This window comes from Globicephala melas, chromosome 8, assembly GCF_963455315.2.
Source record: "Globicephala melas chromosome 8, mGloMel1.2, whole genome shotgun sequence".
NCBI classification, from domain to species: Eukaryota; Metazoa; Chordata; class Mammalia; order Artiodactyla; family Delphinidae; genus Globicephala; species Globicephala melas.
The window spans coordinates 11,613,663-11,752,432 of record NC_083321.1 but is presented as its reverse complement, the minus strand read 5'-3'; the positions used below and the strand labels follow the sequence as shown (position 1 = coordinate 11,752,432).

At 45.0% G+C, this 138,770-nt stretch overlaps 8 protein-coding genes across 25 annotated transcripts; 5 read left to right on the top strand and 3 right to left on the bottom strand.

The window, feature by feature from the left end:
• Nucleotides 1-7,047: 7,047 nt before the first annotated feature.
• On the bottom strand, nt 7,048-11,865 carry YPEL4 (yippee like 4). 2 transcript variants are annotated; one of them, XM_030864370.2, is made up of 5 exons: nt 11,632-11,865; nt 8,917-9,241; nt 8,692-8,735; nt 8,242-8,350; nt 7,048-8,012 (listed from the first exon to the last, which is right to left on the bottom strand). In XM_030864370.2, exons 2-5 carry the CDS (start codon nt 9,055-9,057, stop codon nt 7,923-7,925), a joined length of 384 nt encoding a protein of 127 aa, XP_030720230.1. In that variant the 5' UTR covers nt 9,058-9,241; nt 11,632-11,865; the 3' UTR covers nt 7,048-7,922. The 2 variants fall into 2 exon arrangements, with proteins under 2 accessions (XP_030720230.1, XP_060159170.1); XM_060303187.1 differs by lacking the exon at nt 11,632-11,865 and adding an exon at nt 9,329-11,091.
• On the top strand, nt 10,892-19,006 carry CLP1 (cleavage factor polyribonucleotide kinase subunit 1). Of its 4 annotated transcripts, none has more exons than XM_060303185.1 (3): nt 10,892-11,097; nt 16,478-17,105; nt 17,516-19,006. In XM_060303185.1, the coding sequence occupies exons 1-3, from the start codon at nt 11,042-11,044 to the stop codon at nt 18,185-18,187; spliced, it is 1,356 nt and encodes a 451-aa protein (XP_060159168.1). In that variant the 5' UTR covers nt 10,892-11,041; the 3' UTR covers nt 18,188-19,006. The 4 variants fall into 4 exon arrangements, with proteins under 4 accessions (XP_060159168.1, XP_060159169.1, XP_030720229.1 ...); XM_060303186.1 differs by lacking the exon at nt 10,892-11,097 and adding an exon at nt 11,170-11,209; XM_030864369.2 differs by lacking the exon at nt 10,892-11,097 and adding an exon at nt 15,602-15,715.
• Nucleotides 19,007-23,612: 4,606 nt separating this feature from the next.
• On the top strand, nt 23,613-46,808 carry ZDHHC5 (zinc finger DHHC-type palmitoyltransferase 5). 5 transcript variants are annotated; one of them, XM_060303183.2, is made up of 13 exons: nt 23,613-23,917; nt 25,756-25,836; nt 26,975-28,169; nt 36,268-36,389; nt 39,945-40,102; nt 40,862-41,034; nt 41,190-41,292; nt 41,887-41,978; nt 42,399-42,531; nt 43,004-43,127; nt 43,562-43,674; nt 44,143-45,002; nt 45,435-46,808. In XM_060303183.2, the coding sequence occupies exons 3-13, from the start codon at nt 28,066-28,068 to the stop codon at nt 45,598-45,600; spliced, it is 2,148 nt and encodes a 715-aa protein (XP_060159166.1). In that variant the 5' UTR covers nt 23,613-23,917; nt 25,756-25,836; nt 26,975-28,065; the 3' UTR covers nt 45,601-46,808. The 5 variants fall into 5 exon arrangements, with proteins under 5 accessions (XP_060159166.1, XP_030720213.1, XP_030720215.1 ...); XM_060303184.2 differs by lacking the exon at nt 23,613-23,917 and adding an exon at nt 24,021-24,138; XM_030864353.3 differs by lacking the exon at nt 25,756-25,836.
• A 134-nt stretch (nt 46,809-46,942) lies between these two features.
• On the bottom strand, nt 46,943-53,506 carry MED19 (mediator complex subunit 19). The gene is made up of 5 exons (XM_030864364.3): nt 53,248-53,506; nt 49,225-49,481; nt 48,981-49,077; nt 48,571-48,665; nt 46,943-48,470 (listed from the first exon to the last, which is right to left on the bottom strand). The coding sequence occupies exons 1-5, from the start codon at nt 53,462-53,464 to the stop codon at nt 48,402-48,404; spliced, it is 735 nt and encodes a 244-aa protein (XP_030720224.2). The 5' UTR covers nt 53,465-53,506; the 3' UTR covers nt 46,943-48,401.
• A 338-nt stretch (nt 53,507-53,844) lies between these two features.
• TMX2 (thioredoxin related transmembrane protein 2) lies at nt 53,845-62,539 on the top strand. 3 transcript variants are annotated; one of them, XM_030864359.2, is made up of 8 exons: nt 53,855-54,101; nt 58,774-58,834; nt 59,298-59,411; nt 59,679-59,755; nt 59,991-60,097; nt 60,274-60,339; nt 60,419-60,548; nt 61,657-62,539. In XM_030864359.2, the coding sequence occupies exons 1-8, from the start codon at nt 53,913-53,915 to the stop codon at nt 61,801-61,803; spliced, it is 891 nt and encodes a 296-aa protein (XP_030720219.1). In that variant the 5' UTR covers nt 53,855-53,912; the 3' UTR covers nt 61,804-62,539. The 3 variants fall into 3 exon arrangements, with proteins under 3 accessions (XP_030720221.1, XP_030720219.1, XP_069902212.1); XM_070046111.1 differs by lacking the exon at nt 53,855-54,101 and adding an exon at nt 55,230-55,308; XM_030864361.2 differs by lacking the exon at nt 61,657-62,539 and having other exon boundaries at nt 53,845-54,101; nt 60,274-60,328; nt 60,419-60,511.
• A 377-nt stretch (nt 62,540-62,916) lies between these two features.
• SELENOH (selenoprotein H) lies at nt 62,917-64,679 on the top strand. Its single transcript, XM_030864366.3, has 4 exons — nt 62,917-63,224; nt 63,312-63,457; nt 63,600-63,730; nt 64,499-64,679. Exons 1-3 carry the CDS (start codon nt 63,103-63,105, stop codon nt 63,698-63,700), a joined length of 369 nt encoding a protein of 122 aa, XP_030720226.1. The 5' UTR covers nt 62,917-63,102; the 3' UTR covers nt 63,701-63,730; nt 64,499-64,679.
• Nucleotides 64,680-65,444: 765 nt separating this feature from the next.
• Nucleotides 65,445-71,629, bottom strand: BTBD18 (BTB domain containing 18). The gene is made up of 4 exons (XM_060303181.1): nt 71,549-71,629; nt 71,225-71,398; nt 70,466-70,630; nt 65,445-67,456 (listed from the first exon to the last, which is right to left on the bottom strand). Exons 3-4 carry the CDS (start codon nt 70,587-70,589, stop codon nt 65,445-65,447), a joined length of 2,136 nt encoding a protein of 711 aa, XP_060159164.1. The 5' UTR covers nt 70,590-70,630; nt 71,225-71,398; nt 71,549-71,629.
• A 6,527-nt stretch (nt 71,630-78,156) lies between these two features.
• CTNND1 (catenin delta 1) lies at nt 78,157-125,394 on the top strand. 8 transcript variants are annotated; one of them, XM_060303177.1, is made up of 20 exons: nt 78,157-78,390; nt 101,242-101,358; nt 102,797-103,087; nt 105,095-105,166; nt 105,904-106,056; nt 106,471-107,006; nt 110,186-110,649; nt 111,756-111,939; nt 112,801-112,918; nt 113,379-113,532; nt 113,938-113,955; nt 114,406-114,474; nt 115,312-115,439; nt 115,542-115,692; nt 116,451-116,643; nt 116,997-117,111; nt 118,201-118,288; nt 121,521-121,583; nt 122,355-122,458; nt 123,222-125,394. In XM_060303177.1, the coding sequence occupies exons 3-20, from the start codon at nt 102,893-102,895 to the stop codon at nt 123,228-123,230; spliced, it is 2,814 nt and encodes a 937-aa protein (XP_060159160.1). In that variant the 5' UTR covers nt 78,157-78,390; nt 101,242-101,358; nt 102,797-102,892; the 3' UTR covers nt 123,231-125,394. The 8 variants fall into 8 exon arrangements, with proteins under 8 accessions (XP_060159160.1, XP_060159159.1, XP_060159163.1 ...); XM_060303176.1 differs by having other exon boundaries at nt 123,219-125,394; XM_060303180.2 differs by lacking the exon at nt 123,222-125,394 and adding an exon at nt 122,865-123,212.
• The last annotated feature ends 13,376 nt before the right edge of the window (nt 125,395-138,770 follow it).

Below are 138,770 nucleotides of genomic sequence, written 5' to 3'. Positions count from 1 at the left end.
TGGTGATTTGCAATTTGCATCTGGGAGATTTTGCACCTGAAGACAAAGAGAAAGGATTATTTTTTTTTAAGAAGATGTTGGGGGTAGGAGTTTATTAATTAATTAATTTATTTTTGCTGTGTTGGGTCTTCGTTTCTGTGTGAGGGCTTTCTCTAGTTGTGACAAGCGGCGGCCACTCTTCATGGCGGTGCGCGGGCCTCTCACTATGGCGGCCTCTCTTGTTGCGGAGCACAGGCTCCAGACGCGCAGGCTCAGTAGTTGTGGCTCACGGGCCTAGTTGCTCCACAGCATGTGGGATCCTCCCAGACCGGGGCTCAAACCCGTGTCCCCTGCATTAGCAGGCAGATTCTCAACCACTGCGTCACCAGGGAAGCCCCAGGAATTTTTTTTTTTTTTTTCCCCCAGCAAGATTCCTGGGATGTTGTTCTCCAGCAGGACCACAGGGATTCTGGGCCTGCGCTGTCCAGTATGGTGGCCACTGGCTACACGTGGCTATTTAAAAGTGATTAAAATTAAATAAAAGTAGCAAGCCATTTCCTCAGTCATAGTAGCCACATTTCAAATGCTCAGTAGCCACGTGTGGCTACGTGTGGCTAGTGGCTACCATATTGGATGATGCAGTATAGAGCATTCCCATCTTCACACAGAAACTTCTATAGGAAGTTCCGGATCAAACTTTTGTAAATCAGGAAACTGAGGCCCAGAGAGGCGACATGACCTGGCGAAGCATGTTATGGCAGATCTGGGCGTAGAACAAAGGTACCCCATTCCCAGGCCTGCTGCCTCCTTCCCCTATGCCCCTCTGGGCTCCCAGCTCAGAGCCCAGCACAGGTCCAGCACAGGGCCAGGCGGCTGCGTTGGTTGGTCCCAGGGGGTGTTTGTGACTGAGCAGAGCTCCAGATGCTGTACATTCCTGGTAGGGTCAGACCTGCCCTGCGGCGATCAGGGAATCAGCCTCTCAGAAGAGCCTCAGATATCCTTTCCGGAGCTGCCCTCTTCCTGCCCGGCCCGGGGGGCCGGTTGGTTCAGGAGCGCTCTCGGATCGTCTTGGGTGAAGCTGAAAGGCTGCGTGGATTCCCTGTTGGAGAGGTACTTCTGCTCAAGGAGGGTTCGGAGACAGGCAGGAAATTGCACCTCTTGCATCTTCTAAGGTCTCCAGGTCCAGCACGAGGGGCATCTGGGAACAGGGTTTCTGCCAGTCCACCCTTGGGGCCGCATTTGGCGGGAACCGGATCTGCCCTCACCTGCAGCCCTGTGGCGGGTGTGATGTTAAGGGCAGGGAGACCGGCGTCCGGGGGTGGAGGTACGGGGGGCTGAGAGGCCAGGGGAGGGGGCGCCCGGGAGCGCCCAGACCTCGCCGGCTGCTGGGAGGCGGAGGGGATGGGGGTTGGGGGAGAAGAGGGGAGCCTGGCAGCCAATGAGAGGGAGGATCTCGTTTCAAAAGGGTTAACCCACAGCCAATGGGAGCCTGGGGGAGCGGATCCTGCTCCCTCCATTCAAGAATCCCAAGTATTCAAGATGGACGGCAGGGAGTGTGGAAGGAGAAAGGGGGCGAGGGGGGAAGAGCGAGATCGGCAGAGGCCAGGGCGCGGCGGCCGCTTGGTCCCCGGACCTACCTTGGTCCCGGCCGGCGGGCGGAGGGGCGGCCGCCGGGGATCCGAGCCCGGCCCGGGAGAGGAGCCGGCGGGGCGCGAGAGGGCGTGAGAGAGGGGGTGCGAGGCCAGGGAGGGAAGCCAAGAGGGAGGGAAGGGCAGAGAAAGAGCCCGGGAAGAAGGAGGTGGCAGGCAGAGGAACGTAAGGAAGCGCACTGTGTAGGTATCTGAGCGCCCTGAGGGGTAACGCCACCGATTTTCGGTTTTATTCTCTCGGTGAGGGGAGGGGGCTGGTCTGGGCTCTTCCCTTCGTCTTCCTTCCCCCTCTTCGTCCTCCTCCCCTCGTGGGCATCTCTTCCATTTGTTCCTTTCGCAGCGCTCGTAACTGGCGAGCAGCAGGCACGTCGTGCTGGGGCGGCTTCGCGGTCCTTTTCCCGCGGGGCGGTGGTGCGCAGGGGAGGGCGGCTGCTGCCGGGCTGAGGCCGGGCGTGCCGGGGACTTGGCGGGTGTGTGCAGAGGGAAGCGCCGTGGCCGAAGGGCTGCAGCCGGGCGGGGAGTTGTGCATCTTGAGAAGTTGTGGATGAGCCAAGGGGCTGTGTGTGCGTGTGAGGCCCGCTCTTGGGCTGAGAGTTGTGGGGTTTTGAGGGGTGTGTTCTGTGGAGCAGCTGTGGCTTCGCACTCCGGGGCTTGCTGTTTGGGTGAGTGTGTAGTGAGGGCTGAGTTGTGCAGCGAGTGTGGCTGGGAGTTTGCGTGTGCGCGCGTGTGTGGTCCAGCCTCTAGGTGAGTGTGTGTCCTGGGGGGGGCACCGTTGGGCGTAGAGGGCGAGCGCGCCCCCCTCCCCCCACCTCCCCCTGCCCCTTTCAGCCCATTCACGGAACGGGGCTTTCAGGACCCTCCCGGGCCCCTCCCCCTCCAGTCGCCATGGCTGCGGGGAGGGGGGGAGGAGACAGTCGGGGCCAGCCCCTGCCCCTGGCGCTCCAGCTAACCCTCCACCTGCCCTTTCTCTCCCTTCCGCAGGCTGGGCCCCATCCCCCGCTGCTCCGGGGAGCAGGGCCCGGAAGATGGTGGCCAATGAGGAGGGGGAGTGGAGAGAACTTGAGCCGGGGCCTCCCCTCCCCCATTTCCTCCTCGGTCTCCACACCCGCCTCTGGAAGGAGCTGGGGGATGGCTCCTGGGCCCACGCTGGGGGACGGGCCCTGCTGGCTGCTGAATCGCAGGGCCCGCTCTGCAGTGAGTTGGGTGTGAGAGCCGAAGGGACCTTGGCCCCAGCCCCGTATCCCTTCTCTCCCCCGGGAGAGATCTGGGAACTCCTTGGTGAGGAATCTTCCCCTCACCTCCAGGAACTTGCTGGGCAGTCCTGCCTTTGCTCCTCTGCCCCCTGTTGGCATGATCCAGTTCCCTGCTGGGACTGCTTTGCTCAACCCAAGAGCAGAGGCCTGGCGACTGGCCCTAGTGGGGCCTGGGTCCCCGTTAGAACGTTTTGCAGATTACAGGAACAAACTCTGCCTAGGAAGGCGGGAGAGAGGCTCTCCTGCTTCCTGAGGGGGTGGGAGGGGGCCGGAGGGGAAGCCCAGAGGAAGAGCTCCCAACTGGGAGTCTGTCCGCCATTCCTCCGGCTGCCGGCTGTGGAAGGCGGAGGTTATCTCCTGGAGGCCTTCCCTGTTCGGTGCACCGGGGAGTTACCCCACAGCCCCTGACCCTCTGGGCTGCACACAGTTCACCAGGTCAGAACTGGAGCTGAGCTTCCGGGGCCACAGCTCTAGCCAGGAATGTGCCACCCTAGAGCTCTGCCTGGCTCTGAACCTTTGGCTGGTGTCAGGATTGTTTATCCAGGGTTTAAGCCCGTTAGACCAGGCAGGATGAGGAAGTTCTGGGTGAGCTGAAAGCTCCCTAACTGGAGTCCCTGGATAAACAAGAAACAACTCAGATTCTGATCCCACTGCCAATGAAAGCCTATGTCTAATGGTGAGGGAATCAACCGCACCGTTTCGTTTAATGCTGAACCCATAAAGTGGATTTAATGACCTCCAGGAGGAGATGCAGAGGTGGGACTTTACCTGCAGCTTCTACCTCCAGAAGCACCTCCCCTCCTGTGCAGCCTGGGGACCCTGCACCTTTTCTCCACCATCCCTCTGGTCCTGAAGGTTCATCTGAGGCTGTCCCCTTAAGGCCTAGAACTTCCCTTTATCTAAACTAAAAAGGAGAGCGAGCTTTGGCATAGGGAGGAAGAGAGGGTTCTCTGGTCCTGGTCAGCCAGCTCCTCTCTGGAGGGAAGCTGCCGGAGATACAAATCCAGATGAACACAGCTTCATGTCACCTCCAGATTTGGGGGGTTTCTACCGCTCATTTCCTGTGAAGATTGAGTGCCAAGCTGCCTCCTTGGACCCTGTGCCCCCAGCCCCAAAACCTCAGGGAAAAGGTGGTCTCAATGCTAGGAAGGGCGTGAGGAAGAAGGCCAGAGGAATGGGGGGAAAATAGAGGACCTACGCTGAGAACGGAAGAGAAGGGAGGAAAGCTGTACTGAAGATGAGAAAGGGCAGAGGGAGGCCAGGAGAGCTGAGTGGCCCGGGGACTGGGAGAAGGGGCGAGGAGGCAGGGCCGGCATGCCTCTGCTGCGGGCCGGAGCTCTTTTCACATTGTGCTACTGTCTGCGCCTATCACTAGCAGTGCAATGTTAAAAGGGCATTGGCCGCGTAGTGCTACCCAGCGCCAGCTGCCTCCTCAGCGTTGAGACTTCCTCACCCAGAATCCTCCCTACGAGTAGTCCTACGAATAGCTCACATTTATGGAAGCGCTTCCACGTGCAGTCCACGTGCTAGACACTAAGTACATTATGGTGGACCTCTAATGACTTTGGCAAGTAACACCCCCATTTTACAGATGAAAAAACTGAGAGTCGGAAAGGTTTCAGCAGAGCTGCCAAAGTTTTACAGCTCTTAAATTGCAGAGCCTAGATCTAATCCTGTCCTAAGCCTGACAGCTCACCAGTCTCTTTGGAGAGGCTTGAGTGGATTCTCAACTGAGATTGCCGGAGCTGAGGGGTAGAGGGTTTTGATGCCACCTGCTGGTTGTATGAGAGTATCTTCCAAAGGTTCAAGCCTTTAAGGATACTAGTGGCTTGTTGGCTTAGAAGGAGGAGTTCCCAGACTCAGTTTGGGATCGGAGTGTGGGTGGATAAGATTGGGAGAAGCACTGTTAGGACCAGAATAGACCTCCATGAGAAAAAGGGGATGCCCAGGAAAGGAAAAAGGGCTAACCTGAAAGGACTGCTCCCTGGGGACAGGAACATGTGTGCCCCTGGCATTCCACACCTGCAGCTCCTTCCCTGGCTCTTGGGCAGGAAAAGGAGACCTCATCTCCACCTGCAGTTCCCAGCATGACCCCTCTTAGTCACAGGGTATTTGACAGTGGTGCTTCTCCAGGGCACACCTGTCTGGGCATCCAAGATTCGGACAGCACTGCCCACGGCCTGATCTTGAAGATTAAATAGCATCCCTTGAACCCAACTCGCAGAATGATTCTTCTGGGAGAGACTGCAAAGAACTTGAGGGCAATGACTGCCAGTCACTTCCTGTTTCCCACAGTGTCTAGTTGGCTTAATAAGTAAATTGAGAGAGAGGCAGATTTGGGGAGCTTTAAGAAGGTGGCTAGTTTGTGTCTGACATTCAAAGTCAGAGATTTTCAAGGACAAGCCTTCCTGAACTTTGGTGCAGGAAGTGGAACTGAGAGGGACAGCGTTTCTGGGTCGCTTGCTGGAACCTGAGAGAAGGCTTTAGGCATCACCAGGCATGTGGGAACTGAATCATGGGACAGACCCCCATCAGGCCTCTCAGATGGGGATGCTGGACATCATTCCTTCATGGCTTATTTGCCTTCATCTAGCACCTGTGTCTTCCAGGTCTCTTCCTCCCTTCTGCCCAGACAGCCTCTCCATCCTGACGTTGACAACAGTAGTTGAGACGGTACAGTTAGCTTCATGTTCCTTTTTTTTCATTCTTAACATTTCTATTTGAGCCTCTTCTCTGGGCACAAAACAGCCATTTGGTGATGTGACTCCACTTATTAAGAAGCAAGAAAATTTCAGTGTTTCCTCAATGCCCTTGAGATGAAATTCCTAAGTGTATTATGGCCTCTGCCTGTCTTTCCTGTGCTATCTCATCACCCACTTGCATCTGGGCTCCAGCTTTGGAAACTTTCATTTCATCTAAACTTGAGCCACTTAACACACAGTTCTCTCGGCCTGAAATATCCCCCTCCCCTCAATCTTCCTCTCTGCCCACGTAACTTCTTTTTTTTTTTTTTTTTACTATAATTTATCTTTGGCTGCGTTGGGTCTTCCTGCCTGCGCGCAGGCTGTCTCTAGTCGCGGCGAGCAGGGGCTATTCTTCGCTGCAGTGCGTGGGCTTCTCTTGTGGAGCACGGGCTCTAGGTGCACGGGCTTCCGTGTGTGGCACACGGGCTCAGTAGTTGTGGTGCGGCTTAGTTGCTCCGCGGCATGTGGGATCTTCTTGCACCAGGGCTCGAACCCGTGTCCCCTGCATTGGCAGGCGGATTCTTAACCACTGCGCCACCAGGGAAGCCCCGCCCACCCAACTTCTCATCCTTCAAGTGCCGTCATAGTCATCACTCTGCAAAGCCTTCCTTGACTCCTTAAGTCTAGGCTAAGCCCCTCCTACAAGCTCCCGAGCTTACGCCCCCATCCCCGCTCAGAGCCCTTGTCACCCACTGGAATTGCCTGGTTCTCGTTTGTCCTCGCGCTAGACCGAAAGCTCCATGAAGTCAGGCCGTGGCTGCCTTGTTCTCCACTGCATCCCCAGTGCTGAACAAGGCCTGGCAAGTAAGAGGTGCGCTTACAAATAGTTGCAGTATCAATAAATGAATCTGTAAATAACAAGCTAGCTCACAAAAACAATGATTTTCATGATGCGTCCAATCCTCCCTGCAGATGTCGGTGACCTCACAAAAATAAGATCACATCACTGCCAAAAATTGCACTTGCGTCACATGGTTGCATTGATGCTGCAGTTTTGAGCTATTTTGTTCCACTTTGTATCAGCTGCTAAGGCAGCACCTTGGCTGATCGATTTTCCTTTTAGCTTTAAGTGTGGCCATGAGCCGACCAAAACATTCCAGAGCCAGGCTGAAAGGCAATGGGACCCAAGAAAACCCTTGTTCTGGAATAAACCTTTTCCAGGTGCCCGAACCAGGCAAAAGCAGATTCACTTGTCAAGGGCTCCAAAAGACAGGAGCTGTTTTGGATACTCCAGCTGGAATACCACTCACAAAAGCCATCTCTTATAAGCAAAACCTCACCTGAATCTCCATCCCCTGGTGTCTTGCCATTGACGAAGCAACTGCTGCCCCCTAGTGGTGTGAAGGGACAGGCCTGGGATGGGGGTGTTATGTGACTGGTACAGTACTTGCACGAGGAAGAAAAGTCAGAGGACCGAGTCCCTCACAGTTGCTTTCCCCTTTTTATTAAAAATAGACTCAAACACTTTATGTATCATACAAAAGTTTCGTTCGCTGGTGGCAGCCATGAGGAAGCCTGGCCCCGTAGCACTGATTTCCCGCCTTCCCCCCAAGGGACTGGGTGCCAGGGAGCAGTGGCTGGGCCTCGGAGAACACCTACAACGCCTGCTTGCTCTGGAATCTGCCCGCTGGGGGTGAGGCTGTTCCAGGGCAACTCTCCCTACCCCACGCAAGGGTCAGATACTTGGAAGTGCCTCTTCAGTGCCAAGATAAACAAGTGGAGTGAAATGGAAACCCCTGCGATTCTTTTATTACCCGGGGCCTGGGATTTGGGATTTCCACCCCCAACGAATCCTTGCTTCTTCACACAGGGGTGGGAAACTTCACCCTTAGAGACTCCGGGATCTCCCGGTGTCTGAGGCCAAAATTTCACTCCATCTCAAGCCTTTTCCCACCTGCTCTTCTGTGGCCTAGGATCTACCAGTCCCATGACTCAAAGTTGGTCCTCTGTTCATTCACAGAGGTGGAGCAAACACCGATTCCTCCCATGGTCCTCTCTGCCTGAGTCTACGCCCCGCCATCCCCTCAATTTTCAGGACCTTGGGGCTAGAAGGCCCCACAGTCTGTCTCCCTGGCTGCTGCCCACTCCTGAGCCTTCAACACCCCTGGGGTACCCCAGGGCCCCGTTCCAAAGGGGCCTGGGAGTGGCGAGGTGGAGGCGGGGGAGGGGGTGGTGGGAGCCGGGTTCCCCCCAGGGGTGGGGCAGTACTCATGCTGGTATGGACGCTTGGCAGGGCCAGGGGACAGGGGTGGGGAGGGTGGGGCATGCGGAGGAAGGGCACAGCCTGCCGGAGCCCCTCAGTCCCAGCCGTTGTCCTTCACCATGTGTGACATTTCAATGATGTACTTCCCTTCTTTGTACTTCTGGCTCGTCTCAAAAGCTTGTTCCTGATGGAGGGGAAGCCGTGAACGCAGGACAGAGCAGTTCCCTCCCAGGCACTCCTGCTGCCACCTGTGTTACCCCTGATCCCCAACCCCGCTACCCCCCACCCAGTCCAACCCACTACTAGCTCCCTCTCCCCTCTGGATCATGCAAAGACCTAACATGTGGGCACCGGGGCTTGGAGGGCCACGGAGACTCCACTTCAGAGGGTGGCCCTGTCCCCCCGGTACTTACATATTTCCAGCCGAGGGTGGTTTTGCAGCTCTCGCAGAAGATATCAGCTACCGAGTGGAGCCCCGTGAGCAGGAGACGCTGCTCAGCTGGCCCGCAGCCCACGTTGACCCTGTCTCAGGAAACAGGAAGGACCCAGGACCCGGTGGGGTCGCTCTGTCAGCCTAGACCCCGAACAGCCCAAAGGACCTTCCATCTGGAGAGAGCTTAACCCTCCAAATGGAAGCCCCTGCCCTCAGCAATCCACCCTTTTCTGGCTAGTGCCTGGGCCTTTTTCTTCCGGTGCTGGGATTCCCCGCAGAAGAACTGTAGACTGAGTTCCTGAACCACTTCGCAAAAGGAGAGGCAAAGGCAGCAGGTGCAAAGCCGCCTTCAGATGGCTCACCCTGTTTCTCCCAGAGGAAAATTATTCACAACACAAGCACACATGCACAAGGAGAGAGGGAGACTCACACGGAGTTAAACAGGTAGGCTCGGCCATGGCTCCCTTGGAAGGACTGTGGAGACATAGGACAGACAGTGACTACTGGGTAGCCCTTGACCCCAGGGTTACCCTTGCCCTGAGTCACCCCGGGACGCGGAGGAGGGAGGCTGGACTTCGTTGCCTCACGCCTAGGTGATGTTTGGACTACCCTGGGGGGAGAGCGGAGGGGAGTGGCAGGCCCCCACTTGGCGTACCTTGGAAATAAGCTCATCGTGTTTGGCCAGGTGTGCGCGGCAGTGGACGCAGCTGTAGGTGCGGTGGCAGCGGGGCAGGTAGCTGCGGAAAGTCTTGGTGGGGAGGCAGGCAGGGGCCGGGCCAGGGTCGCAGCTGGGCATGACGGGCTGGAGGACGATGCCCTGGCGGGCAGGAGGGGCTGGTGCCGTGCAGCTCCCACACAGACGGTCGCAGGTGAAGCAGCGGAGCAGGTTGGCTAGAGCCGTGTTTCAGGGCAGGAGAGATGTGGGGGGGCTGCCCGGCCAGGGCCCCCCCAGACGTGAACCAGATAGAAATGGAAGTCACCTGGGAAGAGGGGAAGGTGCATCAGGAGAGCCGAGACCACGTGAGGAGCCCCTCCTGCGGGGATGGAGAAGATGGGGCTCCGCTCACCTCCACCCCTACTTCCCCCCACATCGCCAGCAACCCTCCTCAGCGTCCGGTCGCACTGTGTCTCCCTGTCCCCTGGATGACAGTCTGCTCTGGCAAGCCTGGCAGCGGATCCAGGCCTCTAGCCCAGGAGGTGGTGTCTCTCCCTCCTGGGGCGGGAGCAGCCTCCACCATTTTCCACCGAGAGCAGCCCGCCGGCACCAGCGCTGCCATGTGAGCAACGTCATTTGCAAGCGTTCTTTCCTTGGTTTTCAGTTCTTTTTTGAGGATCTGCGTCCCACATGCACTGGTAGGCTCTGTGTCTCCGGAGCTCAGAGCCTTTAAAAAGTTGGGGATGCCTGGCAGTTCTTCTTTCTCATGGCCTCCGTTTGCAATATAATTGGTCCATCACACATTTTGTGTGGGAGGGAGGGGCGTGATGAGAAAGGGAAGGAGAGCAGGCAGGCAGGTACACACACTCTGCTCCAGCCCTCTTCTGGGGCTGGAGTCCTGCATTCTGGGAACTAGAACTTGATGGATGTCTCATCGGGTACCAAAGACCTCAGACGTGGCTGCTGCCCGGTCTTGCACCTTGGTCCACTCATTCTGGCCCAGAAGCAACACTGGGCTTGTCTTCTCAGCCTCTGAGGCCCTCGGTCTCTCTTTCCTGCCCTCTGTAATGGCTGCCTCAGCCCTCGGTTAAGGACTTGGGCACCCAGCCTAGGAGAGAAACTCTCTTTCCTTCGGGCGCATCTGACAGCTGGAACCAATGGGCAACGGGGACTGTGTCGGGGAGGCCAGCGCTCCTGAGCTGTGTCTGTAGGGTGGAGCAGCGTCTAAGACGGGCAGCAAAAGTGGAGGCCCTTATTTTCAAAACCCGCGCTTTGGGGCCCAAGGCAGAGGATGTTTCTCTTCACCTTCTCCTAAGGGCAGGACAAACAGCAGTGACTCTGTGGGTGACATGAGATAAAATAATTGCTGGGTCCTGATTAAGAATTTTGAGGAAGATGCCCAGACTCCAGACCCAGAATGGCTGAGGGTGCTGGATAACGAGGGAGGTGTCCCCTGTTGGTTCTGATAAGCAAGTGAGCGGCTGTCTTCTCCCTCCTTCATGGGGCCTTCAAGCCCGTGGTGGACGGTTCAGCCCAAGTCTGGTTCCGAGATGCCAGCTGGGTGCTTTGGCAATGCTAGGCCACTAGGCAGAGCAGAGGCAGTGGGACTGAGCAAGCCAGGGCGACGGGCTCTCATCCTGTCCTCTGCGGTGGCCGCCAGCACCCCTGCTGTTCCAGTGCTTCCTGGGGCCGCCAGGCACTCTCTCTACAAAGACCCCCTGGCAGAGACCATCTTCAGATTCAGGTCTTCTCCCCCTGCTGGGGCCCAGGAAGACACCGTGGGCTGTGCTGAGGGTGACACTGGGCTCTGGCTCTAGGAAACGGGCCTTCCTCACCAGCAGAACACTCTTCAGCCTCCACTTCACAGGGCTGCCTTCAACTTTGCCTGCAGGCTCCCCTCTGACGCGCTCCAACTAACACACCTTCGAGGGGCCTGGGGAGGGGGCCGGGTCCTAGCTCTCAGACTCCTTCCCCAGCCTCCAGCACGCCTCCCTCCCTCTCTCTCCCCTGCTTCCCCATCCAGCCCAGGAGAGGCTGCACAGAAGGCCGGAGAGTCACTCACGGGAGGGGAGGAGGGGTCACTTCTCTCCCCATCTCAGATTACCGAGAGAAGCGAGTAGAGCAAATGACTGGGAAAAAAACAAAGGCAAGCGGAGTGCGGTGGAGAGGATGCTCCCCCAAGTGAGATGGGGCTGGACCGTGGGAGGTGGGGGAGAGGGAGGGCTGGGGGAGGGGGATGCCGAGCAACCAGCGCTGACGGCAGAGGCGCCGAGGCGGAGGCTCCAGGAAACAGGTGCGAATCCCGTGCCTCTTAGGGGAACAAAAAGGGAGGGGGACACCTGCTCACAAAGGATTTTCTCATCTGCTCTGAGGCTTCGGCCCCCTCCGGGCTGGCATTCCTTAGTAGGGTAGGGTCCGAATAATTAGCAGCGCAGCCGGCTCCCAGGGCGGGCTTTGGGGGTCTGCACCAGCAGCAAAACAATAAACAGTGATGCCTGATGCTGCAGCCAGAGTTGCCGGGAAATAAGTGCGGGAACCGTCAGAGCTTGGAGAGGGATGAAGGAGCTGAGAGAGGCGCGGAGGCAGCGGGGAGGGGGAAGGGAGGACAAAGGGTGGATGAATAATGCTTTTGCAAAGGGGAGAAAGCAACACGCAGCAGAAGGAGGAAATTTGCAAAGGGAAAAAGATTCATTTGGAGAAGGGCTGCCCCCTCACCTTGAGGTCTGCTCCAGAGATCTCCGTCTATCTCTCTCTCTCTCTCTCTCTCTCTCTCTCTCTCAATCTCTCTGCTCACTCTTCTCTCTTCTCCTTCCGCTCCTTCAATGGGGAAGGGGATGGGGGCGGGGGGAGGGTAGTTAGGGGCTCAAGACTGGGGCTGCAAAGCTGGCCAGCTGCTAAGGGGCCAGAGGTTGTCTCCCGTCTGTACCTCGGGCTGTGGGTGAATGTAGCTGTATGTTGTGGAACTGCATCATAACACTGTGAGTCATCCATCCCCCACCCCCCTCACCTCCCACGTCAGAGCAGGGCTGGGAGACACAGGAGGAGGGTTGGGAGGAAGGGAGCGCGCAGGCATTGAGGGATGGGGCTGGGGGAGTGATGCAGAGGGATGGGAGCAGAGGGGCGGGACGGGAGGGGCGGGGGCAAGAGGAGAGGCTGGCTGCTCTGGAGGAAGGCGGTGTGGCCAAGGAGACTGCAAGAACCTGGGGGAAGGACAGGGCTGGGCAAGGATGGCGTACAGTACGGGTGGCAGGACTGGAGGAAAGGTGGTGGCTAGGCGGGTGACAGTGAGAGACGGGTGCAGAGTCAGGAGCGTGCACGCACATTCTAGATGATACATCTCCCATGTCAGCTCTGGTACCAGCCTTGACGCAGGGAAAAGAAAGACACAGTAATTGTCACATATGGCATAGAGTGCCCCCAAGCTTGTACTAGGCACTTCCAAGCCTCAAAGCCTCCAGCTGAATACCCCCGAAGGAGTCATAGACCAAATATGACATCTCACAGGCAGGAACGTCTTATCACCTACCTCCAAATTACTTGTGCTACACCCACGTTACATAAGATTCTCTACTGGGCTATAAACTTTCTGAGGCAGGTCCTCTGGGAAACTCCTCTCTGCATCCCAGGACTGTGATGCCTAGCACAGAACTCTGCATACAGAAGATGCTCACAAAACAGCCGTTGAGTTGCATCTTCAGATGTTGTCCAAGTGTCTGGCTTTGGTCTCAGAGGGACCTGAGCTGGAATCCCGGCTCTGCCAATACACTTACCAGACACCACTGGGTGAGTTACTGATAAACTTCGTGCCCCTGTTTTGCTCTTCTGCTAAATGAAGCTAATAACGTTTACCCCATGGAGACGTGAAGTAAAGCGAGACAACGTGTAAACACCTAAAAAATGCCTGGCATGTGATAGGCACTTAGTAAACCATAGTTACTGTCATTTCAAAACAATGTTCTCAACTTAATACCCCTAAACCCAGAGCAGATTTACTATTAAATTCTGATAGCTCAAGAGACACATGCCAGATTTATGTCTGATGAAGAATTTAACATCTTTCTTGCTATTTTTGTATCGGTTTCCAGTTATATTTCAGTTGACCCAGAATATTTCTCATGGAGTGTTGCCCTGGGCAAGCTGCTAAAGCAGGTGGACACAATATAACCCTCTAAGATAAAAACTCCCACTTCTAACCAAGGCTAACATTCAGAAAACAAAGTACTTTTCACAAGCAAGGAGGGGGAAAAGTTAAGGTAGGGAAATAAGGTTCATGGGAGGCACTGCTAGCTGGGTCTGAAAAAGTGAAAGGAATTCTGAATATTTAATCAGGGAAGATTCTGGGGTTTAAGGTAAATTCTGAAAACACAGTGTGGGTATCTTGAGTGACGTTACCAGAGGTTTGGAATTGAGAGAACTGAGTAAAGAAAGAGGGAAATATTCTTGCCTGGGCAACAGATGAGAAGGGAAATGTCAGTGGAGGAGGCATTTGTTGAGGAAAACAGTGGGAAGTGGGAAAAGGAAGGTGAGTAGTTTTTTAGGGCAAGGTTTGAAATGTGGAAGCAAAAAAGGATGCCACTTAATTTAAATGAACTCAGGAAGAAAATTATCAAGGATTTAGCTGGAGAGGAGAATAAACAAGACACGTGAGGACAGTATTATTTGGGGGTGGGGTGGAGATGACAGGAGTGCTTGGTGAAAGATTGAAAGTGAGGAAGGAGAGTGTAGGGAAGCATAGATGCTTTCAATGTTCTGCCCTGACTCTGTTTAAGAAGCAAAATGGAGAGCAGTCCAAAGGAGGGGGAGGGGTTTCTTCTCCCTAAAGTCAGCTTGAGATGGCTATACAATACCCAAATTAAGATGACCTTCAGATAACTGGGAGAAATTGCCTCAAGGGAGAGGCAAAGAAACAAATCTGGGAGATAGACTGCACGGAAACAGGAGAGGATGAGCTCCCTAAGGGAGAGAATTTTGCAAAGGGAAGACTAGAATTGAATTTTTGAAGAATGGTGAAAGATTAGGGGATACGTGGTAGTTCCCTGGAGAACTAATAGAGGCGTGGTGAATGAATTAAATAATTAAAGCAAACCACCAAAGAAAAAGTACTGTGAGAAGTGAGAAGTGAGGGACTTCCCTGGTGGTCCAGTGGGTAGGGCCCTGTGCTCCCAGTGAAGGGGGCCCTCGTTTGGTCCATGGCCGGGGACCTAGATCCTGCACGCATGCCCCAGCTAAGAGCCCGCATGTCACAACGAAGATCCCGCGTCCTGTAACTGAGACCCGGTGCTGCCAAAATAATTAAAAGAAGTGAGACGTGAGGAAGGCACTCTTAGGAAGGGAATGGTAAAATGGGGCCAGCCGGAAAAAGGCAACCCAGAAAATCTTACCAGGCTTTTGTACTCAGATTAACCCTGTGAGCTGGACTGAAAAAAGTACTCATCTCTAAAGCAGGGATGACAATTACAGTGTGTACTTCACAGGATTCTTGTGAGGATTTAATGGATTTATACCTGTAATGCCCATAGAACACTGTGTAGCATCTGGCACTATGCATTTGCTATTATTATAACGGCACTCAAACTCCAAAATCTTGGGTTTGAGTACTAGCTTGGGCAAATCGCTTCACCTACCTTAGTCTCCTACCTCACCTGAAATTGAAGATGATAACGCTGACTTTACTGGTGGCTGTGAAAGAGGATACCTGAAAGGGCTTTGAAAAATGTAAACTACAGATAGATGGCATCGTTATAGCTTCCCCTCCTCAACTTACAATAACTTAAGAGCTAACATCAGATGCTTTCTATGTTACAGGCATTGGGCTTAGTACTTTACATACATCATCCTATGCAGTCTTCAAAACGACTTGAAGAGGTTGGGTACTGTTATCGCTAGTTCACAGTCAAAAAACTGGGTCTCAGAGTGTTTAAGTCTGTGATTTGCCCAAAGAATACAAGATTCCAAAGTCCAAACGCATCAAGCTTAAAGACGTGGCCTAACCTGTTGCTTGTGGGGTTAAATGACTGACCTTGTATAACTGTCAGGGATTTAGGGCGGGAAACAGAGTCCCCAACAAAACTCCCCGCTCAATAGGAGAGAGGTTGTTGGGTAATGATTGACTTGCAGAGTAACTGGAAGAAATTCTTGGACTTCTATTCGTTTATTTAAAAAAATTTTTTTAAATGCTCTCTAGGGGGCAAACATTGTGTCGGGTTGGGGATGACAGTCCAGGTTACTCTCTGATAAGCTGTTTTCCTCCACTTTCCCTACCCCTTGGTTTCCTCGTATCCAAATGCGGTTCTGCTAATTTCCCCGTTTCCAGGCGATCGTGGGACCTAGACCAGCGAGTCCCCTTCCCATCCCGCCGCCCTACCCCTTCCCGGATGGCAGGTGAGCGAGAGTACTGTGGCGAGAGGCCCTGACCGCCGCGTCTCAGCGACCGTTGGCCCCCTCTGCTGGTGCCCGCCCCGCGCGGGGGCGTAACCGCCACTCCTCCTCCTCCGCCCGCCCCCGGGCTTCGCGAACAATGACGGCCGCCGCCCGCCCACCTTTGACGTCACGATCAAAAACAATCCATTAACTACAAGTCCCAGAAAGCCGAGCGGCTGCGCGAGCTCGATCGCTCGCGGCTGTTCTGGCACAACTACATATCACAGGGGGCATCGCGCGGCCGCGGCTTCTCCACTGCGCAAGTGCGGAAACGCCTGAGTTTCCGGCGTGGGTCTAGGCGAGCGAGGCAAGCTGTTAGGCTTAGGTCCTAATTAGTGAGGGCTTTTTGGTTTACAAGTTTGGGCTCTTGGCTGTACAGGTAAGATAATAAGCTCAGGAACGCAACCGTCGCTTCCTTGGAGCCTGGGCAGATTTCGGTGCCTGGGGAGGCTGGGACAGATGCTGGACCTAGAGCTGCGATCCGGGATCGGAGATGATTCTTCGCTGTTCCTCGGCGTTTTCTAGTTTATGTAGTGATTTTTTTCCCCCACTCCAGCAATCGCTGTTAATCCCCAGAGCAACACTTTGTGTGAGGAAGTGTAAGTTCCTCCAGTTGACAGCTGAGGAAAAGGTACAGAGAAGTTAAGTGATTTTATTTGTCTAAAGACACTGCCAGTGGTTGCTGAGCTGTTTTCTTATTGCTGTTTTGAGTCCGAAGCCGGTATTCTCTGCTTTGCATCCGGATTGCTGGTTCCCTTTCTTGTTGACTGAGAGGGTTAGGGATTGGGCATCTATTGCCTTTTTAAGTCTGGAGTATCCCAGTAGGGCGATGAAGGTGATGTAATCAAGTCTTTCAAACTGTAGATACCGTTTTCTTACTCCGAGTCATGTATTCACTGGGTGTTTTTATAGAGGTGCCTTTGGGTTGTCAAGCTGTATTCTAGGTACTAGAGTTAGAGCAGCAAACAAAAATACCCCCCCTTACGTCCTAGTGAGGATAGACAGACAATAAACAAATATATAGTGAGACAGATGGTGATCGGAGGTAAGAAGAAGTATGAAGCAAGGTAAGGAGAAACGTCCACTGGAGGATTTTGAAGTGAGTCCTGACTTCTGTTTTGATCTGATATTTGTGTTCTAGGCACAGCAGCCACACAAAAAAGATGGGAGAGGAGGCCAATGATGACAAGAAGCCAACCACTAAATTTGAACTAGAGCGAGAAACAGAACTTCGCTTTGAGGTGGAGGCATCTCAGTCAGTTCAGTTGGAGCTGCTCGCTGGCATGGCAGAAATCTTTGGCACAGAGCTGACCCGAAACAAGAAATTCACCTTTGATGCTGGTGCCAAGGTGGCTGTTTTCACTTGGCATGGCTGTTCTCTACAGCTCAGTGGCCGCACCGAGGTGGCTTATGTCTCCAAGGACACCCCTATGTTGCTTTATCTCAACACTCATACAGCCTTGGAGCAGATGCGGAGGCAGGCGGAGAAGGAAGAAGAGCGAGGGCCCCGGGTGATGGTAGTGGGCCCCACTGATGTGGGCAAGTCCACAGTGTGCCGTCTGCTGCTCAACTACGCAGTGCGTTTGGGCCGCCGGCCCACTTACGTGGAGTTGGATGTGGGCCAGGGCTCTGTGTCCATCCCTGGTACCATGGGGGCCCTCTACATTGAGCGGCCAGCAGATGTTGAAGAGGGATTCTCTATCCAGGCCCCTCTGGTGTATCATTTTGGCTCCACCACTCCTGGCACCAACATCAAGCTTTATAATAAGGTCAGAGCCAGGGCCAAGGTGGGGTGGAGGGAAGGGCTGCTGTCAGGGTTGGAAGCTGTGCAGAAGTTTGCCAGTTAAAATTCTTTGCTCCCTCTCAGCTGGTATTATTGCCACATGATTTTGGAAAAGACGGTTTCAAAAATAAGTCAACCTCAGATTGGTACACGTTTCTATGGACCTGTTCTTAAGTGATTTATTAAATTTCTACTTAGGACATGAAACACAAGAGACAGAAGAAGCAACATAAAATAAAAATTAAATCCATGTTATGGGGTCACAACCACAGCCATTAAGAATGTCCATTTTTTTATATCTAATTCCACTTATTCTAAAGAAGGCTAAAAGAGCTGTGGGTTGGTTTGTTTCTGTGGGTTTTTTTTTTTCCCTCACCTCGATCCTTTCTTCTGCAGATTACATCTCGTTTAGCAGATGTGTTCAACCAAAGGTGTGAAGTGAACCGAAGGGCCTCTGTGAGTGGCTGTGTCATTAACACCTGTGGCTGGGTCAAGGGCTCTGGTTACCAGGCACTGGTGCATGCAGCCTCTGCCTTTGAGGTGGACGTAGTTGTGGTTCTGGATCAAGAACGACTGTACAATGAACTGAAACGGGACCTACCTCACTTTGTACGCACCGTGCTGCTCCCTAAATCCGGGGGCGTGGTTGAGCGCTCCAAGGACTTCCGGCGGGAATGTAGGGATGAGCGTATCCGTGAGTATTTCTATGGATTCCGGGGTTGTTTCTATCCCCACGCCTTCAATGTCAAATTTTCAGATGTGAAAATCTACAAAGTTGGGGCACCCACCATCCCAGACTCCTGTCTGCCTCTGGGCATGTCTCAGGAGGACAATCAGCTCAAGCTAGTGCCCGTCAGCCCTGGCCGAGACATGGTGCACCACCTCCTGAGTGTCAGCTCTGCTGAGGGCACAGAGGAGAACCTTTCAGAGACCAGTGTGGCCGGCTTCATCGTGGTGACCAGTGTGGACCTAGAGCATCAGGTGTTTACTGTTCTCTCTCCAGCCCCCCGCCCACTGCCTAAGAACTTCCTTCTCATTATGGATATCCGGTTCATGGATCTTAAGTAGAGACGAGCAGGAAGCTTTGCTGCCTGGGGCATAGAGATCTTCTGGCCATCACCTAAGGCAGATGGGCTGAGGTATGAGAATCTCCCGAGGCCAGGCTGACTGGTAAATGGTGGACTACTCGAAAGCGTATATTCTACCTCTTAAAACAGGTGGTGGTAACCTAACTCTTCAGATCTTGAACCAGAAGGAAAACCATGAGAATATAATTGGTTTCTTAGATCACCTGAGTTGCCACTTTGAATGATCTGAGTTCCAGAAAAGACCCATTTTTTTCACTGTGCTACTATGTGGACTAATTTACTACTGCTTTATATTCTGTATATAGTACTTGTTAGCTTGTTTGTCCAGGATGAGAGAGTGAATTCGAAGGACTCCTTCCAATAAAGTTCATACTTGGGGGAAAAAAAAAAAAGATTTTAATAAACATTTTTGCCATATCACAGAAGTTGGTGTAATTTTTAAAATTTTTGTTTTTCCCCTAAGCATTATAGAAACATTATTGGAATGATTTATTGCTGAATGCCTAGAGAAGAAGAAAGCCAAGAACACCTGTGAGCTAAGCAGGTGAATTTTTATGATGAGTCCCTTTCCTTGGCACTTAGGTAAATAGATGCTAAATCTGTTGTTTAATTGGAACCAGACCATAAGTCAAAATGTAAATTGAGCTTTCAGGTGGCAAGCTGGGAGAGCCCATTCTCTTTGATCTCTTGTAAATAATTGTCATTCCTGGTTTAGACTTGCATTATTGAATAAGTATCATGATGCCTTTCATCCATTCATTCTTTTTTTTTAAAATAAATTTATTTATTTTATTTATTTTTGGCCGTGTTGGGTCTTCGTTGCTGCACACGGGCTTTCTCTAGTTATGGCGAGCGGGGGCTACTCTTCATTGCGGTGCGCGGGCTTCTCATTGCAGTGGCTTCTCGTTGCGGAGCACGGGCTCTAGGTGCTCAGGCTTCAGTATTTGCAGCATACTGGCTCAGTAGTCATGGCTCACGGGCTCTAGAACGCAGGCTCAGTAGTTGTGGCACACGGGCTTAGTTGCTCCGCAGCATGAGGGATCTTCCTGGACCAGGGCTCGAACCCATGTCCCCTGCATTGGCAGGCGGATTCTTAACCACTGCGCCACCAGGGAAGTCCCCATTCATTCTTTCCACACATTTTTATCATGCACCTATTATGTGACAGGGACCATTCTAGATGGGGGAACAAGATAGATGAAGTCTTGCAGAGCTTACACTAAACATAAAAAGGTAAGTGCTATGCAGAGACTTAAGATTGGGTGATAGGAGAGAGTGGCTGGGAGGCTTTTTAGATTGGATGGTCAGGAAAGGCCTCTTCTGAGCACACATTTTGAGCTAGGACCTGAATGGCTGTGTGAAATTGGGGCAAAATCTTCCTGGTGGAGGAAACAGTGCAAAACCCTAAGAAAGGGGAAAAAAAACTTAATGTGTTGGATGAAGGGAAAGGCCAGTGTGGTTGGAGTGTAGTGAATCTGGGGGAGAGTGGTAAAAGTTGAGGCTGGGGTTGGGGGAGGGAGGCAGCAAAGACCAGATAATGTAGGGCTTTTGTAATCCAAGAGCAGTGGGAAATGATGAAAGAGGGGTAATGTCTTAGTCCCTTCGGGCCGCTGTGAAAAAATACCACAGACTGGGTAGCTTATAAACGTCAGAAATTTTTCACATTTTTGGAGGCTGGAATGGCCAAAATCAAGGCACCAAGCATGGTCACGTTCTGCTAAGGGCTGTCTTCCAAGTTGCAGATTGCCTGTCTCAACTGTGTCCTCACATAGTGAAAGGGGCAGGAAGCTCTCTGGAGCCTCTTTTATAGAGGCACTAATCCCATTCATGAAGGCTCTACATTCATGACGTAAGCATCTTTCAAAGATTCCATCCCCTAATACCATCATCTTTGGAGATTTCAGCATAAGAATTGGGGGAGGGGGGCACAAAAATTCAGGCCATAGCAGGTGGTTGGACAGACGAATGACATGATTTATCAATAATTTACATTGAAGAGATCGCTGCTGTGTGGAAAATGGGTTATAGAGGCAAGAGAAGAAGCAAGGACACAAGTTAGGAGACCTGTGGTAGCTTCAATGTGAGAATGGATTAGAAGAGAGCAGCAGAGGTAGAGTTGGTGAGTAGATTGCCTTGGGATATTTTGGAGGTAAAATTGATAGGACTTGCTGATGGAAGAGGTGAGGAAAAGCAAGTGGAATCAAAGATGATTCCTACATTTTTTTACTTGAGCAACTAGATCCGATTTGAGATCAGGGAAACTCTGGGAGAGGGGAAAAGGAAACCGCAGGAGTTCTACTTCGGCAGCGTTAAGTTTGAGCTGTTAGTCATCTATAGGGGATGCCACATAGACAGTTGGAAACATGAGTCTGGAGGGTTGGGGAGAGTTAGGGTTGAAGGTTCGTGGGAGCTTTTGGCCTACAGAGGGCATTTAAAGCAATGGCATTGGATGAAGTCACTTAGGGACTGTGTAAGTGGAAATCAGAAGGAGGCAGAATAATGGGCTTTCAGGGCATTCCAAACGTAAAAGGTAAATTATAATGGGAGCTAGCGAAGGAGACTTGACTATTGATCTGGAAGCATGGATGTCGGTGTTGACCTTGAAGGGTGTTGTCTTGGAATGGTGGGGATGAAATCCTGTTGAAATATATTGAGATAGATAAACAGAAGTGGAGATGACAACTATAGAGAACTCTCAAGAAGCTTTGCTTAGAAAGGAAGTGGGGGTGGGGTTATGGAGTCAAGGGAGAGTTTGTTAGGTTTTTAGATAGGATGCCTCTCAGCATATCAACAGATTCTAGAGGGAGAGAATTTAATGATGGGTATGGGTGTGTTCTTTACATGGGTGTGTTTTTCATTTTTCAAATAAAATGTCAGAAAATTCAGAAGAAAATGAAGGGTGTGGGATCCAGAGCACAAGAGGGGAAACTGTGCCTTAACACAAGCAAAGACATTTCAGAAGGACAGGAGGGAAGGCAGCAGTATTTAAACATAAAAAGGTCTTTGGTGGTTTTGGTTCTGAAAGGGCATTCTTTGCACCTAAATCCAAGCCTAGCATTTTGTTCCTGTCTTCCTGTAAATACCAGAGAGTTGAACTAAAAAAAAAAAAAAAAAAAAAAGACCCTGTAGTTTGCCATCTATAGACATGAGGAAATGCAAGTGGAGAGGATTTGAAGAAGTACAGATAAACTACACTAGAAAAAAAAAACAAACTATAAGGTATTACTTGACATATATAGCAAAGTAATTTATTTGAAGTTCGGTGGTCTGGATATCTCATTGTTTTAGTCTAGATCAGTGGTCCCCAACCTTTTTGGCACCAGGGACCGGTTTCGTGGAAGACAATTTTGCCACAGAACGGAGGGAGGGGGTGGGGTGGTGTTAGGCGGTGATGCTAGCGATGGGGAGCGGGGGAGCGGCAGATGAAGCTTTGCTCGCTTCCCTGCCGCTCTCACCTCCTGCTGTGCAGCCCGGTTCCTAACAGGGGGTTGGGGACCCCTGGTCTAGTTTTTACTGTGCAGTACTTTTCAGAAGTGGCTGTCAGTTTAAACCTTATGTTCTATTAAACATCCTTTCCAGGAAATATCTTGCACGATCCTAAGGAAAACTGGATAAGAAAATGGAATCTCTCTCTAAACCTTGGGATAGTGATTATGCCACCATTAGTGCTCACCTATCTAAGAGCTTGGCATACAGTAATCCAGTGTCCTAGGGGAGTTTAGTATATGTGGTTGGTTGGCAGAATGTAGGATACTCATTCCTATTTAGCACTGTCTAGCCAAGAGACTAAACAATTTACAGGTTCTTAGACTGTTGAAAGTGGGAAGAGAAAGATCCCTAATCCGTGAAGTTGGGTAAATGAAGTCTTAAAATCCAAGAAAAATATACAATAGGAGAATGACATTTGATTTATTCCTACGGAAACAACCTGATTTACAAATAGAAAATCCTCTATAAATAAAACAAATATTGTATCTCCAATACCTTACCTTTACCTTCTATAAGGTCTAAAGTTTTTAAATTTTTCATTTTTTAAATGAACACTGTCATTAAAAGAGAACTCTCCAGTGTGGTGCAATAAATGGCAGATTGAAGCCCTTTGCAAGAATGAACTAGAACCTGTTATATATGCCATGTCAGAGAAGGAACTAGACTAGACCTCAGAAAACAGAAGGTACACTTTCTCCTTTCCCTTCCTGCTTAGTGCTAACTTATCAGAGCACAGTCAAACCATCAACATTTGACACCAAAGCCGAGGACAGACCACAGGATTTAGAATCACACTTTACAGGTGAGACACCTTGGCTTCAGAGAAGTGGCTGGTGGAACACTTTTTTGAAAGACTATTATGTAATAGCCAGAGCCGCTTTCAAAAGAGAAATGGCCTTGAGCGAAATGAGAGAACACCGGGCCTTGCTCTTGGGTTCACAGCTGTGTTGGGCTAATTAGGGCAAAATGTGGCGCTGTGAGCTAAGTAGAGCTGGCCAGCAGCTCGCCAGGGACTGGAGCTTCTAGAGAACCTTTTCCTTCCTGTCTGTATTCCCGGATTGGGAGAGGTTAGGCTTGGGGGCGTCCAGCCTTTGTGTTGCGGTGAAACACAGGGAAATAAGCGGAGCCAAGAGCCGGCCCTCATTCCAGGGGGCTGCCACCACCTCAGCGCGTATTCCCTGCGCCTCCTTCCACGGTTGGCACTACGGCTCCAAGGCTCGCGGCCGCTCTCCTTCCTCCTCCTCCCGTGCCTTAGGCAGGAGCTTCGGCCCCCACTGACTCTTCCAGTCCCTGCGGCCCTTCCCTGCGGAATTCACAGCCCAGACTTTTCCATCATCCTGGGATTCTGCTGGTACCAAGGAACTCGTCGGAGTTCCATAAAGATGCTCCATAAAGATGGTTTTAAATAAAGTTTTCGCCATCCAAAAAGGGGGGAGGGATTGGGGGAGGGCTATTTAGTGGCCAAACCGCATTGGCCAATGCATGAAGGGGCTGAAGCAGGAAGACGCAGGGGCCAGTGGATGATTGGTTACGCCAGAAGCCTGTCTAGACTGTACCATACTTATTGGGGGGGGGGTTGGCGAATTCGGGAGGGTAGCTGCTTGTTCTTGAGTACTTTCAGTAAACACATATAATTATTTTTTACTTCTGAGGATTTCTGCTTCAGGAGGGGTAGAAAGCAGGACAAAGGAAAAAGGAATATTCGCTCGGCCATTTCCCCAGTTCCAACTCCTGCGCAGTACGCCCACCCTCCTCTCCCGGTTGCCTGCGGAGCCTGACGGCCCTGCGCGCGCGTTCTCGTTTTCTCGCGTGGTACGGCGCTGTGCTCCTGCAGCCAATCAGGCCGCGAGGTCGCCGCGGTCGCCAGGGTGCGCGCGCACGCCCTAGAGCGGAGTTGGGGTGGGGGCTATGGGTGAATGAGAGAGTGAGCGGGGGCGGGCACGGCGGCGCGAGCCGCATGAATGAGAGAAAAGTGCCCCGCGCGAGATGTCGCGCGCACCCGGGACAGGGAGCCAATGAGAACGCTGGGAGGGCTCGAGACCCGGCACTGAGGGCAACGGCCGCGCGCCGGCTCGAAGACGAGCGTCGCCGGGCCGGGAGCGCGCGGAGCGGGGCGGGCGTGGAGCGTGCGGGGGCCGCGCGCTGCCTCTCAGAGGCCGGACGGCGCTGCTGAGAGGCGGCGGCGACTACGACGGCAGCGGTAACGGGAACCGCGCCGGGGGTGAGTACTGGGGACACGGGTCCTTGCGGAACCGGAAGTGCCGGGCCAGGAAGGTGGGAGGGGAGAGTGACCTCTAGGGAAGGGGGACCAAGGAGGGGGAGGTGGCTTGAGGCCCCATTCCTCCCCCGGGCCGGGTCATCCAACTGCGGCGGGACCCTTGGGCCCCGGAAACGGACGACGCGTAGAGGCCGGGGATCCACGGCTGCCGGGGCTCAGAACGGGTTAGTGTCGGGCCGCCGGGTCCTAGCTCGGGACCCCGGTCCCTCCGCTCCCGGCGCCCAGCCGCCGCCCCTTCCGCCCCCGGCCCTGCGCCCCGAGGCTCTGTCGCTTCCCGCAGCCTGCTCCCGCAGCCCCAGTGGGCCCTGCTGCCGCGGATTCCGTCTTCTCTGTCTCGGCCAGCCCTGCCCCATACGGTGTTTCTCAGTGCCCCGGCTCCGCGCTGGGGACTGGATGCTGTTCCCTCCCTGCGTTTCACGTCCCCTCGCCCCATTCTTCTGATACTTATTTTGGCTCAAGCCTCATCCTGTTACCTGTTCTTTCGCATCCGTCCGCTTCCTCCCCTACCCCCACCAGCCGGGAGCTCCAACGCTTTTAGTACTTTGTACTTTTTATAAGTGGGAACTCGAATATATTTGCCATTTTTTTACGTATAGGAATCTGTTATGGGACAGGGCAGAAAGTGTTTTACCCACTTGGCCGCATGAAAACATTGAAATGAGAAGTAAGAAAGTGACAGCGTTATGAAAGGAGGTGTAGGATCACTTACATGTTATACTCTAGACCATTTTTCTGCCTTGCATTTTTCACTTACTGGTTAATGCCATCTTGTCTAGGTTGGCCTTATATTCTCATCTCTATCCTTTTATCCCAGTATCCCTTTGTACTATATTAAATCTCTTCAGAATATTCATTATCACTCGTTCTTTAAATGCTTACAAGATTTATATTGCCATGTACTTTGGTACCTCGGTATAAGATGATAATACCCATATTAAACTTCTGTTTGACTCTTCAGCCAGTATCTTGACATGTGGATTATTCCATGAAACGTTGATAACTGTGTTCAGATTTACTGTATTATACTATTATACCACTTTATTTCCACAAACAATACTTTTGCTCTCAGTCATGCTGCCATGTCCATTTACCCCTTTAAGGAGGTACTTGTATTAAACGTTTGTTAAAGCCTTGAAACCACATATTCTATAGTTTGTTTTGTATATACATATTACTATTACATAGATTAAGCCTGAAATGTGTCATACACATTCCTGTACACCTTTCTTACACTGGTATGGATCCAGACTGCTGGCTCTGATGAGCCACACTCACCCTGCAGTCTCATCCCTGCTACCCACAGTACATCCTTCTGCTAAGCCTTGGTGCATCTTTGTTATACCCAATACATTCTTAGGTTTTGTCTTGTCACTTCTAAAGCATATGCCCTAAACATCTAAGACACTGATATCTTTTGTTTCCCAGTATTGTACTCCCTAGATGCCGTGGCCTTTTATGTCTCTGAATTACTTTGGCAGTATTAGCCCATGTGACTTTTCTCCTGTCAGAAAATATAATCTGAAATAATATATGGTGTTTAAATGATATCCTACCCTAGATAAAATATAAGCAGTGCAATTTTCCATCTTCTCTAATCTTTGGGGTTTTGAGGGGCAAGTTTACTTTAATAGTACTGTCTGTAAAGCAAGAATTTGCTTCTCATTGTTAACAAAGTTACTTAAGCCTAAATTCAGAAAGTTGGGTTTTGATTCCTGTAGGAATCAATCTATTCTAATAATGCTGTTTGGCCCTCTAAAACTCTTTTCTTTTTTTTTTTTGAGAGAGAGAGAATGAATGAATCTTGAAGGAAGGCACCTTAGCCTTTCATGCCACAGAAAAGAAAGGAAGTGCTAAGTTCCAGGGTACGTTGATATTTCACTATTCAAAACTTCTGGTATTTTAATTTCAGCCTTTGGAATTAAGGAAGCTATTACTTCTCTTAGGTGGAAAAAAACCTTAAGTAAATTTTTGGTCTGTAGATTCCAAGTTGTCATCACTGAGCAGGTAGTGTAGTGGGTGAGAAAGAGGTAAAAAGGGTTTGTGTCGGCAAAGGGGCCTGTGGACTCTTGGGTTCTGAACCTGACTGCTTAAGTCATTCAGTGGAATGGCCTCAGGCATTCTCTAGACTTCAGTTTTACCAAGTGGGATAAGGAACTGTGTCACCAGATAATGAGTTAAATGCTTTGCAATCACTAGACGAAAAGCATCCTATAAAATCCAAAGTGCTAATGTTATTTTACTACTACCATCAACAGAAATAATTGTTATTTTTAATCATATAAGGGAAGGTGGGGCTCACTTGACTTCCTAATAGGCCAATGTAGGAATAAAAAACTGTTGAATTGGGAAGAAAAAGACCAGCCCCCCCCCCCTTGTTGACTCAGTTTCTCATAGAGGGCATCTCACCTTTCAGTGCAGGGACATTTCTCATCCAGCTCCTTTCATGAGTTATTTCAGAAGACCAGAAATTCAGCTTTTGCCTCTTCAAGTTTATAACTAAAAAGTATAGAAGGGTAAGAGTGAGAGAGACATACACAGAAAGGAAATGAGACTGTCCTAATTTCGTCCTACTTTTTTCTTATTTCATTGTAGCAATAAATATTCTCTTTGTTCAAAGACAAGTCTCTTTTCTAGGACTGCCCTTCACTGCTGTGCCTTTGTTTGTTTTTAGATTTTGATATTCTTGGTATTTGTTACTGCCCATATGTGTCAGGTGAGATGGGCCCCATCTGTGTCAAGAGCTAGTTCTTTGATGACCTTAGGCCAGCTGAAGCCATGTTTTTCTTTTTTCAATATGAAGAGGACTTAGAAGAGTGAAGAATTCTGAACCCATTGTCCTCCCAATTCTCAGTCCTTTCCCACATACACATAGTGAAGTAGAAAATCATCTTTCTTTCAAAAGGCACTTTTTAACAGAGTAGCTTGTGGGGTTTTAGCCTTGCTGGTCTTAAGAAATGCCATGAAAAAATTTCTCTGATAAAGATATTTGTTTTTCTCCAGGTGAGGCACTGTAACACAGTTGAACTCTGCATCCAGAAAGCCCAAGATTGAAGAAGAAATATCAGAGACATTGACTAACCTGGAAACAGGGACCTCTTTGGAACTTTGCTTTCATCCACAGTAGCTTTTAAAAGTATCATCGAGTGGAATTGATTTCTTCATCTTATTTTGCTTATTGGGAAGAACATGGCTTCAGGGATTATATGTTTCCCTTTAGTTTTGCATGAACTCCATAGGAAAAGGAGCCCTTAAAGGGTTTGGGAGTAACAAGAGACTGAAGACAGGCAAGCTTGCACGAGCTCGAGCTCTCTCTCTGTTTTCCCTTCCCCTTCAAAGAAAAGGATTTACAACTTAACCTTGTAACAGCTGCTGCCCAGCTTTAACCATCAAGAGAAAGTAAATAAAATTAAACCACCATTGCCAGACTACAGGCCCTGAAGTCAAGGTGTGGGAGTGGTGGCATTGAGAAAGCTGCCTGAAAGGGACAAAGACTGCAGTAAAAACGGCTTCTCTTTAAAGCTGGAAGGGGCGCCAGATTCCTTCTTGGATTGAAATAGAAACACCTCTTTTGGGTGCTGCTCACATCTTGTGGAAGTGTGGTAGTCGTGGAGGTTCTGTAGTATCTCCTCCAAAGAATTTTTCCTTGCTTGAAGTGTTCCGTCCTACCCTGATATCCTCCCCTTCTTTCCTTTGGAAGACTCGCCTCCCTCCATGAGCTGTTCCGTGATCTGTCTGACTGCCCATGTTCTCTACCTGCAGCCATTTTCATGTGTACAGCCTACTGTTTGTCTCCAGTTTTTAAGCTGTACAAGTTGTGTTTCTTAATCTCTCCTTCTGCCTTGTTCTGGGGAGGTGGTTATTCATCATTTGGAATCACCTTTCCCCCTCCCATGTGCTTTCCTTCATTTGAGATCTTTTGACCTTTGGTTTTATTTGGGAGGGGGAAGGGTGATAATTCTAAATTTTCTGCTTCCCTGGTTTCCTTCTGTACTCCTCTGGCCGTTGTCTCCCTCATCCCATTTTCTTGTCTGTTCTGCCGCTGTGTGGGCCTGGGCTATGCGGCAGGGCAGATCTTCCATCAGAGCTCCAACATGCCCGCGGAGTCTGGAAAGAGATTCAAACCCAGCAAGTATGTTCCAGTCTCGGCAGCCGCCATCTTCTTAGTGGGAGCTACGACCCTCTTCTTTGCCTTTACGTGAGTTTTCTCCCAGTGGTGGTATGGGCGGGGGAGCTCCATGGGAGGCGGGCGAGGGGGTATTTTTCCTCTGGAGTTCGGCTACTTACTTGCAAAGGCAAGTGACTGGGAGAGTTTGAGGTCTGATACAAGTAAATCCAGATCCCAGAGATGCGGCAAGAAGAGTAAGAACAGGCCTACCCTCTCGACCTTGTTAGGAATTTTACTCTGCTGACTCCTCTACTTTCCCCTGCCTCCCTTCCTTTGAAATCACAGATGTCTTCATATTTTCCTACCCAGTTTCATCGTTAGATGATTCTGCACTAGGAAGGAAATGGGAGGGAATCACCAGAGTCTTGAAGCAGCCTAAGCAGTCAATTCTGTGAGAGAACTGGACTAGATGAAAGGTTTTTCAAAAAGTAGTGGCTTTTCCCCAGGATATCTGAAGCTTAGATTTGAGACTGTGGGAACTGGGAGTACTAGAGAACTTCAGAGTTGATTTCGAAGGTATACCAGTAAGATGGTCTTGGCTCTTAGTGTTATCAGATGGTTTTCTCTGTATTCTTAAGAGCCAAAGCCTGGAGAAGTGAAGGCCACTGGGAAAGGGCAAGTTTTACTTAGGAAGAGAGTTCTAGAAGGCTTCCTTTATGTTAGTTCCTGCTGAAGGGAATGACAGTCATTTCTCCCATTCCCTGGTCCTATTAGGAAAAACAGTTGGTGTCGAAAGATTTCCCACTTAGGATATTCAGCCTTTGTTCGTCTGCTTGTTACTGGAGGAGACGTGAGTGATTTACATCTTTTTCCTTTTCCCTGGTATTTCAGCTGTCGACTACCTGGCAAGCGTCTTTGCCGTTACCTGTTTATAAATTAACAAGTACCAGGCTTCTGAGCCTTAAACTGTTGAGTCATTGAGTTAGTGTTCCGGTTGTGGCTCTTGGAACAATCAGAGCATGCTAGATTTTCTGGGGAGTTCACTTTGCTGTGATTCAGGCTCAGACCTAATGGTGGGGTGCTGTTTAGAGCCAGTGTGAGGTTGCTGGCAAGAGGAAGAGAATGAATTGACGTGGTAGGGAATAAAAGCAGTTTGGAGTCATTGAAGGATGAATGAGCAGGAGTTGCTGGGGTACAGACAAATTAAATCTGAGATAGGAGGGAAGGGGCACCCGCCCCCTCCACCCAAACAGAGCTTCTGATGCCAGAAGGAATTCTAAAAACTATGGGTCGTTTGGCCAAAAGAGTAATAATGCAGAAGTAAAGTAAATACGATGTTTTCCTATTTAGTTTTTAAACAAGGAAAGAGTGAATCTCTTATCTAAGGTGTGGGCATCATCCTGCTTCCCACCTCTTCCTCTAAAGAGTAGAAGTCCTAGATTCTTTGGCCCCCAGCTCGTCAGCCTGAGCATACCTGTTGAAACCCTCAAGGATTCCACTCCTACCCATAAGGAGTGAGTCTTCAGTGTCAGACTTGTTTTGGTTTCTGCTCTTATGACCACTAAGTGGAATCAGCATTTTAACCAAGGGACATTTATATGGGATCTTAGTATCTTTGTAGCTGTTGTGGTGCTGTATCAGGAGGGATAAGTACAACACCAATTTGACACCCTTAGACCTGCTTAATTGGAGAGGGTCTGTTTTCCTTTAAGAGGCAGAGCCTTCGGGAGTTAGGAAATTTGGGGAACTGGCTAAGTGGTTTCTCTTTCAACCCATCCATTCTTGAGTTTGGACAAGCAGAAACCTTGTTCTTAATTTGCTAATCTGGAACCATTGAAGTGTTTGGCTGGTTATACCAGTTTTGCCACAAAGAGTTGTCCTGACATAGACATTTTCTCAACTGAGAGTTGAAGCTGTTTAACCTACTTCCCCGTTGCCTGATGCTAGAAGAGTAGGGGGCCCTCCTTATTCCATGGTCTCTCAGCCCTAGGACAAAGAATTTTGGAGGACAGTATTGACTCTTATTTGGAATTACTGCCTCTAACCCAAAGTTAGAAGAGCCTTAAGTCTTAGCTAGAGTTCTCCCTGACAGTTTCCTCAGGACACGTTTCTGGGCTGTCTTTTCCTCCCTAGGCTTTCCCCTGTCCACTTTGGGGAGACATAAATATCCTGTTTATCTTACCTAGCTCTTGGTACCTCTGAAATTCTCATCTCTTCCTTGCCATCTGACCATAGCAGTTCCTCTGCAAGTCTACACCTGGGCTGAGGTGTGCCGCTGTTCTCCAGAGCTGTTCTGTCCCTTTTGATGTTCAGTTCTATGTTTAAAACCATATACCACGTAAAAAAGAATTACTGGTTTCAAATAGAGATAAGAGGAAGGCTCTTTTTGAACCAGCTCCTATTTGGGGCCTTAAACCTGTAGCTACTTTGTCATCCTCCTGTTCTCTTCTCTAGGCTACAGCTGTCTGTTCTTACATCAGTATAAACCCCAGGTGAGAATTACTTTAGGACCTACAGGACTGGAGTAGGAGGACGAGCCCTTTCAGTTGGCAGACATAATTAGTGGAGGCCTGTGGGCCTCCACTAATTAGGAACAATTTACCCTCCGAGTCTCTCTGTCAGGTAGGGAGGGCTATGAGCAGAAATTATCAGTTGGGCTTCGTCATCAAAAAAATGGTGATCCTCTTCTGCCCCAGAGAACCTCGAATAGAACAGTTGAGGTCTCCCCCTTTGCCCCCATCCCTCTCATTTATAGGGTTTGTCCAGTACTAAAACTAGGCAGGAGTTATTGGGGAACCTGTGTTAATTCTTTTCCCTTTTCACTATTTGGGAAGGAGAGTGTCTGCTAAAGTAACCCTCCTGGTCCCTATTAGGTAACAGACACTGCATTTAAGATAACGGGCCTGGACCCTCATCTGGCTTAGTCTCCTTTTGTGATTGGCAGGGGGCAGTGCCAGGTGAGAGGAATAAGCACTGTTTGGGGCAAGCTGATTTTGGTAAAGTCTGTTGACCTTTGTGGACCTCTTTCTTCTGTGTATAATGAGGAAGTTGACCTAGAGCAGTTTATTTAAGCAATATGACCTTTTTTTTTTTCCAAATGAGATCTTTTGGGGAACCCCAGTATTTAAAATGTCAGAGTAGGGCTGCTCTGGTTCGAGTGAGGCTGGTGCATAGAGGCCCATACACTGCGTATCTCCTCTTTGCCTTCCTGGGGACCCCTGAGACCTTCTTAGGGCTCCTGGCAATACCATTTGAAATAAATCGCAGACTTGTATCCCCTAAAGTCTCTTTGAGCTGTGAGTTAAGTCAGCTAGTTTCCCATATATCTGTTTCTAAAACTGATGAGGTGGGGACTTCCCTGGTGGCCCAGTGGTCAAGACTTTGCCTTCCAATGCAGGGGGTGCGGGTTCGATCCCTGGTTGGGGAGCTAAGATCCCACATGCCTCGTGACCAAAAAACTAAAACAGAAAACAGAAACAATATTGTAACAAATTCAGTAAAGACTTTAAAAATGGTCCACATCAAAAAAAGAATCTTAAAATAAAATAAAATTGTTGGGGAGGACATGGGGGTAAAGTCTCCGCTGCAAGTGATCCTCTGTGGGAAGGCTGAGTCAGGGTTGTCCAGAAATCCGTGATGGTCTTTCCAGTGTCCCATCCATGAAAGAGCTTTCTCCATTACAGTTTCTGCTTCTATCCTCTCTCAAGCATTTCATCCACAGAGTTAGTTGGGCAACCTCAGTGACTCTCCCTTCTGGCCCTTTTTTTCCATGACTGCAGAGGTGCTAGCACCTGATTTGAGTGGGAGCAGCCTCGTGATTTAGGACATTAATTGAGCAGTGGTTGTTCTTTTCTTCCCCACGTTGTTTTCTCAACAAGGAATAAGCGCCCAAGTCCTGTATCTTGTACTCAGCTGCTTGAAAGTCTGGTAAGACAGGACAAATCAAGTCTCTTACGAGAAATTTATCCACTAGAAGCGGAGAGATTGTTTTCCTGTGGAATCTTGAGGATCCCCAGGGGCAAGAAGTGGGATATTCATTCTAGCCTTGCCTCATCACCAAAGAACACTAGTCACAGTGTTCATACACATAGTCAAAGTATGTGCTAGGCATGGGAGGAATGCATAGACCTGTTCTTTAGGAGCAAAGTGCCTCTGTTGTTAAATGTTCTTGAATCTAGTAGTTCAGAGGAGAGGAAGTGGAGTTAGCGATGAAGGTGGAGCTGGAATGATAATTGATGATGATGGAGATAGTTAATAATGTGGTTTTTTTTGTTTCTTCTATCCCATGAATGCTCAGTATTAAACCAGCTGGTTTAAAAAGAATTCTAGGCTCATTTAAGACACTGTCTCCTTCATTCTCGTACCTGTATTAGGTAGCTGACCTAACAAGCTTGCAGACTTTCCTGTGAATTACCTAAGGCTACAATAGCAAAGCATTGATCAAGACAGGGTTAAAATCCAAAGCTTCTTGACTCCTACTTTATTTTTCTTACCAGGAACTTATCCATTTTTTATAATGGGCAGAGTTAGAGAGGGCTAGGAAACAGATTTGCAGGAGTGTGGGTATTGAAACCCACTCTCCCAATTTTATTTGGCCTTGAAAACAGGAGTGCTAAAGGGATGGGCAGAAGAGCCTGTTCTCCCTGGGATGGTGTAGGTTTGGGAGTCTCATCGGTGAGTCAGCCAGCCTTCTGGGCTACGGCCACTCCCTCTGCTTTGGAGCTCTGTGATTATCGCCATCGGCTAAGGACGAGCCCAGCAGCTCCTCAGCCCAGCCCTCCTCTCCGTCCATCAAAGGCAACAGATTCAGATGGGCCACTTGGGGTGGTCACTTAGGAATCTGGCGAAGTTCTGTAGCAATGGCAAGCCTCTCCCGGAGCCAAGCAGAATGTGGGGTACAGTGGGAGCAGGCTTTGGTCTCACAGGCCTCTCCTTGGTGGGATGTTCCCTCAGAGTGCTCAGGTTGGAAGCAATGGTCTTTGACTTGAATCTAGGAGCGGCTGTTGCCTGTGAAGTTGAGTTATTTGCATCATTTCCAGATACTGCCACTGTGAGGGTAGGCTTTATTTTGGCAACAGATATTGGAACTTGATTCTAGAATTACACACTTCAGCTGGGATGGGTTGATATCAAGAAGGTTGTAGGGGTAAAGTTCATTATCTAGGGGCAGGTCATTGGCAGGCTGTCCAAGAAATGGAGTGATTTGCTTTGTTTGGAAATGCAGAAACTGGAGGAAGAATGGGTTCAGAAAGACTGACATCTGGGCCTGCAAGGGGACTGATGTCTCATTCTCATTCACCTTAGTTTCCCTCAGAGATGGAGAATACCCTTATTTTTTCAGAAGCTCAAGAGGCCATGTAGCCAGTTCTAGGAATGAGACATTTAAATCACGGACACCTCAGTGTTCTAAGGATTTCATTTCTTTTTCCCTTCTAATTATCTTCCCAGGCTGTAGGAGTCAAGTGAGTCACCCTTTCTCCTCTTCCCTGGGTGGAAATTGAAGTGACAGCTAAGTACTAGGGAGGTGCTCTGACCTGGACGACTGGTTTTCAGTTTCTCTCCCTCCCTCTTTAAGATCCTAGGAGGTCAGGCTTTGGGTGGGGCTGTGTAAAGACTCTTGCCTTCTTGCTTGTATTCCACCCCAAATCCTGCCAAGGTATGGGGACATCTTTTTTGAATGAAAGAACCCCCAGAGGAAGAGGCTTCTATAGGAGACTTTGGTAGAATAAAACTAGAGCTGTGACTGAAGGTCGAAAGTTTTTTCCTTGAAATCACTGCCTGCGCTCTAGCTTCATTATTTTGTCTCCCAATTATGTACTGACCCATAAAGAGAAGCAGAGTTAATTGATAATTACTATCTAAAAAGCCTGGCACATCATAAATATTTACTTAAATTTTTTTTAATGAGTGGCTAAATGGAATTTGAATAAATAGATGGTGCTGGTAAAGACTTGTGCGATGCTTTGTGACAATCAGTTCTACTTCTTATCATTAGTTTATTTTTCATTGAGGAGCTCAGTTCTTTTGAATTGTCCTGAATCACTATTCAGGGCTGTGCTTTTTATTTTTTAAAATTTATTTATTTCTGGCTGCACTGTGTCTTCGTGGCTGCGTGTGGGCTTTTTCTAGTTGCGGCGAGCAGGGGCTGCTCTTCGCTGCAGTGCGCGGGCTTCTCATTGTGGTGGCCACTCCCGCTGCGGAGCCTGGGCTGTAGGCGCGCGGGCTCTAGAGCACAGGCTCAGTAGTTGTGGCGCACGGGCTTAGTTGCTCCACGGCATGTGGGATCTTCCCGGACCAGGGCTCAAACCCGTGTCTCCTGAATTGGCAGGTGGATTCTTAACCACTGTGCCACCAGGGAAGCCCTGTTCTTTTTATTTTAATGGAGACAGATAACCTCTCAACAGAATCCAGGACTGCTGTGGATTAATTCTCCGGAGTCAGTTGCTGTCTTGTTCTCTTGGTCCCTTCTTCCTTTCCTTCACTGAACTCTTCCTTTCCTTCCGCTGGTCTAGATAAAGGGAACAAGGACAGATGCTGGCCTAATTCTGGAGATTAAGTTCTCAGCCACAAAGCAGATTAGGGTGTTTAGCCACTGTCTTGTTATGGGAAGTTCTTCCTGAGCTGAGACAGGAGAGAGGGTGTTTGATACCACTGACCAAGCAAGCAGCACATCACATGTTCTTTTGACACTTCCAGCTCCCAGGAACCATCTTCAGAGAAAGGGAGAGCTCTTGCAGCATTCCTGAGACATATATCCTGACAGAAACTGAGCTTAATCCTGGACTAGGTCACTATTTTGTCAAGGAAAAGTTACCTAAAGCATATCTCTTGATTTGAACCCTGTGGAATATTGGATATGTGTGGCCAGTTTCTTTTTCCTGCAAGATTTGGGGCTGCTTTGGTCTGATATCTTCCCTTTTTTTTCTCCTCCACTCTTCTGCTTCATTTATTCATCTCGGGGTCTAGTCCTGTGTCTTGGTATCCTTCCTTACCTGTGAGTGGTTTCCTTTTCTTTACCTTGAGAACTAGCCTCTAGTTGAATAAAATTCTGAGGAATATCTGATGTATAATGTGTCTGGAGAGACTTTAGGCAGTTGAGAGTAGTTCAGAGCCAGCCGGGAGGAGGGAAGAGAAGCCAGAGAGGCAGGTGGTGTCCCATGCTTTGGGTGAATGTGCAGGTCAGTGGGGCATGGCTGGGGTCCAGAAGCCTCAGGCTGTTCCAGAGAAGGGAATGCAGCCGGTGTCAGTTACATACTTAGTCCCTAGCTCTTGTGCCTGGTTAAAAGGAGGTAAGGACAGAGTCCAAAACATGTGCAAAGATCCACGAGGTAAGAACACAGACTTTAGTGCAAAGTGTTATGAGTCTTGTACCTTGATCAAAAATGAGTACTTATTTATTTTGGGCTGCGCTGGGTCTTTGTAGCTGCGCGCAGGCTTCCTCTAGTTGCAGTGAGTGGGGTCTACTTTTCATTGCAGTGCATGGGCTTCTCATTGCGGTGGCTTCTCTAGTTGCGGAGCACAGGCTCTAGGCACGCGGGCTTCAGTAGTTGTGGTGCGTGGGCTCAGTAGTTGCAGCTTGCGGGCCCCAGAGCGCATGGGCTTCAGTAGTTGCGGTGCGTGGGCTCTAGAGCGGGCGGGCTTCAGTAGTTGTGGTGCGTGGGCTCTGGAGCACAGGCTCAGTAGTTGTGGTGCACGGGCTTAGTTGCTCCACGGCATGTGGGATCTTCCCAGACCAGGGATCGAACCCGTGTGTCCCCTGCATTGGCAGGCGGATTTTTAACCACCGGACCACTACGGAAGTCCTAAAATGAGTATTTCTGTGGGAAACTAGACCCACTTGTTGGGAAGGATAAAGATAATTTGAGACTTCAAAGGTGAACCACACAAGATTTATATATAGGTATGGGGACTGAATCTTTTTTTTTTTTAATATTTATTTGTTTGGTTGCACTGGGCCTTTAGTTGCAGCTTGCCGGCTCCTTAGTTGTGGCATGTGAACTCTTAGTTGCGGCATGCATGTGGGATCTAGTTCCCTGACCAGGGATTGAACCCGGGCCCCCTGCATTGGGAGTGTTGAGTCTTAACTACTGCGCCACCAGGGAAGTCCCTGAATCTTTATAGATTTTTTTATGTGGTTGGTGTCCAAAGTGTTAGAGACAGCCCCTCACTTTCTTTATTATCTGTGCAGCTGTCCAGGACTAAGCCTCTACGTGTCACCTGCAGTGCCCATCTACAATGCGATTGTTTTTCTCTTTGTGCTGGCCAACTTCAGCATGGCCACCTTCATGGACCCAGGGATTTTCCCTCGAGGTAAGATCTCCCTCCTCTCTCTTGGAAGTATCTTACTGCCTTTGAAAAAGAATGATTTTTGGACATTTATACATTTGGTCTGGGGCCTTAGGAGTCTTGGGTTTTGGGATACTTTTATAGTCTAATGATGAAAAGCAAGTCAGGATCTTAGGAATATATGTCATAACTTCTAGGCATCTGATCCACTTTGGGTCAACTCTTTGATTTTCAGTTACTCATTCAGCAGAAATTTATTTCGAGCACATGGGTTGGGCATTGTTGCTAGTTTTGATACTATCTAAGATGAATTAGAGAGTGACAGCGTGATAACAAACTGTAACGGAAGCATGAGAAAGGTTCTCTGAGACCTTAGAAAAGGGCACTTATATCTGCCCAGATAAATTGGGGAAATGCTGCTGAAGGTAGGTAGGAAGGACTTTACCGAGTAGAGGATGGAAGGGAAAGGCATTCTAGGAAGAGGAAGCGGCATATACAGAATTGTAGCTGTGAAATGCAGAATTCAGTGGGTGGAAGTTAGAATGCATGGTGGGGCCAGAAGGGGCAAGAGATAAACCAGAGCCAAGTGTAAAAGACTTTATGTGCTAAATTAAATAGATTATAATTCTTCCTTTGGACAGCAAGACGTCTTTAATTGGGGGAATCACAGGATCACATTTCCTTTTACAATAATAATTCTTATAAGAATGTACAGATACCTTTTGGGAGGCTATTGCAATAATGCAGACCAGATGAGAACTTGAATTCAAAGCTGGATTTACAGATTTTTCATTAGTAGACCCAGCAGAATTTTTCATTACTAATTGCTTACTAGGGGAGAGCGAGAGGGTGAAGGAATTGTCTAGGGTAGTTCCAAGGTTCCTAACCTGAAAGATAGGTTGTATGCTGGTTCTTTATAAACCAAGACCCAAGTTATAGACTGTTGAGTGGGTTTGGAGGAAAGACAGAGCATCTTAGACATGTTGAATTTGAGATACTTAATGGATCATTCAGGTAGTTACCCAATGGGCAGTTGAGTAGTCAGACTCATGGCAGAGTCCTCAGCCACGTAGTATTTGAAGCAACAGGAGTAAGATCGCCTAGAGAAAGTAGAATGAGATTAGGAAGGAACGAAAGTCAGCCTGACCAGCACTAACATTGTAATAATGAGGAGAAGGAGGAGCCGCTGAAGAGCCACTGAAGAGGGACTGAGCAAGGAAAGTTAGGAGGAGGACAAACCGGACACAGTGGGAACTGAGGAAAGTTCATGAAGTAGCTGATGGTTGGCAGTATCGGAAATTAGGTCCAGTAGTGTGGTAACTCAAAGTTGCCCATTGTTTTAGTGTCTAGGAAATTAGTGATCTTAACAAGAATAGTTTGAGACATCCCTGGTGTTCCAGTGGTTAAGAGTCTGTGCTTCCACTGCAGGGGGCATGGGTTCGTCCCCGGTTGGAGAACTAATAAGATCCCGCGTGCTGCGTAGTGTGGCCAAAAAAACAAAACCAAAACAAAACAAAAAACCACACACACACAAGACTAGTTGTTTTTTGTTTTTGTTTTCATTGTTGTTTTTTTTGGCCACATGGCTTGCAGGATCTTAGTCCCCGACCAGGGATTGAACCCAGGCCCCAGCAGTGAAAGCACTGAGTCCTAACCAGTGGACTGCCAGGGAATTCCCAACAAGAATAGTTAATAGTGTGTTTATGTATGTATGCGGGAGAGAGACAGTTAAATTACCAAAACTATAATGGTTTGGAAGGCAGTGAATAGGAAATGAGGAAGCAGAGTCAATGAGTATTAAGATTATTCTTTCAGGAAGTTAAGCAGAGAAGGCAGAAGATGGAATATCTGAGGGCAGAGGGAGGAGTTTTGTTTGTTTGTTTAATGATACAGAAGACTTTAGCATGTTGATAGCATGAGGAGGTGGAACCAGAAAAGAGAGAAGCGGGAGGTGATGAAAGAGGGTAATTGAAGAGTGGCCATCTGGAAGGAGATGCTTTCCTCTGCGTGTTGGAAGGGTTATGCTTACAGAAGTAGGCTGTTTCTGGAATAGGAGGTGAGAGTGAGGACCAACCAGCATTAGTGGAATAAGAGATAGAAAGAGAACTGATGATGGTTGTTACTGATGACATCTCATTTTTCTCTCAAATGTGAAGTTACCTTGTAAGAGTGAGGCAGGTGGGATTGGGATAGCAACTTCAGTGAGATGAGGTTTTTCTGAAATTCATTGTGCTCACAAAGCCTGTGTCACTGTGCATGGTGACTTTTGTTTCAAAGCGTAGATTAACAAAAGGTGCTTTGAGTCCCTAAAGCCAAGGAAGGCTATTTTAATGAGTGTTTAATGTTCATTTATCAAATATTTATTGATTATTATGATATGGTCATTTGGAATGATTATTATGATGGTCAAATAGCTCGGTCTTGAAGGGAAGATAGAGAAGACATTTACATAAATACACTGTGGTAACTTTAAAGAGTAATCAAAGAACTGTAGTACTTTAAGAAGAGAAAGCTCACTTCTGATACATGATAGTGTGGAAGAATCAGATATTCAATATAAGTAGCATTTGAATTTTTTTCCTTTAAAAAACTTTTTTTAAAAAAGATTTTAATAAGTAGTGAATATTCATTATATAGAAAGTATAAAAAAGATAAATATATTTCCCAGCCCAGAGATAACTACTGTTACATTGTGGTATATTTCCTTCCAATCAATATTGTGAAGATTTATACATACAATATTTATTTATATATACCGTAAATCTGTAGCATATATATGTGTGTTTTTATTTGTTTTCAAAATGGGATCTTTTTGTTTGTACAGTTCTTTACCTTGTACTTTTTCACTTAGTTACATTGTTAGCATTTCCCTAAGTCAGTACATTTGAAAACTTCTAATTCCTATACCATCACTTACTTAATTTTTCCTCCTCACGGGTATTATTTTTTTAGATTAATAATAAAAAATGAAAATTGCACACTATAGATGAGAAGGCAAATGATGTCCTTTAAGTTTTGAAGTGGGGTGGTGAGTTTCGGACAGCTGAAAATTGAAAGGGCATTCAGGTAAAGAGAATGTCTGCAACCAAGAAACAGTCCTGAAATGTATATAGGGAACTAGGGGAAGATCTTTTGGGCAGGGGTGTCTGTGTGTGGAAAAAAGGTTGATGTTAGTTCGTTACTTCCCCTTTCGGATTGTTGTAGTTCAGTCGTGTACTTGTAGACGCTGAACTGTTACGCAAACTCATTATAGATGTACTTTGATATATAAAGTGTCTCTTTCTTTTGAAATATAATATGTAAACCAAGAATAGCAGCATATCCATATCAGAGCCACCTCTGAGTCATATTCTTAAACCTCGTTTCCCAGTGTAGAATAAATTGCTTCCTCATCTGCGTTTCCATAGTGTTGTATATAGAGCTGATCTCACCGTAGTAGAGTTACTAGTTCCTAGTCTCTCTCACCATTAGACTGAATTCCTCGAAGGCAGAGGCCATATTTTAAACATCACTGCATCCCTAGTGCCTAGTACACAGTTCTAGCATAGTCATTTTTTCATTAACTTTTACTCTCTACAGCTGAAGAGGATGAAGACAAGGAAGATGACTTCAGAGCTCCCCTTTACAAAACAGTGGAGATCAAGGGCATCCAGGTGCGCATGAAATGGTGTGCCACCTGCCGCTTCTACCGTCCTCCTCGATGTTCCCACTGCAGCGTCTGTGACAACTGTGTGGAGGTAAGAACTCTGGGTGGGGTTAGCTGAACCTAAGTTATCTTCTTCCTACCCACAGAATAAGAATTGAATCCAGTGGATTCTTGGCCATGGACGAAAATGTAGCCCTGTCTGACTGCCTGGGCTGTGTTCTAGCTCTGGCAGAAAGTGTTAGCAACGATGTACACACGAGAGGTAGAGCATAAATATTCTGTTACAGGAGGAGCCCAAGTGGGTAGGCATAGGCTTTCCCAGCACCATTAGTCAGAGCTCCAGCCTTCCATCCCTGGGCTCATCTTTTCAGTTATTTGACCTGCTTAGTGTTCTCCATTCCTTCCACTTCATCATGCTGCTGCATTCAACCTTTCCAATTATATTTCTTTCTTCTGCGTTCCTTGTCTTTTATTTTTAACCCTTTTTTCAGTGCGTTGTTACTTAGCTGTAAGCAGTTGCCTGCCAGATTTTTCTTCTAAGCCTCTTTTTTCATGAATCTTAATGTTTCTGTAAAGCCTCTGACATTTGTACCTCTCAGAGTTCCTTGGTCACATAGGATAAACTGAGAGGTGGCCTTGGCCTTTGATTAACCTCTGGAACGTCTTCCTTATAGATTGATAGAGCAAGATAAACTGCATGAACGGTTTTTAAATTTTGTAACTAAATGGTGAACATGATGACAGATTATTAAAAGAAACACTTTAAGTTCTGCTGTTTGTTCTGCTTGACAGAAATGATCTAGTGCCGTGGTCCAAGGATGCCGCTCAGTCTGTCTCATTTTGCTCCTAGGAATTTGATCATCACTGCCCCTGGGTGAACAACTGTATTGGTCGCCGGAACTACCGTTATTTCTTCCTCTTCCTCCTTTCCCTGACAGCCCACATTATGGGTGTGTTTGGCTTTGGCCTCCTTTATGTCCTCTACCACATGGAGGAACTCTCAGGGGTCCGCACGGCTGTCACGTATCCTTCAAGGCCTGTGGGTTGCAGGAGTGGGAGGGGGAAGAATGTAGAAAGTTGAGTCCTGTGGCAGTGAGGGTCAAAGGGAAGATGGCTACAGCACGGGCTGGGGAAGGCGAGATCACGTTGCTCTGCTCTCCTTGATTGTCTGGCTTCAGAATGGCAGTGATGTGTGTGGCTGGCTTATTCTTCATCCCAGTAGCTGGCCTCACGGGATTTCACGTGGTGCTGGTGGCTAGGGGACGCACAACCAATGAACAGGTATGGGGAGAAGTGATGGGAGATCCCTGAAGAGCAGGGCATGTGTCTCTTGGCCCTCTCGTTAGTGTATACTTTTTATGATGAGGTGTCCAGGTTCCTCATGTAAGCATGAGTATGGGCCATTTCTTAGTTAACAGACATTTATAGAATGTCTGCTGTATACTGGTCGATTTAGGCTCTGAGGTAATAGAAACAGTAAAAGACCTGGGCCAGCCCTCAAGAAGCTAATAGTCCTGCTTAAAGGAAAACAATTATTTTTGTGCCCATAACAATAGCTAACCTTACTTGCTTATTCTTACGTTATGTTATCTTAGTTTTCAATGTTTAGAGAGCTATTTATCCCCATTTTACATAAGAAAACTGATGATTAGGGTCAGATAGCTACCATGAAGTGGACCCAGAATTTGAACTGATGACCCTGACTTTGGAGTTCCCATTCTTAGCTTATGCTTCTTTATGGTAGGACTGTATTTTACTCATTTTTATATCTTCCCGATAGTGGGTGCACAATAATTTGTCATTGATTTGTGTTTTGGCTTTTGGAGGTCAAGGTCCCATTTTTTGACTGATCTGGTCCTTTTTCCCTCCCTCTAGGTTACGGGTAAATTCCGGGGAGGTGTGAACCCCTTCACTAATGGCTGCTGTAACAATGTCAGCCGTGTACTCTGCAGTTCCCCAGCACCCAGGTACACCTACCCCTTTGCTCTAGTGTTCACCCTTGGTCAACACTTTTGTCTTCTTTGGGTTTGTTCTGGCTGCCTTTTAGGGAGGGTTCTCTTAGAATGAGAAGTGCCTACAAGGGAGAGGCACACCATCCTTTAATGGACCCTGTGAGTTCAGTTGTATTCTTTAGATGTTACTCGCTTTGGAGAACTGAGGATGAGATTTACTCGAGTGCCTTGAGCTAGGTGTATCTGCCCATAGGCCTGGTCTTGCTGTTGTTCTTGTTCTTCATAGAATCAAAGAAATCAGTTCAATGCTGATCTTTTCCCTGGCCTGGCAGGACTGTTTCTTGTATTTGTAAAACTGCTCTACACAAGGTAGGCAACCATTAGATATTTTGGAATGAATGAATGAATGAAAGCCCTCTCACTCTTGACACTCAGGTATTTGGGGAGACCAAAGAAAGAGAAGACAATTGTAATCAGACCACCCTTCCTTCGGCCAGAAGTGTCAGATGGGCAGATAACTGTGAAGATCATGGACAATGGCATCCAGGGAGAGCTGAGGAGAACTAAGGTGAGGAGAATTTAGGGAAGTAAAGCTAGGTAATTTGGGGGGGTCTCACCCATGGCAAAGAGATGGAAACTTGCTTTGTTTACATCTCTCTTATAGTATCTATCACTTTCTGATTTGTGTTAAAGTTACTTAAACACATATCTTCTTTTTCCCATTAGATTGTAAGTTCATTGACAGTAGAAATTTAGTCCATTCATTTGCATGTCTTCATAGGACTTAACATAGCAGTTTATAGATGGTAGGAGCTCAACAAGTAGATGTTGGTGAAAATAAACAAATAAGTGACAGAATGAAACCCTTGTTGAAAGCTTTTCTTTCTCCAAAACCGTCCCCAAACTGATCTTGTGTCCTGTCTTCCAATTCCAGTTCAGAAGTATGTGATGACTCCCCAGTGCCCCTCTTACACCAGTTTCATACTTTGAGTTGCCCTAATGCTCAGTTCTCCAAATCTGATTTTCCCTCATTTATCCAGTCTAAAGGAAGCTTGGAGATAACAGAAAGCCAGTCTGCAGATGCTGAACCTCCACCCCCTCCTAAGCCGGACCTGAGCCGTTACACGGGGCTGCGGACACACCTCAGCCTGGCTACTAATGAGGGTAAGGGCAGAAGCAGGAGTGAGAATGTTATTTGTTAGCTGTGGAGATGACACAGGCAAGGGCTGGGAGATAATGCTTGTGTTGTGACTGAGAAAACCCAGCAAGTGGTACTTGAACCACTTCTTTGGACAGCCGGGAGAAAGGGGATGACATAACAGTTAGCTATTGGCAGTGAGTTGGACATCTCTGTGTGTCTGTGTGTACTCTCAGCATCCGGACAGACCAGAGAACATTCTGGGATCTGTTTGGTACATTCACTCACTCTGTGTTCTGGGCTGGTATGAGTCTGTAGTCTTGGTTTCAGCAAAATCATTATGCTCCTTTGCTTGGTATATCTTTTCCTACCTTGTCGTCCCCCGGTACTTTAAGGAACTCTAGCCAGGTCAAAAGAACAGCTTGTAAAGTGGTGCCCCCTGGGCCTTTTCTTCCTGCAGAGAGCAGCCTCTTGGGCAAGGACAGCCCCCCCACCCCTACCATGTACAAGTACCGGCCGGGCTACAGTAGCAGCAGTGCATCAGCCGCCATGCCTCACTCTTCCAGCGCCAAGGTACTGAGTACTCTCTAAGGAGTAGGGTTGTCATGTATGCCAGCTGTTCTGGGAGAAGGGGAGGAAGAAGCAGAGGGAAGAGAAGAAAACCAAAGGCATTTTACTAATTGTTGGCTTAGTAACAGCGTTGACAGTTTGTCCTTCATCCAAGAGAGGTCACGGTAGCATAATAGATAAAAGCATTGATTACAGCATCAGATCTGAGTTCAAAACCCAGTTGTGCCATCACAGAGAAGTTCCTTAAACTCTCTAAGCCCCATTTCCTGCATCTTAAAATGAGATATTATTTGTTCCTACTTACAGATTTACTTTAGGGGTTAAACAGGATAATGCCTGTGAAAATTCTAAGCACATTGCTGGCACGTAGCAAATACTGTTTTTGACTGCCTCCTTGGGCTCTGGGGCCTACTGTCCCAAGAGGGGACAAGAGGGGGAGCACTAAGAACCTGCTTTGCTTTTCTCCCTCAGCTGAGTCGTGGGGACAGCTTGAAGGAGCCAACCTCAATTGCGGAGAGCAGCCGTCATCCCAGCTACCGTTCAGAGCCGAGCTTGGAGCCAGAGAGCTTCCGTTCTCCCACCTTTGGCAAAAGTTTTCACTTTGATCCACTGTCCAGTGGCTCACGCTCCTCCAGCCTCAAGTCAGCCCAGGGCACAGGCTTTGAGCTGGGCCAGTTGCAGTCCATTCGTTCAGAGGGCACAACCTCCACCTCCTATAAGAGCCTGGCCAACCAGACACGTAATGGAAGCCTATCTTACGACAGTCTGCTCACTCCTTCAGACAGCCCTGATTTTGAGTCCGTGCAGGCAGGGCCTGAGCCAGACCCACCTTTAGGCTACACCTCTCCCTTCCTGTCAGCCCGACTGGCCCAGCAGCGGGAAGCCGAGAGGCACCCACGTTTGGTGCCAACCGGCCCAACGCACCGAGAGCCCTCACCAGTTCGGTACGACAATCTGTCGCGCCATATCGTGGCCTCCCTCCAGGAACGAGAGAAGCTGCTACGCCAGTCACCCCCACTCCCAGGCCGTGAGGAAGAACCAGGCTTGGGGGACTCAGGCATCCAGTCAACACCAGGCTCAGGCCACGCCCCTCGTACTAGTTCCTCCTCAGATGATTCGAAGAGATCACCCTTGGGCAAGACTCCACTGGGACGCCCAGCTGTCCCCCGTTTTGGCAAGCCAGATGGGCTAAGGGGCCGGGGACTAGGGTCCCCTGAACCAGGCCCAACTGCCCCCTACGTGGGCCGATCTATGTCTTACAGCAGCCAAAAAGCCCCATCTGGTGTCTCTGAGACAGAGGAAGTGGCCTTGCAGCCATTACTGACACCCAAGTAAGTATTAGTCCATCCTGGCCCCCAATGGACTTAAAAGTAGCGTAGTGCCCTGCAGAAGGTATCAGGGCTTCACCTGTACATTTTAGTGCAAGCGGACCCAGGGTTATCCTGCTTGTAAGATAGCCCTTCATTTTCACTCTTAACTCCAGCTGCCTTCACGGGCTATTCCTGTTAAGAGACTGAGGATTAATACTTTTTTCTTATTTCTGTCTTCCTAAAAAGTAATTTATTTGCCTGAGAGTGAAAGGAATAAGTAGAGGAGAGAGGGTATCAGGCTGCTTGTAAGCAGGGCAGTAAAATAAAAGGGAATCTTTGTGTAAGAAAGTATATATGTAGAAAGCACATTTTTTTCTCTTAACTTTTTAAACTACCTCCCTTTTCGGTGCTGTGTGTCCCATTTCTGACACCTCTCTCTTCTTTTCTTCCCAGAGATGAAGTACAGCTCAAGACCGCCTACAGCAAAACCAACGGGCAGCCCAAGAATATAGGCTCAGCCTCCCCTGGCCCAGGCCAGCCACCTCTCAGTAGCCCTACAAGGGGAGGAGTCAAGAAGGTGTCAGGGGTGGGTGGCACCACCTATGAGATTTCGGTGTGAGCTTTGGGCAGCTCCCCCCCCCCACACCTCTGCGCCTACACCAAAGGGCCCCAGGTGGCCACCTTCCTTTCCTCAAGGGGCTCCCCTCCCCTGCATGGACATTTTTTAAACAACCGATTCCAAGAGGATGAGGACATTTTATAAAATGCAGTGGGGTTGGGGAGTTGGAGAGTTGGGGCCCTGAGACTGGGGTAGCAACCCCCTTCACCTTTTAAGACCTTCCCCTTCCTTAACCCCTGGACCAGACTCAGTGGACATTTGTGCAATTGCTCGCCTGGAGGGAACCAGATCATTTTTAAACCAGAAATAATTTTTTTTATTATTGTTACGGATTCTATTTTTTTCCTCTTCTGCGTTACCAGGTGTGTGTGTACATTTTATATATATATATATATATATATAAAAATATATATATATATATATATAAAATATCAAAGAAATTATATATCTATCCTGGGATGGGAAAATGAGGGAGGGATATGTATAAGGAGGGGGATTTTACTCTTCTTATTCCTCAGACCAGCAGGAAAAGAGGGGAGACAACGATTGAAGTCTTCCTTTCCCCCGTGGTTCCCTCTCTTTGTCCCAGTTACCATCTAAGGAAATAGCACCCCCTGTTGTTGGTGCTAAGTGACCAGGAAAGAAACCCAGGGAGAGGCGCGTCTGGGTGGGGTTCTGGTCAGAGGAGGGAAGGACCTGGAGAGGAGAGTTTGTTTTCTAGGCTCACTGGCACTTAGTTTCCCCCAGGGAAGGGGTCGCAGCCCCATGACTTTGGTGGTGGTGGTGGGGAGATCAGGACAAGAGCTTGGCTGAGCTCCAGAAACAATACTGGATAATCCCCCCTTCTTGGGGGAGAGGAATTGTGGTGGGCTTCTTCAACTGGCCCCTCAAAGCCTTCCCCCAACTCACACGGTTGACATTATTTTTAAATTCAAGGCCGGGAGAGAAGAATCCAAAAAGCAATATTTCTCATCACATGCCAAAAACGGGATAGAAAGAAGGAGTGGCAGGCCTAGGCCCCTCCAGTTGCCCCTTGGGGGGTTACCCCTCAGCCCACCTCAGTATGGTGCTGGGTAGAGGGGATACCTGGGTTCTAACCTTTAAGTAGGGGAGACCCCAGCCTCTAAACAGAAGCCCTTTTATTTTTTATTCTGATTAGCCATTTTAAACCAACAAGGAATAAAAAGAAATCCTGATCTAACCAGCTCCCCCTGACTTGTGTTATTTTGTGTGGTTAAGGCAGGGTGAATGATCTCTGATGGGAAGTTAGTTACATGGAAAACCGCATAAGCGTCTCTGGTCCTGGTCCAACTTTAAGCAGGACTGTAGTGAAAATAACCACTTTAAACAAGAGGTCCTGTTTTTATTTCAGTGATTTAGATGTTTCAGAAAAAGGTCTTTTGGAACCACCAAAACTTGTCATTTCAAAGCTTAGAGAGCTCTTGACTTTTGCCACAGTTGTTCCTTAATACAGAATTTTGTCTCTGGAAAATAAAGCTCATTTTGGATGTAGTCAGAGGTGAGCCAGTGGATGATCACAGTATGAAAGCCTGTTAAAGGCAGATAGGCTAGAGGGATATATGGGTGGCAGTCTGACATCTCATATTGTCTCTTCCGTTGGTCGAAAGCAAAAGGCTGTGCCCTCACTTTAAAAAGGCACCATCAGATACTAAATCTCAGAAAACTGGCCAGAACCCTTTATTTTCACTGTCCATAACTTAAGTATTTAAACTCTTGCTCTGAAATCCTAGTTAAAACGAGCTGAATGAGTGGTTTTCCACCTGCTGATCTAGGTGAACAGTCTTGGCTCACTGCAGCAGATTTTAACTGTTCTGTGTCAAACTGAGCTTAAAGTCAGATTGCATTAGCTTGTTTTCTCATGGATGTTTCTGGTTATCTGGCCTGCTGCAAAGACTGAAGGGATTTATTTTACATTTTGCTAGTTTAGGCTACCTTTTTTTTTTTCCTGTCTTAGACATGTTTTCACATCGGCCAAGTAATTTCATTGTCTTAAGGAATGAGGCAGGTCAAAAGTTCTTATAAAGAGAAGCATTTACCTTTGCTTGCCAGAGGTTTATTTCAAAAAATGATAGGCTTGACCAAGAAGCAACCTTGCTGAAATATGTTGGTGACTGTGGGTGCTTTTTCCATTGGCTACTCTGTTTCAACACAAAACTGACGCAGAACACAGCTGAGACCTAAGTGAATCCACTCCTTGAGACAGAGCCTGAAGATCATCCAGGTTACTGGTTCTCAACATTACAGGCAGAGTGTTATGTGTCTGCTGTGGAAAGGTATTAGCAAGCTCTGCCTCGCCTTTGGACCATGTTCCCCAATCTCATTTTGGTTGTTTCCCTGCCTGCTGATGAGAATGTAATACAAGACCCAAATCCCCTCAGATCTTAGCATGCCTTGGCTTAAACCCTGACTCTCATAGAAAGGCACTTACCTCTTAACAGGCAGCCACACTTCAGCCAGTTTGATAAATGCAATTTTAAGAAAATAAAAATCCTAAAAAATCAGATAAAGTCCTAAATCAAGACAAATGGCACAAAAGAGATGAAAAGAAAGCTTCCTGGGAGAGGAAGAGATGTCCATGAGAAAGCAAACTGGGCTGAGGCTTACAAAAGCAGAGCCCTTCTCTCTTACAGTGTGTTCATCTTAACTGAGCACAGCAGGAGCTGGCTTCTGTCCCAGCGGCAGGGGATGCTCCCAAGGCGGTGGCCAAGAGCCTGCAAGGCAGCTTTGTCAGCGGGTTCAGTACAGCAGGAAGGTCCTCCTGGCAGAGTCCCCTGGTCCTGCTAGCGGAGGCTGCTGCTGCTGCTGGCCTGAGAGCTGCCCACGCCTGGGTGGTCGGGGCTGTGCCGGTTCTGGGGAAGAAAAGTAAGCAAGAGTAAGAGAGCCAGACTCCACCTAGGATGAGTGAGACGGGAAAACTCACCGGGCTGCAGACACCAGCCGCTCCCATACCTTCTTTTTCTTCTTCTCTTTCTTCTTCCGTTTCCGTTCAGGATCCTCTTCTTTTTTCTTTTTCTTCTTCTTGTGATCTGAATCAGATGGTGTTTCTGTAGGAGAGATGAGGAGCCTATCACCTGTCGAGTTCAAAATTCTCCACTGCCGTAAGTCTGAAGACTAGAGGAAAACCCCTAGTCAAGGGCAACCGCTTTTCTTCAAATGACCAGCAAGGATTTGGAGGCAGTGCTTAAGCTCCTGCCCCAAGGTCCTACTTGCCCAGGAGACCCACATTATGTCAATTTCTTCTTTAAGGAGAATCTGGGAGTCCAGGGCTCATAAGGAATTTGACTGGGTTTTTAACTGAGGAAGGTCAAAACAGATTCAGAATGTCCGGTTTTCTGGCTTTGAAGAGAACCACTTCTTACCTGGGGGGACCGGATCCTGGGTACGGCTCTGTTTGTGCTTCTGCTTATTCTTCTTCTTGGGAGGCTGAATATGCATCAGACGACACTGCTCTGGCAACTGAAGGAACCAAAGGAAGGTCCAGGTGAGTAGAGGGAGGGAATCCCCTGCTCCCATCATCTGTTCTGCTCAGTAAGTTATGAAGGAACAGAGGTAGACAGAAAAACCACCTCCGTGCCTCTCAGGCCTCCCCATGAGGGGACTCACCGGGCCTGTGTGGAGGCGGAAGCCAGCCAGCATGGTCCCTGTGATAGGATTAAAAGAGCCACCAAGAATAGGGGGCTTCTCAATGAGGGAGCGGAGGCTGCTGTTGTCATGGGAACCAGGCAGATCAATCATCCCTGGCAGGTCAGGCAGGAAGTTACTTAGCTTCTCCTTCACTTTCTTCCCACAGAATTTATTATAGGCATGTTCCAGGTTGTAGTGTGTGATCAGATTAGTGCTGCCTGTCAGCTCTGTGCTGCCTAGAAGATACAGGGAGAATAATAATAAGAAAAATTAGTACCAAGAGGAGAGAATTTTTTTTTAAGTCATTGACCCAGAAGGGAAAGTAAATTAATCTTTTAAGTGAGAATTACCCCAAAAAAAATAATTTAAAAAGTTATTTTTAAAGTAAGAAATAGCAAAAATAGGGCTTCCCTGGTGGCACAGTAGTTACGAATCCGCCTGCTAATGAGCAGGAGACACGGGTTCGATCCCTGGTCCAGGAAGATCCCACATGCTGCGGAGCAACTAAACCCATGCACCACAACTACTGAAGACCACGCGCCTAGAGCCCATGCTCTGCGACAAGCCACTGCAATGAGAAGCCCGCGCACCGCAACGAAGAGTAGCCCCGCTCACCACAACTAGAGAAAAGCCCACGCGCAGTAACGAAGACCCAACACAGCCAAAAATAAATAAATAAATAATTTTATTTAAAAAGTAAGAAATAGCAAAAGTAAATAACATACAATAAACACTAAAAATATAATACTATAGAATGGTAGGTTGGAATGAGAAGGAGAAAAAATAGGCAAAAATCCAAATAGGGCAGCAGTGGAAACTGCTTTAACCCAATGAAGGATACACTCGGACTAACCACAGTAATAACTTGCATGATGCTTATACTCTGTGTTAAGCACTGTGCACTGTTCTGTGTTTCATAAATGTACTAATGAGAAATTATACTTTTGGCCATGACCAGAATAATACAACCTCACAGCTCAGCTACAACCAAACTTAGGGTCAAATATGACCCAGTGGCTTGAGTGTCTTGCTTCCTTTTTTTTTTTTTTAAACTAGCAAGAAACACTAATCACCTTTACAGAGAAAAACAGGAGATTTTTCTAGCTACTGCTACATAACTTTTGTTACCACCATCTTTAGTCTCCTAATAATACCAAATATGATAGCTTTGCCTAGAAGAAAGAAAGGTTTGATTAGAAGCTGGGCAACTAGATTTCTAATCCTAGCCGTCCTCTATGTCTCAGTTTCCGCTTATCTATGGAATGGAGTAAAAGCTACCTTAATTACACAATTTTTTTTAAGGTTCAAATGAAATATTGAAAAGTATAAAGTATTATATAAATGGAAGGCTTTATTAGTATAAATATTTCACAGCTGGCTTTTTTGAAAGAATACAAACTTATGAGTAATTTAACTAGGGTCCAGTGGCGAGGGTAGAAATATCTAGCCTCCAATTTCATGTATAGTTATGATGAACACTCAGGGTACAAATGACAAAAGTGACTTGTTTATAATCATTCACTTGATAAGACTCAGGTTCTGAGCTATGAGCCCACTGAGGGCAGAGAAAATGCCTTGTTCATTCACGTACCACTGGTGCCCAGCACACATTAAATGAACAATGTATTTTTCCTCCCCACCTTCAGGCCTTACGTTATTCTTTTCCTTTGTCTTCCCAAGCCAAATATCTCAGAAGAGTGGTCCACGGTAATGGAAGGAGACTCAGTGCCCCCGTACTTCTCATAGCTCAGCACTGCTTCCTGCCATTAAGAGTATCCTGATTTTTTTCCTCTCTGTCAGCTCTCCTTCCAGGTGATTATTCTCAAGGCTCAGGTGAGAAGGCACTCTGTGCTTTTTTGTAAATTCTTTAAGAGTCCATCCAACTTTCTGTTTTGCCCATCAGTTCTATGAAGATGACTTATAAATCTCTCTTCTTCAGTTTCCTCTCCTGACAACTAACCTTCCATTTCCAACATTGTCTTAGTTAATTCACTGCAGATTTAATTTTTTTTTAACTCCAAATCTTCCCCACCTCACTCATGGTTCCTTTATTCTAGTACATGGCACCCACATTCTCCAGATATCTTTAGAAGCAGTACTCAGTTCAAATATCTCAATGGTTTCCTATTCCCTCAGGAAAAAGCTCAAATTCTTTTGACTGTCACTCACGGTTAAACACATCTTACTGTAACTTAGCTTTGGGGCCTGACCAACTGGTACTCCCCTATGTAAAATTTCTGATCCATCCAAACGGCTATCCATCATCTCCTGAAAAAAATACCCCTCGTATTGTTTCCTTTTAGAAAATTTCTTTTAGAAAAATTGACCTAATTATAGGAAAATTCTTCCTAATTTTCCTCACCAGTATGAATTCTTCAAAGTCCAGCTAAAGTGACAACTTATTCTTGCTGTCATGTTGAACAACAAGAAACACATTTTGAAAACCATTACGCAGTTCTTAGTAGTTGTATGTGAGGCATGACCAGAAAATAATGACATTGATCTTGACAAGAAATAACAGTCATTACTTTATCTTTAAACAACATACTTTTCATTCTTAAGTAAAATTAGCCGCTTAAAAGCAAGGACCAGGCTTACTGATCTCTCTTCCCTTCTCATCACATGCTCCCTTTTTACACACCCAGTGTTTGCCCAGAACGGATAGTCAATATCTATCAAGTGATTGATGTAAATAGGTACAATCAGAACAGGTTAAGGTTAAAGAAACTGCTGGTAGACATCAACCAGTAATTAACTAAAGTCAAGTCAACCTCGCTATTTTTTTTTTTAAGATTTAAAAAATATTTATTTATTTATTTGGCTGCGTCGGCTCTTAGTTGCGGCAGGCGGGATCTTCGTTGAGGTGCGCGGGGCCTCAGTAATTGCGGCGCGTGGGCTTAGTTGCCCTGCAGCATGTGGGATCTTAGTTCCCCGACCAGGGATTGAACCTGCATCCCCTGCATTGGAAGGCGGATTCTTAACCACTGGACCAGCAGGGAAGTCCTTGCTTCAGTTTTTTCAACTATAAAATGCAGATAACAATGCCGATCTCAAGGGACTATTTAAGTATTAAATACTATAACATAAATAACTGCACTGTGAACCTCAAAGTGTGTAACAATATTCATTATTATTTCCCTCAGCTCTTGATGTAGCAGTAGGACTTGGGATGAACTAAAAGGCATCCTGGAGACGTAACACATCCAGAATGACTCTTGAGGATCTCCCTGGTGGTCCAGTGGTTAAGAATCCGCCTGCCAATGCAGGGGACATGGGTTCGAGCCCTGGTCCGGGAAGATCCCACATCCTGCGGAGCAACTAAGCCCGTGCGCCACAACTACTGAGCCTGAGCTCTAAAGCCCGCGAGCCACAACTACTGAAGCCCACGCACCTAGAGCCCGTGCTCTGCAACAAGAGAAACCACCGCAATGAGAAGCCCGCGCACCGCAACGAAGAGTAGCCCTCGCTCGCCGCAACTAGAGAAAGCCCGCGCGCAGCAACGAAGACCCAATGCAGCCAAAAATAAATAAAATAAATAAATAAATGAATTTATTAAAAAAAATTCTAATCACTTCCAACAGATGAGGGAAACGCCGAGGCCCAGATTAGGAAGGAAGGCAACACACCCCAAACCAACAGGAAGTTTGAGGCAGATTTGAAACTAAGTTCGCAAGGATATTAAATCTGAACTCTCAAGTTGCAAACTCAAACTCTGGATAATTTTTAGTGAACCATAAGCCACTGTCAGGGACAGGGGCACGATAGAGCGTGAAAGGTGGTCACGGATATCCACTCTTCTCATTCTCAATCCATCCCAAGAATTCGTGTCATCCCTTTGCTTGTGAATCCTCAGAGTCTCAGAGTCCGCTCCGATATACAGCTCTGGAATCCCCACACGCGTTGCCTACTTTATCTCTCACCTCTGCCAGCCGGCTGAGAGGCACGCCCATTCCCTCCTCGTTGTGATCTGACTGGCTGGCTTTGGCCAGGCCTCGAACTCACCTGGCAGTTCCCGCATTAGGTAGAAGGGGCCACAACCTGCCGCTGACTTGTCAGCGCCGGAAGGGGCCGAGGCCGCGGTTGGGGGCGGGGCGGGGCCGGGCCCTCCACCCGGAGGAGGAGGCGGTGGGGGTGGAGGTTTTCCAGCTCCGAAGCCGAGTGCGGTTGGGGGCGGCGGTGGGTCAGCCTGAGCCCCGAACAGCGCCGTGAAATTCTCCATCGTCCCCTCTGCCCCGGCGCTGTCCCGGTGTCTGGCGTTAATGACTTTCATTGGTCAATCTTTTCCCGGGGTACCGCCCCCTTCCTCCAGGAGCCTCTTACCATTGGATTGCCTCGGGCCCTGCCTACCCTCTTCCGGTAACTACTTCCGGCGCCTTCTGAGAACTTTCCGGAAGTATTACCTACCTTTATTAAATTCTCCTCCTACCTCCGTTCGCCACAGTCATATTCAATAATATGACACATAGAAAAAGCGACAGCTAGGTTAGCCAATAAAGTAGCAAATCCCTTTCTCAGTTTTTACCTGCCGTAGAGGCCAATCAGATATCTAATTCCGGGTCCAGAGGTGGTGCATCCGACACTGGGCCCAATGGAAGCCTCAATGGTGGGAGAGGCGGGACCAGACCTACGGACGCCGAAGAGCGGTCGGCGCCCCAAGGGCCGGAAAGATGGCCGTCCTAGCACCTTTAATTGCTCTAGTGTATTCAGTGCCGCGACTTTCACGATGGCTGGCCCGACCTTACTACCTTCTGTCAGCCCTGCTCTCTGCTGCCTTTGTACTCGTGAGGAAGCTGCCTCCTGTCTGCCACCGTCTCCCTACGCAACGCGAAGACGGTAACCCGTGTGACTTTGACTGGGTGAGCGACCCCCGCCTTAGGACCCCGCGACCTTGACTGTCCCTGCCCCTGCCCCTGTGATTGCATCCGGGAGCCCCGAGGTTTACCTTTTTGAGAACATCTGAGGTTCCGAGCCTCTAGCGGACTTAACAGGCTTTTAGGAGTGTAGGGCGTGGATCGTCATCGAGCCTAAACCTCTTGTTTAGGATGGGAAAACATCCGGTTAGCCTGCACAACAGCCTAAGCCTTCTCCCTTTTGAGTCCAAGCTCCTTTCTGTCTCACAGTTCATAGTCGACAACAGACCTACCCAAACTAGGCAAGTACACTGTTTTCCAGAGCTGCTCATTATGTAAAGCCTTTTGAGGAACCAGTGAGTTAAACAAGGCAAGTAGTATACTTGTTTTATTGATGAAGAAATTGATCTAGGCGTGGTTAGGCGACTTGTCCAAGGTCACACAACTAGTGAGTGACTAGGGCTTGAAACCACTCTTCTGCCATGGTATAAGCACGCTCTGTCAGCCATTGCTTAATTCAGTTAACAATTACTGAGTGAGGACTCACTCAGTAATTAATGCTACGCACTGTGCTGCATCCTGGGGATGTAAAAATGAATAAAATGGTTAGGGCTATTGAAATGGAATTGTAAAAAATACATTGCAGAGAAATCTATCTCAGACCTCTTGCAGTATTCCCTGAGCTGGAGTGGAGAGACCACTCAGAAAAATAAGTTGAAGCTCTCTGACCTCTGCTGTGTAGCCGCATCTGTGTTCTGGGAAAGGAGGATCACCTGAGTTTTTGTCCTTTTTTCAGCCCCAAAATGAGTCTTGACCTTTAACAGAGCCCACTTCCTTACTTTTATTCTCCATCCCTTGTTTACTTTTTCATACTTCCTCTGTCCTTTCCCAGTGTTATTAATTAGCTCAAATGTAGCCATGCTACTTCAAAAGATTCTATTTTTATCTATACCACTTTAACCAAAATGAGACTCAAACATATAAGTGGTTAGTAATAAAGATTTTAATAAAAGGAGGGACCTTTTATGCAATAAATTTCTCTGTATTCTCTTGTCTTAATTGTGTGCAAAATACTGTAAGGTTTTATATTTTCATATTACTCTGTTATGTTTTTTTGTTTTTAAACTATGTAGGGTTTATGGCCAGTGTTTGTTTTCCTGGAAAATCTGTGTTTTGCTGATTTACCTTGGTGATTTGGAAATTAGAATATAAGGTAAATAATGTTAGCAATAACAGGTAAACTTCAAAATTTCAGTGGCTTAACAGAATAAAAGTTTATTTCTATTTTGTTAAATAAACAGAAAGAATCAAGTATTTTGCTTTTCCTCTACATACTGTCAGAGTAACCAAATAATTGATAAAGAAAAATTTGAGCTAATGCAGAAGGAGTGATAGCATTTAAAAGTCTTGTAGCATTCTCGAATGCAATAATACATGTAGACAATAATCATGTAAAGCCATCAGATGAAAGGTTGCTATGTCCTCTGAAGTGATTCAGTAGGGAGTACCTAGTACCTCCTATGATGTATTTTTGGCAAAAGATTTGGATTTCATTGTATTCACATCTCTAGATTTCGTTACCATTTTACAAGAAATATGGGAAATAGAGGATCATCATCGTCAGAACGCATACCATGAGTATTGCCAGCAGCCAAATCCAAGAAAGTCAGACAGTTGACAGTGCAAGTGACTCAAGGTCTTCAACAGATAAATAGCCTGGGATAGAAAGGAAGAACAGGTATCCTTTAGAGATTAAAGAAGACCAAAGAAACACATTGGCCAAATGCAATTTGTGGTTCTTGCTTGCTTGTTCCTGCTTTGAACAAACAACTGTACAAAGTTGTACAAAATCTAATACTTTGTTCTTTGAATTTGAATAAGGGCCAGGTATTAGATAACAATAAGTAATTATTGTTAATTTTGTTAGGTATGATAATGGTATTTTGGTTTGTTTTAAAAAAGAAGTCCTTGGGACTTACCTGGTGGCTCAGTGGTTAAGAATCCACGAGCCAGTGCAGGGGACACGGGTTCAAGCCCTGGTCCGGGAAGATCCCACATGCCGCGGAGCAGCTAAGCCCGTGCACCACAACTACTGAGCCCACACGCCACAACTGCTGAAGCCCGCATGCCACAACTACTGAAGCCCGCGTGCCTAGAGCCTGTGCTCCACAACAAGGGAAGCCACTGCAATGAGAAGCCCACGCACCGCAACAAAGAGTGGCCCCCCACTTGCTGCAACTAAAGAAAGCGCGTGCGCAGCAATGAAGACCCAATGCAGCCAAAAATAAATAAATAAATGAATAAAAATTTTTAAAAAAAAGTTCTTATCTGTAAGCAATACATACTGAAGTATTTACAGGTGAAATGATGTAGTTGGAATTTGCTTTAAGTTCCTCCAGCAAAAGAAATGGGTAGCATAGATGAAATAGAACCATACTGGCAAGATATTACTATTGAAGCTGAGTAATAGGGGTTTATTAAGGTATTGTAGGGGTCAGAAAAGAGTTTTCCCTTTACCCTTCTGAGGTCTTGCCTGAGACCCCCTAATAAAAGACAGATTAAAGACAAATACAAACAGAAGTTTATTAACATGTATAACTTGTATACAGGGGAGATACCCAGGGAAAAATCAGTAACTCAAAGAGGTGGCTTCCAGCTTATATGGCATCTTCAACAAAGAACAATAAGTTTGTGGAGAAATGACAGGAAGAAGGAAAGAGTTTTAGGCTTGCAAGAGCAGAAAACTGTGGAAAGGTAAACTAATGGTAGGTAAAGGCTAGTTTGTTATGTAGATTCCTCTGGTGCTGTTTCCAGGTTGATAGGGTCTAAAGTTATCTCCCCTGATTAGTTTTGTCCTTGGTAGAGGTTGGAGGGACACCTTTGAGAATTTACGTCCTACCTTTCGACAGATAGGTAGAGGGCAGGGAGCTTTGCTTTATTCTACTTCTTCTGAATTGCCTTTAGACTCAAAATAATCCTTATGTCAAAGTGGCATATTTTGCTACCCTCAGTATCCTCTCTGCTTTTGTGTATTGTTTGAAATTTTCCTTAATAAAAAGCTTGAAAACAATGAATAAACAAGTGAACAACCAAGGGGGCTCAGGTTTATATAGTTATTCTGGAACCCTGTCTCATGCTGTCTTCAACTGATGGCTTTAAGATCATCCCAGCATCATCAAGCCAGCAGGTGAAGAAAGAAAGCTGGACTGCAAGGGCATACATACCCTTTCTTATTTTATTTATTTATTTTTTGGTACACGGGCCTCTCACTGTTGTGGCCTCTCCCGTCGCGGAGCACAGGCTCCGGAAGTGCAGGCTCAGTGGGCCGTGGCTCACGGGCCCAGCCGCTCCGCGGCATATGGGATCTTCCCGGATCGGGGCACGAACCCGTGTCCCCGGCATCGGCAGGTGGACTCTCAACCACTGGGCCACCAGGGAAGCCCTACATACCCTTTCTTAACCACCTGGACACAGAAGAGGCACATCACTTCCATTCACATTCCATTTAGGAGTACTAGTCACACAGTTCTCCCTAGATCGAAGGAGGGAGTCTACCTGCAGTATGCCCAGGAGAAAAAGGAAATAAGGTTTGGAGTATACATGGCCAGTCTTTACCACAGACCCATTCTCTCTCTTTAGAGTATGTTCCTTTTAGTCCTAGCTCTGGTCTCCTGATTGGCCATACTTCCCTTTTTAAATTCATCTTCCCATAATTATAACTGCCAATTCTAATCCAGCTTCATTCTTGAAAACTCTTCCTAATTTCTACTCGGATGTAATATTTAGTAAGGTCTGTCACATTCCCTACCCCCCACTTTACATGTTCATTTCTAAATCCAGTCAGTTGCTTTTTGTTGGAGATTGGGGCTAAAAACCTAAGTCCCTGACTGCTAGCTGTAAATCGCAGTTAATTGGTTCTGTCTGAAGTAAAGATTTGGATCCCTGTATTATAAACAGAAAGGTATGGAAAGCCTCAGACCCTCCCCGTATACTTTCTCTCACAAAGTCCTTGTTATTCTTCATTGCAGTCTTTACTCTTTGAAATTATGTCATGTTTATCGTCTGTCTCACTCATTCACATGGAGCTTACATTCTAGAAAGAGAAAGAACAGTAAGCCAAGGGTACTGAAAACGATCTTTGAGAGCTTTGAAAGGCCTCCTTCAGCTCTCAAATTATATTAAAGGTGCATGGATTATCACTATGAATATTAGGTGGAGAGGAGTGATTTAACTTAAATAAAAACAAATGGAAGAACCATATGTTGTATTAATGGAATATTACTGAGAAAGTTTACCTGGAAAAGTGTTATTTTACCAGGGTCACACTGAGTTGATTGTAATATCTACAGTTTTATACCATGTACTTTATATTAACTCTTTCATACTCATCTTATTTAATCCTCACAGCACCACTTTGAAATATTCAATCAAAGAAACCAAAGCTCAGAGGTTAAGTGCTTTGCTGAAGGGCACCAGCCAGTTTGTGGCAGGGATAGAACTGGAATCTAGATCTTCTGACTGGTGTTTTCCCCACTACACCTTAGCTGACTCCGGTTTTTTCGCTATGGTTACCATTCCCAGTGTGGATCTCTGTTGGTTTTTATTACATATTTGGCTCCCTTGCTCACCCAAATCATTTCTGTTCATGGCATTCCTGTCACTCTGATTTCTGTTCCAGAGAGAAGTAGAGATCCTGATGTTCCTCAGTGCCATTGTAATGATGAAGAACCGCAGATCCAGTAAGTGTAGCCTGCTTCTCTGTCTCTCAAGATTAGGACTAGTGACCTCTGAGGTGCTTTCATCCATGTTATGAGAGGGGCGTTATTTGGTGAACTTGTCCATCATTCCGTGCCAAGGCTGAATTTTATCTTGGACTTTTTTTTTTTTTTTTTTGCGGTACACGGGCCTCTCACCATTGTGGCCTCTCCCATTGTGGAGCACAGGCTCCGGACGCGCAGGCTCAGCGGCCATGGCTCACGGGCCCAGCCGCTCCGCGGCATGTGGGATCTTCCCGGACCGGGGCACGAACCCATGTCCGCTGCATCGGCAGGTGGACTCAACCACTGCGGCACCAGGGAAGCCTGATCTTGGACTTTTATCCTCTTCCCCCTCTCCCATTTCAAAATACTCCAGGAACAGGGGCAAATAATAGGTCATAGGAGCGTGCAGCCCAGCCTGACCTGTGACATCTCTGTGTTTCAGTCACTGTGGAGCAACATATCGGCAACATCTTCATGTTTAGTAAAGTGGCCAATGCGATTCTTTTCTTCCGCCTGGATATTCGCGTGGGCCTGCTTTATCTCACGCTCTGCATAGGTAAGGAGACCGCAAGACTTGGTTGTGGGAACCAAATTCCATCCCCAAACCAGGTTCTCCATAACCTTCTGCCATATCTTATACCTAATTAATTATGTGTGAGCCTTAGATGATAAGAATCTACAGAGATTTTAAGAGGAAGGGAATGTGTCTGTGTATGTCCACAAAATGCACTCTTTGGTGCTTGAAATCTTTGAGTTGCTTTGAAAGTAAATCCGCTGCCCAAGGCCTTATATGTTTCCTGTGACGACTTTTTTCTGTGTTTAGTGTTCCTGATGACATGCAAACCCCCATTGTATATGGGCCCTGAGTACATCAAGTACTTCAATGATAAAACCATTGATGTGAGTACTCTTTCTCCCTCTGTTTCTTGGGTCCCTTGTGGGTGATTTTGTAGTTGTGCTCTCTACTCACTAGGAGGAACAGCGGTGCTTCAGAATGGAAGTCAAGGGCACTCGTTCACTGTGGGATCTAGAGGAGAGGTATAGGGAAGCCAGGATGAGGAATTAGGTGCTAAAGTCTGAAACTTTCCAGGAGCCTGTGTAATCCGGTTCACTGTTTGTTCTCTGTGTGTGACAGGAAGAGCTGGAGCAGGACAAGAGGGTCACTTGGATCGTGGAGTTCTTTGCCAATTGGTCTAATGACTGCCAGTCATTTGCTCCTATCTACGCTGATCTGTCCCTCAAGTGAGTAGGACAAAGGGAGGGATGACAGAAATTATACCTTCCCTTCCATTGTTTTTGGCCTTGATTTTTGCATATTGCAACCAAAGGCACTCCCACCCCCATCCCCAAATATCTGTACTTCTACTTCATTGATTCATTCTCTCTTCTTTCACCATGTTAAATAATCTACTTCTCAGGTACAACTGTACAGGGCTAAGTTTTGGGAAGGTGGACGTTGGACGCTACACTGATGTTAGTACACGGTATGTAAGGGCCTGGGCGGGGGATCATTCAGAGTGATATACACAGATGCATTTACAGAGCACCTTCTGGGCCCTGTAGGTACCAAGTGAGCATGTCACCCCTCACCAAGCAGCTCCCTACCCTGATCCTATTCCAAGGTGGAAAGGAGGTCATGCGGCGGCCACAGATTGACAAAAAAGGACGAGCTGTCTCTTGGACTTTCTCTGAGGTATATGAAAGAGTGGGCAAGTTTTGGAGGAGGGTGTGGAACAGTAGGTAAGTTTTAGAGCCTAACCTGGGTTTAATTCCTAGTTCTGCTACTTGCCCATAAGCTTTGAGAGTGTGGACTAGTTGTTAGACCTCATTCATGAATTCACTTAGCAGATTTATACTGTTTCTACCATGTGCCAGGCATGGTAGTACTGGGCAACAATTATTTGTTAAGATTTAGTCTCAATGGCTCTTGTACCTATAGTCTTTTTCCTTGGCAGTACATTGGAGATGGTAGCACTTGGCTCACAGGTTTTGTTTTGCAGGTTACATTAAATAATGTAACCATAATTCTTGGCATAGTGACCGGCACATAATACGTATATATCAGTTGACTTTTCCAGGTACCCAAAAAAGGACAGCTGGGTTAGAGTAGATTCCTGTCCTTTGCTTCCTCCTTTCCTAGACTGTGTCTAAATACAATTGACCCTTGAACAAATGGGTTAGAACTGTGTGGGTCCGCTTATGTGGACATTTTTCAATAGTAACTACAGGGCTTCCCTGGTGGCTCAGTGGTTAAGAATCCGCCTGCCAATGCAGGGGACACGGGTTTGAGCCCTGGTCCGGGAAGATCCCACATGCCGCAGAGCAACTAAGCCCATGCGCCACAACTACTGAGCCTGCGCTCTAGAGCCCGCGAGCCACAACTACTGAGCCCACGTGCTGCAACTACTGAAGCCTGCGCGCCTAGAGCCCATGCTCTGCAACAAGAGAAGCCACTGCAACGAAGAGTAGCCTCCGTTCACCACAACCAGAGAAAGCCCGTGCGCAGCAACAAAGACCCAATGCAGCCAAAATAAATAAATAAATTTATTAAAAAAAAAAAAAAGTAACTACAGCACTACACGATCCATGAGGTTGGTTGAAGCCGCCACATGTGTGGAACCACGGATTCAGAGGAACTGTGGCTACGGAAGGCTGACTATAAGTTATAGGTGGATTTTTGACTGTAAGAAGGGTTGGCGCCCCTAACCCCACACCTTTGTTTAAGGGTCAACTGTACTTACTTCCCAGACATGACACCCCCTTCCAACCTGAACCCTGATGCGTGCACCTCTTTTGCGCAGGAGAATGTGATCCGAGAATTCAACTTGAATGAGCTATATCAACGGGCCAAGAAGCTGTCAAAGGCTGGAGATAATATCCCCGAGGAGCACCCTGTGGCCCCAGTGCCCACTGCAGTGCCAGATGAGGAGAGCAAGAAGGACAAATAGGATCCCTGCCTCCAGTACTTCATCTCCTGTCAATCCCAGGCACCTCTGAGGCCCTGCCCTTTCTGTAGCCACAAGCGTTGCCTGACGCCTTGGCCTTTTTTTTTTTCTTTCCCTGTTTGGCTCTGCCCAGGAGGGGCAGGATATTGCTTCTGATTTTTAAGAGGCATCCAGGGAAATGACAGGTATCCTTCAGGAAGGCCTCTACTGCTGTGGTCTGCTATTTGACTGGAAGGAGGGAAAGATCTTATATGGTGGAGGGGGAAATGCTTTCCTTCCAAGCTTGGGCCAGTGTGTCAACTGCTGTGTGCTGCCCACACGTCTCCATCACACGCTGGTTTCATTATTCCTCATAGTGGATATACACAGCCTGCTTAGATTAGATTAAACCCTAACATAACAGGCCAAGATGCAGAGTTAGTGCTAAGATTTTTCCCTCAAGACTCTTGCTTCTTTAAGCCCTTTTGGCTTGGTCTGTGGCCTATATTTAAAAAGTATAAGCCTGTCACTGGTCCCAAGGAGAAACCTTTAACCACAGAGTTTTCTCATTGAAGATAGTATTGAATTATCTCCCTATTTTATGGAGATTGGGAGGAAGGGGAATAGAAGTTTGAGACTTCCTTTGTGTGGTGGGCCCTGGAGGAGAAAGCCCCTGGGCAGGGTCTCACTCACCCTCCTACGTCCTCCCCACACCCAGTTAATGGTTTTCCATAATAAAGAGGCTGGGATTTACTTTTGATTGCGCCTTTGTGTGTTATTCACGTATTAGAAAAGCCGGGCAACTGCAGAGGAGTTGTCCATCTTAATTTCAAAGGGCATCCTGATCAGTTTCACCAAATGCTGTACATCGGTCCCCAGGATTGCGAAGAGCTGGCGAAGGTTTAGATTCCTTACCCCTAGAGTTAAGTTGTCTTGGTTTGGGATTGGTCCGCGGGTCCCCGGAAGGAGGTTTTGGGTAGGGATCGTGATGCACACCATTTAGCTGGTCGCGCGGTTACAGAAAAGCCTGTGTGAAGCCAGGCTCGTTGTCAGAGCTGCCCGCCCCCCGCCCCAAGCACTGGTGGTTCGGTCTGGAGCCTACCTCCCCCGTCTCTACGTGCGGAGTGGCTCTGCCCGAAGGCTCCGCCCCCAGGCCACGTGGGCGCCCACCGCCACGCTTTCTGCAGTTTAAGAGGTTTTGTTTGGAGAGCAGAGTGGGTTGCGGTTTGGATCTTGGAGCTTGGCTGGCCTCTCCTCGGTGGCCGCGTCTCCACCCTATTCCCGCCCCAGGTCGGCTCGGTTCCCAGCCGGGCTCCAGGCGCCATGGCTTCCCGCGGGAGGAAGCGGAAGGCCGAGGCGGCGCTGGCCGCAGCGGCCGAGAAGCGGGAGAAGCCGGCTAGCAGCCAGAAGGAAGTGGAGGAGGCGAGCGTCGTTATCGAGCATTGGTGAGGGGGTCTGGGGAGTAATGGGGGGCGGGCAAGGGCGCCGCAGACCAAGGGTCCCAGTCTCTGACCTCCCCCATCTCTCCTTAGCATGAGCTGACGCGTCTACGGGCGCAACGCCGCGGCCCTGAGCCAGGCGCTGCGCCTGGAGGCCCCGGAGCTTCCAGTGAAGGTGAACCCTACCAAGCCCCGGAGGGGCAGCTTCGAGGTGACACTGCTGCGACCCGACGGCAGCAGTGAGTGAGGGCCCGGGGCGGGGCGTTGGGGGGCATGGATCCGAGGCGAGGAAGCGCTGGTCTCAAACCGCCGCCACCTGATGATTTCGGGGACTTGCTGGTGGATTGCAAAGTAATTTCGCTTCACGTGGACTTTTCCCAGGTGCGGAGCTCTGGACTGGGATTAAGAAGGGGCCCCCACGTAAACTCAAGTTCCCTGAACCTCAAGAGGTGGTGAAGGAGCTGAAGAAGTACCTTTCGTAGGGAGGTTTGGGTAGAAGTCCTCACGCTGAGGTTTGAAATGGGAAATGGGGGAGAGTGGACTGATCTTGGTGTGGCTATTGGCGGAGCAGCACTTACTGTTAAACCCCTTATTTCACGCAGGACCTACATTTTCATAACTCTTTTCTGCTCTCAGTATTTCCTCTAGTGGGAATACCTCTTCCCCTTACTGGTGGGAAAAACTGAAGTCCGCAAAAAATGATTTCTATCCAGTGTGCCCTTTGCTAACTCCATGTTTCATTCCATTGTCTTTGAGCTAAGTCGTGGAATACCGATGGTAATGTAAATGATTACAAAAATGCAAATTGTGTCCTTAGAGGATGCAGTTAATTGTTGCCCTTGGGGTGTAGACCAGTTTTATATATTTGTTTAAAAAAACTCATTTTCCTGTAAATCCCACTTATTTATTGGGGATTCCCGTATTTATTGGTAAGGGTTATGATTCTCCCCTTTCCTGATCAAATCTTTGTGTAACTTCAGGTATGCCTACTCCTGTCCTCTTGTCTTTTTTGTTACTGGTGTGTTGTTTCTGTTACCACCCACGTAATAAGCCTGCATTGTAGTCCTCTCACTCCTGGTCACAGGATTTGACCTTGTCTTTATCCCTAGTGCTTCACAGAGTGCTTTGGCATGTTGTCAGGCACTTGATACGCTGAGGGAGATGTCGGGGGAGGATGCAGTCCTTGAGCTCTCCTGGGTTTGTGGGTTCAAGGGAGGAGGGCTGGCCATATGATTGCCTGGAGCCCTTCTCTAACTTTTTTCCCACTCTCATTTTCACAGCCTCTGTCCCTGGTGATGTTGGAGCATTTATGACGGGACATGGCCAAACTTCAGTCATGTGCCTGAAGCTGTGGTTTCTTCTCCAGAAACGGCGGTTCAGTTGTGAGGCAATCCTCTAGTAAGGCACTGAAAAGTTCTTGGATTGGTTTAATAAAAATTAAAGTATTTGAGTTTGATATAATCTATGAGTAATGAAGTAAAACTTAATCTTATGGTAAGGAATGCCCTAAGCCAGCCTTATGGGATTGGTCCCCCTTGTGTTTTTCATAACCTAAGGTCACCAATTAACCTGGAACTCCTGTGGTCCCTGTTAGAGCATGTGAAATACTTGTAAAAACTATGGGGAAAAACTAAATAATTTCTTTTTAAAAAAGCAGCTGTATCTTTTTCAACTCACTTCTCCGAAGAGATGATGGAAGTACATCTTCCTGGCCCCTGTGGAGGTTCTGGCTAGACTAACCATACTGGCAGTGACTAAGCCACGCACGTTAGGTACTAGACAATATCCTGTCACTCCCACCCACTTAGTGTTCCATCCCAGCATTGCTTCACACCTCCTTCTGGAACATTTTCTCTCCCACAGAACCCCCACCACAGAGGGCTGGTCTTTCTTAGCTCTTCCTGAGTTGCCTCTTGACCTGGGAGACCTGGCTTTGGCTGTTGGCTGTTACCTATGACCCACTTAGAGTTGTGACACACAGTTTATTGTTTCACTTGTCACTAACTGCAAAATAGATTATAAAGAGGTAAGATGGTTCAAGTTCATAATTTTCTACTCATGGAACGATTTTTGTCTGCCTCCAAAAGCCTGGGGAGGGAAGGAGAGCTGGGGGTATATCTGCCTCTTGTGCTAAGAGGACAGGGCATGTGCCAGCCCGCCCGTGTACCTTCTGTTAGCCAACATTTCCCACCCTCCCAGTCCCTCTAACCTGCCCTCCCCACTCCATTACGTTAGTATGTCCACCTCTGTTTCTGACTCTGAGGAAGGGTCGGGCCATACGGAGGGAATACTTATGGGCACAATCCCCTCTGACATCGAGTCCACCACATCAATCTCTTCCTCTTCAGGGCTAGCAGGAAGTGGATCCAACAACTCAGAGTTGCTAAATCCCTCCTTGCTTGCCTCTGGAGCAGGGTATAATACTTCATCCGGAGTTAGGGACACTTCCAGCCCAGTCTCCACCCAGTTTGAACAGGGAGGTAAGAGGTCCCCATAGGACCTTTGGGGAGGGTCAAGGGGGTTGATGTGGAAAAGTTTGTCTCTCTGACCATCCAGTGGCTGGGAGCTGGGAATTTCCAGGTCTGGAGTCCAAGAGCCTCCCATTGAAAGCACCTCCCCTTCACTCACCTCAGAGGCCATGACAAGGGGGCTAAAAGGCTCAGTTGGCCCTTTGTTCTCACCAGCAGGTTCCTTTTCCAATCCTGTGATTTCCCTGGGCCAGAGCTCCACGTCTGGCAAACACCATTCTTCCCCTTCAATCCAGTTCTTTCCTGTTTCTGTCAGGTGATAACTAGGGGTCCTGCAGCCCTCAGCCCGGGGACTCTCCAGAGACCCTATGGGTGGCTCGATGTCTGAGCCACAGAGCATGAAGTCCAGGATTTCCTCCAGCTCACTGGTGGCAGCAGCACTGGTGATTCGGTACTCCTCAGCCTCGCACGGCTGCCCGAGCAGGGCTGTGTCAAATGCATAGGGCTCTCTGCAGTCAATATCCAGTCCCGGTTCCTGCCCTGTCAGCTCTGGACTGGACCCAAACCCGGACTTCACCACTGGGTTGTCCGGGGAGTGGCTAGCAGAGAGCAGGATGTCTTGTAGCCTAGAGTGCATGGGGGAGTCGTCACACAGCTCTATTCTAGCAGACGTCACTTCCTGCTCGTTACCTGAGGACGGCCGAGTCCCTGGAGGCTCTTCTGAGTCTTCAGGTTCTGGGATCTGAGGGCTATCTGGAGAGTTTTTGAGGGGAGGCTCTTGAACTACCTCCCAGCAGGTCCCGTTGACGATCTTGCGAAGCTTCACTCTGCTGACCTGCCCCTCTGCGGGGTCTGAGTTAGGTGCCCTGACCTCAGGGCTCTGCTTCCTGTTCCCACCCGACTTTCCAAGGCCAGACTGGCTTGGGGTGCTCTGTAGAGGACTAGTTCGCCCTGTTTTCTGCTTGTCCTCTGGTGCTTCTTTCTTTATACTCTTCTGCCGCCAGAGACGCCGGCCAGGGGCTGGGGGTACTGAGCTGGGTCCACTTAAAAGGCCGGCAGGCTTGGACGTACAGACATCAGGAGACAGCTTTGAGCGGCTCAGCCTGATCTTCCTGGGCAACAGTCGCTCGTCCACAGAGGGGTACAAGCTGGGTGGGGAAAGTGCTGTAGGACCAAGGGCAGGGTAACTTTTGTACTCTTTAGGTCCCTGACTGTGGCTTGATGGTGAAGAGTCTTTTTCTTGTGGAGTTGGGCAGGCTCTGGCCTTCCTCTTGAGCAGAAGCGTGCCCGACAGGTTCTCTGTGTTCTGTCGGTTGTTCTCCTGGGGCCCCTCCTCCTTCCCCGAGGACTTCAATCTCACTGCCCCAAGAGGACAGGGAGTCTGGGTAACAGGCAGTGGAGTTCGCGGGCGGCAGATGGATGCCACCACCCTGGCAGAGATGGGAGCAGCACTTGGAGGTTGTAGGCACTCCCTGTTCAGTCTTCGACCCTGAGGGGCCTTCACCAACTTCCCACCCTCTAGATGGAGGGATTCTAGCTCAGATACACGGAGCTGCCGGGCAGCAGAAAGCACATCCTGGGCTTCTTCTCGAGATACTTCCATCTCTGAGGTATACAGGAAGTCCACCAGCTTCCTAAGTGTCCTGATCTTCAGGCCCCCCAGCTCGAGCACCACCTTCCGACCCTGAGCTGGCCTCTCCCGCTCCAGGCGCTCTGTGAAGAAGGGGCTGCAGGCCGAAAGGATGCAGCAATGGGCTGGGACTGCCTCACCTGGAGGGAAACCCAAACACTTTTTATCTGTCTCATGCCGACTGGCATGTTCACGGGTTAAGCACAGACATTACTACCTAAATGTGCTGCCTCTTCTCTCAGTTTCCCTCCACATTAGCTGAAGGATAAATTTAGTTCTTCTACGTGCCTGGAACATTCTGCCATTACCTAGTTAACTCAGTTTTTACCTATTTTAGGCTTTCAGAAAGCCTTCCCCCGCCCTACCCCGTCTGGGTTAGGTGCTCTGCAGCTATCACAGCATTCAGCTATCTGCGCTGTAAGTGTCCATCTCCTTCACTAAACTGTAAGCTCTGTGAGGACAGAGACCGTGTCTGTCTTGCTCACTGAAGTATATAGCCAGTGCTTGACACTAAGTAGGGGATCAAATACTTGCTGAGTAAATGTTTTTGACTCACACAAGAGTTTAAAACTTTCTGTAGAAGCTGCTTGTGGTCTAACAGATCATGAGCTCTGGATATGGACGATCAGGGCTCAGTTCTCTCCTGAGCTCTCTTCGCTGCCTGGTATCCACTGTCCTGAACAACCTTCTCATTTTATGGGCATTTCATGGGCAATTTCCATCTCTCCAATGGCTTCAGTTACCAAAGGCTTGCTGATGACTCCCAGATTCTACATCTGCCCAGGTATCTTTTCTGAGATATTAAGTATGCCGTAGCCTGCATGACTACATGGAGGTCCCACAAGTACCTCCAATGCAACCTTTCTAGAAAGTGAACTCATCATTCCCCACACTCCAAAGCTTCCCAATTTTTGCTTCAAAATAAGATAGCACATTCATCCAATTGCCCAGGCCTGAAAACCATAAGTCATATTTGATTCTTTTCTCTTACCCACTGCATCTAGTCAAATATTAAGTTTTTTAAAAAAGCTAATACTTCTTGAGTCCTTATTATGTGCCAGGCGTCTAAGGATTTTATCAGCATTAATTCAATCTTCACTGCAGCCTTGTGGGGTAGCTGTCATTACAGATGAGTAAACTGGCATAGTGAAGTAACATGCCCACAGTTACAGTTAAGGAGCAGGGACAAGATTTGAACCCAGGGCTACAGTCTATGCTCTTAACTGCAGCAAGTATTGTAAATTCTCTTGAATAGCTCATAAACTATATATTTCTTTCTATTCTCAGTGCCTTAGTTCAGGCCACCATTCCCTCTCTCCTGGATTCCAAAATAGCCTCCTATCTGGGCTCAATAACAATCTAATAATTCTTCTCATTGCAGCCCCAGTGCTGTTTCTAAAGCAGTTAGGACCTTCTTGAAACCTTTAAATACATTTCTCAGTGTGCTGAGGATAAGACCAACTTCCTTGGTATAACACTTCAGACCTGCTGATCTCTCTAGCCACACCTCTGATCAATACACTCATAGTCTGTGCTCTAGCCATAATGAACCACTCGCAAATCCCTGGTCACATGTGTACATCTCTGTACATGCTGTTTTCTCTGCCTGGGAAAATCTTACCCATTTCCTCCTACTTCTATGTGTCCTTCACAACTCACCTATGGGGTTATTTATTTATTTATTTTTAACAGTTGATTTTTTTTTTTTTAATTTATTTTTTGGCTGCATTGGGTCCTCGTTGCTGCGCGTGGGCTTTTCTCTAGTTGTGGTGAGCCGGGGCTACTCTTCGTTGCGGTGCGCGGGCTTCTCATTGCGGTGGCTTCCCTTGTGAAGCATGGGCTCTAGGTGTACGGGCTTCAGTAGTTGTGGCACGCAGGCTCAGCAGTTATGGCTTGCGGGCTCTAGAGCACAGGCTCAGTAGTTGTGGCGCACGGGCTTAGTTGCTCCGTGGCATGTGGGATCTTCCCGGACCAGGGCTCGAACCCGTGTCCCCTATATTGGCAGGCAGATTCTTAACCACTGCACCACCGGGGAAGTCCCCTATGGGGTTATTTCCTCCAAGAAATTGTCCCTAACACCCATCCCCCAACCTACTCAAGTCTGTGAAGGATGCTCCTCTTTTGTGCTCCTGTATCAGCTTATACTCACGCCAGTGTTATTATACTGCCCAGTTATCTGGAGGCACTGGTTATTTGAACGTCTCCCCTTTACATGGTTTCCTTACGAGGATGGACTTATCTTCATATATACTATATGCCATGCTAGTAAAGTACATTAGCATACACCGGGCAGTTGATACTTTTTATGTTTATTTTGAATTAACGAATGCATCCCAACTCTGCACTTCCTAAGAGAACCAATAGACAAGTCACTTAACTCTCTAGGCCTCAATTCACTCATCTGTACTGCTGGAACCATGTAACATTCCACATCTCACAAGGCTGTTGTAAGAATCAAATGAGACACTAAACTGTGCTATATGTGCTCTGCAAACTAGAGTGTTACACAGTGTTGGCTGTCATAATCCTTTTTGATAAATGAAGAAAGTGAACTGGAAAGAGGTGAAGTTACTTGCTCATTTGTTACTGTTAGTAACAAAACTAGGACTTAAACTCGGACTTCTAGTCTTAGGCCTTTTACACTATACCAGGCTCTACCCCAAGCTGATTTAACATTTCAAGTGTAAAGGGAAGGGGTGGAAATAAGCTATATGTTTTTAGGTTTAACAACAAAACAATAAAAGCCATCAATTTGAAGACAAGAAAAAAGGAAAATATGTAATAGTATCATTTAAGTAAGTATCTAATACTTACATTGTGCTTAGTACATTAAAAGTACTGTTCTAAGTGCTTTACGTATGTTAACTCAACGTTCACAACCATCCCACTACGGTGTATCCATGTTTTACCGAATTTCTGTGCTTACAGAACTTTATAATTAGTTTCATTTTTTAAGAGAAGGGGCATAATCTCACTTTCACTCATTGAAAAATGTACCTGTCCTAGAAACAGCTCTTTACCAAATAGCTTACAGCACTCAAAGGCAATAATTACACACTTTCCTGGTTTTGTCCTTCACTGCTTGGCCCTGAAGTCATTTTATCTTAGTCTATGGTGAGTTTTCAATTGAGTGCCTACTAGTCTCTTACCTTCTGCCTGCAGAAGGACATCACAGAACACACCACTCTGTTGCTGGTGATGAAGCTGCAGAAAAGCTAGCCGGAGGAACCGGGGATTCCTGTATAGGATTTTGGGACTGGCAGGAGAGGACATGTTGGTCTCTTAAAAAACCTAGGTTTTCATGGATCAGATTCCTGTGGGTGAAATAATACCTTTCAGAAGCACAATTATACCTAATTTTTTTTTTTTTTGTCTTTGAAATGACAGGGAAATTTTGAAAGTGGGAGACAAAAGCATGAGTTGAGGAACCATAAGCCCAGGAATTGTGCCAAGGGTATCTTAAGAAAGAACATCCTAGTGGTTACAGGTGGGAGCTCAGAAACAGCCTAGATTTGAATCACAGCTCTGTTATTTATTAGCTTAGCTGTATAATTTCAGGCAAATGACCTAACTTCTCTGAGTCTTACTTTTCTCATCTAGGAAATGGGAATTATAACAGTCTTGTACTTACCTCGTAAGGCTGTTTTAGAGATTTAATGAGTCAATTTTACCAAATTGCTTAGTACTGTGAGTGTCTGGCGTGAAACTAGCACTCCAAAAATGGAGTTGTTGTTATCCTTAAACCTTCCTCATTCACATTGCCAGAAACTCAACTCCTATGGTGCTCACTACTCATATTCTTCCTGAGCACCACATTTCTGAGTTTCATGGGTATATAGTTCCCCAATTTAACACATTTTAACAAAACACTATGGAGTATTAAATGACCTCTAGGAAGTCGTACACACCTTCTTTTCTCTGAGCTCACTCTACCACACTAACCAGCAGAGGGTGCACAGTAAAGAAAAGAAGCTGCTGGACTTGGTGGGAAGGTCTCTCACAGCAGTAAGAATATTGCCACCGTGGGTTCAGATGTTCTTGACCGAAGTGAGCCTGATTCCACCTGGAAATGGGCAAAGAATCTGGCCTTTAGGTTTGTCAATCTGGTCAGTTCTCTGGCTAACAATAAAGGAAGGATAATTAAGCGTTCTACCCCTCCCAACACAAGCTGGGTATTCTGACTTCAGGCTCACTACGTCTCCAGCTTTTTGCACTGAGATCCCCACACTCACTGCACAGCTGGTGCTCCTTCCCGGGCACGCAGTTTTCTGTCAGGTGGCACAGAAGCTCCAAACAGTTCACGTCAAACTATCAGGAAAGAAAAGAGTGGAAAGGTAAATTAAGAAACTGTAGGCTCAGTTCCATCCCAGCCAGATAGATGGGGATATGGAGGATGGCAGCTGTTGCAAGGGCCCAGAGGTAGGCCCTGGGGAAGCTTCCCAATCCACCAGCACTGGGCCTTGTCTCCAGACCCAACCTGGAAGAGCTCTGCGGCAGGAGATGCTCCTGCTGTCCTCTCCGTGCTTGGGTCCTCGGTCCGGCCTGCCTTGCTTCCTCCCAAGGTCCAGGCTCGCGCGGGACGGGGCTGGGGGTGGGGGTGGGGTTTAGCAAAGCTGCACAACGTCCTGAGGGTTCTCCCCATCCAGAACCAAGGGAATCGGGGTTGGCGGGGGAAAGCAGGGCTTCAGGGAAGGCCCTGCAAAGCTGGGCGCCTCGGCCCAACTCCTTTGAAGAGAGAGCTCTCGGCGCAAAGGTTTCTGGGAATGGAGCGTGGGGATCCCGGAGGCCCTAATTCAAGGCTCACCCAACACCGTCACCTCCGGCCGCACGGGCTTTGCAGCCACTCCCCGGTGCCCTCGTCCTGCCGCAGGCTCGGGGATCCTTACGCACTGGGAAGTGGTGACAGCGAAAGCCTGAGGCCACGCGGCCGGTGCCACACACCTCGCGCCACCTTTCCGCTCACCGCACGTCGCGGCCCCGACGTCCTTCCTCCTCCCCCAGCTCGCGGGCCTACGTCTGCCCGAATACGTTATCCCTATTGGCCGAGGCTCCTCAAAGAGCCAATCACAGGACGAGCGCTTTGGGCGGGAGGCTAAGTCTCGAGGGACTTGGAAGCTGCGGGAAGGCGATAGGGCTGCAAGAGGAAGGGGGAAGGGCCCGCTCGGAAGGAATTCTTCTGGAAGCCAGCCTCGTCCTCTGTACCCGATGAAAACACACGGAAAAGAGGCTCAGGACTCCCAACAGGGCAGGCTCCAAGGTGGTAGAAGGGCATCTGCGGCTTCCCTTTGAGGAGGCTGCGAATGGCCTCGGCCTCACTAAGAGTGCCCCAGGCGTAATGGAGGAGAAGGCCTCTGGATGGCTCCAGCTGCACCTTGTCCCCCATGTCTCTCACTAGATGGCTCCTAAGGCCAGGAATGTTCTGGAACAAGGTCCTCCGGCTAGTTTCTGAATTCAAATTTTTCACAGATTCCACTCCAGCCCCGCATCTCGGAGACCTGGTGACCCAGGGGGTGGCAGACCTTTCTGTCTGGAGGGGGTCACTGGTGTTGATTTCCTTCGCACACTTCCCGACTGGAAACAGCTGTTCTTAGGGATGATATCAAAAATTAGAAGATCTCGAGATTAAACATTTAGAGAGAATGCCAAGGCACGTTAGAAATCTGGACAGCTGCTCTCTCCCCCGTGCGCGTTAGGACCCGGGTCCCGGCTTCGGGTAGCTGCCTGGTATGTCCAGCGCTGGACAGAGCCGGCTGAATCCAACGCCACTGGGGACAAGGTGTGGTGAATTCGCCCGGAGCAGCCCCCGCGGAGGCCAACTGGAGGCAGGAAGGACGATGTCTGAGAGAAGGGGAACCTGCCCACGGACAAAACGTAGAGGGGTGAGTAGTACAGGGCGCTCAAGTGTATCTTTATTGATATTTTACACCTTTTCAAAAAGGATTTGAGGTGGGTGATTGAAATATGCGGGGTGGGGGTGGATTTCCAAGTCAGGTAATATTTTCCCTAGTTTGAGGCTTCTGCTCTTAAAACGAAGAAAGAAACAAGGAACAGAAGACATTTTTGGTTGCCGTCATATTTTGAAGAGGTAACAGTTCGTGAAAGGACATAAAACTTAGCAGAAGGACAGGTTTTAGATGTTGTCAGCACCCACACACACACAAAGCGAGCAAGCAAGGAAAAACAGGCAGAACAATACTTGTTCACGCATCTGTTACTGTGGAATCAAGACTAGATTACGCAGGTGCAATACCACTATAGGTGATTCTTTGGGGTTGTAAAGAAAATATAAGTATTATATCTCCTCATGAATATATTATCAGGATTAGATTAATTTTCAAGAGGTACGAGGACACACTTCTTGGTTTTATGTTTTTTTTTTTTTAATCCAATTTTAGTTACATCTTGTGTTTGTAGATTTTCTAAAGGGAATGATAAATGGCCATCCTACGCAGGGCTTCAAAAATGACAAACTTTGTATGGTAATGTGTTGTCATCAGAGGGTAGAAAAGAGTAAAAATGTTTTGTTTTCCTTTGTATGGATAGCCAGTGTTTTTTTGGAGTTAGATTTTTTTAAATTTCTGGGCTTCCCTGGTGGCGCAGCGGTTGAGAGTCCGCCTGCCGATGCAGGGGACACGGGTTCGTGCCCTGGTCCGGGAGGATCCCACATGCCGCGGAGCGGCTGGGCCCGTGAGCCATGGCCGCTGAGCCTGCGCGTCCGGAGCCTGTGCTCTGCAACGGGAGAGGCCACAACGGTAAGAGGTCAGCATACCGCAAAAAAAAAAAAAAAAAATTTCTTCTCCTTGGCATTTATAGTTTTAGTCTGTTTTAGAAGTAGAGCCATCACAGCACAATGCTCTACCCTACATAATATTTTAACACTTTTTTTTTTTTTTTTGCAATACGCGGGCCTCTCACTGCATCGGCAGGCGGACTCCCAACAGCTGCGCCACCAGGGAAGCCCCCAACACTTCTTTTTTAAGTATAATTTTATTTCACGGCTCTTCTCTAATCTTTCACCATTTTATGGTATCTTTTCTTTGTGTGTATGTGGTGATGGTTGTTGGTGGAGCAGTTAAACTTTGAGAGCTGTAAGAGTGAGCACTGACTGTAGTCTTCCATGCATAAAAAACAAACCCAAAAAGCAAAAAAGGAAAGAAAAAAAAGCCCCAAACAAAATCAACCCTGTATCTCTGAACACATCCTCAATCCATTGACTTATCTCCATTTTTACTGCTACTGCTGTAGTCAACTCCATATCACTGCAACTTGACCTTCAAACTAATTTCCTTGCTTTCACTCCTGACCCTACTTTTAAAAATTATTGTTATTTTTAAAAAATTTTTATTTATTTTTGGCTGTGTCGGGTCTTCGTTGCTGCACACGGGCTTCTCATTGTGGTGGCTCCTCTTGTTGCGGAGCACTGGCTCTCGGTGCATGGGCTTCAGTAGTTGTGGCTCACGGGCTCATGAGTTGTGGCTCACGGGCTCTAGAGAGCAGGCTCAGTAGTTGTGGTGCATGGGCTTAGTTGCTCTGTGGCATGTGGGATCTTCCCGGACCAGGGCTTGAACCCGTGTCCCCTGCATTGGCAGGCAGATTCTTAACCACTGTACCACCAGCGAAGTCCTCTTGCCCTTCCTTTAATCCATTTGTCACATAAGCAGCCAGATCTTTTCAAAATGTGGACTGGATTATGTCATTCTGCTGTTTAAAATCCCCTCAGGCTTTCTTCTACCTAAGAATAAAATCAAAACTCCTTTCTCTAACCTATAGAACCCTTCGTATTCTGATTCCCACCTATCTATCCCTCCCTCCTCATTTCCAACATGCTCTGCTGGATCCAGTATGTTTCAGCCCCACACTTTAGGGCTTTGGCATTAGTAGTTGCCATTGCTTATATTTTCTCATGGTTGGCTGCTTCTTACCATTCATATTTCAACTTAAATGTCACCTGTCCAGAGGGACTGTCCCTGACATCCAGTCTAGAACAAGCCCCAAGTCATTCTCATCAGTCTGTTTTGATCTCTGCATAATGTTCCATCTGACATCTTATCTGTTAATCTTCTGCAACCCACCCCCCACACCACCCCAACTAGAATGTAAACTTGAGAGCAGGAAACTTGTCTATTTCATTATCCTTGACGTCTGGAAGAGTGGGATGGTGCTCAGAATAACCCAGAAGGAACTAGTCTTTTTTCTGTTCACTGAGTATAAACAGTGTTTCTCTCAGTGAGTATTAATCCTTGTGATTCTTTATTTGGAGATGGCTGTTTGAGATAAATTTAAAACTTAACAACTTTTCCACCACTGAGTTAACTTTTTTGACTTGTATATAATTTTATTTTGAATGTTATCTACAAATTCATTAATGTTAAATGGCTTGTCCAGGATTATATAACTAGTAAGCTAACAGACTTCATTCATTTATTCATCTGTTGCTAAATATGAGATACAAGGCTGAGCTCTGGGGATACACCATAAACTAGGAAGACATTTTTTATGCCTTCATGGAGCTTATCTTCTGGTGAGGGAGACAGGAACACACACACACACACATACATACACACGAAAAAAGGAAGGCAAAATACTTGAAAGTTAGTGGTGGTGTGAAGGAAACAAGCCTAATCCATCTCTAGAAAATCATAGCATATTCTAGATAATGGCTCTGATCTAGGAACCAGTGAATCAACAACATATATGTTGATTGTTTTCCTTTGACAATCATCTTTGGCTTTTTTTTTTTCATCTTTGGCTTTTAAACTTGCTATGTAGGACTAGGAATAGATGGAAAGTAGAGGTAGAAGATGTGATAAGGTAACTGGAAAAGATTCTTAGACAATGAGAGTTAAAGGCTGTTTGTTTCTCTGTCAAATGTATTCATTTCCTATTCTATTACAGTTTGTTTAAACCCCATCAGACAAGTGCTGTGATGTCTGTAACGTCTTCCAGCACTTCTGAGAGAAGTCCTTTTTGGCCACATTAGACCAAATATGAGGGTATATGAGACAATAGACCAAATATGAGGGGGTGGATAACGATCAGATAAACCTGATTAGAAGGGCACTTTCATCCTGAGAAGGAGCGGAATTCCAGTTTAGAAAGATAAGGAAAGGTCAGATTATGGTTAATAAGTGTTACTTTAATGTATTGGATGAATAGATATGGTATCTTGAAAACAGACGAGGAACCTGGCCTTTATCCTGACCACAGTGTAAGGTAATGGAAAGAGCATGGGCCTTGGAGTCAGACTGATGAGGGGCTCACTCCTTAGCCAGATGAGCTCAGGTTAGTTTCTTAACCTTGCTGAGCCTTGATTTGCTCGTCTCTAAACAGTGGTAATACTATCTCCATGGTGGTGTTTGAGAAGTTAGGGACAGTGAGTGCAAAGTGCCCTCACGTGATAGATGCTTCATTTATTCGTTGCTATTATTGGGCAGTGGTGAATCACTGAAAGTTTTTTGGTAGGGTAGATATTGGTAATAATAACTCATTCTTATTGAGTTTGTACTGTATGCCATGCATTATTTTAAGAACCTTATGTGTATTTTAATTCTCACAACAGTACTGTGAAAGAGATATAGCTATTATCTCCATTTTATAGTTAAGAAACTGAGTCACAGAGAGATTATCTAACTTTTACAAGGTCACAAAATATGTAGTACATTGACTTGATTAAGTATACTTACAGAAGAGAAGGTTTGAAGCCAGTCAGTCTGACTGCAGAACCTATGCTCTTAACTATTTTAGATTATGAAACTGTTATGAAGATTCATTTGGTAGCAGTTTACAGGACAGATTTTTCAGTAAGAAAGAAAAATTTCAATTTATCAGTATGATTTTCACATAGCTAATCCCCGAATGACCATAAAATACTAGTCTTTGTCAAGCATGTAAAAAAAAAAAATTTCAATCTCTGTCCTTCATGGCCTAATAGTCTAAGAACATATTAAAGATAACTCTTAATTCAGAAAAAGAATACTTGCTATAATCCTTTATTTAGGTCAAGCATAAACAGAATGTATGAACTAGACAGTCTTAAGCTCAAAGTTAACAAATAAATTGAATTTTCTAGGTATGAGATTTTCTTTTCCTTACACATGCTCTCGTCTCCTCCAAATATATTGTTTATTGGATATCATTTACTCTCCCCCTCAAACCCACATTATTTTGATTTGGGGACAAATGGGAAGACAGTGATTTTCCTCAACAGCCTAGTGGATTCAGCTTCCTTCTGGTTGAAAGTATAGACACTGAAAATTGTTAACAAGTCCAAGCATTAGGTTTTCTAATTAACTCTAATGCATTTAAACCAAAACAATAAAATTGAGAGTTTACCTCAGATATCCCCTACCGTCCCAATCAACACACTGTAGTCCTGTTTCTAGCATTTCACGCTCCTTCCCTTCCTGTCTTCCTTTGGGGAAATGCTTTGGGGTAGAAAGCAACAAACCAAATAGCAGCAGGCAAATAAAATCAGCTCTTTTTTGCTTCCCCACCCGGAAAGGAAGGAGGGAGCAAGAACCCTACCATCAAAGAGAGCCGAGGTTCTTAGGCATGCCATTCTGAAAACCCCTTATTCCTTCAGCCCCCTTCCCCCGACCCCTCCCAGCTCTGCATAATTCCTCAGAGATCATATAGGTCTCCACTTTAAATATAAATATATATATAAAACTTCCCCCTGTCTTTTTCTCCTCCTCTTGCTCTCCCCCCCTTTTTTTTTTAATTTCCTATAATAAAGTTTCCTATTGGATAAAATCAGCTCCCTGATTTATGCCCGGCTCCTATTGGAAGTTCTCAGGGGCTGACATCACTTAGGAAAGCGAGGGGGTAGGGCTGCCAGATCAGTTTGTCACCACCCAGGCTCCCTAGCCTCTGGCTGGGTGCAACTTCCATTTTAGGTGTTGGATCTGAGAGAAAAAAAAAAGAGGGAGAGAGAGAAAGAAGAGCAGGAAAGATCCTGAAAGGAGGAAGAGGTGGCGAAAAATCAACAACCTTGCTGGATTTGTCTTTCTCAGAACATTGACGAAGCCTTGGTTTTCTTTCTTAAAGGACGGGTTTTTAGAAGTCCACATTTGAGGTGTGTGCCTTTTTAAAAAATATGTGTATAGACGGGTAAAGGAGGATAAGCCAAGTTGAATTTTTGTCTTATGGTAACCGAGGGAATTTAAAAACGAGAGGGTCTGTTATGCTGACGGGTAACTTTTAAGCAGTTAATTTTTCTTTCTACTTATTTTGGGGAATTTTGGTATTTTTATCATATTTAAAGCAAAGTAAAATATTCAAGACCCAGAAACAAACTTCTGGTCTCTCTAATGTAGGGAGATGAATAGATTCAGGGGGGTGAGAGCAATTCCATAAATTTACATTTTGGTGTGTTCTTTGATTTTATGTATTTTTTTTTCTAGGTTAGGCTAACAAACTTCTGTTTTCAGAGCCCAAACCAAAAGTTGGTTTTTTTGGCATGTTGCGTGTGGGTTGGGAAAGGAATTTGTCCGGGTCGGAAGCTAGTTATACAGATGGTTCTTCATACGTTTCAAAACTTTTTTTTCTCCCTTTTATCATTAGATTTGTGGAAGTGGAAAGTTGCAGGGAGCTTTGCAGCTTAAATGGTGATATTTTTTTCCCATAGAGAGTTTGAACGGCCCAGATCGGTTTCAGCCCTGCTGTTCCTGGGTGGATCCTTCTTTTACTTTTCCAGGTGTGGTGGGTAGGAGCCTCATTCTCCTTCTAGACTTAGCCTCCCTGCTTTGCCTTATAAAAGAAAATAAATGGATCCATGGTAACTGAATTGCCATCCCCTTACTTCTAAAACTACCTTTGCTAGCAAAGATTTGTGGAGGTATTGTATGTTCAGTCTGCATATACGATAACGTTTGGTTTATGTGCTTAAAGGAGTAAGGAAATTCTAATCATGCTTGTTAGTTCACCTGAGTAAAGTGGCACATGTGAAAATATTTTCAGCTTTGTGCTCTCTGAAAGGGCCTTGGATTAAAATAAGGTTAGGCTAAGAGTAAAACACTTACACAAACTTTAGTGTTTAGGATGCAGTTGAGAAAGCACAAGGGGAATTCTTATTTTTAAACCAAACTGAAAGTTGTTTTTTGGAGGTGAGTTTTTTATTTGGTTAATTTGCCGTGAAATCAGAAGTTTTTAAGATCTGAAGGCCCATGACTGCTTTCATATCTTATATTTAATTTTAAGATTTGTTTTTGTTTTGCAAACACATTCTTGTAAAAATACTGATGCCAGATAACCATATAACCAACTCATCAGTGGCTGAAAACTGGATGTTCTCTTCCTTCTCCCTTTGAAAATGCGAATCTTTTGAAAATTAAAACTGCAATAGATACTGCCTAATTGTAACAAGGTGGGCCTTAATATGTAAGCTGCTCATTAGCTTTAAACTGGTATGTATCTATAATAATCCTCTGATTTTGTACCCCCCACCCCTTAATTCTTTTCAGACTAGAGCACTTCCTTGAATTTCTTTTCCAGACATGAGTATTTCTTGAAAGCTGATTTCATTCTTGTGAGGTTGTGGCTTCAGAGGAAATGGAACTTTGTTCCTTCTTTTAATATAATTTATGCAAGGGCTACAGTAAGATTTTAATGTCTGGATCTCCTAATTATAGCAAGTGCAGTTAAAAAGAAAGAAAAAGGACAGTGTGTACAGTTTGTTGGGCTGTAGTTCTTGTTTCATTTCCAGATTTTCAAATGCTCTTTCTGCCTTGACCCCAGCCTAGGGGTTTCTTGGTGGATCTTTGGAGAATTGGTCATGTTGCTACCGGAGTGTCAGTTTCCCACTCAGCCTTTAGGGGGAGGGATGAGGGAATCTGAAGAAGGAGTACAAAGGCAGTTTGAAAATAGGTTCTGGATGACTGAGTGCTGGTGGTTTGGGTCCAGCTTTAAATGCTGGGCTTTGTGTAGCTGCAGTGAACATCCTAGTTAACTAGCGTCCAGGACTGTTTCACGAACTGAGGCATTGTTTTGACTGGTGTGTACTATTAGAGCCTTTTGGTTGATAAGATGGAAGATTTGTCTTTTACCTCACCTCTACTAGTTCTTCCCGGAAATATAATAAGGGGTGTGAATAAGTAAATCTTTTATTTTTTGTTTTGCTCCCCATTTTGGTTTTGGGGTAAAAAAAAGACAAGTAAGTGAGAGTTGTGCAGATTTTTCTTTCCTTGTCTGACTCCTATATGCTGTTGGTTTCTTTGTTATATGACTAAGGTATGGTATGTTCCAGGTGGGGGCCTCCTTTGGGTGCTTAGAGCCCTAGTGCCTTTCTTAGGGTTCCAGTTATGGAGAGTTAGAGGGGTTAGAACATGTTCTTTCAGCTAGGATAAAAATGGGGACTATTGGAAATCTTAAAAATAAAAAAAAAGCTCCAAGTAATTGCAATTCAGCCTTGAATTGGGTTTATGAGGTAGTTGCTCTCTAGGGATGAGTGAGAGAGGATGGATGCAAATAAATTAAGCATAGATCACTATTCAATTGGAATAGCAAAATGATTAGCTCTGTAATAATTTATTGCTTTCTATTTTGGTACCTGGTGGTCCCTTGTTAATAACTGCCCACCCTCCCTCCCCCACCCCCCTCCTTGTTTTTTTACTGAGTGCTAAGCATTTTGCATAAACTATTGTATTTACTTAATTTCCTACAACAACTTTTTGTTTGTTTGTTTCTTGGTTTATTTTTTGTTCTTTAAGGAATTTGAGCCTCAGAGAAGCTGAGGTTTGCTGAAAATTTCAGTGCTTGTAAGTGACCAAGGCCAGGATTACACCCTGGTCTGACTAACTACAAAGTTAGTGGACTTAACCACTAAAACACTGCCATTCTCCACAGAGAATAGAAACAAGAGCCAGAACTAAAATGAGCCCTTGCTAGAGGCTCATCTTGCTGAAGGTCAGTGCTCATTTAGATTTCCAACCCCCTCCGTGTTAGAGTAATGTACGTAAAAAAAAATCCATTTCCCATAAAGCCTGTGGGGAGGTGGGGAGCGAGCTATGTTAGAATGGCTATTATTTCAATCTTTAGAACAGGAGTCTTTCCATATGCACACCATTGCCCTCCTCGAATTTCTTAAACTTACTAGAAATGTCTCAAACTTCATTTGATTGTCAGTGAAATTTCTTCTTCCAGAGAATTTTCTGGCATGTGGTTTGGAATGATATTGCCAACTTGCAGGGAGAGGTTTGTAGCAGGTAGTTCAAATAATGTTTATCACACTGTATTAAAATTGTCTATTTATTTATTTTTTGAATTTTATTTAATTTATTTTTTATACAGCAGGTTCTTAGTAGTTATCTATTTTAATACATATTAGTATATATATTGTCAATCTCAATCTCCCAGTTCGTCCCTCCCCCCTCCCCCCACTTTCCTCCTTTGGCGTCCATACATTTGTTCTCTACATCTGTGTCTCTATTAAATTATCTTTTATTTTTGTCTTTCCCTCTGTACTGACCTGCTTGAGTGTAGGTACTGTTTTACCTCTGTATCCTCTTAGCACCTATCTTAGTGTCTGGGATATATTGAGGTGCTTAGTAAGCTTTGGTTAAATAGGCACTATGGGAATCAGTGAGGGACTTTTGTGGGGAAGGCTGAAAGGAAGTTGAAATAGGAAGCAATTCAACAAAGATTAATAAAATTGCAATGTAATTTTGAAACTTTAGTCTGTAGTTTCAACCTTTTACACATCTCCCACCTTCCTTTTTTTTGTTTTTGCGGTATGCGGGCCTCTCACTGTTGTGACCTCTCCCGTTGCGGTGCACAGGCTCCGGACACGCAGGCTCAGTGGCCATGGCTCACGGGCCCAGCCGCTCCGCGGCATGTGGGATCTTCCCGGACCGGGGCACGAACCTGTGTCCCCTGCATCGGCAGGTGGACTCTCAACCACTGTGCCACCAGGGAAGCCCCACCTTCCATTTTTAAATAAAGTTTCTGGAAATAATTGAAGATTTAAAATTTTAATTTCTCTTTAATCTCGTTTTCTTTCTGGGCAGACGGTACAAATAATAGTGTAAAAAGTAAGGGTCCGGGACTTCCCTGGTGGCGCAGTGGTTAAGAATCCGCCTGCCTGTGCAGGGGACATGGGTTCGAGCCCTCGTCCGGGAAGATCCCACACACCACGGAGCAACTAAGCCCGTGTGCCACAACTACTGAGCCTGTGCTCTAGAGCCCGCAGATCACGACTACTGAGCCTGTGTGTCACAACTACTGAAGCCCATGCGCTTAGAGCCTGTGCTCCACGACAAGAGAAGCCACCACAGTGAGAAGCCCAAGCACCCCAACAGAGTAGCCCCTGCTCACCGCAACTAGAGAAAGCCCGTGTGCAGCAACGAAGACCTAACGCAGCCAAAAATAAATCAATAAATAAATTTTAAAAAAAAGAAAAAAGTAAGGGTCCTAGTCAGTTCATTTCATACTATAGGCAGCTGTTAACTTCAACCACTGAAACCTTAAATGCAGCCATTTTCTTGGGGAGAGGAACTCATTACCCAGAACATATTAGGGCAGCAGCAGGGAACTATTGCTTTCAGCCATGTTGGAAGTGAATGGTTTTTATACTTGTTAATAAAAACAAAAAGCTTGGGAACATAGTGTTTTTTTTTTTTTTTCCTCGGTACGCGGCCCTCTCACTGTTGTGGCCTCTCCCGTTGCAGAGCACAGGCTCTGGACGCGCAGGCCCAGCGGCCACGGCTCACGGGCCCAGCCGCTCCACGGCATGTGGGATCTTCCCGGACTGGGACACAAACCCATGTCCCCTGCATCGGCAGGCGGACTCTCAACCACTGCGCCACCAGGGAAGCCCGGGAACATAGTTTTGAACATTAGTGCTTCAAAGAAAGTATGTTTGGATATCATTGTACTTTTTTCACTGCTTTCACTGTGAAACTTCAGGAGATTTTGTTCACAAAGTGGGAAGTTTATGAGTTTAAGAACCCAAATTAATTTTCATGGGAAATTTGGAATAATAGTAACAAGAAATTTGCCTAAAGGAACAAGCCATAGGTTATCAGTATGTGATTTCATGTTCTCTTCCCTTGCAAAAGGGGTTAAATGCTTTGAGAAGCTGAAATAGGGATTGCTCTGCCTAAATGCAGCTGCCTCCAAGGTTTGCAATAGAGGGCATTGATATAGCCTGGCAGGGAGATTGTGAAGGCGGGGAAGAAAAACTGTTCAAGTGGGATATAAGGGTATGGATTGATTTGTAGTTAGTTATATTGTATAATGTATTTTTAGAAGTAATTTTTTCCCACTAAGTCTACTTGGAATTGCGTGTTATTGATTATTAAATATTGAGTATTGAGAACGGGGCCCACATTTACTATTCTGGTTCAGGGACAGTGTTCCCCATTTTTAAGGCCATTTCCTCTCCAGTGAGTTCTTAAGCCTTTCTGGAGTGGTGTGGGCAATTTATTTTATTTTTAAAAAATTTATTTATTTATTTTTGGCTGCGCCGGGTCTTCGTTGCTGTGCGCAGGCTTTCTCTAGTTGAGGCGAGCGGGGTCTACTCTTTATTGCAGTGCGTGGGCTTCTCATTGCGGTGGCTTCTCTTGTTACGGAGCATGGGCTCTAGGCGCGCAGGCTTCAGTAGTTGTGGCACGTGGGCTCAGTAGTTGTCGTTTGCGGGCTCTAGAGCACAAGCTCAGTAGTTGTGACGCATGGGCTTAGTTGCTGCGTGACATGTGGAATCTTCCCAGACGAGGGCTCGAACCCGTGTCCTCTGCACTGGCAGGCAGATTCTTAACCACTACACCACCAGGGAAGTCCCGGGGTGGGCAATTTAAATCAGGCATGTAGTGGGAATTCTAAGGATCCAGAGTTTTCTTAAAGCCTTCTTTGATGGCTAACAGATAATTTGGGCATCACTTTCACAAAACTTGTGCCATTGTGTGATGATAAAAGAAACTTTAACTTTTTATTTTGAAAACATTTCAAGCTTACAGAAAAGTTGGAAGAGTAGCACAATAACTCCTATATACCTTTCATTCACCTTGACACCAATTGTTAAAATATTGCCACAAATGCTTAATTATTCTGTATTTTTTGATCAATATGCTGACTAAACAGGGAATTTCCAATCTCAGTGTTCCATAAATGTAGAGAGGCAAGGCAGCTTTGCATGGTTAAGAGCATGGATGCCAGAGCCAGACTGCATGGGTTCAAATCTTCTACCACTTAACTAGCCAAGTAACCTTGGGAAAATTGTTTAATTGCTCTATGCCTTGACCTCCTTGTTTGTAAAATAAGGACAATAATATTAACCATCTCACAGGATTGTTGTGATGATGAAGTGACTTAATACGCGCAAAGTTCATAGGATGTTGCCCAGCTCATGGGAACACCTTGTGTTTGCTATTAGAATGGATACTTTAAGTGAACTCAAACAAACATCATTTGTCTGTTGGACTAAGTTCCCTCTAAGGTGTCTTAAAACCTGAGACTCTATGGTGGATATAGATGCTTATATTACAGAATAAATGGGCATCCTGGATGGATAGGCTAACTTTTTTTCTTTAATGGGGAAAAAAGTGCCTTTAGCAATAGGCAGGTTTGGGGAGTTACATGGGCAGGGTTGTCCAAAATATGGGTGCTAGGGGAATGGATAACCCTTAATAAAGTAAAGTAAGGTGTGAGTGAGGGAGGAGAAGCTGGTGGCAAAGCTTGAATCTCTTGCAGTAATTTCTTAGGAGTCTTGGATACTTTAGGGGAAAAAACAGCAATACAAGTTTCTCCCACCTTTTTGTGTCTACAAGAGACAGAACTCTAGCACCCAAGGATAAACTTCCTTTAATCTTGGCAGAGAGTGGGTTGAAAAAGCTCTCTTTGGGTTTATTATTCTTGACTTTGAACCAGATTCTTTTCCTTGCCGTCTCACTTGTCCAACCAGGATTTTTTAGGATAACGTTAGTTTTGAATGTACAGGAAACAGTTACATAGCAATGAAGGCAGTTTTTTTTACTATGTCTTTCTTGAAATAAACCTCCCTTTTTTATGTTCAGGAAACATCATTTTCTATTTTCAACCTTTATTTAAACTGAGACTTGTAGAAATTTTGAGTTCATCAGTGCTTCCTATGAGAAGTGTGCCTCTAAGAAAAAAGTCTGCTCTTCTATGTGGAAAAGCTAAACTGTGGCCTGTGGGAAATACATATGTGTTAGATGCAGCCTTGCCTGGAAACTTTTGGTTTCTTCCAGCCTAAGATTTTCCTTCTTTTTTTCCTTCCCTCATACTAAATAACCCATGAAACTAGTGTTCTGAATAGTATTTAAACTTAATTTCTATTGACACTCCGTAGCTTCCTGTCATAACTCCTTCACCCAGCTCTCCATATTTTTTTTAAACCCCCATTTCCCTCTACTGATTCTCCTACATTTTCTTCTTTTCATTTGCTTTCCCCTTTTTATTTGGTGTCTCCCTTTGTCTTTTTGCCTCCCGTCTTTTTTCCCCTTAGATTGGTGGTCTTCATGGGCATCACTTTGCCTCACTGACACATAATGTGGAAGAAATTTCTTTTTTTTTCTTAATTTATTTATTCATTCATTTATTTTTGGCTGCGTTGGGTCTTTGTCGCTGAGCGCAGGCTTTCTCTAGTTGTGGCGAGCGGGGGCTACTCTTCGTTGCGGTGCACGGCTTTCTCATTGCGGTGGCTTCTGTTGTTGCAGAGCACGGGCTCTAGGCGTGCGGGCTTCAGTAGTTGTGGCACATGGGCTCAGTAGTTGTGGCATATGGGCTCAGTAGTTGTGGCGAGTGGGCTCTAGAGCGCAGGCTCAGTAGTTGTGGCGCATGGGCTTAGTTGCTCCACGGCATTTGGGATCTTCCCGGACCAGGGCTCAAACCCGTGTCTCCTGCATTGGCAGGCGGATTCTTAACCACTGTGCCACCAGGGAAGTCCTGGAAGAAATTTCTAGTTCTTAACATAGAATAAATTGTACTCATGTGGTGAAGGTACAAGTATTAGGATACTGCTTTTGGTTTATTTCAATTAGGTCTAGATTAGGATTAAATGTTATGATTCAAGAAGATTGATTTCTTCTAGTAATTAAGATTAGGTTTTATTTTTTCGATTTTCAAATCTCATCCACATTTACTCATTAATTACTCATTTTGGTTCAGTTGACAGTAGAGCAAAAGATACTTAGTTTTCCCAAAGTACATTGTCAATTTTGTGTGTGCTTCCCATGTTCTGTATTGGAATGTGGTCTCATATTGAGAGGTCTCTTTGTGGAGTGAAAAGGTTTTTGTTTTAGGGAGCTTACATTTGAAAAACCAAAATATATTCTGGTGGTTGAGGTTATAAGGCATTGTTGTAGAAATTAAGTCAACTTCTCGGTACTTTTATCAAGGCACCTACAGTTCCCATTTCATTGCAAGTGAAGTAAATCTCATTGAAATAAAGTAGCTGGTGTATATTCAGTACACTTTTAAAAATAGAGTGGTCTATTTTAAAGGAGAAATTGGTGCCAATCTGATTTCTTTCCATTGTTTCTTTGTTGGAATGGGGGAAGTACTGTAACCTCTCTGTTCTTCTCTTCTCTGTTGACTACTTTGTAAACCAGGGCAGAATTGGCCATTTGAATGTCTACCCCGCTGAAGGTCAGCCAAATCTGCAGGTAAGGCTACTGGAGACCCCAATTGATGGGCCTAAGGTCACAGTTAGAAAAAATGTGTAGAAAGAAAAATGAAATAATACTGATTTATTTTTCTAAACTTTAACTTTTTGTTTTCATTAAAAAAGTAAAACATCTTCATTCATTCATTCAAAAGAAATTTGAGAGCCTGCTATGCACCAAATAGACCTCACAGAGCTGACATTCTAGTTGGAAGAGATAGATATTAAGTAAGCAAGTAAATATATAGTAAGTCAGAGTGTGATAACACTATTGAGAAAAAAATAAAGCAGAATATGTAGGGTGGTGAATAAGAAGTGCAGGGGTGGGAGTGAGATTGTTTAATACAGAGTGGTCAGGGAGGGCCTCACTTACAAGGTATGTTTGAAAGAGACTTAAGAAATTAGAGATTGAAGTCCTATAGATATGGGTACAGAGTGCAGAGGCCCTGAGGCTGGTTTGTTACCAGCAAGCAAGAGAGATGGGGGCAGTATATGTGTTCAGAGAGGTCCAATGGGTGTGTGTTGGAGATAAGGGGGGACACAATGTAGGACCTCCTCCTGCACTATACGGTACCAAGAAAAGTCTCCTCGCTTCAGACCCCAGAGACAACAGCTGTTAACGATTTTTTGTGTAGGCTTTGTAAGGAGTTGAAGGAACACCTGGCCCAGCCTCCATCTTCGTCCCATTGTAGAAGTTGCATGTGAGTATAGTCAGCACATAATTTGCAAAGTAGCAGAATTTGCATAGGTTGATGACCCTTGTCTTGGAGAATGATAAAAGTAAGGCAACTACTTAGAATAAGCTTGTATGTGTTTGGGATGGGAGATCAAAATTTTCTTCCCTAGAGAAATCTATTTCTCTACCTTCTTATCTACAGGTTCAAATTTCTATGAATAGTAGAAGTGACAGCCTTCTTTTTGAGTACATTGAGTTTCCTTTTGAGTACATTTGTTGATTTGGTTTATGACCAAATATTATGCCTACCCCGCTTATCTGCTGCTTTTCGTTTTGCTCATTAGACCAAAAAGCTCCTGCTTCCCCGCAGCCCTAATCATTGGAATTAAATGGCTTCAGGTACCATTTTATAGGTCACCGTATCCACATTTCTGTCTGGCACATCAGGGGACGTGATCAGTCCTGATAACTAACCGTATGTCTCTTTTCCCTTTCTATATGTGTGTTTAAGCAGTAATGGTTGTTAAAGTGTGTTGCTGAACCACTTGGCCTGGTTGGCTTTGGTGGGATTGAAGAAGAAGCACCAACTGTTTAGTGATTGATGTTCTGTGGCAACCCCATAATGGAAAGTAAAAGGATATTTGATTACCAGAGTAGCTGTGTCTTGAATCACCCATTCTTACTTTCCCTCTCAAGATTTCTGGTTTAGCTAGCCTGTCCTTCAGTGAAAGAATTTCTCTGTCTCTCTCTGTTAGGAGTTTAGCCCTAGAACTTGACCTGGTTACCCTCTATTCTTCTTTTTAATTATAACTATCTAGTTGTCATTCTGTTACATAATATCATCCTTGGGCCATGACCTCAATCAGGAAACATTTTTCCCCCTTCCATCCGCTTCCTCTTTGGTCAGGTAACTGTATATCATCTTGCAGGAAGTACTCTAGGCAATCAGGTTCCCCCAATTTTGAAGTTGCTTTAAATAACTGCTTGATGTATATTACTTCAGCATTTATAGATGTTTGTAGTTGTCTTGAAAGTATGTCTTGCCATGCCATTCTTCTTTCCTGAGTCTTCAGCGACATGCTTCTTTGTGGAAATATTTCTCTTTATGCCTCTTCTAAAAACATCTTGCTACTCACTTGCCCTTACTCAAACCAGAAGTTAGTGACTTGGATAAGTGTCAGAGGTAACACTTGAATCCAGAGTTTCTGGTTACTTCTATTGTCAACTGGGCTAAAATTATCTAGGGTCTTGAATGCTAGATTTAGGACTTCGGACTTCTTTGGGGATGGAATGTGGAACAGTCTTTGAAAATGTGGCACAGCTCTTTGTTCCTTGGAGGAAAGTTAAACTGAGTCATTTAAAAAATAACTGGGTTTACAAATTGGTACATTGTCTTCACAACAGTTGCAGGTTACATGGTGGCACATTTTAGATTATTAATAACTCGTATTACTCTTGAATATGTACATATGTGACAACATGCATGCAGTATGAAATTATTATATTGGCAACTAGATGAACATTGAATCCTAGAATTGTGTATGGTTTCATTTTTATAAAAATATTTAATAAGATTTGGTTGGATTTTCATATTATTAAATAAAAATTCTAGCTCTGTATGTTAAATTAAAAAAAAATAGTTGGGTTGTCCAATCTGCAGTGTAAATAGGGATGTCCACCACTGTAGCAACTCAGGATTCCAAAGTGAGACAGTTCTTCCTTTTAGGTTCTGAGTCTAGAATATAGCATTTAGGATTGTGTCATTCTGGCCATTGATATATTTAAATCCATGCTTTCAAATCCAGACTGAACAATGAGCTGTCTGCTGAATAGTAAAGCAGGTCCAAATAATGTATTTTATAACTAATGCTTTTTTGGGAGAGGAATGTGGTGGTCAGAAGGTTGTCAGGGATAGGCCAGTACGGTGGTTCCCAGTAGCTGACTCTCAGAATCACTTTGAGGGCTTTTTGCAAACATGAATTCTGAGGCATTCCCTCCAGAAATTGAGGTATGAGGGTTGGGGAGGTAGATTTGGGAGATTGTATTTTTAAAAAAACTTCCCAGGTGATTCTGATCACTTAGGCTTGAGGACCACAAGATCTGAACATTTGAGTTAAGCTACATATCTATATGATTTCTCAGATGGGTGGTTATTTACTTAGTATAAGAAGTAGAGAAGAATAGTTCATGGTAGTAGACACGGTAAGAAGGTGGCTAATTTGAAGTTTTCTACCTCTGTATCCCGTATTATTTTGGAATTACAGATGTCACTGCCTGATTTGGGGATTCTGCCAGCACTTAGTATGGAATTGAGGACTTGCCTCTTAGGGGGAAGGGAAACTTTTAGACCATATCTCCATTTCCCCTCTCCATTTTGAAATTGTGGAACAAATTCAGGAGAGGATGTTAACATTGAAACTCAGCTGGACAATTTGTTTAAAACTCGACAGGAAGGGCCAATGTTACTTCCTGTCTGAAAAGGAAGTGCTGGCTTCCTTCCCTTCCTCCTTGGCTAATGCTGGTCAACTTAGAATATGGGTGGGGGAGGGGCTGATCACATTACTACTTCAGCTGGCTGTTCGTTCCATGGGAGATAGGGCTATCATCAATGTTCAGTAGCACAAGCATTTGCTCCCTTCTTTCCTTGCTTGTAACATGGTGATGGGTGCTCTGTGGGCTCCTGTCTACTTGCCCTTATGTGATAGCCCTGTGCTAGGTTTGGCTGTTGCAGTCCAGGAAGGCTTCCAATCTCCCAGACATTATTTTACATTCAACCTTATACCTCCCCTGTATTCTCTGACATTTGAAAATAGATCAAGGAGTTGTAGGGAAGAAACTGCAATCCATTTGACACTGAGGGGTAGGTTGTGGAAAGGAGAACATAATTGGGCAGAGGGGAGTGGATGACAAAAGTTTCTTATTTTAAATTGAGCCAAGAAAGCATTCCTTCTAAGTGGGGCCAGTTGGCACTCTTCCTGCTATTTTAGTTCTGGCTTCTCCTTCCTACTGGCCAATTGTATTACGTGTTTGATGTGAGTTTGAACTGTGGTCTCTGGGGTTGGGGGGAGGGAGAGTGGTGGAAACAGCTGGCGCCTTCATCAAGCTATCTCAATTATGCTGCTTTTCAGGGTGCTTAGCGGGAGGGTGGTAGAGGAATTGGATGTGTGTTAGCAGAGTCCTAGCAACTCTCAGTAGTGGGATTGGATTCTTGGGCACTCTTAATGCTATGTGGGATGTTGGCTACTTGGAATGCAGCAAAACCTTTTCCCAATCACATTCTTTTCTCTGCCTCCCCTCCCTCCAGTTCTTTCAGCTTTGGGCCTGACTTGGAGAGAAAGGGGGTACGTGGGAAGTTATATAGCAAAACAAATTCATACTTTTCCAACCATTGAGTATTCAGCTTAAGTCTTGGACCCTTCCATTGACTTTCTCCTTACCCATTTGTTATTCCTTTGGTTGGGTTTTCTAAATGTCTGCAAACAGCCAGAGATACAAGTAGACCAGGACTTTTGAAGAAGTTGTGCTGAATTGCGATCAGTTGGCTATACTGGTCTCCTTCCCTCCTTCCCATCGTGGGTTTCTATATTTCTGAGTCAGCGTGCAGTTTGTCTCACCTACTCAGTTTGAGGCAGAGAACCTGCGGAGCATCCTTTTGGAGTAGCAGTAGCAGCATTGATACGGATGTGTCCAGTTCTGTCTGGGGTGTGTCTTTTATAACCCTCTTTTTTTTTTTTTTTTAAAGTATCTCAGAAAACTCTTCTACTCTACTATTTTTATCTGCTTTTTATATAACCATCTCACACAGTAGTACTTAATTGACTGATTTATTTGGCCTGGGCTATAAATAAGGGAGAATTGGATAAGAATACCAACAATTGTAACTAATTTTTAAAATTATTCTTGAGTGAAAAAGGGAGTTAGTCCGATTTAGTGCTAGGTAAGAGATCTCTAACTTTTTTGTGTGTGTACTTCAGTGATAGAGTTTGCAGTGGCTAGGACCTGCTGTTAAGTTCTGTTCTAAAATGTAGTGTTGCTCAGTATTCTTTTTTCTATCCCGTTCTAGAATGGCTGACTATTGTGTATATACCTGCCCCACTTCCTTTCATCTGGTTATATCATAGCCAGATATGGACTAATTCCTTCTAATTGTGCTGTTTTAGACTTATCTCCTTTTGCATCAGCATGTACTATCCGAATCAGGCTTCTGCACAGAGTACTTCTAGCAGATCCAAGAAGGGGAAAGGAGTGGAGGAGAAAGGGAGGAGAAAAGATGAGAAATGATAGTGTATTACTAGTTAGTTGCCTGGAATGTCCCTCTGGTTTGAGAACTCTGTGCTGAGCCTTATACTATGCTTTATGCAAGAATTGAGCCCTGGGGGCAAAGGGTGTTGTTTTGGATATCAAGAGTCTGGCTAAATAGAGCTTGACTTCTATCTGCATCTTTGCTTCTGAAGTTTAGAGCTGACGTCCAGTGGGCTTGTTTAAGATAGCAGAAAAATGTATCATTTATCCCATTCTTGGTGTCAGCTGTGGACCCTTACTAGGAAGGGAGGCTTTCTTTTCTGATGAGGTTCCAAGTCTACAGCCCCTGATCCACTCCAGGGGGAGTAGTGAGCGGGAAAAGCTGTTTGTTGTGTTGACTTTTTTTTGCTGCAAGAACTACTGTGCAATTCCTAGTGGGCCTCCTTTCATTCCCTAGGGAAGTAGATAACTTTGCTCCTAGCATCTGCTGATACCTATTCTGCCTCTTTGTAGGGTGGAGTCTGCTGCCTTTGTTTGTTCTGTTTGGGGCCTCTTAAAAAATCAGCTTTATGCTTGTGGGGAAAAGAGTTTGAAAGACTTTGAAAACAGTAGAAATGGGTGAGAGAGAAGTTGACAGAGGATGTGTCCTGAAGTAGTTTTTCCAGGTGGGAATATTCCATTGACTGAATTCAGGTTGGTTATCAGATTGCCACGATGAAGCTTTCTATGAGATGTATCACACGTAGCTGAGCTGAGTATAACACCAGTTTTAAGATCCGCGGCCTCCAAAGTGAAGAAACTAGCTAAGCGGGAATGTTGAAAATCCCCTCAGCCCCTCTGAACCCTTAGATCTTCACACAGTATCTTTCTGATGATTCTTAAAGGCCTGAGCTTTGTCCTATGTAGTGTTGGCTTGGGTCGGGGAGGAGGGTTGTTTTCCCTGAACATGATAAGGAATTGAGCAGGGCAAAGTGGGAGCTCTGGCTGGTGATTGGTAGACAGGATGCCCTGGAATGCAGTTGGCTTGAAGCCCAGAATCCAGCACTTTGTATTTGTTTGTTTCTGGGAGACTGTGGTCTGGTGCTACTGTGACAGGAAGTGAGAAAGCTGGGAGTGGGGGAATGGAGAGGGGCGATGTCTTTGTGGTTCTCCTGTGAAATCTCTTTGTCCCTGGAGAGCAGCCCTGCTACAGGGCTCTACTGAGAAGAGAGCAGCCTTTGTGTGTCTAATGGGTCTCAGAGCATCTAGCTACTCCGAGGGATTAGGGAGTGTGAATTCTGACTGTGGCCTCTTGCGTTTTAGCACTTGAGTTATATAAATGGCTTCGATCTCGTAGTATTGGGGATCTCACTGACTTTTATGTGTGCTACTATTATTTACAGATCTCTAGGATTTAATTAAGAAAGGAATTTTAGAAGGAGATAGATGTTTATTTGTATTATGTTTATTCACTGTGTATATTGCAGATACCTTGTTGAGTCTGAAAGGAATAGAGAGAACCAGGCAATGCCGGGCCCCTACATTTTAGGTCTCATCCTTCCAGTTGACATCTTACTACATACAGAGCTGGAGAAACCTACCCATTTTTTATTTTAGTATTGAGAGGTACTGGCAATTCTCTGTTTGCGCTTAACTAGGGAATGGTTGGTAGTTTCCTAGGATTTTTTTTTCTCCTCTGTCTAGACTGAAATAGCACCTGTAACACTCTCTGTCCCCGCCCGCCGCCCCCCACCCCCTCCCGCCGCCTTTTCCTCTTGTTTTGTGTTTTCCCTGCCCTCCATTCCAGCTGTGAAACAGGCATCTCTTCTCACTTTGTGGATTGGGTGGCTGAGTCCTCAGCTTCTTGCCAGGCTGGCTAGTCCCTGAGCACACACACAAGCCGGCCTTTGATTACCCAGGAGGACAGCTGCCCTAGAGGCAGATTGCTAACATACCGCTAGAACAATCCCTCCCCTCTGTTCTGGTGCTGGCTAGCACAGTCTTCCCTGCTTCTAGTTCCTTCTGTTTCCCACCCCACCTCTGATCTGATCTTTGCTTTTGGTTTAGTGAGATGTCACGTTAAAAATGAGAGTAGGGATGTTTGTGATTAGATTTCTTTCTTGAGCTGTGATTAGAGAATGTGACAAGTAGTCAGATTTCTATAGCGGGCCAGTCAGTGGAAAAGTAGGTGATTGTGTACCAAGTAATACTATTACTTTTGCTCCTCTCACCTTTTCTCCTGAGTTGTTTTCCTTTTAAAATGGGAAATCTAAGGTATTTCTCAATTCTGGCCTTCTCCAGAATTGAGTGAGGCCTTGCTCTTTAGAATGAAGGCAATACCCAAAGGTCTAGGTGCTTCCACCTCATCCTTTCTCACTCCCCTCCCCCCCTCCCCCCAAAGTTTACTTTTGGTCACCTTCTCTATTTGAGTTAGAATGACTTTTAACCACAGGAAGCGTAGAAAGTTCATACTCATTTCACTCTATCAAGGAGAAGGAACATGGACTTGGAGTAGAAGAGATGCGTTTCTACCACTTACTAGTTATATGATGACCTTGAGCAGGATAGTGAATACTTTTTTTAAAAATTAATTAAATTTAATTTATTTATTTTTGGCTGCATTGGGTCTTTGTTGCTGCACACGGGCTTTCTCTAGTTGCGGCACGCGGGCTTCTCATTGCAGTGGCTTCTCTTGTTGCAGAGCATTGGCTCTACGCACAGGGGCTTCATTAGTTGTGGCACGCGGGCTCAGCAGTTGTGGCTTGTGGGCTCTAGAGCGCAGGCTCAGTAGTTGTGGCGCGCAGGCTTAGTTGCTCCGCGGCATGTGGGATCTTCCCGGACCAGGGCTTGAACCTGTGTCCCCTGCATTGGCAGGTGGATTCTTAACCACTGTGCCACCAGGGAAGCCAGTACTTCTGATGCACAGTTTACTCATCTATAAAAGGGGCCAACATTACCTCAGAGGTTGTTGGGAAGAGTATCTGTGATAATTTATAGGGGGAGGTCAGTAATTAATGACTCACAACTTCTCTCCCCCTGTAAGGTCAGATTTTCTTCTTTTAGATAGGGAGAAACATTTCCTTCAGCTATCTGCCCTGAGCTGAAATAGGACCTTCATATTTCCTATGATTTCTTCATAGACTCACACCTTCTCTCTCTTGCTTGTCTCAAAAGGGAGGCATACTCTAAACCTAATGGAAGGGGTGTCTTGTTGCTCTCTTCAGGGCTCAGGGCTTTCTTAGGAAGCTGGACTGTAACTATGATTCAGTTACATGCTTTCAGCTTTTCCAAGTCATCTTCAAATGATGGGCAGAGAGATGGTGGGAATGCCAGGGATAGAAAGTTAGGAGGTTTGGTGAGAAGCTGCCACTTTAAAAAAGGACTGTGAGCTCAGACAGTTGGGTGGGCTCTAGTAAACCTTAAGGTTAAGCTTTTTTTCCATGAATTTTTTCCCTCTAGCCTAGGGTAGGGAAGAGTGTAAGGTGTCCTAGTTAATTTTAGGATTTCTCTTTTATGACAGGAGTTAAACACTACTGTTCCATTTTGACTAGACTTTTTCTAATTTCCCATTGTATACCTGACCTCCTCTCTTTTCCCCTTCTTTTGTAGAATGGAGAAAGGCATTTGGCCTCTCCCCTTCCTCCAGTCTGACACCTCCCTCTGTTTTTTGCCCCTCCTTCTTATCTTTGTTTCCTTATTGGCCTCTCCCTAAAGCTCTGCTTTCTCCTTATAAGGCTGCGTGAGGTGCCTTTGGCAGGGTTGCAACAGGGATACAGGTAAGTAACTTGATGTGTCTCAGAGGCTCAGGATTGAGAGAAAATTCAGTGTTATCTGTCCCAGTGGAAGGCCTTGGAGAGGCACGTGGGTGGTGGGGGAGGAGAAGGAGGTGGCCTGGCCTGAGAGATCAGAAGGGCTTGTTAGACCAGTCCTGTGTGTGTGTCATACACTCTCCAGAGAGAAGCAGGTTTTGTTTCTTGCCATACCCTTTCAGTCCTGGGCCCCCTCAGGAGCTGAGAGCCACACCCTTCCTTTGCTTCAAAGCCAGTCTAGCATTTAGACATTTTAGTATCTTATGGTTTGGGGGGTTCCCAGAATACTTGGGAGGGGAAAAGAGAGCAAGAAGAATGTTCCATCTGGTTTCTGAATTTAGGGTCAAGACGGTGGAGGTGATTTTTTTTTTTTTTCCTTTTAAAGTCACAGTAAAAACTTTAAATCCTGACAGGTAACTAGAATGTTTAAGGTGTCCTAGTGACCTATAGAGATTGCTAGCTCAGCCGCCTTGTAACAAGTATTTCTTTTAAAAAAAAAATCCTTTCATATATTTATTTTCCCTTTTTTCTCTGAAACTCCAATGAGATAGAATGATCACTCCTTCCTAAGAGGAGGGTGATTTGCCGGAGACTCCCTTAATTCATCAGATTTGTGTTGGACACAGTGAGACCTAGTCCTTCCTTGTAAAACTGAGACTCCTTCAGTCAGCCTTTTGAGTGCTCTTAAGTGGAGAAGCTGAGCCTATCATAAAGCAGATCCCCAGGGAAGCACAGAAACTGCTAAACACCTAAGACAATGCCATTTCTGGAATGTCAAGTTTTGTAATTCTGAGAAGTGCCCAGTTGACATGAGACTGTGAAGTGAGCAGAGTCCTTTCTCCATCTTATTGCAAGTCACGTTCAGAGACTTGGGGTTAGTGTGGGAGTGAGTTTTTCCAGCAGGGAGAAATATGAGAGTTGTTCTGACTGAGCTTTGAATTGTTCTAAGCTTTGGATGGTGGAACTTCAAGTGGTGGGTGGAGTACTAAGACTTTGGACTTTGGTATAAGCACTCTGTGATAAGAAGCCATAGAAAAACTATTGACAAAACACATTCCTTTTGATTTAAAAATAAGGTGCCAATTTTCTCTGTTTGTGGTTGAACAGCATTAATTGCTTTGAACTTGCGGCAAATGCCAGTTAACGCAAATGAATGCCTTTTCGGTGTTTGGAAGACCTACCTTTTTTGGTTTGAATGTTATGTAATACAGTTCTGTAGTGTTACAGGTGCTATATTTTATTGATTGGTATTCTTTAATAGAAGGCTCAGTGTGCTTTTTAAAAAAGCAGTTTGAAATCCCTAGGGTGATGTAGAAGAGGAATTTTGCTTATCATTGCATTTAGAGGGAAGGGATAACTTTCTGATAATCAAAAAAACTTTCTGATAATCAAAGGGATAATCAAAATTGGTTTTGATTTCATAATGAAGAAATAGGAAGAAGTGAAGAGGGCTGCGTTTGGACCTGGCTCTACAGAAGATAACACTTCTTTCCTAAGAACCCAAAGACTATTTTTCGGGGTTTAGAGTTCTCCATCTGAAGACACGTAACTTTTCTGCTTTCCGCAGAGGCCTCTATGCCTGATCCTGCTCATCTCTTTGGATATACTTCTCTGAAGTGCATGGAGGCGGCAGACACGTTCAGAGTTACCCAGCCTGTAGTTTTACATATATTAGCCCATTAAAGCTAAACTCTGAAAAGTAATAAAAAGTAAAACTTACAGGGGTTATTTATAACTTCTCCAAGGTCTCACAATTTGTTTTCGGCAGAGCCAGGACTTGAACTCCGGGTCTTTTGACCCCTGGCCTGGAGTTTAATTTTTTTTTTTTTTCCCTTTAAGAGTGTGAAGGATTCCTGTAGTTTACAGAGCTACAGTAAGTGGGAGAGGGGAACATGTGGAGACGTGTGGTTTATTCAAAAGCCCTAACAACACGACCAAAACTCTAGTCTCTTGTGTTAACTGTTTGTAATAGTATTGTATTGGTAGCAGTAGCTTTCTGTGCGTCAAGACATTTTCTAAGTACTTTCCATGGATTGTCTCGTTTAATCATCACAACCACCCTGTGTATTTTATTTTTCCCATTTTACAGAAAAGAAACCTGAGGATTAGAGAGATTTGCCCAAAGTCATATAGCTAAGAAGCAATGGAGCTGGGATTTGAACGCAGTCAGTGTGATTCCAAAGTTTATGTTCTTAACCTCTAAAAATTAAAATTTCAAATTATATTTCTATGGCCAATTTACAGTAGAACAAGTCATTGTGGGGACTGTGCTATTGGCAAGTGACTTTCTTCTTTTCCTCTTTTACCTGGTTGGCATTGTCAGACTGTTTGGTCTCTCTGGGTATTTGATTTAATTCAACTTCTTCTGGTTCAGAATTCTTACAGAAGAGATTGAATGTTTACTGTTGTCACTGCTTGAATGTGGGAGCCTTGTTGTAGACTCGTAGGTCTATAGGACCTATGGCTTGTTAAGAGTAAAACCAGGGCTTCCCTGGTGGCGCAGTGGTTAAGAGTCCTCCTGCCAATGCAGGGGACACAGGTTCGATCCCTGGTCCGGGAAGATCCCACATGCCGTGGAGCAACTAAGCCCATGTGCCACAGCTACTGAGCCTGCGCTCTAGAGCCTGTGAGCCACAGCTACCGAGCCCTCGTGTCACAACTACTGAAGCCCACACGCCGCAGCTACTGAAGCCTGTACGCCGCAACTACTGGAGCCCATGCTCTGCAACAGGAGAAGCCCCCGCAACGAGAAGCCCGTGCACCGCAGCGAAGAGTAGCCCCTGCTCACCGCAACTAGAGAAAGCCTGCACATAGCAACGAAGACCCAAATGCAGCCAAAAATAAAAAAATAAATAAAATAAATTAATTTTTTTTAAAAAAAGAGTAAACCCAGTTACTCTGAGAAAATCTACTGTTAGGGGAATTGCAAGGTTCACTTGTTCACTTTGCTCCTCTCCCTCACCTTGGCAATTCCTTGATGATCTTTTTTTATTTTTTGGCTGTGCAGCTTGGCTTGCAGGATCTTGGTTCCCTGACCAGGGATTGAACCCGGGATCACGACAGTGAAAGCCCCAAGTCCTAACCACTGGACCACCAGGAAATTCCCGATGAACTTTTTTTAAGTGAGAACAAGTGTAATCCATAGTAAGTGGCCAGCCTGTAAAGATGTTGGCCTGTAGTCTTAAGGCTTTCCTGATTCTAACTGCCAACATCAGTTAATGGTTTGCAGATTCTGGTCTATAGTATAATTTTCTTATGATGTGTATGTTTGGCATGGAGAAGACTCTCAAGTCTCTGAGTTGTGAGGTGGGGTACTATATATCTTGCCTAACTGCTTCGTTCTCTTCCCCCACATATGCTTTCTTTTTCCTCCCATTTATTTCTTTTCTCCCACTTATTTCTTATTTGTAGACATTATGGATAACCCTTTAACCTAAAGATAAATGGAAATTTTTTCTTTTCCCTTTTTCCTGTGATGTTTGGGTAGAAAGCTCTTAAGAGTTGTAAGAGAGAGGTGCTGGACTGTCCATTTTATATTGGACTTAAGTTCAAAATTTGCTATTAACTGAGACCTTGGGTAATTTCTACACCTATAGCCTGTTTTCTCATTTGCAGTAAAACTTCCTTAGAGTTGCTGTAAGGATTGCCAGGATAGTAAATGTAAAACATTCAGTAATTGCTAGTTCTTTTCACCTTCCCTTTCTCCTTAGTAATAAACTGCTAAGGCCTCACACAGGGAATCGAGAGCTCATTGTAGCAGATGTGTAATTCTGTGATAACTGCCAGGCACTTAGGAGAAGCACCCTGTGTCCCAGAAACACTGGTCTAGGTGGGACCTCCTAGTAAATAGTGTTGGAGTAGGGAAACCAGCCTCATCCTCTCCTTAGAACCCAGTTATGCACTTGATCCAGTTAATTTCGTCTACTAGTTCACAAAATAGTTTTGGGCTGAGGCATTACTATTAAGTAATGTAATTGGAAGATAGAAACTAACTCTTGAAACAACTTAATACCTCACATTTGTATAGCATTAAATTCTCAGCCGATCCTCACAGCAACTCTGAGTTAGACGGGGCTGGTGGTATTGGCATCTTACAGATGAGAACGTGGCAGTGACTTACTGCCATTGTTGGCTAGTGGCAGAGCCAGGACTTGGACCTGTCTTCTGAGTCCAGTTCTGTCCTACAAAGCTCTGCTTCTGCCCTCTTTCAGGCAGAAAATTTCCCCCATGCTGTTAGGCCTAGGAATCTGATCTTCTTTTTCTTAACTTTTCTGCCTTCTTCTCCAAATTAGAGCCAGGTGGTCAGCTTTTAAAGCCACGAAGATGGGAGAAGCTGATGTTTTTCCAGATATTGCTTCCCGACCTAGAGCCCTGGGTAGAGGCCCTACTGCCCTTCCTAACTCCCTGTATTGTATTAGCTAAAGTTGTGGGGGCAGAAAGTGGCAATTTTATGGAAGGGTGACAGTTTCTCTGTGCAACAGGGCGTGTTGGCACTGTATGCCTGAAGTAGTGGTAGTTTGGTCTTTTATTAGCAAAGAAGATTACAGGGCAGAGACTGCCAGAGTGCTAACTACAGTTCAGACAGACCCTGTTGAAACCCAGAACTGGAAGAATCTCCCCAGCTCCGGGTCCTCTTGGTGTGGAAGGTTCATAGGTCATTGTACATAGCAGATGAGGGCAAGTGCAAATGAAGTAACAGAGATGGAAAGGGAGCAACATTCAAAAAAAATAAGGCTACTTATTAAAGACCTTTGAGTGGCCTGTTGGAGTGCAGGGTGGGAATTGAGAAAGTGACAATGGGCTTTGGACCTAAAGGAAGAACAGGAGTTGATAAGTGACTGCGGGAGCCCAGAGCCTGGGTAGGAGGACTTTGGAAAAAAGACTGCCACATTCTTGGATTTAGATCCACTGGAAGGAGATCTAGATCCACTGGAAGGAGTCTTGGTGATGGAGAATTAATTAAGGAGTTTATTGGGCACCTATTTATCAGTTCCTCTGGGTACTCTTGCTTGCTGAATACTACATATACTCTAAAGCAAGCAGGCCCAAGCGATTGTGCTTGGTGTAGGGCTCTGGGGAGCGTGGGAAAGGGAACTGAAGCTAAAGGCTTAGCCTAGGCTAGTCCCCACATGTCTTCCCCACGACGACTATTGCATTCGTTTCTCAATATCTTTGTGGGCATGCTGGGACTGGGCTCTGAAGTTTCTGCCTTAGGGGTGGGAAGGAGGGGGAAGGGCATTCCAACAGCCATTTTTTTTTTCCTTCCCAATTTGGTTGCTGGGAACAGGGGGTAAGTGAATATATATCCATATTATGACCTGCTCCTGGTTCTCTACAGAAATACATGTAGAGGAACTCTGACATGACAGTAGAATCCAGGTTTTAATGAAAACTACGACCAAGGTCCAAGTATTTGAAAACAGAGCAAAGTCCAAAGGGCATTTGTCACATTAAGCAATTCCAAGTCGTATTTTAAATTACTCCCTTCCATTCCCAGATTGTTTTTTCCCCAACACGTGCCCTTGCTGCTCTTTTTTTTTTTTAATGTATTAGGTATATTTTATTTTCCTCTCATTCCTATTTTTCCTCCAAATATTTCTACAGCTCTCTTCTTCCTGCTTCCTCCTTGCTGTGGTGGCTGGGATGCTTCTCCCATGATATTTTGAATCTAGACTGGGCTGTTCTCTGTTAAACCAATCAGTTACGACCTTCTCTAAACAGGTGTGTATGTAAATATGTTTATTAAGAATAAAAAAAATTTTTAAGTGCCTTTTTTCTGGAGGGGTTGAGGAGAGGGTGGGGAATAGGGGAGAGGGTTTATTCTAAAACCTGCCTTTCAACGTGGTATATCTTGGGCTGACCAGAAAGTCTCTTATAGCCAACTTGTAAGAGAGAAACCCTACTAAATCCAACAGTATGACTACAATGCCCCTCCACTTACTAGCCAGCTTGCAGATTATGTAATAGGGTATGGGGAACTCTTCGCTTCTGAATATCATTTATTGTGGAAGTGGTACACATAAACCCTCTAGATACTTGGATATTTACCCTTAGTTGGAATATGTAAAGAGGTAAAAATGTAGCCTGTTTAGAGCTTTCTGCAGGATAACAGAGATGTAGGAAGTTCCAGCTATTAATTGAAGGTTAGAATACGAACTACTTCAAGGGGTAACTTTATAATTTAATATAATGCTCCTTTTCCTACTCCACAAAGAGATGTGAAGGTCACTGAAAATGTTGCCTTTTTACACATAGACTTTTTTATTCTGTTGCTTTCTTGCCTCTGTTAGCCAAGGCACACATTCTGCCCTCAATATTGTAGTATAGTGTTTTTTTTTTTTTTTTTTTTTTTGCGGTACGCGGGCCTCTCACTGTTGTGGCCTCTCCCGTTGCGGAGCAACAGGCTCCGGACGCGCAGGCTAAGCGGCCATGGCTCACGGGCCCAGCCGCTCCGCGGCATGTGGGATCCTCCCAGACTGGAGCACGAACCCGTGTCCCCCGCATCGGCAGGCGGACTCTCAACCACTGCGCCACCAGGGAAGCCCTGTAGTATAGTTTTTAGAAGTAGAAAATCCCTTTATAAATGTATCCAATTTGAGGGCTTTAGTTTTATTTCCTGCCTTTGATGGTGGGAATTTTTTTTACTGCATCCATTTCTTACCGGCGTTTTAATTTAGCATATTCATTTAGTATATTTTGCCACCACTCCAGCAATTTCAGTGTTCAGATTTGGGAGAGGTTAAGTAAGATCTGTACTGCCCCCGTATCTCAGAGGTGGCTCGCCCCAGCAGGAGAGCGTGTGCTTGTCTATACTGTGGAGTTACATCTTTCATTGAGTTGATGCCAGCAAATTTTTCCAGGGGAGAATAACCTAATTTTAAACTCATGTCATGACTACAGCCCCTAGGCACATTCTCCCTTGGATCTAGTTGCACTTTTCCTTTCAATAGGTATTTCTTGTGGGGTGTTGAAGAGGGTAATGGCCAAAGGATCCTGCTTGAACAGACACTGGTGGTGGGTCCAGGCTTGGTGGTGGCTCTCTTTCTGTGCTGCAGTAAAACCACGAGAGGGCATCTTTGGCTCTGGGATTAATAATTCATCTGTCTTCTCTGACCTGTGACCTTTTCTTTCTCTCCTCTCTCTTACCTTTTCCCGGTAGTGTGAAGTGAGGGGGGCCTTCTCCCTCCTTCCTCCTCCCCCTGTGATCCACCTTCCCTTTTTACCCTGCCCTGCGGCGGCTCTGCCCCTTACCTTCATGGACGACTCAGAGGTGGAGTCGACCGCCAGCATCTTGGCCTCTGTGAAGGAACAAGAGGCCCAGTTTGAGAAGCTGACCCGGGCGCTGGAGGAGGAACGGCGCCACGTCTCGGCGCAACTGGAACGCGTCCGGGTCTCACCACAAGATGCCAACCCGCTCATGGCCAACGGCACCCTCACCCGCCGGCATCAGGTAACCCCTCTCTCCATCAGACCTGCAGGTAGGACTTTGGCATGGTCATAGAGAGACTATGATCCTTCTTGGGAAACTACTCTCCTCGTGGTTATGGGCTGTCCAGTGCCCATGCCTCATGATAACCTTTACAGGCGTGATAAATACTGATTAAGAGATAGGGAATATTGCTGCTGTGCTGAGTTGGGTGGACTTATCTCTAGAAGCATCCATCTGACTTCTTGTTTGCTGGAGTGGGGTTTCTGGGTTGGGATGCAGTTCTAGTAATGGCAGATCCTATAATTTGAAGCTGTACTCAGGTTACTTGTTTTTTTTCTTGTATGTCCCCCCCCCCGCCCCCATATCAGAAATTCAGGAAATTAAATGCCTACTTAGTGGTTGGGGCAGTTGGGCATCTTGTATCCTCCCTCAGAGAACAGTTTGCTCAGAAGGTGTGGCAGTCAGCGTTCATAAACTGTGCATCCCTGCGCCATGCTCTTCTTGTTGGCTGTGCAGATCATTCCTTGGAGGAAGGGGTTATTGTTAATTCTTTCGGTTAGAGGTGGAGAGCGAGCATCATGCTGCTGTTTAACCCAAATAACCACAGGAGCCAGTGGTCTCTGGGTTGGCTGACTCTGCTGTGACTTGGGAGAGTTGGTGTTAGAAATGAGAAGTATCTTGTGTTTCCTATGGTTTCTGTAGTCTGACTTCGCTGTGATGTAATCTGTCTGAGGTTGTGTGTGTGTGTGTGTGTGTGTGTGTGTGTGTGTGTGTGTGTGTGTATGTAGTAGGCATTGCCTGATAGACTTCATTTTAAGAGATCTCTGATGGGAACGAAGAACAGTGCTCATGCTCCAATAAGTCCTTTCATTGATTACTTATTTATTTTTTAAGATGGAGAAGGTCCCTCATGCTAAGGAGCGTGTTGAGTGAGAGGATATAATTCCAATTGGGGATGATCAGGAATTTGGAAGCAGTGTGTTTGCAGTGTTCCTAGGATTTTTATAGGAACAAGAATAGAGGGTTAGGGTTGAGGGAGGGGTATGTATTGAAAAGGAGAGCAGGATTGCTCAGCCTTGGAGGTGGTGGGGAATTCCAGGATTTAGTACGTGGATTCTCTCTCCCTCTCTCTTTCTCTTTTATTTTTAACTTCTGCTCAGCAATGAAACCACACCCTTCCTTCTTCCTGAAAGTAATGTTTAACTTCCTTTCCCTACAGCATTACACTCCCTTTGTAATGGGAGTAGGGTGGGGGAAGAGTCTCCCAAGGTGGCTGAATCTCACTGTATTCTTTTTGAAGGGGAGTAGTCAAATGTATTTTTACGTAGTATAATGTTATTAGATTATTTCCTGCTGTTTAAGACAGAGCAACTTAAGAATGACATTTTTGAACGTGTTCTGTGGCTCTAATAATTGGTGATGAAGATACTGAGACATCTGCTTGAGGGGAGTTGAGATACTTGTTTTCTTTCTACTTGGAAAGAGAAACTCATACTTCTTGCCTCTTTCTTTAAAAAGCTGCCTGGTATGGGAGTTTCCAGTGGTTGTAGAGCATGAAGATGCATGAAACAATAAAGAAGGCTTTGGAAACCCCCCAACCTAGGCTTTCCAAGTTTCCTTATGTTCTTATGGCTTTCCAAAAAGATTTCGTGGGGAACTTATCTGAGTCTCTGCTGTTTATTCAGAAAATAGTTTTTGAGTACCTATTATGTGCCAGGCACTGATCAAGGCACTAGGGAGACAGTGAACAAAACTGACCAAAACCAAAACACAATAAACCTCTGCCCTCATAGAGCTTACGTTCCTATGTTCCAGAGACCCAGTCTGCCAGAGTTCTAGGCCCGGTTCCAATTTTGAGGTGTTAAGTCTAAGGAGTGATGTGCTTCTTTTATCTGTACTGACAGAAGGACTCCAGGCCACAAATGTCTTCTTGAAAGGCCTTTTCCTGTTTGGAACAAAGATCATTTGTGTTTGATAGAGCAAAAGAAGGCCACAAAATGAATTGTCTTCTTGTGGGCTATGTTTCAGAACGGCCGGTTTGTGGGCGATGTTGACCTTGAGCGACAGAAATTTTCAGATCTAAAACTCAACGGACCCCAGGTAATTCTTTTGGCTCAAGGTCTGGGTTGCTTGTTCATATCTTTCTTACTTCCTCAGCTTAAGAGCATATTGGTGTCTTCTAAAGTGCCTGGCACATTGTAAGCGCCCATTAATTAGTTTCTTTCATTTAGGAAAATTAAAAAATGGAGTTTCAAAGTATAAATGTAGTTTTATTTTGGAATTAATTGTAATGCCCATTGATCCAGTATTTGATCTCTCAATTACTGCATCCCTTTTCTAGAATGGGCGTGGTTCTACTTTGCAGAAAACCATGCCTAGAATCTGGCTGACCTTGAGCCTTAGGCATATCTGAAGAATAGCATAGAGCTATTCAGAAGATAGCTCTTATTGGGGTTTTCTGGTTCATCTTAAAAGTTCTTATTGGGTGAACTTTTTTTTTTTTTGAAGGATCCCTCAGATGTAGATGTAGCTGCAGTTTAACACGGTTCATATTCACTTAGATGATCAGAACTGGGAAGTTATATCTGCTGTCTCTGTCACTTGGGTGTTGATGTAGCTATAGTTAACTCAGTTCCTGTTTGTTAAGTGACTAGAACTGGGAAATTATGTCTTCTGCCCTTTTGTACAAATTCAAAAGTGGGGACAGGCACCCCTCTAAAAATCCTGGGGCCCACAGAAGGTGCAGTGTCTTTAGGGAGGCAGTGCCTCTCATTGGGATGGATTGTTAGTATATATGGCTTAATAATAGCTCTTTCTGTTTTCTCTTTTCCATGTAGGATCACAGTCACCTTTTGTATAGCACCATCCCCAGGATGCAGGAGCCAGGGCAGATTGTGGAGACCTACACGGAGGAGGACCCTGAGGGAGCCATGTCTGTTGTCTCTGTGGAGACCTCGGATGATGGAACCACTCGGCGCACAGAGACCACAGTAAGCTAAGACTTGTATAAGGTCTGGGATGATGGGGAAGTTCTTCCTATGGTCTTCATTAAGGGGAGGGGCTGAGCACTTAATTAGGGTGGGTGAGGAGCCACTGATCTGTGGTAAAGGCATAGAGAAAGTGATCTCTGGGTAGACAGAGAAGATAGAAGAGATATGGGAAGATCTAATGGAATGAGGAAGAGTCTGCAGTAGCTTCCCTTAGAGGCATAGTTAACTGCCTGTGCAATTTTCCTGCCTGGAGAATTCCTATAAGATGGAGAGAAGGGTAGGTGGTAGATTGCATGGCATTTCTAGGTAAAGCGAGCTGGGGGTAGAGGTTCGTTTCTTTTCTTAGAGTGGTCTAGAATTTAAGCTTAATTTGTTCACTTCATTAATTTTTCTTTTCTCTTTCTTTACTTGAAGGTCAAGAAAGTAGTGAAGACTGTGACAACACGGACAGTCCAGCCAGTCCCTATGGGACCAGATGGGCTGCCTGTAGATGCCTCATCAGTTTCAAACAACTATATCCAGACTCTGGGTCGTGACTTCCGCAAGAATGGCAACGGGGGCCCTGGCCCCTATGTGGGGCAAGCAGGCACTGCTACCCTTCCCAGGAACTTCCACTACCCTCCTGATGGATATAGCCGCCACTATGAAGATGGTTATCCAAGTAGCAGTGACAACTATGGCAGTCTGTCCCGGGTGACCCGCATTGAGGAGCGGTATAGGCCCAGCATGGAAGGTTACCGGGCACCCAGTAGACAGGATGTCTATGGGCCCCAGCCACAGGTTCGGGTAGGTGGGAGCAGTGTGGATCTGCATCGTTTTCATCCAGAGCCTTATGGGCTCGAGGATGACCAGCGTAGCATGGGCTACGATGACGTGGATTACGGCATGATGTCTGATTATGGCACTGGCCGTCGGACTGGGACACCCTCTGACCCTCGGCGACGCCTCAGGTAGGCAAGAAAAAGGGAAGAAAAGGGTCTTTCAAAGACAGCAAGAAGGGGTTGCTCTTCCTTTTCCGTCTAAGTGCTTTTTGGGATCAGAGGTAGTTGTGGCCCCTCCTCTGCCTGTTTTTGTGGAAGACCACCCTTTTCTTCCCTTTTCTGATTTTACTAAGTATTGACATGCTTTTTTGTCTCTTTTTCATTGTAGAAATCATATATTTTAATTATAGAAAACAACTTGTGATGGTTATTGGTCTGTGTTCTGAAGAGTGGCCTTTGTTTCTGTGCCAAGAGTTTCTATATTTTCTGCCTAAGATTTGACCCCCTTTTGGAACCTGGTGTCTGAGGCTATGGAATATTTGTTCTTGTGAATTTCTTCAGCTTCTGGTTTGGTGTTAAGAACAAGGTTGAGGGTTTTAGGCCAGAATAGATAGTTAAGGGTATATATAAGAACCTTCGCTGTGATGGTTTTAATCTCAAATAAAAACAAACCTTGATCTCACGAAAACCCTGACACTTTGTGCTTAGGTGCTTACATTTGATTGTAAAGTGAAATGGGGGTGGCTTCCTTAGAGGGTGGTACATTATTGACATTCTGAAAGGTCACTAATTCCGACTTTACTGTTTATCCCTGGGGATTCTTTGGTGATGTGAAAAAGGTAGTAATTGACGTTTGGACTGGTAGATGGTTTGCCTTGAAAAAATGCTTTAGAATGCGAGTTGGCAAACCTTTTCTGTAAAGGACCAAATAGAACTAATTTAGACTTTGCAAACAGTATATCGTTTTTGTTGTATGCCGTTGTTCTTCTTTTTACAACGTTTTAAAAATATAAAAACCATTCTTAGTTTAGTTTTGGGACTGTACAGAAAACAGGTTTGGCCCATGGGCTGCCAATCCTGCTTTAGAATAAATCAGAGACTGTTTTCCAGGCAAAGAGAAACGATAAGAATGAAGGGAGAAGATTTATGGATGTCTTAATGGTAAGGATATCCTAACAGCTGTTGCTGAATTTCTGTATGAGGTCATGACTTTCTAAAACAAATGCCTTGGTGCTCATTTTACTTATATGACGTAGCTTTGGTGAACAGCAGACTGGGCTGGGCCCAGGGGTAGAGGCCTCATTACCTAAGCCTGAGTCACTCACCTTTCAGGTGTCTTTTGGACAGCAAATCCACCTCCCATGTGACTCATCTTTTATTCCTGGGGTGGGGGCACATCAGGCCTTAGTTGGTGCAACTTGGAGTAGTGGTAGATAACAGCTGTCACCAAAGGAGTCTGCCTAGGGTGTTGGCTTCTTCTCTTTGTTGACAAGTCTGCTTTTTCTGACTTCCTCATTAGTAGAGGGATTGGATCTAGGTGGGTGCTGGTGGCCAGGTCATTCTGTGTTGTCCCTTGCTGTGGCAACTGACATAAAGAAAGAGGGCTTGGGCTTGGTTCTTGGGTTTATTCCAGGGTGATACTGGACTTGGAAACCTGCTTGACTAGCAAGAACATTTGCTGCTTCCTGTTCTGGGGCTAGGAGAGTAATACAAGGTCAAACGAAAACAGTAAGGCAGAATGATTTGTAGAAAAAGCACTGAACCAGAAGACCTTGGTTCTAGTTGTGCCTTTGCCACTAGCTGTGTAGCCTTAAGCAAGTCATTTAATCTTTCTGGGCACAGCTTTGTTATTTGTAAGACAAAGGAAAGAATGTCATGATCCACTTGTAAAAATAACTTGAGTGACCAAAAGCTTCAGTTATGGTAGTTGTTTTGTAATTGTTTATATTAAAATAATAATAAAAGTAAAAACATCATCACTACAAAACTAGATAAGCACACCATCCATTGATAAAGGACTACTGTTAACATTTTGATGATTTCCTTTGAGTTCTTTTTCTTATACATGTAAACACACTCTGACTTTATTTTTTCCCTACTGAAATGGAATCTTAATATGCTGTTTAGTTGCCTACTTTTAAAACTCAGCTATATAACCTGCTTATTTTGTTTCACTGATATTGCAAAATAATGATCTTTTACTAACTGCTTTGTCCATTTAAATCACTTTTGAGTGGTTGATGTTGACAGCTATGAGGCAGGCCCTCTGCTCAGGCTAAAACCTTGAGGGTTTGGTGACAGTGGGAGTGGTTTTGCGGAACAAACGACGGGCTTATTTGGAGAGTTCCACACAATGGATTCTCCTCTCTCCTGTGGGAGCCACAGAGTGAGATGAGCTCACTGATAATGGGTCTCTTCCTTCCTGGTGGTTATGAATAAATAATAGTGTGACAGACTCACCCTCTAGTGGTCGTTGGTAGTACTGAAATAGGAAGCAATATCTCTGGTTAGATGTTTTTCTTTACCTTCAGTTGCTCTGTCTGTTCCTTTTCATAGTGACTGGGTATCCCAAATGTGATGGTGGTCAGTAGTATCTATTTTGACAGAATTGGAAGTATTGTCTTTAGAAATTGGAGACTAGAAATTATGTCTCAAACACATTTGTTGAGTAGCAGAGATGACCTTGGGATGAACTAGTGCAAACTAATGTTCAAGCTTATACCTACCTCATCAATACCAAAGCCAAGTCCTCACATGAGGTGTTAAGACATCCTTTACTGCTTTTACTGTATCATCTCTTTTTTAATAATTTCCAAAATAGGGTAAGGAGAGACTTAAATGTGAAATGTGTTTAAGGGTCTTATTCCACCAGCTCTTTCCTGTGTGTAAGTAAATGCCTTATTTTCCCTTTAGCCTAAGGCCTTATGCGAGCTGTTCTCAGACATTGTTCGCTAATTTCTGTGGTACCAAGTCAGTTGGTTTCATTAACTCTGCTGTCTGAAGGTTTATTTCAATCTCTATCTGGAGAAGTTTAGTAGGTGTCAGATATCGTTCAAACGCTAAGCAGTCAGGATTTGGTTCTTTTTTGTGATTAACTCTCCGAATGCTTGTTGCTCCTCCAAGCTAGTAAACTTCACAGAAAAAAATGGCAGCTTTAATCTAATTGCAGATGCGTTTAAGATTATTGCCTTATCTCATTAAGAAAAATTGATCGGTATATTTTTTATGCAAAGGAGAGATAAGATCTAGTGTACTAGAGCTGGGGTTACTCATTCCTTGAAGATGAGGGGTAATGGGAGCCCCCCAAGAAACCAGGCTTAACAACTTAATGTATTCCTTTTTTCTTTCCGGTTCTTCCAACACTGCAGGAGCTATGAAGACATGATTGGTGAGGAGGTACCATCAGACCAGTACTATTGGGCTCCTTTGGCCCAGCACGAACGGGGAAGTTTAGCGAGCTTGGATAGCCTGCGCAAGGGAGGGCCTCCACCCCCAAATTGGAGACAGCCAGAGCTGCCAGAGGTGATAGCCATGCTAGGATTCCGTTTGGATGCTGTCAAGTCCAATGCAGCTGCATACCTGCAACACCTGTGCTACCGCAATGACAAGGTGAAGACTGACGTTCGGAAGCTCAAGGGTATCCCAGTACTGGTGGGCTTGTTAGACCACCCCAAGAAAGAAGTGCACCTTGGCGCCTGTGGAGCTCTCAAGAATATCTCTTTCGGGCGTGACCAGGATAACAAGATTGCTATAAAAAACTGTGATGGTGTTCCTGCTCTTGTGCGATTACTCCGAAAGGCTCGTGATATGGACCTCACTGAAGTTATTACTGGTGAGTTCTAGGCCCAAGGGAAACTGCTAGGTTAGGGTCACTGTTATTCCTTAGAGAGATTGAGAACTAGAAGGATTTCTAGTCCTTTGACTGTTGATTAAATGTTGTGGCCTTTGGGTCAGATCCATCTCACAGATTTGGATCATGCAAGGTTTTCCAAATTTTAAAGCATTGTTTGCTAATGTTTTAAACGCAGAAGATTTCACTTAAAATTCCAGATTCTTGCCTTCTATTTTAAACATGCGGGAACTGGTAGCAATGGATCTATTTTGCTACCTGGCAGTAGCTGGTCTGAGCTGATTGGGGCACGTGCTCTCCAGTTCGCAGTAATTTCCAACATGTTATCTCTGACCAACTGCCACTACCTAGGAAGTTGTCTCCCCAGAATTGAAGCTGAGTGTCAGTTGGCACTTAACCCATATTCTTGTAATTTCTTTAAAATACCTGCTTGTCCTGACTCACCTGCCTGGCATGTATAGGCATTTGTGCTTGTGGTCCTTGCTTTAGAAGAGTGGTTTTTCAGATTGTGGGTCATACTCCATTAGTGTGTATTGAACACAACTTTGTGGATCACAATCAGCGTTCCAAGAGAAAGAAAGAAAGAAAGAAAGAAAAAGAAATAGCATAGATCATTAGTTCTCAATTGGGGGTGATCTTGCCCCCCAGAGGAAATTTGCAATGTCTGGCGGTATTTCTGGTTGTCATAACTTGGGAAGGTTGGGAGGGAGTGCTATTAACATCAAATGAGTAAACGCTGGACATACACGAAACATTTAATGTTGGGCAGGACAGCTCCCCACAACAAAGAATTATCTGGCCCAAAATGTCAGTGGCGCTGGGATTGAGAAGTGGGTGTAGATAGCCTAGAGGGTATGGCTTATAATAAGTATTGTTTTATGAAACCTTACTTCATGGGATGTATATTTGTATTGAGCCATAATGTACAATGTATTATTGTGGGTCACAGGCTAGAGCTTGAATATCATTACAAGGTATTTGGTCATTGGGGAAGACTGAGAAATGTTGGAATAGGGCATTCTCTTTGGCATTCTTCAAGCATACCGTCTTGGGTGCTGGAGAGCTATCTGATGAGTTGTCTCTGCCAGGAACCCTGTGGAATCTTTCATCCCATGACTCAATCAAAATGGAGATTGTGGACCATGCACTGCATGCCTTGACAGATGAAGTGATCATTCCGCATTCTGGTTGGGAGCGGGAACCTAGTGAAGATTGTAAGCCGCGCCACATTGAGTGGGAGTCCGTGCTCACCAACACAGCTGGCTGCCTTAGGTAACATAAGGGTTCTGAGAGTATGAAGGTAGAATTTTTGAAGACTAACTTAAATTGCTTTTAAAAAAAGTTTAAACTCCTTAGCCTGTCACTCAGCCTCCGTTCCTATTTGTATTGCATACTATGACTTCAACCTGTTTTTCTACCTTTGTCACTACTCCCTTGCATATCATATATGCCTTATGTGGGGAACGGCAAGTAAACCACATATCTTCCTCACTTCTGTGCCTCTTTGACTTTGTTCATATAATTTGGTAAACATTTGTTCAATACCTACTCCACGTAAGGCAGTCGTTTAGTCCTAGGCTTGTGTGTACCTGTGTTCTTGCCTTCAATTATTTGTATTTCAAGTCAGGCTGCGATAAATGCAACAAATGGAGTACAAACTACTAGAAGGATAGAGTGAGGAAGAGCTCTTCCTCTGTCTGCAATGCCTTTCTCTGCTTATTTATCTTTTGAAGCTAAACTCAAGTGCTTTTATTTCATGTAAGTTTTCCTGATTTCTTTTTCTAATACCCCGTAAATGTGCGATATATTCTTTCTCTCTTTGGAATATACCCCTATGTGCTCTGCCCCTATTCTTCACTTGTACTTCCATAGAAGAAGTATCTATTCTGTCTTAAATTATTGTTGTTGGTATACTTTATTTATACACCCCTCTCCCTGGCCTGGTTATAAATGTCCTGAAAGCAGGAACTGTTTTATTCAACTTTCTGTCAACTCCAGTGCCTTCCTTATAACAGGTACTCGTTTTTTGTTACAGTGAAAAGAAAAGATATTAAGGGGGCTTGTAGATGTTAAGGATATTAAGAGAGGGTTTCTAGATTTTAGTCATCTTGAAGCCTCTCCTTTTTCCCTCAGGAATGTCAGCTCGGAGAGGAGTGAAGCTCGCCGGAAACTTCGGGAATGTGACGGTTTGGTGGATGCTCTCATTTTCATTGTTCAGGCTGAGATTGGACAGAAAGATTCAGACAGCAAGGTAGGTTAATGGGTGAGAATTCCATTCACAACAACCATGAGGTACCCATAGTGCAGACCTATCATCTCAGGCTTTCAAATAACATTAGATACCTATACCAGCCCCCACTCCTTAAAGTGGGCGTTCACCATAGACGAAAACTGTTTTCTTTAGAATTTCCTTCACCTATATATTTTAAAGCTGTTTAGCCATACTTGCATTTTTTTTCTGATTAGGAAAAAAGTCAGAGTGAGCCTGAGTTTTGTGTTAACACACCAAATGGTAGCAGAAACCTCTGTTAGCCTGAGGCTACAAGAATTTTGAGAAGCGTGGGCACTTGAGGTATTGTGAGAGATGATGAATTGGGCTGTGCTTTTGAGGATAAATATTTTAATACGTGAATCGTGGAAGCCTGTACTTGCTAGGAAATCACTATAGTTGTTCTCTTCTCTCATTGAACCTTGTATTTTGTGATCCCAAGCTTGTGGAGAACTGTGTTTGCCTCCTTCGGAACTTGTCGTATCAAGTTCACCGAGAAATCCCACAAGCAGAACGTTACCAAGAGGCACCTCCCAATGTTGCCAACAGTACTGGGCCACATGCTGCCAGTTGCTTTGGGGCCAAGAAGGGCAAAGGTGAGTCTTGGTTCCTTGTTCCTTGCTCTTTAATGTAAGGATGGGGAGAGGAAGGAACACGTTTAGCTTTAGGTACAAAATACTTGCTGAGCAAGTACAGGAATCAGCCCAGTCAAGGGTGTCTTTTTGCTCTGCTGCCGCTTCCCCTGTGTCGTGTGCTTCATGGTGGTGACGGTGGTGGTGGTGGCGGTGGTGGTGGTATTGGCATCAGTAATTGGGCAGTGAAGGCCGAGAACTCAACTAATCTGGGGCCTTCTCCCCCATTCCTCCTTTGTGTTTCCTGTGTTTTTCTTTTCCTCTCCGCTTTCCTGCTTATTTTCCCATGATCCTGTTGACATCTCTCTGCCGCATTTTTCTTCCTTCATTTCTCTCCTCTACTTTCCACCTTGGGTGATGCACTGGAAGATGAGTGGTTCTCCAGAGGTGAGTGGAATCTTTTAAGGCGCTTACCTACTTCTAATTTGCATGTTTTGGTTTTAGCTTCCCTGGTGTTTCTTTGCCTAACCCTTCCCTGTGGATGCATGTAGGAAAATTCAGTTGAGGATGGCCACTGAAACAAGTGTAGCTCTTCTGAGCTAATGGCTCATGGCATGCTATTTCTGGACAGCAGCCCCAGTTATCAGGACTCAGGACGGCAGCAACAGTAGTGGTTATCCTTGTCTTACCCACGTGCTGCCTGTTTTCTGTTCTTGTATCTGATAGGGACAAGCTGGGGATCCTGGTGTTTTGTCTGTTTGTCTGTTTTCTTGTTTTTTGCCCCTCTTGATGCATCTCTGATCCAAAGATTTTGACTGAAGAATAAAAAAATATACTGGATGGACTCTTCCCTTTCTTAAACTTTTTACCCCTTCCCCCTTTTTTTAATTTCCAAAGGGAAAAAACCCACAGAGGATCCAATAAATGATACAGTGGATTTCCCTAAAAGAACTAGTCCTGCTCGAGGTAAGTCATCTTTTTCTTCTCAGGCTCCATAGAGCTCATAAACGTAGTCCACAGATAGGTGCTTGGCAGCCTGACAGTAGGCTGTACAGTACGTTCACTGTTCTGTCTCCTCTGACTTAAGGATTTGAAGTGATGACAGAAGTATTTGGAAACTAATAACAGTAAATTTCAAAGGACTTCTTGTTATGGCAACTCTTCAGATTACTTGAGGATAAGGACCTGATGGTAGTCTAGACCAGAAACTTAAGTACCCTAAGTAGCCACTAGTTCTTGGGACTCAAACTTTACTTGTTATAAGAAGTCTCTTTATCACAGTTTGGATCTTTATATTCATCAATATGGTGAGTCCAAAATTCACAGCTCCCCATGGATATAAAAATTCAGATGTTATTAAATTTGAGCCCCTTTCACTTAATCATAGTTCAGGTGGGCAGAATGACTCAGTTAAGTTAGAAATAATTCATCTGAGATGAGGAATCTTTAACTCTGAGTGCTATCGATGAGTAAATGAATCCCTTGAGTGCCAAGCAAGGTCAGAGTTAACTGTGGGAGGAGAGAAGAGGCTAGGAGGAGGGAGAGACAGGAGTTGCATATGAGTTGATATCTGTTTTGCTCTTGCCATGGTTGATTCATTCTTAAGGCTACATCTGACTACATCAGATGTAGTAGTCAGATCTCTTGAGTTTGCTGTTGGGTGGGTGGGAGGGTTTAGAGAGTTTACTGGTATTGGAGCATAAACCCATTAATCCAGAGTACTAACACTGGAGTTCAACCAGCCAGAGCCTGGTTCGTAGGTACTGATAAGCATCCTCTGCTTTCTTGTCCTTTCTTGTGCAGGCTATGAACTTTTATTTCAGCCAGAGGTGGTTCGGATATACATCTCACTCCTCAAGGAGAGCAAGAATCCTGCCATCCTAGAAGCCTCAGCAGGGGCCATCCAGAACTTGTGTGCTGGGCGCTGGACGGTGAGTACCTTTTACAAAATGGATTTGGAGATGGGAGGACTTAGCTAACTAGTTTGCTACCATTTATAATCTGTTCTACTTCTTTCCATGTGCTACTTGCAGTATGGTCGATATATCCGCTCAGCTCTGCGTCAAGAGAAGGCTCTTTCTGCCATTGCTGACCTCCTGACCAGTGAACATGAGCGGGTCGTGAAAGCTGCCTCTGGAGCCCTGAGAAATCTGGCTGTGGATGCTCGCAACAAAGAATTAATTGGTGAGGAGCCGTTACCTTAGCATCTAGTACAGCACCTTTGATCCAACAGGTGCTAAATAATTTATTTGTTGAAAGGGCTGAGGAAGAATCCTAGTCCTCCGTAGTTTGTGAATCTGGAGGTTGGAGAAGGTTATAGTTCAATGGTTCTTGGAAAGACAAGAGGGGCTGATTCTTCAAAAACAGAATAACAATATCTATCTATTGAGCATGTACTTTGTTACTAGGGATTGTTAAGCATGTCTGTATATTCTCATTTAAATGTCACCACTTTACAAGGGTCCTTTTTTTAAAATTTTTTTGTTAGAATAAGGAAACTGAGGGTCAGGGAAGTTAAGTAATTTGTCCAGAGTTAATATAGCTCATAAGTGACAGAGCCCAGTTTTTGTTTTTCTTAAATTCACAATGACTGTTCTATTAAGCTATAATAGTAGTATAATATTCTGTAGTATAGTATTCAGTGTACTATTTTCATTAGACTATCTGAATGGACTGTGTAGCATATTTGAGATAAAGTATTCAGATTGTTTTAATGTGACTGAAAGAGAGAATAAATAAAAGAGTAGGAAGGACAGTATATCCATGGCTATTCCAGGTCCTTCGCTCTTTTGAAATGATAATCCTACAGGAGAAGGAAGTTGATTCATGTGGATAGTATCTATGCTTGATATGAGCAATGCGATTAAGTGTAGTGTTAGGCTCCTAACAACCTGACTCAGCTTGTTCTCCCCGCACACATTCCTCCTGTCTCACCGCTATAGGTAAACATGCTATTCCTAACTTGGTAAAGAATCTGCCAGGAGGGCAACAGAGCTCTTCCCAGAATTTCTCTGAGGACACTGTGGTCTCTGTTTTGAATACCATCAATGAAGTTATTGCTGAGAACTTGGAGGCTGCCAAAAAGCTTCGAGAAACACAGGGTATTGAGAAGCTGGTTTTGATCAACAAATCAGGGTGAGATTAACACTTAAAATTACAACTGGAAAAGTTTGAATATGAGAGAGGGGTTGCTGGGAAGGGGCTTTCCCCTTTTGCTTTTTAAGGTTATTTTCCCTTATTTACATGGAAAGTATAAAGAGGTATTGCTCTTTTTTCTGTCTTCATGTTGATCCATAAATTGATAAGACTCTTACATCAAACATTTCTTTGTGTCACCGTTTGAGTTAAAATATGGGACTTGGTGAATACTTGATCTTGCCCGTTTTGGGATTTATATCCGTACGTTACATTATATTAGAGAGTACAAGTTTTCAGCTTCTTCCCTCGTCTTACATCCAAATTCCATCTGGTGTTACTTTCCTCAAAAGGAACCGCTCAGAAAAAGAAGTTCGAGCAGCAGCGCTTGTATTACAGACAATCTGGGGATACAAGGAACTGCGGAAGCCACTGGAAAAAGAAGGATGGAAGAAGTCAGACTTTCAGGTAGAATAACTCTTGGGACTGAGACTTTCACCTTTTTTTCCCCTTGGTCTCAGGTAATGCTTTTGTCTTTGGTTCTTCTGTTTCACTGTCATACTGAGTCTACTTTTTTGTTTTTTTTCTTTTGTATTTTGACGGCATGTGGGATGGTTCCCCAACCAGGGATTGAACCTGGGCCTCCGCAGTGAAAACGCTGAATCCTAACCACTAGGCCACCAGGGAACTTCCCCTGAGTCTACTTTTGCCCCAAGTCTCTGTGTGTAAAGAAATCATTTATTAACTTTCCCCCCAAAATGGTGCCTATAGTTCATTTGCTGCTGAAATAGCTCTGGTCTTCCTCTGTGTCATAGCACAGTGTAAATGCCAGTGGTAATGAAGGATGATGATGGCCTTTTTGACTTTCTCCGAATCTGCCTTAGCCCTTTGAAGGAGTTTGCCATTTTCTGAACTGTCATTTTCTGAGACTGTATCTCCTTGATAGCGTGAGTGTTTGATACCTTTGTAATCTGTTCAGAACACAAATAGAAGCCTAATATCCTAGTTTTTTTTTTTTTTAATTTATTTTATTTTATTTTATTTTTGGCTGCATTGGGTCTTCGTTGCTGCAAGCGGGCTTTTCTCTGGTTGCGGCGAGCGGGGGCTACTCGTTGTTGTGGTATGCAGGCTTCTCATTGTGGTGGTTTCTCTTGTTGGGAGCATGGGCTCTAGGCGCGTGGGCTTCAGTAGTTGTGGCACACGGGCTTAGTAGTTGTGGCTCGCAGGTTCTAGAGCTCAGGCTCAGTAGTTGTGGCGCACAGGCTTAGTTGCTCCGCGGCATGTGGGATCTTCCCGGACCAGGGCTCGAACCTGTGTCCCCTGCATTGTCAGGCGAATTCCTAACCACTGTGCCACCAGAGAAGCCCTAATATCCTAGTTTTGTTTCACTATATAGGTGTTTATTTAACCCTTACGAGTTACCTTTTGGTAAGAATGAGTTACCTTTTGGTAAGAATCGTATTCGGGAATAAGGACCTAGAAGTCTGAGCCCATTAAGGAATAAGATAAGGGTGAATTCAGTACTCTGTGACATTATTGTGTTTTGTTTGCCTCCAGGTGAATCTAAACAATGCTTCTCGAAGCCAGAGCAGTCATTCATATGATGATAGCACTCTCCCTCTCATTGACCGGAACCAGAAATCAGGTACAGTAACCAGGGGACATAGCCCTCTGCTTTTATTCCACTTCTGCTATTCTTCTGCTATTCTTTCGTTAGATGGCTTACCATCTAATGAAATAGCATATATATTTATTTCTGAATGAGCTTGTCTTTTGGTGGAGGGAGAGTAATACTTCACCTCAGGATTATAACCCAGAAGCTGGTAGGCCTGTGCATCAGCAAATAAGACAGGCAGTTAGCCTGCGTGTGACTCCCCCATCTTTGCTTGTGGACTTAAAATGACCAGGGAGCGAACCCTACTCTGTTTCCTCTATTTAAGATATACTCGGCATATAACAGTGTATAAATTTAAGATGTACAGCATAATGATTTGACATATGTATATAGATAGTGCCTGACTTAACGACGGTTTGGCTTATGATTTTTCGACTTTGTGGTGGCGCAAAAGTGATGTGCATTCAGTGGAAACTGTATTTCAATGCTGAGTTTTGCTCTTTTCCCTGGCTAGCGATAACATGGTGGGACAGCGTCTCACACTGCAGCATCGGCTGCAGCTCCCAGTTAGCCATGCAGTCATGAGGGTGGACAGCCAATACACTTACAGCCATTCTGTTTTTCACTTTTAGTACCGTATTCAATAAATTATATTATGAGGTATTCAACACTTTATTATAAAGTGGGCTTTGTGTTAGATGATTTTGTCCAACTGTAGGCTGATGTAAGTATTGTGAGCACGTTTAAGGTAGGCTGGGCTAAGCTATGGTTGGTGGGTTAGGTGTATTAAAATGCATTTTCAACTTATATTTTCAACTTATGATAGGTTTATCAGGATGTAACCCCGTTGTAAGTCCGAGGAAGATCTGTATATTGCAAAATGATTTTTTTTCCCTTTTGAATTTTCATATAATACCAAGTAGTATATGTTTACTGTTGAAAAATTAGAAAATACAAACCAGAAAAATGACAACAAAAAAAGTCACTTATTTCTGTTATCCAGAGATAACCACTCCTATTCTGTATCCTCTAAACACTGCCATGTGAGCAGATACATTTTTCTTCAGAAGACAAATCATATATTTAGTGCTTATTGTAACCCTTTTAATCTTAGTGACACTTGGGTTTTGCCTCAGTCAGGGTTCTTAAAATGTGGTCTGAGGATCACCAAATCTGTTGACATTTGTGCTGATGGTGCATAAGCAGTGGTGGTGCTTTATTGCTGGAGGCTGAGTGTAAACCAGGGCGATGACACCAAACCAAACTAGTTGTTGTAGTCTTCGTTGCCATGTACTTGCAGTTATAAGAAGGGCCAGTTTTGGGAGGGTAGGGGGAAAAAAAGAAGCCAAGTTCACTTAAGAACGTACTTGATGGAACTGTAACAATGTTAATTTTATTGTTTCTGCTCTTGAGTACACAGCTTTTTAATAACCTGTGTTGATGATATAGGGGGTTCTCATAAAGCACCCTGCAGCATACCAAAGCATGATGGTAATCTTGAGGAAAAGCACTTGTGCTATTGTTGGAGTTACTAGGTACACTAACCACTTTTTTTTTTTGGAACACTATTTTTACTTAAAAAAAATAGACATTTTCTTGAAAATGAACACAGTGAGCTTGTCAGTTTGAGGAAAAATAACTGACAGTACTTGCCTGAATTTTCAAGAGAAAATTTTATTTTTATTTATTTATTTTTAAAATTTATTTATTTATTTATTCATGGCCGTGTTGGGTCTTCGTTTCTGTGCGAGGGCTTTCTCTAGTTGTGGCAAGCGGAGGGCACTCTTCATCGCGGTGCACGGGCCTCTCACTATCGTGGCCTCTCTTGTTGCAGAGCACAGGCTCCAGATGCGCAGGCTCAGTAGTTGTGGCTCATGGGCCTAGTTGCTCCGCGGCATGTGGGATCTTCCCAGACCAGGGCTTGAACCCGTGTGCCCTGCATTGGCAGGCAGATTCTCAACCACTGCACCACCAGGGAAGCCCGAAAATTTTAAATTTTGGAAGAATTGTATCTGTCACTGTGAGCCTGGTAACATCCCAATAGTTAATATACTTTTAAATGAAATCAGTGGCGATGTTAATGAATGTGATTTTTTTGATATTATATCATGAAATGTGTGAACATTTAGAAAATCTGCATAACTCTGTGAACCAGTATTTTCCAAGTGACCAGTGCATGATTTTCAAAATCATGCATGAGTAACTGATCCATTCAAAGTGTAAGACAGACCAATAGATATTAATTTAACAGACTATGAAGAGAGGCTTAGTTTGGATTCAGATTCCTTATTGCGCTAACCTTAAAGAAACTCGCCTTGTCGAGTATTAGTATACTATCAAAGAATATCCACAGTTATCTGAAAAGACTAATAAAGTTCTCCTCCCTTTTCCAACTTCTTATCTGTGTGATGCTGGATTTTCTTTATATAATTCATCCAAAATAACATCACAACGGATTGAATACAGAGGCAGATATGGGAATCTAGCTATCTTCTCTTTAAAGATGTGCAAAAATGTAAAACAGTGCTTTTTATTTTTTTTGATAAGTGTGTACGTTTTATAAAGCCATCTTGAACAATTTGGTACACTATCCACTGTGATGCTACTAAATAAGAATCAGTTTGATTCTTTTTTTTTTACTTTCTGGTGAGAAGAAAACATTTTTAATTTTTATCCTTTTTTTTTTATTGGAGTGTAGTTGATTTACAGTGCTGTGTCAGTTTCTGCTGTACAGCAGAGTGAGTCATTTATGTTCATCCAAAATAACATCACAACAGATTGAATACAGAGGCAGACACGGGAATCTAGCTACCTTCTCTTAAACCAAACTTTAAAGATGTGCAAAAATGTAAAGCTATGCTTTCTTTAAAAAATTAAAAGTATTATTTATGTTAACGGAATAAGTATTGTTCTTTTAAATGAAATAAATATTTAAAAGCACTGTAGCTATTAATACATGTAGTCTATACCAGTGAACATTCTTTGGATCCTCATAACTTCTAAGAATATAAAGGGGCCCTGAGACCAAATAATTTGAAACCTGCTGGCTTAGAGTGAATCGTTTCTTATGTTAGAGTCTGGAGGAAAGGGATCTCTTTAAGTCCCATGAGGGCTTTGTCTAGAGCCTGGCACTTGTGGTAGGTGCTTAGTAAAAGTTTGATGGGAGGGAGGGGGAAGGGAGGACAGACTAGAGAGCAATTTTTATGAGTTTAGATTTTGAAGAGTTGGATTTTGACCTGGATAACTTTCTGACTCCCTGTAGATAAGAAACCTGATCGGGAAGAAATTCAGATGAGCAGTATGGGATCAAACACAAAATCATTAGGTAGGTGATTAATTCCTGCCTAAGGATATGGAGTAAGCCATATATATCATATGGGATGAGGAGAACTGTGTGGCTCTGTAGCTCTTTCCAGCACCCGCACCATTCACCTTCCTGGAAGGACACTGGCTGGACATTCCATTGGGAAGGATTCAAGGAAGTGTAGTAAAATCTGATCTGTCTACCTTTTTCCACATTCCCAAATGCTCAAAGGTTAAAAAAAAAAAAGCTTCATATTCCTCCCCCATTAATACAGAATCAAGCGTGTGTCCCTAAACTGTTGCTCACAGCCTTTCACAGTCTGACGCCAGGTTCGCTCTGTCTTACTCTCCATATACTCTGTTTGAGCCCACCTAGTCTACTTGCTATCCTGTCTCTTCACTCTATACTTTTTTATCTTGCTCTTGTAGTACCTCCTATTGGAATGTCCTTCCCACTTGCTTTGTAAACGGTCTTCATCCCCAAAGGCTTGGCTGAATTGCTGTCTACTTTGTTAGGTCCTTCCTAACTATTGCAGCTCACCTCACTATCTTCTCCTAATTCCAGTACCCTTCATAGATCTCTTCAGTTTAGCTTTATTATCATATATGATATATTTTGCCTTCCCAGTTAGATGTAAGTTTTTTTATGTCAAGGACCACCTGACCTTAATGCCTTTGGTAAAGCTCAAATGCTTTACCAAAGAGGTGCCTAAATCACGTTTCTCTGCCTAATACATATTTTACACTAGAGGGGAACATCATGTCTCTGTACTTCTTTTTTTTTTTAAACTAGATAACAACTATTCCACACTGAATGAGAGAGGAGACCACAATAGAACACTGGATCGATCTGGGGATCTAGGCGAAATGGAGCCATTGAAGGGAACGCCCCTGATGGTAAATTCTCTTTATATACTATTGTCCTTCTGAGGCTAGTTCTGTTTTGAAGCCTGCATGTTCTGTGAAATAGGAAAAAAGGACTTAGTGAAAGACAGCACCTTTCCTTGTAGGGGTTTTCAGGGGAAAAGTAGGAGTTTTGACTCACATTGGGATTTCTGGTGCCATTGTTCTGCGATGGTCGAGATGGGAGAAAGAAGGCTATAAATACGTTGCTTGTGTGGCTAGCGCCAGCTGACCTGTCCTCGCGTCGCTCCCTTTCTGTGCCTGCCTTTGTTTGAATATCTTGCCCTTCACTTACTATTACCTTGTTTTGTTTGAGTTTACGAATCTGGGGATTTTCCCTAGATCTGGCACGCACTCATGTTTTCTTACTCTCATACTAACACATTGCATGTGTTCACAGCAGGACGAGGGGCAGGAATCTCTGGAGGAAGAGGTGGATGTGTTGGTTTTGGATGATGAGGGGGACCAAATGTCTTACCCCCCCATGGTACGTCCTTCAGCCACCCCCAAGATCATCCTTGAGGAGGAGGTCTCTGTGCCAGCAGTTTGCCAATCATGCTGATCTGATCAGTCAGCCGCACGGGGCTTAGGGGTGCTGCTTCTGTGATTGTTACCTCTTAAGAGGCTGGGACGTGCCGCTGGTGATCTGATTCTCCATTATGTGCTGCTTTCTTCCCTTCAGATTTGCTCAGCTCTCTTTTGGTTCTCCTTATTCCCAACCCTATTAACATCTCTTTCTCTTTTTTCCCTACAGCAGAAGATTTAGCACCACTCTCTCCGCTACATCTGGGCTTATAATATATGTACTTTTATTTTTTGGTGGTGAAATGGACTGATGATTTTTCCCTTTCTTCGCTGGACTGTTGTGCCCACTGCCACACTGCCTCCTGCCCTTGTAGCCCTAAGTGGCTGCCTTCTTTCCATCAACTCCCCAACTTCTTCCAGTGAAGCTTAATTGTCCCTCCTCCCCCCTCCAGATCCCCTGCAATTACTCCCAAGAAGCCTGACTCAGTTATATGCATATCTTGAGAGACTGCTGCAGATTAGCTCTTTTTGCCAGCTCTCCCTGGAACTCTTGGCCTTGTGTGGAGGGAGGGAGAGAGTGGGAATCCTCACTGGAAGCTATGGGAAGAATTGGAAGTTATACGCTATATATGCAGTGTCCAGCAATCTGATAAACCCATGATTCTTAAGCAAGATTTTTCTTCTCTTGGTGGGGAAGGGACCTTTACTTTTTTGGAGAGTGGAGGGCGTGAGCTCTTCCTTTATTCCTAATGACTATTTTTGAAGCAAAGACGGCCGGCGACATTGGCACATACCACTTGGCAAGGGCCCTTGAGCAAGTGAAGGTTTCCTAGAGCGGAGATTAAGAAACCTTGCCCTCCTCATCTCCAGGGCAGGGACCATCAAGGACCTACAGACTCCATCTCTTCTCCAAGCCTCATGCCAGCCCTGGGCTGCAGCTGCTGCCCCTTACTGAGGCTGTCCTTAACCCTCCTCTCCCATCCTGTGATAATAATGTCTGCTGACTTGGCCTGGCCATTTTCAAGAGGCTGTAGAAAGAGGAGAATATGTCAAGGAAGACTTCTTGGGTGAGAAGGAGCAGAAAGATGTCTTCTGGGGAGAAGAGCCTCTAGGAGGAGCGAGTAGGAATGTACATGAATCATTTAGTCTGAAACTGTCAGGAAGCTACAAAGCTGGCTTCCCCCTGCCCTTATTTCTCCTTTTTCTCACCCTTATAGCCCCATCCTCCCCTGCTTCCTCCCTGGATTGGTTGGCTGACTAAAGGACTTGATGTACATACTCCTGCCCCCTTTACCCTTAAAAAGGTGGGGTTCGCCCCTGGCTTTGCCTCTTCTTTGTGCCTTTGGCCTGGGGTGCATCTCCTCCTTCCCTTCCATGTGCCTTTCTTTGCCTCTGCAGTCTCATTTCTCATGATTTTGCAAATTATATTTTGTTGCTTTCTTACCTACTTCTTGGCCCTAAATAGCAGAAAGAAGAGGAGAGGTGACCTAGAGAACCTCAGTCTCTCCACTGGGAATTGGAATAGCCTCTAATTTTAGCCATAGAAGGTTTTTCTCAACTGTATATGTTGGGATTTTGCAAAAATCCTGTTCTGATGAACCTCCAAATGAGATTGGTGGGAGGAGTGAGTGGTGTGACTCTTGCTCCTTAGTTGCGCAGAATGATTGTCATCTCTGAAGGGGTTATAGGGAAGTCGTGTCCATATCCCCCTCCCCGACCACCCCCCCACCCCTGTTCCTCCTCCTTTTAGTTTAGTGTATATTAGCAGGTTGGGCTAGAGGAATCAGCTGCTATGCGGTTGATTTTTTTTGTTTTTTTTTTTTAACCCTTTCCCTTATTTGCCTTTTACTCCTCCCCTTAATCTAAAAGCTCTGTTTAATGCAACTGGAAATCTTTATGCTCCTCTCTCCCCCTTCCTTTATATATTGAGGCTTTGGGGTAGGAGAAAAGTGCACAACCCCCCACCCGCCTTCCCTCTGCATTAGAATTCCTTATTTACCCCTTTTCCCCTTCACATTTCGTCCCACTCCTTTTCCGGCAAAAAGGAGCCTTTTCCTTTCTGTGACCCTGAGAGCATACTGCACAGGGGAGATCGCCCCCATCCAGATGTGGCTCCACTCTTGGTTTCTCTTGTCTTCTTCTGCTCTTTTCCTGGTGCTCTTTTTGTCGGTGGGGTGTGGGTAATAGAACAGCCATGGGCTTTTGGGGACCTTTAACTGTTTTTTCCTTTTCATTTATAAAAACACTAAACGTTCAATTTCAGAGAACCAAAAATCCCACCTTCCCACCGAACACTACTAAGGGGCATGTCTTCTGCTCCATACCTTTTCTGTTTTTCTTTCTCTCTTGTTAATGCTTTTAAAAACAAATGAGTTTTTTTATATAAATAAAGTTTTTAAAGTGTGTATGTGGGGGGTGTGTGTCATTTCTTCACTTTAAGCTGTATCTCTTCTCTCCTTTTCATCTTGGTTACTTCCTTATGTATCAGTGTCCTTTTTCTCTGCAGAGCAACTAGAAGGGGATTGTACCAGGACTGATTTATTTTGAGCTCAATCCCAGCTCTTAACAAGGAACATTCCTTTTAATTATATATGAAACATTTTTCCTCTGAAGATTCTTAAAAATTAAATGTGGCTAAGTAGAGCACGGGAAGCTTATTGCTAACTTAGAGATAGGAAACTGAAGTATAAAGAATTAATAAGTCACTGGGATTCTTTTGCGACATTTGACAAAACTAACGTTGAATAAAGCTCATTGCAATTCATGACCCTCTTGAACATTTATGGGTAGAAGATTAGAAACTACCAGCTCCAGCTATCATCCTAATAAGTCTGAATATGTAGAATTAAAAGGCTCACTAGGCCATAATGTTGCTTCTCAGGCTATTCGCAATCTTTTAGTAAGATGATAAGGGGCAGGCCTATAGCTGCTTCCTCTGTGTCCTCCCAAGTAATATGTGGGTGGGTAGCAAATACTCATTGGATTACCAGGGGTTGTCTTTACTGTAGAGGCCAAGGATTAAGACCTACAGAAAGGGGCTTATTCCTCTGGGGCCCATATTTCCTGTTACATTATTAAGAGTCGAGAATTTATGTAAAATGCTTTCTGTATGCCCGGTCTTTAGATTAAAAATATATAGCTGCTTCTGGTGATGCTCATGTCTCAATTTTGTTGAACTAGGTCTTGGGTATGAAAACTTTCTTGGGCTAGTTAAGACCAGGAAATCTAAGCATTGTAGCTGATAACCTTTTAAAGCTTGGTTTGTGTCTGGCAGTTGTAGTTTCAGAAGGATGAAGCACAGAGGCAAAAGCTATTAGTTTGCTTTGCAGAGAGGGTTGGCAGACCTGCTGGAGATTTTTTTTTTTTTTTAATGTAGAAAAACCCGGCTACTGGTGAATAGCCTTTATTTCTGTCATATTCTTTATTATGCACTGGCATTGAGCTACATAGAAACCTTACTCTTCTCTCGATTGGTCCATTTGTTTTATCTCATTCAATAAATATTTCCCCAGCATCTTCCATATGCCAGGCATTGTTGTGTATGTTAGGCTTAGATTAGAGAATGAAACAGATGGACCCTTTCTCGTGTGCAATCCATGAGAATTCTATGCAGCTGAGATCTGTGGTCTTTTAAAAACATTTTTCTGCCCTTAACTAAAACAAGGTGTTAAAAGAATGATTTGTAAAGTCCCTGTATCTTGTTTCTTGACGCTGATTTAGTAATGCTTTTGAAGGTTCTTGGTATCTCTTAATACGAACTTTAGGAATCCTGTGTATTTTGTCAAGATTTGCCCATTTGTTCCCTGATCCTTTAGAGCCTGAGTTGTTTTTTTTTTCCCCTGGAGGCGGTTATAGATTATGCTCAACCACTCTTCTGCCTCAGTGAGTCTTTTTTGTGAACATGTTTGTGAAATAGCTGCAATGAGTCTTGCTGTGACATACTTTCTGACAGCTCAGAGCTATGCCCTCACTTGGCCACTTGCTCTTTCTTGCTGAACTAATGCACTTTGTTACAGACTAGAAGTATCTCACCCAGGAAGAACTAAGGATCAGTTACTCTAGATCGTTATTTTTCATTTTGTCTGTCTTTGTATCTGAAGTACAGGATAGTAAAGGTTTATCTTGGTATTTTCATAGATAGAGTTACAGACGAACTACACCCAGCCTTATAGATCTGAGCAAGTACACAGGAATTACCTGGGAAGCTTGTTAAAAATGCAGATTTCCATGCTGCGTTTCCAAAAATTGCTTAAATAAGTGGGACTCAGGAATCTGAAATCTTAAGTAACCTAGGTTATTCAAATGCCTGTGGTGAGTTAATTGCAACTTGAGACACTAAAGACTTGCTTAAGAATTCAGCTTCAAACTAGAATCCAGGATGACTGGCTTCGACTCCCCTGGCAGTGATACTGGTTTCATGGTGGGTGTGGTGATAACCACAAGAAAGGAGTGCTCATATAGGAAACAGTGTTTATCTCAAAGGAATGAATGATTGCTGTAGAATCTGAGATGACAGTGACAGGCTGACATGTAGCATGTAGGTAGGAGAAACTTCTTTTGTAAATCATGTCATCTATATAACGCCCAAGCTGATGAGAGGTGAACTTAGCCCTTGATAGGGGGCCCTCTAGGGCAATAGACAATTCCCTAGAGCCGATGGCTCTAACTAAAGTGTCACTTCGGCTACAAAGGGTACCTCAGCTGGGAAGCAAGTGGCCCCATTGGCCAAAGCCAAGGAGGTGTGTCTGGAAATTTAAATCACTCCTGAGGGACAGCCTATGCCAAGAAAGCGCGCGCCTGCACGTGCCCACACCCACGACATTGTAGGAGCTAATTTCTTTTTTTTTTTTGGCTGTGCCCTGTGGCTTGTGGGATCTCAGTTCCCCACCCAGGGATTGAAGCTGGGCTATGGCAGTGAAAGCCCGGAATCCTAACCACTAGGCAACCAGGGAACTCCGCAAATTTCTTTTTCATGTAAATTTATGAAGTTGTTTTTTTTGGGTGCGGTGCGCGGCATGTGGGATCTTAATTCCCTGACCAGGGAGCAAACCCTCGCACCCTGCAGTGGAAGCACGGAGTCTTAACCACTGGACCGCCAGGGAAATCCCAACCTATGACCTCTTGACTTTGCTGCTGTCTACATCACTTAAAACATGAGTTCTTCAGCTGATCCACCCAGAATTTAGGGGCAGACATGGATGGAGAGGAAGCTGGAGGAAATGAGGTAGGGAAAGCATAAATGAAAATAGTCATTTTCATCTGTCTGTATTATATCCTGACTATTTTTTCCCTATTTATGTAGTATGAAATGCAGCCATGAATGGATTGAGTCAAGAGCATCATACCTGTTAGTGTAATTGTAGGAGCCATAAATATTATTGTAAGCATGTGACAACTAGCTATTTTGTTTTATTTTTAGCTGAGGAGAAACTGCTATGCTTCTCACTATATACATTTCTATCTTTATTGTTGAAAAGGACAGGTTCTTCCACTTTTATTTAGGATACAGAAGGGATTACTATCTTGCTGTCTTTGCCCAGGTATTTGTAGCGCTAATGGACAAGTAGTCTGATGCCATAAGGCATTTGTGCCTGAGGAAAAGAAAAAGAAACAGGAGATATTCACGCTAAGGTGCCAGGCACTTAACACTGCTCTCGTCTTCAATTCTTTTTTGCTCCATCCTTAAGGCAAAGTTAGCATCGGGCTTTTGCAAACTTTGCACTCTGGGCCTTTTTACAACCCAGTCTGTTAGAATCAAGGGTGAGGGGAGTATAGTGTGTATAGTTGGGACTAATTCAGACTTCTGTTTTTTGGCATTGTGGTGGATTGGATACTCTGAAAAGTACTTTCAGCAGAAACAAGATGCTGGGTAAAATGTATTTATTTTAAAAATAGTTAAAAACATATTGCTGAACAAGCACAAAAGTAAGGAATCCATAGATCTTAAAAAATGAAGTGAAAACTGGAATTGTAGGGAGTAAGCAACTGCTAGAGCTAGCTTTTACTCAGCTTTTGCCAAACTCAGCAGGCTTTCAGCATCTATTTTAGTGACTATGCAGGGTATGGGAAACAAAACGAAGGTGACTCCAAGTAAAGCCAGGATACCCTCAGTGTAAAGGTGAACAAGAAATCAACTCTGTGGAAGAGGGCAGCAAGGAATTTTAGGTCTCAACCTTGATATTACCCCAAAACTGGGCTCACCTCTTGGTGGGTGTCAAGCCAAAGACACAGCCAAGCCAAAGATCAGGAGAAAGAAAGATTTATTACTTGCAACAAGTAAGGAGAACACCAGGCATCTTTCCCAAAGCAGTGTCTCTCTGGATCAGCAAAATGGGGGAAGTTTTAAGCTAAGGCTACATGCATATTCATGAAGGAGCTTGGGCTCAGGAGAATTCTCCATAGAATTGGGGCTAAGTTTGACAGAGTACAAGCTTTAGTTGATTGAAACCAGAAAAGGTCAACATCACCATCTTTAGGTTCCAGTTGATCTGGTGGTTGAGTGCCCAAGGGGATGTTTAAATTCTGAAAAACAGCTCAAGAAAGTGCTTCAGACTAATCTTTACCATTAAAACAGAACTGGGAGTCTCTAGAACTCATTTATTAGCCTTGCTGTTGTTACTTCTCTTGCCCAGTAACAATTTGTTCTTTTGTTCCCTTAAGATCATTATTACTGAGACCTGTTCAAGGGCAGGCATTGTGGCCAGGCTTAGATCGTAAAACGGCTTAGGCCTAAAATGGCTTCTCTTATGTCAAAAAGCTATATCTGGTTCTTTTCTGGGCTCCCTACTCTATCTGCTTAGAGTTCATCTTGCCTTCAGGTGATTTCCAGAAGCAAGTGCAATCCCTTGAAGACCTCAATTCCTATATATAAACTCCCAAAGCAAATCCTGCTTAAAAATTTTAAGATGCACAAAGAAATAAGATGCCACAAATGGAAAAGGGGCCAAAAAGTCACAGAAGCTGATCCTTAAATACTTCCGATGATAGCATTGTCACACAGACTAATGAAATAACTTTTTGATTAATGAGCTAATACAAGTTTGAAGCTAAGAGGTGACAAAAAACAACCCAGCCGATTTTTTTGGGGAAAAAAAAGCCTTTCTGAATTAGAAATGAAAAATACAAATTTGAAATAAAAACTCAGATTAAATTGATTGGAGAAATTGAAGGGGTTCTAGTGAATTGGAAGATCTCAAGAAATTATACAGAATGCAGTCCAAAGAGAATGAAAGGAAGAATGGAAAATGGCAAAGAAGTTGAGAAGCAGACAATAGAGGACAAGTGAATGAGAAGATCTAATGTACTAAGGTATCTGGAGCTCCAGGAGGAGACAATAGGAAGAGACAATATCCAAGGAGGTAACCACCGATCAATTTTCAGATTTGATGAAAGGCACTAAACCTCAGATTTGGGAATCCCGGTGAGTTCGCCAAGCAAGATGAAAAGCAGCTCGTATCTAGAGACATTGAGGTAAAATGGTCTCTATCTTGAGCAGCTAGAGATAAAATGCAGACAAACCTTAGAAAACAGCCTAGATGGGGGACTTGTCAGCACCAACAATGAAAGCCAGAAAACTGGAATTCTTTCGCTGCATCCCATTAACAAAAGAAGTTACCATGGAAGTTGACACTTGGTAAAACTTTTTTAAGAAAGAGGGCTAATTAGAAACATTTTCAGACAAAAGCAGAGTTTGCGCAGGTAAGTCAGGATTCCTGAGGCAGAAGGAAAATGGTCTTAAATGGAAAATCTGATTCAAGAAGGAACACTGAACAAAGATACTGGTAAATAATGTTGGTAAGAGTAGGTAAGCATTAAGTGTAAAAACTGTAATTTGTGGGAGGGAACTATGAGCTAGAATTAAAATACTGGACATCAATAACATGTAACTTGGGGTGACTAGAACACTAATTTTCATGTTCTTATATTCAGGAGGAAAGTGAATGTATTGATTAGCTTAAGACTTCTGTGAAACTGTACATATTAGCTAGAATAACCACTAGAGAACAGAGCATATCACCTTCAAACAAGTAGAGGGGGAAGAAGGCAAGAGGAGGATGGGGGGATCAGATCTGGTACTACCTCTGACAGAACAATCGAAACTCCCAGGGTACCAGTTATAGGAAGTGGTGAGGAGCCTACCCGTGTATCACGGAACTGGGACACAGTGTATGCAGAAAAAGAACAGTGAGTGAAGTGTAGGAGGGGGCAGAGAGAACAGGTCCAAGATAGTTTCCATTAAAGCAAAGTTAAAATTTAAATAAAAGTTATTTGCTGGGTTGTGTGTGAATTGGTCAGCCTGACTTAAAGGTAGGAGGTTAGGACAGAATATTTTCATATGTTGCCCACTGAATTGTTGACTCCTGGAATCCTTCAGGATATGGAACCTTATAGTTTTACATCAGAGGAAGAAGAGTTAAATGAAAATTGAATCCATGCCCTCTATGTTTCCAGACCCCAGACCCCAGACCAGGATCCAAATAAACACTATAGGAAGATGAGAAAAAAATCCAAACATGAAACATCCAAGCGAACCCTGCTCTCTGCTGCTAGTTACTTCTCTTTGCACTAGGAAACCATGCAGCTTCTTCAAAACAAAACAAAAAAAACTGCTCCCAAGCCAGAGAGTTCTCTAGTTTCATGCCCCTAGTGACATCACCAACATTCTAGGAAGAAAATTCTCTCCTCCTTTTAGTCCTTGTTTTCAGGACCTCCTTTCCCTTCTTAAATACTGATGTACCACCAGGATTCACACCTAGCCTGCTTCTGACTTTTTACTGACGGAATTCCTGGGAGGGACCTGGGTTCAACCTGATTCTCACCATGTCTGTATTTTTGAAAAGTCAGACCCCAGGCTCTCTTCTCAGTCTGGTTGAAGTCTGATGGTGGACCCTTGGTAATTCAGCTCTACTCCGTCTTGTAAAGTGTCTTGAATTCTGGTAACTCTTCTAGTGATGGTTATCTCATTGCGAGTTGCTTTGTAACTTGTATTTTACATAATGTCACTTAAGTGACACTGACTTTTGTAAAGTGAAATCCTACACATATTTGTTCAATAAATACTTTATACAGGTGCTAGGACCAAAGGCCATTTCTGTTTTTGAGCCCCAGGGATAGAGGCATTAAATTTATTAGTCAATGAGATAAGCATTATTATAATGATACGTTTCTAGCATTAGAAGAAGGGTGAAGTCTGCTTGGAGTGAGGGCAAGACTTCACTGAGAGGTGATATTTTGGTTGGTTTGAAAGTATAGCTCGCATTTCATCAATTGGAGAAGATGTGTCATGCAGGACAGATGGCATAATGTGAAAAATATTGAGGTGTGGGTATCCTCATAGGTGAGGGGAAGTTTATTTTATAAAAACATTTCATCTAATAAATGGGGTGATTGAAATATCACCATTTTGCCATCCTTAATAAATAGATCTTAGGCACTGAGCATCAACAGCTGCTAACATCACAAAAAGAGACAGATACCACCTACAAAGTGGTTTTTCAAAAAAACAAAAAACCTGAGTCTGATCAAACCTCTATATCCAATTACTATTTTATAGGAAATACAGAGGATGTGGGAAATGTTTAAATACACTATGGGGATGCAATTAGCAAAATGGGGCAAGAATTACAAAACAAATGACCTAATTTTTAAAATAAATTAATTGCAAGAGGAAAAGAGATGGAAGGATACTTACAGACTGAAAGATATCAGTCAATCTACAGATTAAAAGACATCCACCAATCAATGCATGAGTCTTATTTGGTTCCTGATATAACATTTTATGAGAAAATTGGAAATTTGAACACTGGATACTTGATTTTCCTAAGGGATTAGTATTTTTTAGATGTGACACTGGTATTGTTGGTTATAATTAATTCCTCGTCAGACTGAGCAATGTGATGAAATTCTAGTGGATGGAATGTTACGAGGAAGTTTGCTTCTAAGTAGTGTGGGGTAAGAGGTTAGAGGTGTAAGTGAAACAAGATCGGCTGTGAGCTAATCATTAAAGCTGGTTATGGGTATGTGGAGGTTTATTATTGTATTTGATTTGATTTTTATGTATATTTGGAATTCCCCATAGTCAAAAGTTTTGAAAAATGGTGAAAGACAATTTGGGAGCTAATTGTTCCAGATATGGGACTAGGAAGGGGGGATGGTGGCGGCAACTATAATGCTTGGGTTATAAGTACTTTTACTGCCGTAAGCAGGCCAGTGGGATTCTGGGAGGCGTTGCCTCCAGAGCAGCCGCAAGGATGGGAGAGGGGCGCTGAGCAGAGGGGACAGCTGCTGTGTAGCTCGCCTACACATTTTAACAAGAACAGCTTTGCTTCTGACTTTTATTAAATTGGACTTCTCAGTGATATTTCATTTAAAAACAGGATTCTGAAGCTTTAAAAATTTTCACTATTAGGGGAACAACTGAATATTTTAAAGACTATCCCTTGAGCTGTTGTCCAGAAGACTGGAGGCAGGGAAATCAGCTAAGAGACTGTTGTGATATCACAAATGAATGAGAAGTTTGTTTTGAGGGGAATGTAGCTAATGAACATTTGGTCAGGAGGTAAACGTTTTATGAAAATGTTTGGTTTGTTTTTGGCTGCGTTGTGTCTTAGTTGCTGCACGCGGGCTTTCTCTAGTTGCAGCGAGCGGGGGCTACTCTTCGTTGTGGTGCGCGGGCTTCTCAGTGCAGTGGCTTCTCTTGTTGCAGAGCACGGGCTGTAGGGTGCACGGGCTTCAGTAGTTGTGGCACGTGGGCTCAGTAGTTGTGGCTCGCGGGCTCTAGAGCGCAGGCTCAGTAGTTGTGGCGCACGGGCTTAGTTGCTCCGCAGCATGTGGGATCTTCCCGGACCAGGGCTCCAACCTGTGTCCCCTGTATTGGCAGGCGGATTCTTAAACACTGTGCCACAAGGGAAGTCCCTATGATAATATTTGTAATAGTTGTTTCCCGGTCCACAAAGGACAACAAAGAGGGTGTGGAAATATGCTCACTCTTCTAACAAAGTCAGTCTCTCTGAGCACCTCCTAGAGTACAGGCTGGAAGCCAGCTCCCTCTCCTACCGCATTCTTAGCAGAACACCAGAACTCCTCCTTGCTGCAGTCTCAGCATCTTTGATCACAGTCTATTCTTGTCCTGTGCACCATGACTGATCTTATAGGGAGGTAGGGAATGGTGACCACTTCTATCATCACTGCCCCATCTCAACTACAGCTGCCTCAGGTATGCCCCACCACATCTACCTGACAGTACTCTGGATTCTTATAGCAGCTGAACTCCAGATTGTAAAACCCAAGAGTTAACCACCATTTCTTCCCTTATCTCCACAACCTTGGAGTCTATCTGCCTAGGAAAATCCACTGACCTTCCCTCCTATTACTGTCCCCTGGAGCTGTTGTCTTCCTGACCCCTGTGCCTTTAAGCCACACATCCATCCACCAAGTTCCTGTGGCTAATAAAAATAAGCTATTAACATTCCAGACTTACAGGTGAAAATGATTTAGGTACATCCTCAGCGTTCTCCACCTCGCTGGCTTTCACTTCACTCTGCCTTGGTTCTGCTTGGTTTCTCAGAGTTTGTAGGTTTTTGTTCTTTTTTGAAAGCCTTGCCCCGGCCCCCTGACTTGCTGCTTGAGTGAAGCTTCTCTAGTTCTCTTTGTGCGTATCAAGACAGTTCTTAGGCGTCTTGAATTATGGAACTCCTTGAGAATCTGATGATAGTAACGGACTTTATCCAGAAAAGTGCACACACACAGTATTTTGCCTATAATTTCAAAGTCTAGATTTTTAAAGCTGTGCTCAGTGCATCAGGAAGTCTTTTGGTGGTGGTGGTGGGATTGCTTGATAAAAGCGCAATGTTCTTTGGCTCTACCCCAGACCTATTAGATCAGAATTTCTGGCGGTAGAGCCTAAGAATCAGCAATGTAAACAATCTCCCTGGTTGATTCTTAAGTACACTAAAATTTAAGAAAGTGTGCTATAAAGACTCAGTTTATCTTCCCAGTCTATCTCATCTTCCCCTCCCAGCCACTTAACTATGGTTCGAACTCCGGAGTCCTGGTCCTCTAGGGCTATAGTGAAGCCCCCTGTAGGAGAAACTCTAGAGTCTGACAATGTGGTTAGGTCTCTTTCATTTCCAGGCATAGTTCTAAATTTAGAGAGCCAAGGCATGTCTAAGAGAGCCACATTTCCTCCCTTCCTTTGATCCACCTTGCATCCATTCTTTATGTATTCACTTTCCCCAATCCAGAGTGGAAACTCCCTTCTAATGGAGACACAGATTCCCACCCAAAGCAAGATGTCTTGTGCCTCTGCATGTTTGCCTCATCTCATGTGTATTAGTCCTGTGGATAGCCAGTGGTTCAGAGTTAGAGGGCCTTGTAATTGGGGTAGAAGGATACAGTAAACAGGTTTGTGGGGTTAAATCTAAATGCTAGCAGGTCCAGGTACATCCTTGACGTTCCAAACTGACGACAGAGTAGAGAAGGTCACTGAGTAACTTCCTTTTAAATGATTCTTTTTACTGGCTATAAGCATTTTTTTAGATGTAATAACTGAAAACAATTTAGCAAGTACAGAAGTACAGTTTTTTATTTGTTTGTCTTAAAGCAGAAGATAAGTCAATTATAATCCTGGGTCCTGTCATCCAGAGGCAACTACTAGTAACATTTTGGCATCCTTCCATCTAGTATTTTCCTATTAAAAAAAAAACCCATAATAGAGCTTATACAATACAAACAACACAGTTACCTGCTTCTCTTGTCTAACATTGGTTTATAGCATTTCCCAGTTAATTCTTCAAGACCATAATTTTTTTTTCATGGCTGTATGATATTTAACCAAATGGATATACCATTATTTATTTAACTTGCTCAGTTGTTGGATACTTAGGTGTACTACCTATGTATGGTATCATAAATATGCTGTAATAAACATCTTTGTGCATAAATCTTTGTCATCTGGATTATTTCCTTAGAAGAGGAATTTCTGGGTCAAAAGTTAAGAACAACTTTTTTTTAAGAACATTTTTGAGGCTCTTGATATACTGTACGGAGCTATTTTCAAGCAAGGTTAGCTCCATGGGAACGTCTTAGCACACGCACACGTGGAAGCTGCACTACATGACAAAAGTACTTCAAAGGGTTTGCACACAAGCAAGATATTACAATGAAGTGTGGGTGAATAGGACTGAGAGGAGAGGGCCAATGGAAGCAACTCCTGGAGGAGGAGGTCTGTTTTGTTAATACTAGAGCAAAATCCTGTACCACATCCTCTCAGAGACTTCAGGCTTGAGTAAATATCATGACAGAGTTTTGGACTATGAACCCCAACCCAGTTTGCCATTGGTATTCTAATCTCTCAGGAGACTTGCCTCCTTTGTTCTTGTTCTTTCTGCTGTAGCTACTGTTATTTCCCCTTTGGCGCCTCTGCTAAGACTACTGCTGTCTTTTTCCTGTGCTGTTCCTGCCTTGAAATGGGAATAAAATTTTCTTCCTTTGATAAGTAGAAGTCCTTGTTGGCCAGCTCTGGATCCTCAGCTCTAGTGACCACCCGCCACCCTCCCATCCCTGCTCAAGAGTGGCTTTACCCACTCTTTCAATTTCTTGTAGTTCCCTTCATTCAAGAACTTGAAACATGTTCCCCAGAGACTGGGCTGGGGAAGCGTCTCATGCAAATAGAGCTCCAGTGTTCTGTCTTATCCTAGATTTCCTGAGGTTCACTTGCACACTGGGTCCCCCTTCCCCAATTAATAAATGAACACATCTCTGAGATTTTCTAACGTTAAACCATTTGAAAAATTGGAAGATTAGATTTAGATTATCTTCTGACATAGGTGAAAAACACTTGAGTACTAGTCCTATTTCTTCCTTTAACCAGTTGCATGACCACGGGGTAGTCTATGTACTCTCTGGGCCCCAATTTCCTCATCTATAAAATGAGTCATTTGGGTATTGTCATATTTAGGTTCCTGTCAACTCTGATAGTCTATGATCTGAAAGGAAATCGAGTTGTTTTTAAAGTTCACTGCAGAAACAAGAGATACAGAAAGCTAAGAATAAAGATAAACCTATTGGGTGATGAGTAGATCATTTGTAATTCAAACTGTTATATGGGTTAGCACAGAAATAGGTCCTTCTACATAAGACTATGATAAAGCATCACAAATCAAAGAGGGAAGAAAAGTCAGTAGATGGTGTTGGGATGATGGAGTTAACAAGTAGGAAGAAAAAAATCTAAGATTTTTTTCCTCCCATACCACATAATACGTTTATTTAGATTTTAAAAGTTATATTTAAAAGGGGGAGAAAACAAGTGAATATTAGATTTTAGGGAGAAGAGCTGGCAAACTCTTTGAAAAAAGTTATAATATGTTTTTTTGGTGCAGTTACAAAAAAATTGAATGGAAAGTACAGAGAGTTTCCATATATCCCCTTACTTAGTGTCTCCCTACCCACCCCTGAACCAGTTCCCCTGTTATTGATATGGTGTATTCATGAGCCAACATTGGTTGATACATTGTTATTAATTGACATCCATACTTTACATTAGGGATCACTCTTTGTGTGAGTTTCTCTTTCTGTGGGTTTTGACAAATGTGTAATGTTTCCACCATTACAGTATCATACAGAATGGTTTCCCTACTTTAAAAATCTTCTGTCTTCCTCTAATTAATCCCTTCCTCCTCCCTAACCCCTGGCAAGGATGGTTTTTTTTTTTTTTTTTACTATCTCCATAGTTTTGTCTCTTTCAGAATGTTTATAGTTGGAATCGTACATTAATGTAACTTTTTCAGATTGTCTTATTTCGCTTAGCAATATGCATTTAAGGTTCCTTCATGTCTTTTAATGGCTTGATAGCTCTTTTAAAAATATTACTGAATAAGATTTCATTTTTTAAATTTATTTTTTATTTATTTTTTAAAAAATTTTTTGTGGTAAGCGGGCCTCTCACTGTTGTGGCCTCTCCCGTTGCGGAGCACAGACATCCGGATGTGCAGGCTCAGCGGCCATGGGTCATGGGCCCAGTTGCTCCACGGCATGTGGGATCTTCCCGGACCGGGGCACGAACTCGTGTCCCCTGCATCGGCAGGCGGACTCTCGCCACCAGGGAAGCCCTGTTTTGTTTTTAATTTAATTTTATTTATTTTTTTATACAACAGGTTCTTATTAGTCATCAATTTTATACACATCAGTGTATACATGTCAATCCCAATCGCCCAATTCATCACCCCCCCCCCCACCACCGCTTTCCCCTCTTGGTGTCCATACATTTGTTCTCTACATCTGTGTCTCAACTTCCGCCCTGAAAACCGGTTCATCTGCACCATTTTTCTAGGTTCCATAAATATGCGTTAATATGAGATATTTGTTTTTCTCTTTCTGACTTACTTCACTCTGTATGACAGTTTATAGATCCATCAACGTCTCAACAAATGACGCAATTTCATTCCTTTTTATGGTTGAGTAATATTCCATTGTATATATGAACCACATCTTCTTTATCCATTTGTCTGTCGATGGGCATTTAGGTTGCTTCCATGACCTGGCTATTGTAAATAGTGCTGCAATGAACATTGGGGTGCATGTGTCTTTTTGAATTGTGGTTTTCTCTGGGTATATGCCCAATAGTGGGATTGCTAGATCATATGATAATTCTATTTTTAGTTTTTTTTTTTTTTGCGGTACGCAGGCCTCCCACTGTTGTGGCCTCTCCCGATGCGGAGCACAGGCCCCGGACGCGCAGGCTCAGCAGCCATGGCTCATGGGCCCAGCTGCTCCACGGCATGTG

Coding starts and splice junctions, on each gene's coding strand:
- YPEL4 (XM_030864370.2), bottom strand. CDS start 9,057: ATGCCCAGCTGCGACCCTGGCCCGGCCCCTGCCTGCCTCCCCACCAAG. Junction 8,736..8,916: donor ACGATGAGCTTATTTCCAAG/GTACGCCAAGTG, acceptor ATGTCTCCACAG/TCCTTCCAAGGGAGCCATGG. Junction 8,013..8,241: donor CCACCCTCGGCTGGAAATAT/GTAAGTACCGGG, acceptor CCCCTCCATCAG/GAACAAGCTTTTGAGACGAG.
- CLP1 (XM_060303185.1), top strand. CDS start 11,042: ATGACTGGGAAAAAAACAAAGGCAAGCGGAGTGCGGTGGAGAGGATGC. Junction 11,098..16,477: donor TGGAGAGGATGCTCCCCCAA/GTGAGATGGGGC, acceptor TTTGTGTTCTAG/GCACAGCAGCCACACAAAAA. Junction 17,106..17,515: donor ACATCAAGCTTTATAATAAG/GTCAGAGCCAGG, acceptor TTTCTTCTGCAG/ATTACATCTCGTTTAGCAGA.
- ZDHHC5 (XM_030864353.3), top strand. CDS start 28,066: ATGCCCGCGGAGTCTGGAAAGAGATTCAAACCCAGCAAGTATGTTCCA. Junction 28,170..36,267: donor ACCCTCTTCTTTGCCTTTAC/GTGAGTTTTCTC, acceptor TTATCTGTGCAG/CTGTCCAGGACTAAGCCTCT. Junction 41,979..42,398: donor TGCAGTTCCCCAGCACCCAG/GTACACCTACCC, acceptor CTTGACACTCAG/GTATTTGGGGAGACCAAAGA.
- MED19 (XM_030864364.3), bottom strand. CDS start 53,464: ATGGAGAATTTCACGGCGCTGTTCGGGGCTCAGGCTGACCCACCGCCG. Junction 49,482..53,247: donor CCTAATGCGGGAACTGCCAG/GTGAGTTCGAGG, acceptor TGTATCTTCTAG/GCAGCACAGAGCTGACAGGC. Junction 48,471..48,570: donor AAGAGAAGAAGAAAAAGAAG/GTATGGGAGCGG, acceptor TTTCTTCCCCAG/AACCGGCACAGCCCCGACCA.
- TMX2 (XM_030864359.2), top strand. CDS start 53,913: ATGGCCGTCCTAGCACCTTTAATTGCTCTAGTGTATTCAGTGCCGCGA. Junction 60,098..60,273: donor TACGCTGATCTGTCCCTCAA/GTGAGTAGGACA, acceptor TCTACTTCTCAG/GTACAACTGTACAGGGCTAA. Junction 60,340..60,418: donor TACACTGATGTTAGTACACG/GTATGTAAGGGC, acceptor TGGGCCCTGTAG/GTACCAAGTGAGCATGTCAC.
- BTBD18 (XM_060303181.1), bottom strand. CDS start 70,589: ATGTCCTCTCCTGCCAGTCCCAAAATCCTATACAGGAATCCCCGGTTC. Junction 67,457..70,465: donor TGTCCTTCTGCAGGCAGAAG/GTAAGAGACTAG, acceptor GTTTCCCTCCAG/GTGAGGCAGTCCCAGCCCAT.
- CTNND1 (XM_060303180.2), top strand. CDS start 102,893: ATGGACGACTCAGAGGTGGAGTCGACCGCCAGCATCTTGGCCTCTGTG. Junction 106,057..106,470: donor CTCGGCGCACAGAGACCACA/GTAAGCTAAGAC, acceptor CTTTACTTGAAG/GTCAAGAAAGTAGTGAAGAC. Junction 107,007..110,185: donor GACCCTCGGCGACGCCTCAG/GTAGGCAAGAAA, acceptor CCAACACTGCAG/GAGCTATGAAGACATGATTG.